Here is a 143621-nt window from a genome sequence, read left to right on the forward strand (position 1 = left end):
CGTGTAAAATTGTAAATAACCACGGCAGTTTCGGAATACTAAAAGTCGTTTGACATTATTATCAACCACGTCAGTTTCTACATGTATCGCATCGTATTAACTTCTATACTAGGGTTGTTTTTATCAAAACCGTCGTGTTATGAAACTTTGTGTTTCTTTATTAACTTTTGCGTCACCTGACCTAAAATTTTAAGATTTCTCAACCCGATAAAATATTTCACTCTCCTCTTAGTTTTCCTTCCCAAAGTGGAGTGTTTGAATCTTGTCATATTCCTTTTCTTCTCGTCTGTCTCTAATTTGAATTTTCTATTAATATCAATATAGTTTAATTATGAGTTTACTTTGAATTTTTTCTTTTTGTTTCATGTACCTTGATCCGTGTATACATTCTAAAAGATGTTCTCGTAACCTAGAACTCATACCACTTGACTGAGAAGTCGAACATACATTTCACCAGCGGAGAAGCACACCTTGGTGGAACTGCCATTCACCACCATGGCCAAAGTCGAAAGAGCACTGAGGTAATTTGCCACCCTAATGACAACCCCTTTAGCGATCCAACATCCTACTATCGTGGCCAACAATTTTGAGATCAAACCAGTCGTGATCACTATGCTGTAGAATTCATCCGTATTTTGTGGTTTGCCGAATGAAGATCCAAATGTACATCTTGCAGTATATTTGGAGATTTGTGACACATCCAAGTTCAATGGGTGACTGATGATGTGATTTGTTTAAAGTTATTCTTCTTCTCCTTGAAGGATAAAGCCAAGCTTTAGTTATTGTCACAGCCACAAGACTCTATTTGTACTTGAGATGACTTATCAAAGAAATTCATTGCTAAGTTTTTCCCTCCAACCAAAACTGCAAAATTTTGGCAAGATATTATATCTCTTGCTTAGTATGATAAGAAACCTTTTTATGAAGCTTGGGAATGATTCAAAGATTTATTGCGCAAGTGTCCTCACCATGAGCTCCCAACTTGGATTCATGTTGTTCAGACTTTTATAATAGATTAAGTTAAACAAGCAGAACATTAGTTGACGCAGCAACTAGAGACACTTTTAATGGGAAAAATGGCTACAAAAGCATTTGAATTATTGCAGACCATAGCTTTCAACAGCTACTAGTGGTCGAGTGAGAGAGTGAGCTTGAAGCCAGCTGGGGTCTTGGAAGTGGGCTTTGTTAACATCATAAAATTCTAACCTTACTAAAACAGTTGATTATTTGAGTGTTAATGTTGTGAACACTAATACTAAATTTGGTTGTTATTTTTAGGTTGGCCCTTATACAAGTTATGAGTGCACCACATGGGACCCAATCGTGTCCGTTGAGCTAGTAAATCAGGTTGCAGAATTTAATCGACAAGGGAATAATCCTTATTCCAACATATACAACCCTGGTTAGTGAAACCATCCAAATTCTCATGGAGCAATAATCAGAATGCGCAGACACCACCACCTGGCTTTCTGCCTCAAGGGAAGAAAATAAATTTGGAAGATGCTCTTACTCAGTTGACTATGTCTACTACTCAATTTATGATTGAAACAAAAACCCAACTTCAGAATCAGCAAGCTTTTATTCGGAATTTGGAGGTGCAATTAGACCAACTAACTAATGTAATGAGTGGAAGAAACCGAAGGGTATTTCCAAGCCAAGCCAATGTTAATCCGAAATATCAAGAACAAGAAAAGGCAATCACTCTTCGACTTGGGAAAAAAAAATTAGAACAAGAGAAAGAAGCTGAGAAGTTTGTGGAGGAAGTAGGGCATGAGGTCGAACCGCCACTCACCACCCCACAGCCCACTGCCAAGAAATCCTAAGAAGAAGAAAATTTTGTTGCCATGTCGTCTCCTTCCCCTAATTGAATCCATATGTCCCATAGATCCCTTTAACATAGAGGTTGAAGTAAAAAAAAATTCTAAATTCTTAGAGATGTTCAAAAAGTTGTAGATATTTTCTATGAGAGAAGAATATAAAGTGATATCCAGTGAGGATTAGAGTCAAACTGAAATAATTCCATGACATTCAAATGTGGTTATTTTTAGGATTTGATGTTATGAGTTTTGGTACTAGACATTACACTATGATGCAATTTACTCATTATGGCATATCTTTAGTGTTGCAAGTATGATTGGTGTGCATTGGTATTTATTTGCTTGTTTAAAGTGGTTCCTTTAACGACTTTCTTTCGTAGTAAAATGTTTGTGGGTATTGTAACTGGTAAACCCCAAGGAAACATAACTCCTCTTACTAGGAACACCTAGAGGTTTAACGGCTTGTGACACATGCTAAGTGCCATCAAGATTACCTTTGAAAGTGGTTTAGTTAATTTGTCGTTTTGTTCTTGTTTTTGTAGCCAATTTTGCTCGAGGATTAGCAAAAGATATGTTTGAGGTAGTTTGAGATGTTTATATTTTACATATAGAATCTATATGTGTTTTCTTTGTTTTCGTATCAAATTTGTTAGTTCTATGAGTTTAGTGTTGATTTTGTAGGCAATCATCTCTAGCAATTAACAGTTTTCATACTCAGAAGATTTTAAATAAAAAACAAAATGAGAACATATGTCCTATTTTTATAGGATATGAGTAAATCTATTTTCTTTTAATTAAAAAGAAAAAGCTAAAAAAATACAATTTTTTTTTTTTAAAAAAAAAAAAGGCAATTGGCACACACTTAGTTTAAGATAAAAACAGTGTTGACTTCAAAGTCATTTTCAAAATTAAGAACAAATCTTTTATCCAAGAACTATGACATCTGCTTAGAAGTACAACTACTAGGCGATGTGATTAGGATGTGGAGTACGTAGACACACACTTTTGTATGTGAAAGGAAAATCAAGTCCTAAAGACTACGAAAACTTAAAAAATTTCCTGAGGTAGTGCTCACCACGTTGAGGCATCCATCTTTCTTGCTCATTGTTCTATCTCTCTCGTAGGACTATCATTTTATTACTGGTTTTGGATTTCTATTTAAATGTTGCAACTATTTAGATTATCTCTTTGATATAACCTTGTGTTTGGGTGTTGTGAATTGTTTAAAAGGTTTGAGACCTTGTTGGTAAAAATTTTGGTTGTGGAGATGTTGTTATTGCTATTGTTGAGTTTTTGTATATACATTGTGACTTTCTTACATGTGGAGAATTTGGGAGTTGTGCCATTTACAAAGGTTACTTTGCCGAATTTTCTGAAGAAGTCAAAGCCTCATGTTGCTTCCAAACATGGGATTAAAGTAGCTTAATTTTGTGGGCCCAATACTCCTTGGGTGTTGGGCATGCTTAGGACTCCTCGTAGGTCCCTTAGGGGGGTCCTGGCACCTCTCTTCTTTGTTTTTTCTTCTGGGTTAGTGAATAAGTCTCTTCGAGCATTTTGAATAAGAAGCCACTCTGAGCCATATACTTATATCAAATTCCCCATAACCTCTTTTTGCCTAATTACTCAATAAAATCCTTCTCTAAAAAGACTCTCTCTAAAACTTCTCATATTCCCTTAATTTTGTTCTACCTTGCATTTGAAGGAGTTTGCTGCAATCTGCCCAATTGTTTTTTGGCATGATTGTTCAATTAACATATTTGTTCACTATTATCTAGTTAGATTACTGGAAATAATGTTCTCCCCAAAATTGTCACAGGTTTTGCACTAGCTTAAGGCTAGATGCAGTGTTGGTAGGAAGATAATTAATTTGATTTTGTCATGGTCAATCTTTGTTTTTTTTAGAGAACAATCTTTGAGCTTCTATAGTTGTGTTTGCAGTCATAATTAAGAAAAAGTAGAATTGGAACATTAGTCTTTGTTTGTGTTTATTTTTTTTATTTTTTTTTTGCTTTTGATACAAGTGATATTCTACCCTAAACTATGGAGAGGGTGATTCAAATTTGGGTGCAGAGTGGGGAGCATATTCACTCAGCCAATTTGTTTATGTTGCTGTCTTATTAATATAGATGATGTTTTAATTCAATAACTCTTGGATTGTATTATATTGTGGTCATTTTGATTCGCAATTGGATTTTAATTTTGAGGGGGCATTTAAGCTTATTGAAGTGGGTTTTTGACATTTAAATATATATATATATATATATATATTTGTAAAAAGTGACATTTATAACAGAGATATTTAGTGATAAACTCATTCCTAGCACTAATAATATAGATAAACCCTACATCATTAAATTTGTGATAAACCCATTCCTAGCACTAATAATATAGATAAACCCTACATCATTAATAAATAAACCCAAAAAAAACCCAAAAAATGACAGCTGACCCTATTGAATTTAAGTTTGATTATTAAATTACTTTGATACCCTATTGAGTATTTTGGATTTTTTTTAATAAGGTTTTGGGGTTGGGCTTGTTTTAAGAAATTGATGGTAGTTTTATAATTTATAAAAAGTTAAAAGCCTCTTTTTTTGTTATAAGTTACAAAAGAAGTAAAAAGCCTCTTTGTTATGTTGTAAATGAGTTTTAAGTGTATTTCTAAAATTCATTTTATATAGGGTATTTTATAATTTGAGGCCCCTATATTGGGTATAATAGTGAATCTCCTTTTATAAAATGGGTGTCTATATTTTGTCTATACCTCATAAGATGTTTCCGGCTTTTTTAACAAAACTCATGAGGTTTCAAAAATTACAAGAATACCCCCTGAGGTTTCAAATTGTTTTCACAAAACCCTTTTTTGTTGATTGTTCATCACAACTTGATGATTTCAATTTAATTTTTTTGTGTGCAAATGACAAAATCAACCTCAATAAATGTATGTGCAATCTAATCTCAAAGGCTAACTTTGTTATTTGGAGAAATATTTTACATATAAAGTCATTAATTTTTGGATGAAAAATTAACGAAAAGGGGTTTTGTGAAAATAATTTGAAACCTCAAGCGTGTTCATATAATATTTGAAACCTCAGGGGAGTTTGTGAAACATCTGAAAACTTAATGGCGTGTCAGTATAAATAACTCTAAAAATTACTTATTTATTTTATAAGAAAAAAAACTATTTTTATTTTACTTTCACTTTTCTTAGGGCTAGTTGTAGGTTGGCAAGAGTATTTCTATATCGTATAGGCCGGCGTCGTTTCAGCCCAGAGAGGAAGGAGGGGCAGAGCACTTGGGCCTTGCAAGTTGCAAGAATAATAAAAGGGGGGTCCTTTCGCTGCTCCGGTAAGTCTCCGAAAAATCTACGAAACATCTCCTTGCTATCTCTTCTCCTTCTTCATTTCCGTTCTTCTCTTTGATTCGTGTCTTCAACGCTGTTTTGGGTTCGTCTCGAGCGGAACTGTGCCTGACGACGTCGTTTCTGTGTAAACCCTAGAATTTCGTTTTCGTGTCTAGCTGGTGGCAAGGAATTCTTTTTGTCGTGAATTGCTGAATAAAGTTGCGAAGTATGTGCTACTATACAATACTAATAGGTAAAGAGTAAGGGATGAATTGATTAATGAAATGGAGGTACAGTACAGTGCTATGAAATTGGTGGGTTATGAGTGATGAAGGCCATGGAGTGCACTATCTAGTTGATTATCAAATTTTAGTTTAGGAAAGGGGTTTTATTTTTATTTTTAATTATTTTTGAATAATTATGTATATTTTTATGTCACTGTGTTTGCATGTAAATATTTAGCAAGAGAGGACGGAATTGAGTACCATGATTTATGTAACGGTTTGAAAATGGTTGGGACAGAGCTTATATAGTGTAAATAATTGTTTATTCTGTTGGTTGTAGTAGGTTTCTTGATTAGGTGAAATAAAGTAAAAAACTTAGTGATTATACATACATTTTTGGCATTTATTTTATATTTTTAACATAATAATACACTTTTTGCGGCAGGGGATGTTAAAAATTGAGTAACTAGCAAGATGAGTAACAACGAAGCTTTTGACGGACAGATATTAGCTGACAAGCTCACAAAACTCAACAGTTCACAGCAAAGCATTGAATGTATCCTTCATAAGAAATCCCCTATTTACTGCATGCTTTATCTGATTTATGGTGTGTGATTATCAAGTTTACGAGGTCTAATACATGTCAACAATTGAGGGGTTGTATTTGTTTCTCTGTGATTGTATTACATACCTGATCGTTAACGTACTTATAAAAATTTCTGGTAAAAGGTGACTTACTGAAACATGTATATTTTTTATTACTAGCATCTTGCTGACTCTAATTGAATATCAATTTTACACTTTTCCCTAATTTTAGATTTATGTAGAAAATTGTAATGTTGAAGTTTCTACCTTTCCTTTATGATGTTGTTTTTGGCTGTGGTAACATTGTATTTGTTGGTGACGCTTCAACTGTATTTATGCTTTCTCTGTTTTCTATTATGTTCATATTTGTTCCTGTATAATTTTATTATAATGTAAATAACTTCTGTGATTGATTTTTTTGGGATAAAAACTTGTCTTGGTGTTATATAATGTAGCATTTTATTAAGTTTGATTGACTGCACTGTGATATGTGATCTTTGGTGGATATCTTGTCCACTTTGTTTGCATTTCCTTGAGTAGCTATAAAATTTGTTTCTTATGAAGGATAGTATGTGTGCATGTGTACGCCCCTCACCCTTCCCTTCCCTTAACAAAAGTCATGTTTCTGGTTTTGACAACATAATATCCGTTATGAATTTAAGATTGATGCATTGGCGATGTGAATATCTGCTAATCGGTCATTTTTAAGATCTCAATTTGTCATAATGAGCTTTTTATTTTTTATTTTTGGGTTCTTATCCGTCATGCAGTTATTTATTAAAAAATTTCTTTTCCATCATGACTTCACTAAGCTAAAATCTTGATCCACTCCTAATGGCTCCTTTCTTTCTTTATCCAGAGTTGCAAACCTATAGTGCTTTTCATACTGGATGTTCTAGAAAATGTTCTAGAAAACCTTTAGTGTTCTTTCTTTGTTAATACTTTTGGTAAACATATTCAACAATATATTGATTTCTTGATATACTGATAATACCTATAGCTGTTAATATTTCATCATAATTTGTAGATGTATGTATTTGTAACTGATCACTTAGCTCCAACATTAATGTTTATATTATTGCTTTTCTTTAAACATTCAAACAGCTCTGTCTCGTTGGTGTATTTCTCACCGAAAGAAAGCAAAACAGATTGTTGAAACATGGGATAAATGTTTCAATTCTTCCCAAAAAGACCAGCGTGTGTCTTTTCTATATTTGGCTAATGACATATTGCAAAACAGTAGGCGAAAGGGCAGTGAATTTGTGAATGAATTCTGGAAGTTCCTTCCTGCAGCTCTGAAGCATGTTTATGAAAATGGTGATGGACATGGAAAGAAAGTTGCCACAAGACTGGTGAGCATCTATGAATGTTCTCTTAATTCATTGTTAACACAACAGTAGTAGTAAATAACCTGTGAGATTAAGTTATCATGTTAGCTGACCTGAAACTTCAGTATTAAGTCTTCAGTACTGGGCCTGAACAACTGAAAGATTCTGTATTCTTTGCCTTTTGATTGTAGCGGGGTCTGATACTAAGTCCTTTTTTGTTGCCCCAGCTGATTTCACTTGCTATGTTGCTGAGTTAGCACCTTCTATCCATGAATAAAATTCTTAGTTTGCTCCCACTGTCCTGGAAGACTAGCACCTTTTATTCCATGTAGTGGAATAGAGTGAACCAGTTTAGTGTCTGCTCTTCGTTATGATTCCTTTTAATAATGTGTGCCTAGCAATCTGGTCTCATTACGTAATCCATAACGAACTTTTTTCTTTTGGATATTGTATTTATTTGTTTGCATTTCTTTGTTCAGGTTGACATTTGGGAAGAAAGGAAGGTTTTTGGGTCTCGAGGGCAGAGTCTTAAAGATGAAATGATGGGAAAGAATCCTCCTGCTCTACCTGTAAGCAATGGAAAGAGTTCAAATCCTATCAAGATAGTGAAGAGGGATGCACACTCAGTTAGAATTGTAAGCCCCTGGGGTAGTAGATATAGCTGGTTTATTCTCAATTTTCATAATTGTATTCCTAATTATTGAGCTTGAACTTGCGTTATTATTCTTCTAAACCTCAGAAACTGGCTGTTGGAGGTCTGCCAGAAAAAATACTTACCGCATTTCAACCTGTTCTTGAAGAACATCTTAGTGAAGAATCTGCTTTGAACAAGTGTAGTGCCGCTGTACATCATGTGGGTAAAATTGATGAAGATGTTGAAAATACCTTGACTCATGGTAAGACCTAGAACCTTTGGTTACATTAATTAATGTTATTTACATGTAACTTTGGAGAGAATGATTGTCATGGAACTAGTTGACAAAATGTAAGACTCTTATTATGGTTTGAAAATTGAAGTCTTGTTTTTTCTGACTTCAATTATTGAGTTTTCATAAAGCTATAAAAGTCATTTGATTACCTGAAGTATATTTTATTGCGTTCTAATGGGTGGTACTCTTGTACTGTGGAAGGAGGCACCTTCCAATGCCCTTGGATTTGTGTCTGTCAGGGATTATTCTCTTCTCTGTTGAAACTTCTCGTTGGGAATGGGGCAAGAATTCTTACTCTGGAAGATACTAGGGTATATATGTTCCTTAATGATTATACATTTTCTTTGAATCATAATCTGGTTCTATCCTCCTTGGATTCATACTTTCCTTCTTGAGCCTTGTCTTGGAACTTAATCTTTCTGAGGAACCCAAATGATAGGGAGTTAATGGGTGTCTCAAGTTTGTTATCTCGTGCCAATAATATCACTTTTAGTTCAGAAGAATTTTTTAAGATAGGAAGGAGTTGACTTTTAGTTGGAATGAATTAGATTTCTTGGTTACTTGTGTGCGTCTTTTTTGAAGCTTTTTAAGGATGTTGCAGTTAAGAGAAATTCATTCTGATTGGTTTGAGGCTTGTATTGAGTGTGGTTTTGCTTGTATTGCATCTATAGTTGGCGCGGTCTAGGTGGACTGCTTGTCCATCTGATGCATTTTCTGATCACTTGTTTCGGCACTGCCGTATTTCTTTATCTTTGTGGTTAAGATTGTTTAAGGAAACTTCACTGAGTTGGGTAGCTCTAGCATCATATTATACTCCTTTTGTGAAAGGCATAAGTTCTTTTTGGTGGTGGAAAGAGAGGTGAAGTATTAGGGAGATGCCGAGTGTTGGTTGTGTTTTGGGCCTTTCCTTTGGAAAGAAATAGGAGGATCTTTCACAGCTTCAGGGGTCAGGAGTTTGTTTTGTTGTGGATGTATATGCTTTTGGGCATTCTTATGACCTTCCGTCTCTTCACAATATTGGGAAATTCAGTTCGTTTGCAGTATTTTCAGATTGGAAGGAGGATATTGTTTGGGAATCATACTGTATATATTAATTTCTTGTCTTTTGATATGTTTTCTTTTAAAATTATATTAAGGAAGGTTAATTTCTTATAAAAAAAAAAGGTATCTGAGAGACTTTAGATTACAGATGAATAATTTCTATGGTTATAACTTATATTATATATATTTTTTCAGGTTAAGGTCAGGTCATGATGTGAATTCATATTCTGCATTTTTCTTTGGCTGTGTACATTTTTCTAATTATTGGCAATTAGATTTTTTCTTCCCATTTTTTTTTTTATAAGAGGATCTAAATAAGTGCCCTTACAAACCATTATCATGAAAACAGGAAGACTTGATCACAAATTTAATTACCGGAAGAATGCAACTTTTCTTGTATGCATAATCGTAAAGAGCTCTAATGAATCTCTCAAGTACCACCGAGTGATTTAAAAACTCTCAGATTGGCATGAAAAGCTTTCTATCTCTTTTTATCACATTATTTCATTCTTTATTTCCTGAGACTAATCCTATCAGTTAGGGTTTATATGTACTATTGGCTCACTGTTGAGAACGTTGTCCAAATTATTTGTTGTGTGAATTATTATTTGTTCCACGAATTGTAATGCCAGGAGGCTCTGTCTATTCTGCTACTCAGATGCAAATTATGCAATTTTAATATACTGATAGGGGAAAATTGAATTGTTCCATGACATGTTATTACTATTAAGGTTGGCCTGATTGTAGTCATCTACCTACTGTCTAGAGCTCAATTCTAGGAGTCAGAATTGTTAGTTTCAAATTGAGAAACAATTCCTAAAACAAGTATAGTGAGTATCCATTTCTAGGTATTAGTATGTAAGAGTAACCTTGTAATTAGTTTGGAATATACTTCTCCTAGGCCCTGGAATCTACACCTATGCTTGTGTATGCTTTTTTGCACTTAAATTTTGTGATTTAAGTGAGTGAGTGACTTTAGAACAGTTTTTTGTTATGATATTATGATTGTGATATCTAAAAGTTGGTTATTTGATAAATGAAGCCATTTCAATTTCAAATTCAAATCTCTATTTTCAAATATTTGTTCAATGGTCATGGGTAGCAACTTGTAACTTGCATTGCGAGTTGTGGATCATGAGTTATATATCATAAGTCATAGCTCGCAAGCCATGGCCCACGTGTAATGATCTGTAGACTGTAGGTCATGGGCCATGAATCACAAATCATGGTTGTGGGTCATGTGTTTTAGTTTCTAAGTTAATTAAATTTATTTGAAATCCTAAAGTCAAAAGCATTACACTTTAATTAATAGAAATATGGATTTATAGATCAATGGATTTGAAATCCTGATATTCCATCTGAACGGGTCCTTAAGGCCAATGAAATCCTCTCTTTCGACTTATATGGTGATATTTACTCTATTTTTTTTGTACATGCATGTAATAGTAATGCATACTGTTGAACTGTTTGATGCAGTCAGTAAGCTTCATAATCTCTTGTTCTTCATGCACCTAGATGAGTTGCTGTTAACTTTTTTTTTTCTCCTTTATAATCCTTTTTTGAAATTTAGTTTTTGATTCCTACTAAGAAACTCTAGATGAAATTTGTTGAAGGTCCTCATGTATGTTGTCTTAGTACCATGATTTTTAGTGATTTTCCTTGTTATAAACTGTGTTATCAGGAACTCAGCAGGGATCTACATTGTTGGATGATTTAAAAGAGCAGGAAGATGTACTTAATCAATCTGTTGGTCAGCTTGAAAACGTGGAGGCAACAAGATCTGCCTTGGTTTCGCAGCTTAAAGAAGCACTTCAGGACCAAGTAAGATTTTTTATTACTGTTCCACTTATGTTCACCCTTCTGTGGTTGTGTTTAAAATTTCAGATATTGATGGTTGCTTTCTAATATAACTTTTACAGGAATCAGAGCTGGAACTTGTTCGCACTCAGTTGCAAGTAAGAGTGAACTAGTCTTTACTTGCCCTTTTTAAATTCACAAGTCTTTGCGTCTTGGAAATGGTGTTCATTTACAGAGCTCTTGTAAGTGCATTTACGAGTGTTTTATCAGTGAATGTCATTGAGCTCAGCTAGTTGCTCAACATCAGTTCCTCAGAATCTTATGTAGCTAGCACAACTTGTGGTATTATCAACCCTGGGCCTTGATTCAGTTCATAGCGGGTTGGTTATTTAAGACATGTCTTTTTCTTTCTGTCTTGAACTAAAAACCAAAAATTATGGGTGGCTAGATTAGATGATGTTTGTGGTTGGAATAAGAATTAAATTGTTGGTTTTTTCGTAGGAAGAAGTTGACTTTAAAGAAGAGGACACTGGGAAACTGAATCTTGAGTCATATATGCATTTATACGTAGAGAATAGAGTATCATAAATTTGTATGAACTTTAGGTCTAATTAACATATGTGTTTAAATGTGTGCAGGACTATATAGATGTGAAGTCATATACAATTTTTTTATCAATGTGGATCTGATTAATCATCATTTTTTTTACCAATAGTTATAAATTTATAGGAGAAATTCATTAATGCTCCTAAACTCCAACCCATGTCTCATATTGGTTCCTAAATTTCAAAATGCGACACTTAACCTCCTGATATCATTAGTGTGATTAGTTGGATCTTGATGAAATTTGTTAGTTTTGTCATGGAAGTTATCACAAATTTTTAGGGGGCATAATGGCCGCACCGAGGAAGATAACAAAATTAAGATGGCTTCTCCATTTTACTACCTGGGTTGTTGACCATCCTAGCATTATAAACTTCCTAATCTTTACTACATCCATTTCTTTGCTTTCGTGTAAACGTTATCCATGATAAAATATACCCCACCACCTTTGCTTTGAGTTTGTAGTGGGGAGGGGGAACAAAGTGTGATTTGGAAGATTGTTGCCTGGTGAATTTCCTTTGTGTTCAAGATTTCCTCGTCTATTCAGACTGACTGCTGCTCCAAGTTATAGGGTGGCTGAGCTCACAGAGGGTTGGGGTGGCCAAGTGGATTGGAATTTTCGATTCTGAAGAAATTTATGAGGGGGAGATTGAGGAGCTTGCAGCATTCTTTTCAGTTATGGAAAATGTTCAGCTGTCAGCACATAGGCCAGGTAGGAGGACGTGGAAACTGGATTCATCAGGGGTCTTCTCTTGTAAGACGTTTTTAAATTTTCTGGCTGATTAGAAATCGCTTCCTGTAATCCAACCTGCTAAACCAATTTTGGATATGCGATATGGTACAAAGAAGAAGGTTCGCTGTTTATCTTTCTCCCTATTGGTGCATTTTGTGCCAGAAAGAGGCAGAATCTGAAACTCATTTCTTTTTACGTTATCCATATGCATTGAGGCTGTGGTGGCGTTTAGTCAGGGATGCAGGGGTTAATTGGGTAATTCTTGAGTCCCCTTCAAACATGCTTTGGGAAATGTAGGTATTTTGGTGGTGGAAGGCTAGAATTGTGTGGAATTTCATTGTGTTAGCTGTCTTTTGGGTAATCTGGTTGTTGAGAAACAGAAGAATATTCGAGAACTATAGTGGGTATGTGGAAGAAAATTGTTGGGAAAGTCAGGTTTTTGGGCCTCTTAAGGCTTCTCTTTTTGCATCTTTTAGGGATCCTTCATTTTATGTCATTTTATTAGATTGGCAAGCTGCTGTAGGCCTTAGATTGGCTAGCTGTTTATTTGTTTTTGCTTGGTAGTCTTTAAAGCCTTTTAGTAGTAGACAAAGTTGGGTAATCTTTTGATTTGGATTATGGATTTTCTTTAACTACTAGAATTTTAGAAGAATGGGTGAGGAATAAGCATATAAATTAAATTAAATCTTCATTTGGAATTTGCTATTTCAAGTTTTAGGGATTTTAGTTGATGTTTTAGTTTTTTTTTAGTTTTTTATTTATCAATGTGGGAGGGGGATTCGAACGTGGGACCTCTTCCAACATTGGGAAGAGAAGTACCTCTAGACCATGAGCTAGTTGATCAATGGGGGATTTTAGTAAATGTTTTGATGCAAGCGAATAAACACGAAATTTCAAGAATGGTCCCATATTTGAAAGTTCTCTTTGTTTTGGAAAGGAAGAATTCAGTTTCAAGCTTCTTGTGGAATCTTCGATGATGACGATTTAGGCTCAAGGACAAGTCTTTTCCAACCTGGGGAGTTTGATGCAGGGGCATCTACAAGGCTGCTAGAGAATTAGGATTAGGATTTATTAAAATTCCCAAATTAGCTAGAATCGTAGCCTAATAGGATTAGGACTTTTTAAGTAGTCTTAGTAGGAATACAATTTATTAGGTATAGTAGGATTAGGTTTTCTTAATAAGCAAGAAATAAGAATGCTAGGCTGCTGTACTCTTAGTATAAATAGGCTCTCTTAAGATACTCTTGTATTCAGTTTTTAACGAATATAATTCCAGAAATCAGTCCCATAACACACCAATTGGGAGAAATGAATGGAATTATATAAGAATGGGATAAGCTAAACTTGAGATGCAAGCTCGCATCTTAGATGATCTTTAATCTCGCATCTTCTTAAGTTTACATTTGGACCTGTCCATGGACAATGCTTTCCTCACTACAATATAAGATTTCCTTTTTTCTTTTTGGCCTTTCTAGACAATCCTGACCAAGTAGACAAGAAAAGAATGTGAAGGTTCTGAAGGTTTATGTTGATGATGTAGATTGTAAACAACCTAGTTTGCAGGGATGATTGAGCTAATTTAGGTAAGTCGGTTGATTGATTTGGATGATTTCTAGCAATTTTTCATTGACTCTTTTATCCCTATTTGTATGGAGGCTATATACGACCATCTATATTCCTCAGTTGAATCAATGAAAAATAAGATCTTGTTCCCGTTTCATAGTTCACCTTTCAGCATGGAATCCGATAAATATAATCCTTAGAGCTAAAGAAGCATCTACCTGTACCTACTTTCTCACAAAATAAGAAAAGGGGAAAAAGAAATATGGATAAGGTCTCTCTTACTTCTCTGTCATGGGTTCCATTAAATCTTCTGGCTCGGATATTGTCTCAATCTGGTCTCATTTGGATATAGTATTCGATCTCACAATCTTGCTTGGACCTCATCTGACTTTGATCTCATTTCATTTCTGCTCTTGCCTGGACCTCATATTGGTTCTTGTCTTGCTCAGATCTAGTCTTGGTTCTTGCCTAGCTTTACTTAGGGACCTGCGGTGGCTAAAGTGGCAGAAAGGACAGCCTCTTCTTCGTTTCTTTGGCTAGCTATAAACAATACAAAACTGAAGAATCTTAACCTCATTTGGCCCAAGCTGTCAAAGTTTTTGTGGAAGATGGTAGACTTGTTAGTGATTTTATTTGCAGTAAGCTGGGGGTAGTTGATATCCTCTCTCCAGCTTGAGGGGATCAGTAATGTTGGCTGTAAACAGCCTTATGTGTAGGGATGGTTTAGCTAATTTAATTGCTTTGATTGAGCTCATTTGGATGATTTCTGGGGTTGATTTCTAAGAAATTTTCTTCTTCGAACTTTTAATTTATGGAAGCCGTAGGCTGTGCGTATTACTAAGTTGAATCAATCAGAAATATGATCCTCTTCGTCTTTCTTACTTTTCCTTTTAGCAGTTTAAAATATTATTAAATTAAAGTGGACGATTCATGCTAAAGTCCTCACGGATGATACTAGAATGACAGAAATGTTTGCTGGAGCCCTATCAATGTTCCAATATTCCTTTTTCTCCAGTCGCAACAAGTAGTGCCATTGCCTGTCTTCCAAATTCTCCATGAAATAGTGACACTGAATTAGGTAGCTCCCGTTTTAACTCCAAATAGCAAGTAGAAAGTTCCAAAGTTCCTACGAGACGGACGAGGCAACAATAATAAGTTGATTACTCTCATGCCCCAACATCAGTTCACAGTAATATGTCCTCTCCTGGTTAAATTTTCTAGTTTTTAAGTTATAACTGTCAGCTATACCTTTTATAGGGACCTTTCGTTTTTGTTTTTACACTGACGTAGTCATTTCTTTTTTTCAAGCTATAAATCTACTGTAGGTTTGAATATCTGTTAAGAGCCATAACAATTTCCATGAGAGACGACGTCTGTCTATGTATGATATAAGTTCAGGACAGAGCATACCAAATAATATCTTATAATGCAATTCCCTTGGCATTTCCCATCACATCAAACATGCGAACATGCAAGTATATATGTGTACCTCTAACAACTTAAGTTTTAGGAACAGTAATAAGTCAATAAATTTCATCAAGGTATCAAAGCAAGATATCCAAGTTTGAATTATTAGTGTAACTCATTGGAATTGACAAAGGTAGGCAACCCTCCACCAATTGCATATTTGCTGCTTTGCACTTTAGGAGCCAGGCTAGATGGCATGTATATCATCCTCATTCTACATACAGTAAATGCCATATTCTTTTGTTTGTAGTTGAGCTTATGCTACTTTTTCAAATTTTGCATTGTGAAAACTATAATAATATACTGGCTACTTGGATTAACAGGAATTATTTATTGTCATGCAGGTTGCTCGACATCAGATTGAGAAACTGGGTAATATTAAAAGGAGACTGACTTTGTCCCCGGTTGTTAACCCCCAAAGCAATGTCACTAACATGACAACTGAATCTACAAGGGTGTTAGAACCAAATTTATCATTAGTGCAGCCAACTGGCATCCCACCTCAGCCTCCAACCCAACCTGTGATTTCTTTTGCCTCTGTCAAAACTACTGATGAAGAGAACAAAAAGGCAGCAGCTGCTGCTGTTGCTGCTAAGCTAGCTGCATCTACATCTTCTGCCCAGATGTTGACCTCTGTTCTTTCATCCCTTGTTGCTGAAGAAGCTGCCTCAATGACTGGTAGCCTAACGTCAGCTGCATTTACTTCAGGGTTATCCATGTTTCCTCCAGAAAAACGGCCCAAGCTTGAGAAGCAAATGTCTGCATCTGAACTTAACAATCTTGATGTTGGCAATACAGCCTATTTTACTCCTCTACAACAGCAGACAATGACCAATGTTCCACATGCACCACCGGCAACCATGCAGCCTTTGTCCCAAACTAACCAGATGCAAAATACTTTTGGTCCACCGCCCCCGCCACCTCCAGCACCATCAGCATCTCCTGCAACTCCACCAGCGAATCAATATGCCCAATCTGCTGGTCTCATGGTGGGTGTAATGCCTTACGGATATGGATCAAATACTCTGCCACCTCCACCCCCCATACCTCCACATATTTCAATGGGTTTGTCGAGGCCAGGTCAGCCGCAACAGCAGCAGCAGCAGCAACAGCAGCAACATCAGCCTCAGCCTCAGCAGCAGCAGCAACAGCAGCTGCAGCCAGCTACTGGAGGTTATTATCGACCGCTGGGTATGGGATTCTATGGGCAAAGTAATCAGTCAAATACACAGCCAGTACCTCGACAGTGAGTTCCTACTTATTTTACCAAGCCAGAATTTCCTATACTGGATTGTGAACAAAATCAGCCAAGGTGCCCATAACTTTTGGTGACAAATTCATCTTGGAAATCAATGGAGCCAGTGGAATTTCTCAGAGGCATTGTGTTATTATGTAAATTAGTAGAGAATAGTGTCTTCTAAACATCTAGGTCCACCTCCCCATGCCAGTTTAAGCAGTCAGTCTCCTTTAATGTATGTCTAGTAGAAAGGAAGTTTCTCGGTAGCTATATTTTAATTTGACGTGAAGTGCCTAACTTGAATGTACCTGTGCAAACTTGATTGGCGCTGTAAACAGAGTTTGGGGCATCACTAAATGTGTACTTTAATGTTGGATATGGCATGCCTAGCTAGTCTCTACTCTCTTTGGCCATTTGGAGATCATTTTGTTGAATCGAGTGGGACAATGTGGCTGTGGCTTTGTTGGTCAGAATGTGGATTATAATACTAGTTAAGCAATATAATTAACCATATGCGTAAAATTTTCAACGGATTTTTAGCTTCAGAAGTCTTCATAAGAGCAAGCCCGTAAAGCTTTGCTTGGAATAATGTCTCGACTTGACTCGTGCATTTTATTTTGTGATAGTGATATTTTTTATCTCCCAAATACACATAAATAAATATCTCAATGTTTGTCTTTTTTAATACAAGCGATAGTTGAGACTATTGGTCTATCAATACGTATTGGGGTTCGAATTTGAGACCATTGGTCTATTAATGTCTTTTTCCACTAAGATACACCTCGTTCACTCTCCACACCTACTATTGGAATGCTTGGTAACGACTTGAGTGATGTGTTACTAACGTCATGTGGGTGGGTGGTCGGAGGACATGAGCTAGCGCAGATGACAAAAGCAGCGATTTGTTTGTCTCATGGGTGCGTGGGATGCGTTTTGACGAAATTAGCCAGTGCAGTGGTCTGTGAAGGTTAAATCACACTTGTGTTAAGCAAGCAGAGTAGTCAAGCCAGAGGCAAAAAATACGCAAGAAGCGGTTTTCGTTGGATCGACGGAATCACGTCATAATTTTTAATATTAACTTTAATTGAACAACACGAATCAAATTATTATGTTGATTAAGAAATTTAAGACGAAATTGATTGATTTGAGAGTTAAATGCCGAAAATGATGCCTTATATAAATATCTTGGTTAGCAAGTCGTAGCTGTTAGGTGAGTAAGCGTTGCCCTCTTTTAATTTCTAAATTATTATTTTTCGGTGACATCTAAATTCTAAATCCTTAACCCAAAAAAAAAAAAAACAAAGTGCGGGGCACGTTATTGACACGTCACCTCGGCGGTGTTCGCATTGAATTGGGGTCAAACTCAGGATTGAGAAAGTCACGTTGAGCAATAGCGACACTGATCTGACGAAACAAATAAAAGGAAAACGCAGACAGATGGAGAAACCATAGATTTATACTGTTCACCTTATTTGTTTGCTTAATACCATTTAGAGAAACGGAAAAGTTGAGAGCTTATCGATTGTTTAGCAAAGAATCAACAACAGAAAGCTCTTTCCGTTTGGGATCCCTTGCCAAACCTAAAGGTAACGTAAAGTAAGCCAACAAGCCTCTGTCTTCTCCTTCTTCTGCTTCGTTTTTCTTTTTGGTATTTCATCGTTTATTTTTCCATTGTCTCTGAATTGGCATATGACACAAACCCCTGTTGTATTTCGAACTAAATCCCAGTTATTTCAGTCTTAGGGTTTATGGGTTTGAAATATTTGGATGTATCACAGTAACTTGGACATTTTGTGCATTAGTTAAGTAGTGCGAATTTTAGTTGTTTTAAGTATGTACTAATACTAAGTTAAGTGGTATATGAATATGGGTTATACGTTTATGGGTATGATTTGGCTTTGAATTTGGTGGCAAGCTGTTGCTTTAATGGAAATGTGGAGAGATTCTGTCATTGGGTTGTTTGCAAGAATACTTGAGGATACTGCATTTGGCTCATAACAATGCTCTTGATGAAATTATTTCTTTGAAAATTCAGGCTGATATGGGAAGCGTCATGGCTTCAAGAACTTTGCGGAAAAGGCTTCATCATGGGGATGTTGATGGGAAAAAGAATGAGCATTTAGAGACATCAGGGTCAGATGATCTTAATGAGCCTCTACTGGGGAATTATTATTCAGATACGCATGCTGAGGTGGGGATTTTAATTGTTCATTTACATGGAGAGTGGGGATTTATTCTGTTACCAACTTTCTTTGGCCCTTTGTGGTTGATATCTTTCTTGGATTTACCACAGGGATCCTCACTTGAAGAGACGTGCGATGATGAACGGAGAAAGGAACACCTCCATTGGACCCTTCTGTTTTCTCAGTTGATTGCACAGTGGGCACGGTGGTTAGGTAATCATAATTTTGGTGTCAAAAAAACTTTTACTGTTTTACTTGAAAGGTTCTTTCAACTTTGTTAATAAGACGCCAGGCATTATATAGCTAGAATTTTAAAACATGATCTAACTAAATAAACTGAAACTGTTAAGTTTATTTCATTTTTGACCTGATTATGGAGTCATTCTCAGAAAGGTACCCACTTGATAACTAAACCATTTGATTAAGTGAATATTATCCCTGATCAGTTGTTCCAGTGCTTCATCGAACTTCAAATGTTAAGTTACTGAATTGTCTCTAGAGAGTGGCAATTTTCATTGGACGAGGTAAAGAACCATGAGGAGTATTCAACATTCTATTGGAGAGTTCAATTTAGTTAAAAATAATATGAAACAGCCTATGGTAGCAGATATTTAGCTTGTTTGTACGTACTTTTAGAAAGGTTAAATGAAACACTTCTAGATGACCAAGAGTGCTTTTGGTAACATTTGGAAGTAATAGGTAAAGTTCTTTCTAGGTTTTAAAAGAACTTCTGAGTGATTGCCCATTAAGCAATTGAATTTTTAATAAATTTTTTGTTGTGCTTCTAAGGCCCCGTTTGGGATTGCTTTTTTTCGTTAAAAACCAACTTCACTTTAAAGTTGAGCAACTTAAGGTGTTTGGAAAAATAAAATATCCTAATTATTTTAAAAACAATGGCCTTTTGATAGCAGCTTTTAAAAGCATGCTCCTTTTAATTAATTTTTTTAATTCCCAAAATACTATCATTAATTTTTTAAAATGACACCACCTCCACCACCACCGCCACCACTACTACCACAACCACCACCTCCACCTTCATCACCACCACCACCTTCACCACCATCTCTTTCACCACCACCACCACCACCACTATCACCACTTGGTTAGTGCATAACACTTTGAACATCATGTTTATTTTAGTCATTATTCACAATTACAACAGTTTAATATTAAAATTTACCAAACAATTTTGACATTGCTTTTTGTACTAACAACACTTTAAAATTATTGTTTACCAAACATGGAGATGCTTTACTTTACAGATAATTATTTTCAAAGCACAGCAAAAACAACTTTTTTAAAAAGTGACAGCAATCCCAAATTGGCCCTAACAAAAGTGCTTTCAACAAAAGCGCTTATGACCATAAGTACTCCCAAATAGGCTCTTGCTCTTTTGCATTTATCTGATCACTGTTCATTCTTTGTAATTTATTTATTTTCTTTAAACATTCAAAATGTATTGTTATTTTTGTAATTATATATTTCCATATTTTTCTTTGTAGCAAATATTGTTCTTGGATCGGGATCGCTTATTGGGCGGCTTTTGACCTTCCCTTCAACTACACAAAATGGACAAAGAACTAAGTTGCGTGCACCACCCCTTAGTCCTCTGCAAGTATGTCCAATAAATGATCTGATCTTTATCTCCAAGGAGTATATATTTTCCTTAGATCCTAAATGCATGAAAAGTTTAAGATGAAGCCTCACATTTCAATTATTTAATACTATCTTATGAAATGTGTTTGTCTTTATGATGTGTTTTTGCTGTTGGTGGATTAATTATGAATTTGTTCCATTTTTTTAATCAACCTGTCTATAATATAGCATTTAAATGTGAGAGAGTACGCTAATTCTTGATATTATGAACATTAATCTTTTTTATATTTATTTCAATGGAAGTTTGTGTAATGGAATATTTGGTCTTTCAGGCACTTAAACACAACTGCTTACTCTTAGGCGTCATTTGAAGTGGATATTCGTACTTCATCTTTTCTTTATCTTTTTTTTTTTTTGGCATACATTGTGCTTTTATCGTTTGAAGTGTTCAATTTTCAAAAAAATTGTGTAATTTGTATCACTAATATAATTTTAGTTCTATATCCTATATCTTAAATTTTCAGGAATGGTAATAAACCAAGAAAATGTAACATGGTATCAAGAAGGGGAGATTTTGAGTTCGAATCCCTGCAATTGCTCTCTTAATTTATTTCGTAGTTTATTTGTTGGGCTCGTTTAATTGTTATCTCATATACTAACCGCTTAAGCTTTCTGCAGCAATATATATTGCATAATGTAGATTTGTATATATTGAATACGTGGTTCACTTGCTGCTGGTACTTATGTCCTGTAGGAAGCAAGACTCAGAAAGCTGCGACAAAGGCTTGAAGTACCCTTTGATGGCTCTCGTGTGGAGCATCAAGTAGGTCTTTTATCCATTTGACGTCATTTTGGTCATTTCTCTATTGGTTTTACTAGTACTACTATATCAAACATAAAGATGTGGATAATGATAATAATAAAAATAATAATAAGATCTGGATAATGATAATAATAACAATAATAATTGCTTTTGTTTTTTTTAGTATTATCATTTTTTTTTTATTGCAGTCAATGTTTGTATGTTATTTCATTGTTTATGATTATTTGGTTGGAGCGTTAATGCTCAAAAGTGCCTAAAAATATCCTCATTGTTGAGAAAAATTAACTGTTTACAGTTACAACAGAGTGAGCAATGTAAGTTGAAGAGTAATAAGGAAAAAGACAAAATTTATATATATTGTAATAAAGCAAAGTACTGGTTTATTGTACTGTTGTGGGTGTGGGCGGACTAGTATATTTTATTGTCCCAGTAATTTTTAACAATAGAAGGGTTGTCTGTATTTTCAGAAAACCTTGAAGTAATTTTTTGGTTTTATCTCCAGTTTACTCAAAATGAAAACCTCGAAGTAATTACTTTAGTTTTTAATTGCAGGATGCACTTTTACAGTTATGGAGGTTGGCTTATCCGGATAAGGAGCTCCCACCTCTTAAATCAGAGCTTTGGAAACAGATGGGATGGCAAGGTTCAGACCCTTCAACAGACTTTAGGTACGTACATAAAACAAAATGAAAGTATCCTTAAGTGAGTCACATATATTTGGTTTTGTTTTTTCATATATCTTTTCTGAATAAATTGATATGATAACGATAAATTTCCAACCTTATTTGTAGAGGCGGGGGATTTATATCATTGGAGAATCTTATATTCTTCGCACAACAGTATCCGGTTTGTCTCTTTCTGACTTAATGTCTTTTTCAATTATAAAAAGTTCTATTTCATGTTTGCAACATAGATCTCACTACTAGATCATAAAAACTTGTATGTCCTTGATATGTTTCGCTGTTGCTTCTAGCAGTATCTTTTTCTGTTTAATTTATTAAAGCTCGGACCATCCAGTTTCTTTGGCCTTTTACTGTTCTGGTCACTTATGTGATTTCATTTGTCCTAGTTTAAAACCGGTCTTTTGACTTACAATGAACATATATTACTGCATAAATGGACTTCCATGGCAAGACTAGTGTACCGCCTCCTCTTCCTTTGAGTTGGGATTTCGGGTTTCATAGTTACGTAATCATTTTATTCTGTGTTTCCACAAAATTCGTGAAAGGGTTAATGAGTTTCTGATTTTATCCTCTTACAGGAATCATTCCAAAGATTGTTGCACAAACAAGATGGAACTAGAGCTGAGTGGGAATATCCCTTTGCTGTAGCTGGTATCAATATTTCTTTTGTCTTGGCACAAATGTTGGATCTTCAATCAGGTATAATAAAATTTCAAATTAGTGGATATTCCTTCAATGTAGTACGACAATGGTTGATGAGGAAATGTCAGATAACTATTTGATGACAAAGAACCACATCTTTGTATGTTTATTTGATGACTCGTAACTTATTTTCCACTAATCCGTTTTCTCAAGAGTTTACTTTTTTTTTTTTTTTTTTTCCTTCATCATATTCTGAATGCTGATGCTTTGTTTATAAAGAATAATTGGTCATATCTTTCTTGCAGCAGAGCCAGCTAGTTTGGCAGGCACCCGTTTTCTCGAACTGCTTCAAGAAGATGAAATGGCATTTGATAACCTTTATTGTGTAGCCTTCCAGATGATGGATGCTCAATGGCTTGCAAAACGTGCTTCCTATATGGAGTTCAATGTAAATGGTTCTGTCATATGCTTTGCTAAATTAAGATGCACGCTTATATTATCCTTCCTGCTCATGTCTTACTGTCTACCCCTTTTTTTCAGGATGTTCTGAAGTCTACAAGAAGTCAGCTAGAGCGTGAGCTTGCACTTGAAGATGTCTCAAGTGTAAAAGATTTGCCAGCATACAATATGTTGAGAAGATGATCTCTTATTCTCTTTTGGTTTTTTTATTTTTTCAGTTCTCATTCCTGTAATTCTTCTTACGTTCTCACCATCTGTAATATCATAGAAGAAATTCTATCTTCAAAATCCAGTAGTAACATATTTAATTCATTGATCCAAGCGCCTTATCATCTTTTATTTTCGTCGCATCTTTCATTGGGATTCCTTGGTCAATGTCCTTATATTCTCACACTAAGAAACGTAGGATAAGGTTTCTCAGGAACAGTAGGACAATTAGGGAATGTTAAGGTGAACGGAGAAGGTGTGGGGCTTTATTTATTATTAGTATTTTTATTTTTATTTTTTATACAGGCTCTGTGAGATGGAAAGCTTGTTGAATCTGTTGCATCTTTACCATGAATTGGATCCTAAAGCATGTTCCTTTTTCTCATCCAAAAGGGAAAAGAGAAACAAACATTTTCTTGTGTTTTTTCAGAACAAATAATAAAATATTGTTTGCCCTTTTTTAGATCAAGAAGATAGATTGCATTTATAACTCAGGCACAAAGGTTATCAGCTATAAGAGCTACTACAAATACAAATTTACACAAGGTTATTACAAATATGAAAGTGCACTAACAAAAAGAGGGCAAAAAGTCACTTTTGGTCCCTGTGGTTTATCACTTTTACCACTAAGGCTCTTGTGGTTTCAATTTGAACATTTTCGTCCTTGTGGGTTCAATTTGAAGCAATTTAAGGATAATCCTCAATTTCTGTCAAATTTTTTTAACTTATGTTACTTGTGGACGGCTAATTTAGTCAACAAATTATTTTTTTAAAAATCAATTCTTCTAAAATTAAAAGGGAAATAGTTCTAAATGCCACCCTTTTTATAATTTTAACTGAAAATACCACCTCTCCTCAAAAATTTTGCAATTATCACCTATAAATATATATTTATTGTCCACTTATTGCGCACATATCACTTTTGCTGAAATTTTGTTCTCTCTCTGTCGCTCAACTCTTTTGTCTCCATTGCTCAGGTCTCACTCTCTCTTCGGTCAGCACTCACTCTTTCTTCTCTCTTTCATTATCGCGGGAAGCTCTTGGCCTCTCTTGCGCAACTCTCTCTTGTGTAGCTCTCTCTCTCTCTCTCTCTCTCTCTCTCTCTCTCTCTGACGCAGTGGTCTTCCTCTTCCATCATTCACCTGCAAAAGGTACTATTCGTCGTCAATTTGAATTGGTTTAGGGGTTTCTCTGAAGTTGGTTTAGGGTTTATGGGTTTCTATGAAATTGGTTTAGGGGTTTCTTTGAAATTGGTTTAGGGTTTAGGAGTATCTCTGAAATTGGATTAGAGGTTTCTCTGAAATTGGTTTAGGGTTTAGAGGTTTGTCTGAAATTGGTTTAGGGTTGAGGGGTTCCTTTGAAATTGTCTGAAACTTATGATTCCTTGTTTGAAACATTGAATGGGTTTGTTCTTTGTGGATTGATTCTTGCGTTTGATTTGAGATTCTGTTGTTTTGTTGTTGTTATTGATGTTTTATTGATGTTTTAGTGTTGTTTTTTGCTATCGTATTGCCAATTTAGTGGTTTTGTATTGGCATTTTAGTGCTGTTGTATTGCTAGTTTATTATGGTTTTATTCTCGTTCCATTATGATTTTAATTGTTTTGGCGATTTTTGCAATTGAAGTATGTGTTTCCTGTTGTTGTTTTTTTTTTTTCATCCAAAGAAAGGAAATTGTAGGTGTCATTTATAGTCTCTACATTACCTGTTTTGTGGCATCCACTTGGGAATTCACTTATCACTTATCACTTGGGAATTCACTCTGCTCCTTAATTATTTCAGGAAATTCTTTATATGAATATGCACACATGGAAGCTATGCTGGAGGTGCTTTATATGGTGATCCATAATGTTGGTGGCGGTGGCTAATTGCCTTACATGGCACATGAACTGTTTCCATTTTGTAGACATGGCAAATCAATTGTACTCAATTTGAAGTAGGAATATGCATCAATTTTAATTTTGTCAAACCAAATTTGGTAGTACGTGTAATGAATACCAGTACGGATGTATTTGTCATTCGGTTTTCAAATTGGGCTTTTGTTTTCGAGTTGCCGTCGTGGTTAGCATACTTATTCTGTACATTGTGAAGTTGAACTATTTTGTACAGCTCGATATATAAACATACTTGCTCTTTATGGAGGTATAATAGTTTACTTGTTTGAAACGTTGTGTTTGTTTCTACTGAATTATGCTCATTTTTGTATCCTTTTTTTACATTTGGTCCTTGTGGTTTTCTTCATTTTTCTGTGGTGAATCCAACCATGTACAGAACACAAAATTTGCATAATCGGTTAAAAGTTAAAGGTCAAAAAATGGACATTTGTCAAAACTGAAAAACAGAGGAAGTGCATAATTTGTTTATGCCTAAAATGCGATAAACTGGTGCTACCATGGTGATATAGTGGGGATACAGTGGCAATAAAAGGGTGCTAGAAATTGTTGTTTGTGTTTATTTTGGGTTACTTGTTTTGTTTCATTTCATTCATTTTTTTTACTCATTACTAGTTTATAATTGAATGATTAGGACATTAATTTGTGTCAATTATTAATACAACAATTACATATATGAAGAATAAGACGAACAACATATCATATCACCAAACATAATCACACCACCAAATATAATCATGCTTTTCTCCAACCCATCACCAAGCATTTGCATATTTATTCATAACATCCTTTTTTTGTAAATAATTTTTGTAAAAAAATTAACATCATCATCGTCCTCAATCTATATGTGCTTCCACTCATTCGAGGCCACCAAAACTGAGAACTTTAAGCAAACATTGTCTTCCCTACAGTTTGTATTACCAATCTAATGCACACGATCCAACAGTTCAGTAAATGTGATGGTCCGTGGAACTATTAAGCCTTTTGAGTCACCTGTTTCATACTTGCACATCTTCTTTGGGGTTACCCATTTTCCATTGTAGCAAACCAGAATAACAATTGTCTCCATTTTTTACCATGACAAAACAACATTTCATTAACACAATACAACCACAATAATCAGGCAATACAATGGCAATAGAATGACAATATAACAGCAACATAACAACAATATGACAACAAATAACGGAACGCAACAGCAATACAATACTAACACAGCAGTGAACAAGGATTCATCACAATCACACTATACAAATCTACTACATCAAATGGAAAATCCCAAGTTTCAAGATTCACATATCCAGAGCAATCTAAATGCAATTGGTAAAAACCCAGATGGATAAGCATGAAGATTCAAAAAACCTAACCTAAAGCAATTAAAGCCAAAACCAATTTAACAAGCAATCAAAATAAAACCAATTTCACAGAATCCCATATATATTAAGAAAATAACCATCAACACTACCTATTCGAGGTCAGCGATCCAGTAGAGCTTCAAGGTTACAAGTAGCTATTGAGAAGACATACCTAAAAGATGGGGTCGAGTTCACGATTCAGAAGAGAGAGCGAGAGAGAGCTGCACAAGAGAGCGAATAGGGAGAGAGAGAGAGAGAGAGAGAGAGAGAGAGAGAGAGAGAGCAAGCGAACACAGAGAGAGCGAATAGGGAGTTGAGCGAGTTGAGAGAGAACAAAATTTCAGCAAATGTGATATGTGTGCAATAAGTGGACAATACATATATATTTATAGGTGATAGTTGCAAAAAAATTGGGGAGGGGTGGTATTTTCAGTTAAAATTATAAAAAAGGTGGCATTTAGAGTTATTTCCCAAAAATAAACAATACAAAATGGAAAAATCAATTATTTGAAACCACAGGGACCTTAAAGGTAAAAATGATAAACCAAATGAACTAAAAGTGACTTTTTGTCATTTTTTTAAGGTTTCTGGGGGCTTTTATTGTGCTTCTAATCCTTTGCTTTTTAATGGGAAAAAGTGGGCGAATGGGTCTGTTGGGTTTAGCTTGGATTCGTCAATTGTGTAATAATGCTTTTTTGGTAGAAGTCTATGCACTGTCTCCCACCCATCATCAGCCGTGTCTCTCCTCCCACCTAAACCACCACCACTCCACCCAAATCAATACTATAGCTACCACCATTTCAAGAAGACTTCCCTCACCACTCAACCCAAAATAATGAGTTAGCCTTGTCAAGGATTCACACGCTTATTAATATATTGTTTTTAATTTTTTTTAAAAATTATGAACATTCTTCTAAACTTGATATGTTATTGGACGCACTTATGTTGTTAAGAAAAATTCAGTAATAAAAATGTTTATTTTCTATACAAGCGATTGGAGGAGGGGAGTTTACACAGATATTTATTAGCTGTCTGGGGGTTGCGAATCTCTACCCACGTCAGTTGAGGTGGAAGAGCTCAACTAATTGAGCTATACCCCACTGGTGGTGGGAAAAAAAATTAGCTGAAGGGAAAAATAGTACATTGTGCATGTGTCCTGTATGTATAAAATTTTTGTATACTGCCCCTGATAACAACACACTTAAATTCTTTAGTCACATCAACACAAATATATTGATATCACATCTTTCTTTTGTGGAGTGAGTTATCTAATGCGTGTGTAGAATGAAGGGAATATTGTGGGAATGATGTTGTGTAGAGATTTCTAAAAACTCTACAACCAATCTTTGAGAGTATAAATCACCTAGCAAGCCATATCTATAATATGAAATCAAAGTAAGAGCGGAAGTATTAAATAAACTAGGGATTCATGCAAGTCTCATTTGGTCCCAATATTTATAAGTCTATTAAAGTGTGCACCAAAGACTCTCTAAATCCTATTTGAGAGAAAGATAAGATGTTCATACCCTTGGAGGAATCTTGAAACCAAGAATGGTGTTCAAGTAGAGGGAGTGGTCCCTTTGTTGTTGGCTCTCCCTTTGATGTTGATTTTGCACCTTGTAGCTCTTCAAATAGGTACAAAGATATGCACATCCTCAAAGCTCTCCACCAAGGATTGAATGGGATGAGAGAATGAGTAGACAACAAGTGAAGAGTGTGTTCACCCGTTTTATGTTTGTTCCTGTGATGGTAGGGTAAAGTTCCCTATTGTCTTGAGAACCATTGACTGGTCAACAAGTCAACTTTCTTTAGTGTGCGAGCGTGCCACTGCTAGCAATGAAAAATCCTAGCAGACTTCTTTAAAAATAGATAACTTGCGCCCAAGTTACTAATTTCTAAACAAGCGATTGTGAATTTGGGTGAGGAATATCTCCCAAGTAAGTTCTTTTCTTGCCTCAGACTATGGCGGTTCTGACTAGAATAAATGATAAGATAACAAACTATTTTAGGCAGAAGTGCCTTTTACAAAACTCAAAAAGGAAAAATCAACTCTAGAAAGACAAAAAGAGGGCTGGACTTCCATTTCTGCCTGGATAGGTGCTTTTGGTCCGGGCTGGACTGGGTGCGCCTCTGCTGGACTGGACTATCAACACCTTCAACTGTCAAGTTTCAGCTGTAAATCGATACCAACGTTCGAGTTTGGCAGAGCTTCAATCTATTTCAAGCCCTGGAAGGCTTTTTGAACATGCATAATTGGGACTTCTTCAGTTTGGAAGGGGCAGAAGTGGCTGGACTTGATCACTGAGCTGGAACTGCACTGTGGTACCTGTTCTACTTGATCAGGGCTCTCCATAAATTTGTTGAGGTTTTCATAGTTGTAAAAATTCGAACTCTGCTTGATTTAGCTTATGCTGAACCAAATTTGTGACGAGAGAAATCTCGTTTTGAATGACTTATTCTTCTAAGTCTGAACTGAAGTTGGAGATTTTGATTTGTAGCTGGCTTTTTTCTCGTGGCTCAATGAGCTTTTGGTTGCTTCAGTTTGTTTGAAGGCTTTTGAGATCAAGTGATCATTTGAGTTTTGTCTTTGATTGATTTTTTTGGCTGTCCTTTGATCTGTTCACCTCCTCTCATATTTATAGGAAATGCTGGAGTGGGTATTTTAATCTTTAAAATAGGCAGCAGATTTTCTAAAAAACGAGATCTTTTCTTTTCAAAGCCATAAAAGAAGGAAGTTATTGTTTTGGCAGATACGAACTATCAGCAATAAGCTTTCATAGAGGTCTTTTCCTTACTTTTCTGAAAGAAAACCAACTTTCTTTGTTCTCTTTTTGTTCCTTGTAAAGAGAAAAACTCAATCTGCCATAATGGTCAGTTTGCTTTCCTATTTTGAACAACTCCCCTTGCACCCTACTTATCTCTTAAAATCGTAGTCTGATTATTTCTTGGAAATGGCCTGCTATGGAGCAAAATTTTTCTGAATATAGAAAAGGGATTCTGATCTTCTTTTGCCTGAAAAGGCTGGAGATTTTTGCCTGTTTAAGACCTGCCTTCATTAAATCCCTATCAACCCAGTTGAATTTGTTGACTTTTCAAAGTCAGGTAATCATGTGGGTTTGCTTTTATCTTGGGTTTTCTTTCATTTTCATTTGCTCATGCCAAGCCGAGGTTTGAGTTTTGGAACTGTGGGATGATTTTTCTCTGTTTTTCCGAAGCCCAACTTTATTTTCGTGGATTGACAGGTCTTGGGCTAGGTTTTCTCGATTTTGGGCTACTTTCCCAGCTTTCTAGTAATCAAGCTCGGGTGGTGCTCAATTTTTGTGGGTTTCAAAAATGGGCTGGGCTCCCTTCTAAAAAAATCTTACTTGGGTCTGGGCTTTTTGACTTTGGGCCTTGATTCCATTCTTAGTCCAAATTGCCTGGGTCCTGATTTTGCCTCGTCCTTCTAGGCCTCTAGCGTTGGGCTGGGTGCGTTAATTGTTGGCCCAAACAAAGTGGTGCTAGCAGCCTCACTTGATGTGATAGATTGAAGGGGTTAGATAAAGAGAGTTTGATGTTTTCTCTCTTTCAATTTCACCAACTTGAAAACCCTACGATGATAGGATTCCATAGCTACACACTTTGGTCCAACACATTAATCCTATAATGCGTCACATATGTGCCTAAGTCCATATGGTCAAATCCTTTTTGAATTTCCCAGTCGTATGGGACCTTTAATTAAAGTTTCATAACTTTAATTGAATAATTAAATTAATCCAATCAATTTAATTACTCTAGTGACTTGACTAATTCAATCACTCACTTGTCTAACAAGTGTTGGTCCCAGTCATCCTTAGTTGATCGTGTCAAGTGTCGGGTCAACCATTTGACCTTTGACTTTTGACTTGACATTTGACTTTGACATTGACTTTGACCAAGTCACAAAATCATTCATTCTCTTCATAATTTCCCAATCGATTCATTTTCAGTGTGCAATCTTATAGGTTCTAATTAACGAGGCAGTAGGTATGAGTGATTCACTTTGAATCAAGTGTGAATTGTATCCCTCCATACAATTCTCCTTATTGGCGAAGGCTAATTATAATTAGTCCTTACAAGCTTCCACAAGCCATGAGTGACACCTAGCAGTATGTCATGGCTACCCAAGCTAAAAAGAATTCATTTAGAAAACCTAGTCAGTTTGTGATTACAATGCAATTCGATCATTCTCTAATTCAATACTCTATGTCATATTCTCGGAATATGGTAAACTTGTGTCAAAATCCCTAATATGACATCTTTAGATTATATGATTCAATTTGATGAAATTGCAAACGTTCTTGTTCCAATTTTCATCCAATACTTTGGCCAAAGATTAACGAATCATATCTTTAGAGTATTTTCTCTTCTTACTAAGAGCAGAGATTCTTTGTTGTACATTCACCTGTCCCTACGTAAAAGCTAAGAATCCTGAGGAACACATTTAAGTCACATCATTTTAATACGACCGTATAGTACTCTCAAAGAGAAACAATATATACACAGGACAACTGTGATGTCTCAGGTCTAAGGATTAATTTGTATTATCACATCTTAGAATTCTTTGTTTGACACTTGTGAGTAAGACTTCCATACAAGAATTCTAGAGTTGATCGTGTTCAGTGGACTCCATCTTCTATAGAGCACCTACACATATGTCTCAGTGTCTCTACACGAATGACTTGAGACTAGTCATCCTCCCAATTGAGCAGACATAATGTGTACCAGTCTTTGCGGGTCACCATTGTCCAATTGGTGATCCTATGAGGAACATTTTAGGATACGACATTTATATGTATGGAAAGGTCTCGTTCATCTAACTTCTTAATTATTGTGATAACATGAATGCCATTTTACTACTCAACAAGAGACAAGATGGTCTCAAAAGACCCCTGGTCAACTATGCGGTCAAACTAGTCATATTGATCAATCGATGGTCAACCGGGCCTACAGGGCCCACGACCTCCGATTTACAATTCGAAAGTTCCTACTGGTACGATAAGGTCTACTAAATAAGTCCTGTAAGTTTGGTCTCGATCGAAGGTTGGATGTAAACCAATCGCATGATTAGACGACGATCGCTTTGCCTAATACTAGAATCATTGATTAGGAGTATCCGCGGCTCCGATTCTTGATCCACAAGTTCTTATATGATCCTAGAGGTAACATACTTGGAAATGGAGACGATCCAACTGTCCGAACATATCGAACCCAGATATCGCGTAACAGGCATAAATCTGTTCGACTATCATACGATAATCAAATTCAAACTCGAGCACACTGTCGTGTTCGGGATGACATGGGAAAATTTTCAGGACACAATGACCCGCCACAGAGTGGCCCACGCGCTGCCACACGTGCCCGCAGCACTTGGATGGCTTGAGTAAATTTTGGCAATCGAAAAATTCTGGAAGCACCCTACAATACCTATGCTAAATGCGTTCAGACTAACTTGGGGATCAACTTTTGTTCTTGGACCAAGGCCAAAAACTAACCGGAACTAGCCGAATCGAAGCCGAAACCGTCGGCCAAAAATGGTTTTAAGAATCGATCTGTTAAACCTCAAAATTAACCCAAACCAAGCATATAAACAGGTAGAGCACAAAGAGTAGATGAAGTTTCATACATGGTTCGACAATTTTGGTTGGCAAAATCGTTGGAAATCGCACGAACACTTCCAGCAACGAAAGGGGGTTTTCGGCTCAGAATGAAGACCAATATTGGAGTTTCGAAGTTGGAAATGGGTATGGACATGTAGAGGAGGAAGATATGAAGATTTTGCAAGTTATGGCATCGGATTTGGTGGCCGGACGGTGCCGAAAAACGACGGTGTCACGACGCTTACAGAGGAGAGAGAGAGAGAGAGAGAGAAGGCTGCTGGGTTTTTAAAAATCCGACTTTGAAAAATTTATAGTTGTGCCACTGCACTTCCGTTGACCGTAACTTCTTCGTTAAAAATCAATTTGGGCCCACTATGTGTCTTCGAATTCGTATCAATGAGCTCTATGCAATAGTGTCACTCGTTTCCCCAAAAAACTTTCATATTAAAAAATGACCAAAATGACCATATCTTCCAAAGATAAAATTGTAAATTAAATAATAATTAATTTGGGTCGGGATGTTACATGAATGCTTGGTTGAATGACCAGAGGTAGTTGGGTGGTTATGCCCTTATTCTCGGGAACGTTGTTTTCTTCTCAAAGCAGTGGCGTGTTTGCCATTCCCTGGAATCTGATGTGGTACTGGTACTACACGTTGAATTCGCTTTGGGTTTCTTTATATTATTGGCTTCTAATGAGTTGAGTTTAATGTCAAGAAACTCGCATAAACACTGACTAATCGTTGCTTTTCTATACACCCATTTGCTAGTTTTGCCTCCTTGAGTATTTGGATGTTATAATTTGGTAAATTTTGTTGATTTTTTAAAATAGTGGTTCTAATGGGATTTTTTGTTTGTTTGTTTGTTTATTCTTGCTTTAATTGATTGTTGAATTCCAACACGTAGTTTGACGGAGGAAGGGAGTATAATCTTGGCGTGCAATGCAAGTCAACTCTCGCCAACATCTTTTGCCCTTTTGATCTCAAATATTTTACCCATGTATCTAATGTGCAGATGTTTACTTCATGTATGTATATGAAAGTAGTTTTGCTACTGCAAATTTGTTGATAGTCCATCACTCTTGTCAACTATTGGACCGTTCCACATGCCTTCATGATAACTTATGGAATTAAGTTCCCCAATATTTCATTTATTAAATTATCAATGTTAACTTGGAATGATCAATGTATATATACTTTGACTTTATTGTGTGCATGCCAAAGAACATGGGGGCGAAGATAGAATGACATTCTTACTCATGAGACAAAACAAGGCATATATAATTGCGGATGCACAACTTGCTGATATAATTATGGGACAACACCTTGATGCTAGGTGCATTTTCATATCTTTTTAGCATATGTACACTGTGGTTCTTAAGAGTATTGGTGAGACCACAATCTTCTAATAAATTATAAAGATAAATTGGCACCTCGAAAATGACCTCTTTTTTTAAAAACAATTTGTTTTTCACTTTGGCACAGCACATGTAAAATTGTGTCATTCATGGGCTATATAGATTGAACATTAGGAAATTCTTTATTTGTTCCCAAATTATACGATTGTTCCTCCAGTCAATGTTTTTATTTTCTATTTAGAATTAATTACTGACTCTTTTATTTGGTTCAATTAATATTGAAAAGAACGATAATGGGCATTGGAAGAAAATATCCGCTCTAGCCAACTTGGCTAAACTTACGTTTGCAAGAAGATATTTCAATTTAAGAGGTCTAATATAATGTTGAAGTAATGAGACGTGGTAGCCACTATTACTGAAAACAGAATTATTATTACTTTTTATACCTGAGGTGCATCATAGTCACATAATGTTTAAATTTTTTTATTGTAATTTTTCATTTCTATAATACTCGGTGCTTCTAAACAACGTATCAAGAAAGTACATAGTGAGGCCACTTGCAGTGGGAGGAAGGATTCCAAGGGATACACACTTCTTGGTAGATGCATACTTTTGCAATCCTTCAAGTTTATCTGAGTAATTCTTTCAAGCATTCCAAGGGATGGGTCAACCTTATACAATCGTATACAACCTTCCAGAATCAGATACTCAAGATTTGGAAAGCCTCTAAAGTCTGGGGTGTTGACAAGATTCAAAGAGTGGCTGAGCTTAATGATTTTCAAATTGTATAAAAGCTGTCAAAAGAACACAGTAAAAAAATTAGCTTCAAATTCTATGAAAGGCTGTCAAGTAAGAACACATAAAAAATATAAAAAAATCTTCGATGTTTAAGGTAATAGAAGATAAAGCAGTAATTGTTGAAGGATAAATTGTTTCCAGGTTTAGTTTAGTTAGTTAGTTAGTTGGACAGGTGTATGGCTCATATGCCATCACATATTGTTGGACTAACATGTCCAGATTCATGCCAAGTGTACAGCTCACATGCTGGTACAAATGTATTGGCTGAGTCATTTTCTGTACTAGCTAAAATATATATATTGAAAGTAGGATGAGATCACACAATGAGTGTGTGCATGATTACATTCTTTTTGCCTAACAGATTCTCTCCCTCTCCTTTCTCCCTAAAACCTTTTCTCATACACTTTCTGTGCATGAACCTCTACTATTCTATAGAAACTTCAACATGGTATCAGTAGCAAAGGTTCTGATCTGAGACTGGGCGTAGTGAAATCACAATCCAGCTGAAGGAAGCATTATCTAGTCTCACATGGCTGGATCTAGCATGAGTGAGCTTCGTGCTCCCATCTTCAATGGAAGCAACTACGATTTCTGGAGAATAAAGATGTGCACAATCTTCAAATCTCACAAGCTGTGGGATATGGTTGAGAATGGATATGGGCAACCTGTGAAGATGGAAGAAGGAGAAACTCTGACAGCAGCTGTGGAAGAAAATATTGCAAAAGATGCTAAGGCATTGGGTCTGATCCAGAATGCAGTTTCTGATGATATTTTTCCCAGAATTGCTTTGAAGGAATCAGCCAAGGAAGCATGGGAAATCCTGCAGCAAGAATTCAGAGGAGACAAGAAGGTAAGATCTGTGAAACTTCAAGCTCTTAGGAGAGAATTTGAATACACTCGTATGCATGATGATGAATCATTGTCTGGATATGTCACTAAACTGCTTGAGCTAGTAAACCAAATAAAGGCTTATGGTGAAGAGTTAACTGAACAGAGAATTGTTCAGAAACTCTTGATTAGTTTATCCAGAGAATATGATTCCATTGCTGAGGTTATAGAGGAGACAAAAGATACAGAAACTATAGGGGTTCAAGAGGTTATAGGCTCTCTAAAATCTCATGAACAAAGGCTGCAGAGGCATAATGAGAGAGTGACTGAGAAGGCTTTCTCTAGTTTGAATGTGAGCTCTAAAGATCAGTCTAACACAGGGCAGGCAGGGGGTTCCAAATCCAAAAAGAATTGGAAATCTCAGAAAGGGAAGAAGTGGGACTCAAAGTCTGAAAATAATTTTAAAAAGGAAAGTCAGACTGAGGGAGCAAAGGTGCCTTGCAAAACCTGTGACAAATTGCACTATGGTGTCTGCTGGTTCAAAGGCAAACGTAAATGTTATAAATGTGATAGGTTTGGTCATATAGCCAAAGACTGCAAGGGAAAACCAGAAGCTGCTAACTATGCATCACACAAGGAGGAAGAAGGCAACATGTTCTATGCTTGTCATGCTGCTGCAATAGTAAAAAATAATGGTGTGTGGTATGTGGACAGTGCATGCAGCAACCACATGACTTCACAAGCATCCCTTCTAGTCAATATTGACACCAAAGTCACTGCAAAGGTAAAAATGGGCACTAGAGACTTAGTGGAAGCAACTGGAAAAGGAACTTTGGTGATTGACACTAAAGCTGGGCCTAGATATATCAAAGAGGTTATGCTTGTACCAGGATTGGATGAAAACTTACTTAGTGTAGGTCAAATGGTAGAGCATGGCTACTATCTTGTCTTTGGTGATTCTATGGTTGAAATATTTGATGACAGGTCAATGGAGAATCTGCTTGCAAAGGTTTCCATGACAGGAAACAGATGCTTCCCACTGTCATTGAAATATGCAAACTCAGTGGCTATGAAAGCAACAGTTGAAGAATCCACTTCGTGTTGGCATAGGAGGTTTGGCCATTTGAATATGCAGAGTCTGAAGTTGTTACAACAACAGGAGCTGGTCTATGGTCTGCCTGAAATTGGAAATGCAAACAGAATTTGCCAAGACTGTGCAATTGGAAAATCCCACAGAGAGGCCTTTGGCAAAGAGAAAATTTGGAGAGCTAGTTTACCTCTGGAGCTGGTTCATTCAGATGTTTGTCGTCCAATGCAGACCACATTAATAGGTGGAAACAAATATTTTTTGACTTTCATTGATGACTGCACCAGAATGTGCTGGGTGTACTTCATGCAATTCAAGTCAGAAGTTTTTAACATCTTCAAGAAATTTAAGGCTATGGTAGAATTACAAAGTGGCTACAAACTGAAGAAACTTAGGAGTGACAGAGGTGGGGAATATACCTCTGCTGAATTTCTGCAGTTTTGTGAAGAAATTGGTTTGGAAAGACAACTAACCGTGGCCTATTCACCTCAGCAAAATGGAGTTGCTGAGAGAAAGAACAGGACCATTGTTGAGATGAGCAAGACAATGATGAAAGAGAAGAAACTACCATACAAATTTTGGGGAGAGGCATTGAATACAGCTGTCTATATTCAGAATAGATGCCCCACAAAAGCTTTAGATAATGTCACTTCATTTGAAGCTTTTAGTGGAAGAAAGCCTGGGGTTAAACACTTAAGAGTGCTTGGTTCTATATGTTTCTGTCATGTGCCTAATTAGTTGAGGTCTAAGCTGGAAGATGCAGCTGTTAAGTGCATTTTTGTTGGCTATGGCAAATGTGAAAAGGGGTACAAAGTGTACAATTTGCAAACCAACAAGATCACTACATCTAGAAGTGTGATCTTTGATGAGAACTCACTATGGGATTGGGACAAGCAAATTGTTGATTCTGTCACAGTTCAGATGAGGCTTGAAGACACTTCTAGAAGTAGTGAAAAGGAGCATGAAGAAACAATGATAGACATTTCCAGTCCACCTCAAGTAACTGCAGCTGCTACAAATGTTACTTCACCAAGTGATTCTCCAAGTTCTACACCTGTAAAGCTTAGAGACATCACTGAGATTTATGCTAGATGCAATATGAGCATCATTGAGCCAGAGAATTTTGCAGAAGCATCAAAGGATAAGGCTTGGCAAAAGGCAATGGAAGCAGAAATGGAAATGATTGAGCAAAATGAGACTTGGGAACTAGTAGATAGACCAAGTGATAAACCTGTGATTGGTGTGAAATGGGTTTATAAGACCAAATTGAACCTTGATGGCTCAATACAGAAGCATAAAGCAAGGCTGGTGGTCAAAGGCTATGCACAAAAGCCTGGAATCGACTTCAATGAGACTTTTGCTCCTGTGGCCAGACTTGACACAATTAGAACTCTCATAGCTTTGGCAGCTCAAAAGGGGTGGAAATTATACCAGTTAGATGTCAAGTCTGCATTCCTAAATGGTGTGCTTAAGGAGGAAGTTTATGTAGACCAACCGGATGGATTTGTAACTACAAACTATGAAGACAAGGTGTACAAGTTGAAGAAAGCCTTGTATGGTTTGAAACAGGCTCCAAGAGCCTGGTATGAGGAAATCAATGCCTATCTTGTTAGCTGTGGTTATGTCAGAAGCACAAGTGAGGCTACATTGTATTGCAAGACTAAGGAAGACTCTGGAACTCTAATAGTCTCAATCTATGTTGATGACATTGTGTATACAGGCAGCAGTGAAGAATTAATTGATGAATTTCAAGACTGAAATGATGAGAAGGTATGAAATGACTGATTTAGGCCTTTTATATCATTTCCTTGGTATGGCAGTGATTCAAACTGAATCCTGCATTTTCATAAATCAAAAGAAGTATGCTCTGACGTTGCTGGACAAGTTTGGTTTGAAGCAATGTAAGCCAGTTAGTACTCCTCTAGTGGCAACTAAAAAATTGTGCAAAGATGATGGAAGTGATCCTGCAGATGAGAGTGAGTACAGACAGATTGTGGGTAACCTATTGTATTTGACAACTACAAGACCAGACATAATGTTTGCAGCTAGCCTATTAGCTAGATTCATGCATTGTCCAACAAAGAAACACTATGGAACGGCCAAGAGAGTGCTGAGGTATATTCAAGGCACCATTGATTTTGGTATTGAATATCAGAAAGGAAAAGAAGCCATCCTAATTGGATATTGTGACAGTGATTGGGGTGGAAGCCAAGATGACATGAGAAGCACCTCTGGCTATGCTTTCTCTTTTGGCAGTGGAGTATTTTCTTGGGCATTAGTCAAGCAACATAGTGTTGCTCTCTCCACGGCTGAGGCTGAGTATGTCAGTGCAAGTGAAGCTACTACACAAGCAATATGGTTGAGGTTTGTTCTAGAAGATTTTGGAGAATTGCAAACTGATGCAACTCCATTAATGGTTGACAACACTTCTGCCATTGCAATGACAAGAAATCCGGTTTTCCATCAGAAAACCAAGCACATCAACCGCAGGTATCATTTCATCCGAGATGCTCTACAAGATGGAGTTGTGGATTTGAGATACTGCAGGTCTGAAGAACAAGTGGCTGACATCTTCACTAAAGCTCTATCTAAAGATCGGTTTAACTATCTTAGAGGATTGCTTGGAGTTAAACCTGTTAACAATTTAGAAGGGAGTGTTGAAGGATAAATTGTTTCCAGGTTTAGTTTAGTTAGTTAGTTAGTTGGACAGGTGTATGGCTCATATGCCATCACATATTGTTGGACTAACATGTCCAGATTCATGCCAAGTGTACAGCTCACATGCTGGTACAAATGTATTGGCTGAGTCATTTTCTGTACTAGCTAAAATATATATATTGAAAGTAGGATGAGATCACACAATGAGTGTGTGCATGATTACATTCTTTTTGCCTAACAGATTCTCTCCCTCTCCTTTCTCCCTAAAACCTTTTCTCATACACTTTCTGTGCATGAACCTCTACTATTCTATAGAAACTTCAACAGTAATAACGTACCTTAACACCCGTCCAAAAAGATTCAATGTGACTATGGCACATGTTAAGTTCTAGTAGGTTCTCTGGATTGAAATGTGAGGGGAAATATTTTGAAGGATACCCAGCCCATTCAAGACTTCGTAAATTATCGGAGAGATATTCAAGATCATTAGAGAGGTTCACATTAGCAAGATTGAGAAGTCTCAGTTTCTTCATCCTTGAAAAGCATTTAGCATTCGCGTGCAACACTGGCCCAGTTTTGTCCGTGGTTATACTTTCTACTGCGTCTGTTCCCTATCAAACATGCACGGATAAAGAATAGTGAAGCTCATATAACTAACATATGAAAAGAACTGTAACTCATTTGTAAACTAAGAGTCCCCTTACTGTATTTTTGCTCAAGACATGCTTGGTCTCTTCATGGCGCCACAACCTGCTGCGATTTCCTGGCTCATCAAGACACTCTCGATTGACAATTTCACATCCCATCTCTTGGACCAACTGATGCATCCATAGAGTGACATATGAATTAGTTAACAGAGATTTCTCAATGAGGACATCTATTCCTATACCTGCACAAAAGCCGCAACTGTCTAGGATTTCTATAACTCGATCTTCTTTCTCCCTGTTAAAGAAACACGCAATGTCTAGGAAAATTTTCTTCTCCTTGTCATCTGGATCATCGTAATTTATTTGAAGTGTCCCCAAAACTATGTTACAAATACCTCTTAGTTTACCCAACGCACTGTTCCAAGCACTTACATGTCTTTCACGCAAAAAACTCCCCAAAACTTTAAGAGCTAGTGGAAGACCATCGGCATAACTCACAACACAGCTAGACAATTCAATATAGTTTTTTTTCAGGGTGGTCTTTTCCAAAGGCTTTCCAACTAAAAAGCTTAAGAGCGTCATCATGATTTAGAGGTTTGACATGAAATCTTCTCTTCACTCCATGTTCAATTAACAAATGCTCATTTCTAGTTGTAATAAGAACTCTACTCCCAGAACCAAACCACTCTTGCTTTCCAGCCAAATAATCTAAATGATCTGAGTCGGTCACATCATCGAGAATGAGAAGAACCTTTTTGTGATGAAGTAATCTTCTAATCATTGTGGATCCTTCATGAACATCAAATATGTCAATCGTTTTCATCGATATCCTTGAAAGAATTTCTCTTTGTTGGGATATTAAACCACGTTTTTGAACATTATCTTTGACATTCTCAAGAAATATGCTGAATTCAAATTCAGGAGAGATTCTCTCGCGAACAACTCTGGCAATAGTTGTTTTACCAATCCCACCCATACCCCATATCCCTATAAAGCGAACATCATCGACTCCTGCACCTAACAATAAATCAATTGAGTTCATACTTGAGTCTAATCCAACTGAGTTCTCCACAGAAGTAAACGATGTAGGATGTAATCTTTTCCATATCACATCGATTATATCTTTGATGAGCAAGGTTTCGTACCTATAACATATTAACATCAATATCAGTCATAAAGAATCAACATGCATATATGTTTTCTCTAGTTTTTATACAAATACTCTTGATCACTGAAAAGAAAAGTTGTCAGACCATATATAAAAATACTCCTGGCTTAAGGTCGAAAAAGAAGCAGCTATATTATTCATTGCATGTGCCCAAACCCCATTATGCAATAGCCAAGTAGGCCTAATATTATCCAGAATAAGAGCGCCAAAGAAAATCACCAAACTAGTCATTCTGATTTGCATGTGATCAATTTTTGTTTTAAAAAAAATATTGTTTAAAAAGTTGTTTGGTTAATAATTTCAGTTTTATGTGAAACTTAGAAATTGAAAAAAAAAAAAGATTTGGTCAAATGGTGAATTAGATATCATAGAATTAAAGTGCAAGTTACAAAGAGTTCATAGTATTTTTTGGTGAAATTTTTAAAGTTTAGGATTTTTTTTTTTTGTTAATTTTTTATTTGGAGGTCATTATGCTTGGATGTCCTCAGCTGAATGCAAGAGTCGAGGGGCCAGATCCAATTCAGGAGGTCCCAAATATCAAGTATTAGTAACTGGAGTGCAATACATGTGTAGTGATGTAAAATTGGTGAATGAAAAGTGTGTTAACTGTGATATTAAACAGTTAGTAAATCAGGTGTGCAAGGCACGTGGGTTGTTAGTAGAATTAGTTAGACAGTTAGATTAGTTATACGGGTAAGCTTTGCATAAACTGATATAAAGTGTAACAGTGCTGGTGAATGTGGTTAAGCAATACAGAAATCAGAATTTACAATTTTCTCTCTGTTTCTATTTCCTTCCCCTTCTTCTTCTTTAGATATCGTCTTCACTCCTCTCTGAATATGTTTGTTCACATGGTATCAGAGCAAGGCTTCACGTGTTGGGCTCAACGGCCACACGTGCTCCCACGTCACCCAATAAGCTAGGCTAGTTGCTCAGGGATTTAGTCAACAACCTGGTTTAGACTTTGGGGAAACATTTAGCCCTGTCGTCAGACATACGGGACCTAGCCTGGGCTTATAAGGAGTTGGGCTACTCCCCCCATTGCCAATTGGTTTTGGGGTGGAACCTCAACTTTCTTCATGGTATTAGAGGAGGAGGTGTTTATGCGTCAACCACAAGGGTATGAAGATCCTGCTCATCCAGAGTATGTGTGTAAGCTCAAGAAATCATTATATGGTCTAAAGCAAGCTCCAAGGGCTTGGAATGCTAAATTCACAGGATATCTGCCAGCACTGGGGTTCAAAATATCTCACTCTGATCCGAGTCTGTTTGTGAAACACGAAGGTTCAGATGTGATCGTGTTGCTGCTATATGTCGATGATATTATATTAACTGGCTCTAATGCAGATTTGGTACAAAATGTGGTTGATAACCTGAGTTCAGTTTTTGAAATGAAAGATATGGGTCGCCTTGCTTATTTCTTAGGATTGCAAATTGCATATCCTGCCTCAGGAGGTTTGTTTGTGAGTCAAACGAAATATGCTAAGGACCTGTTGCATAAAGCTGGAATGCAGTCGTGCAGAGCATGTTCAACTCCATGTAAACCACATAATCAAATTTTGACAGATTGTGGTGAACCGTTATCTGATCCCACCATGTTTAGAAGTGTTGTTGGGGCTTTACAGTATTTGACATTCACAAGACCTGACTTGGCCTATGCAGTAAACACAGTCTGTCAATATATGAATAATCCTACTTATGTTCATTGGTTGCTAGTCAAAAGAATCTTAAGATATGTTCAAGGCACTCTGAGCTTTGGCATCAATTTTACGAGCAGTACTAGAGTAAGTGATCCTTGGCAGTTGTCAGCATATAGTGATGCTGACTGGGCTGGGGACATCAACACAAGGAGATCTACCACAGGTTTTGTAGTGTTTTTAGGACCTAATCCCATCTCTTGGCAGTCCAAAAAGCAGGGATCAGTCTCCAGGAGCTCCACAGAGGCAGAGTATAGAGCCTTGGCAAACACTGCTGCAGATATTGCTTGGATCAGACAGGTGTTGCAGGATGTGAAATTCTTTCTACCTAATCCTCCTGTAATGTATTGTGACAATCTATCTGCCTTAGCACTTAGCTCCAATCCTGTCTACCATTCCAGGATCAAACATCTGGACATTGACTATCATTTTGTGCGAGAGAAAGTTCAGAAGAAAGACTTACTGGTACAGTATGTCCCTACAGAAGAACAAGTGGCAGATGTATTCACAAAAGGATTACATAGTCCTATATTCTCAAGACATTGTAGTCATCTTCGATTAGGAGATGTAACAGGGTAGGGAAAATGTTAACTGTGATATTAAACAGTTAGTAAATCAGGTGTGCAAGGCACGTGGGTTGTTAGTAGAATTAGTTAGACAGTTAGATTAGTTATACGGGTAAGCTTTGCATAAACTGATATAAAGTGTAACAGTGCTGGTGAATGTGGTTAAGCAATACAGAAATCAGAATTTACAATTTTCTCTCTGTTTCTATTTCCTTCCCCTTCTTCTTCTTTAGATATCGTCTTCACTCCATTAGAGCCAGTTAATATAATATCATCGACATATAGCAGCAACACGATCACATCTGAACCTTCGTGTTTCACAAACAGACTCGGATCAGAGTCTGAAAATTATATTTCACTTTTTTGAAATAGAAAATTAAATTTGTTTCCAAACATGTTTTCAGTTTTCAATAAAACTGAAAATTAAATGGATATCAAGAAACCCCTTGTAGCTAATGAATCTGGCATAATAAACCATCCCGAATCCTAACCCTTCACTAATTTCACCCCTTGGCTACAAACCCTAAACTTAATTTAATCTTGATCTTCCACTTAATTTAATTGATATCTCAATCATTTGTCTAATTAAACTTTGTGTGTATCTGAAGAACATTAAACAATTGTCCTTGGATTTAATTTTTGCGATAAAATTTATAGTAATGCTATTTGGATTTTTTTTTTTTGTCTTGCCAAAGTTTGGAAGGGAGAGAGAGGAAACACACACGCGGGTACTAGCTTAATGCTATTTGGACTTCTTTTTTTTTTTTTCTTTTTCTGCCAAAATTAGGAAGAGGAAAGGGGTAAACTCACACACATGCGTGTACAATGGTGGCTTGAACCTATAACCATTTGGGAGCACACCAAAGACTTTGGCCAATCCAACTAACACCTCATTGACATCCTATTTGGACACTCTAAATATTTTGACCACATAACTGACCACATTATGTGGCAGTTGATGTGTTTGTGCCATGTCAATTAAAATTGACACATTACTAACATTTTGTGTAACAACCCGATCTTGAATTAATATTTAATTATTAATTTATTCAAGTAAAAGATGAATTTACCACAAAAATAATTTAAGGGTTTAAAAGTTGACTTTTTGACTGGGAAAGAATTTGGGAATTTCAATTGCATCGTTGCATAGAGCATGTCGATATGAGTTCGTAGACACGTAGTGGGGTTGAATCGGAGTTATAACGAAGAAAATATTATCAAGAGACTGTGAAGGGCAAAATGATAATTTGTCAGATCAGATTTAAAAACCCCTCTCTCTCCTCCGCGTGACTCTCTCTCTCTCTCTCTCTCTCTCTCTCTCTCTCTCTCTTCGAACTACGGCCAACCGACCACGACAGCACAAGAGGCTGGTGCCAAAAGGACAGGCCCAGCTCCTCCATCCCATCTCAGCCAATCCTGGCTGCCAGCCACTACTCTTGCCACCGGAGAACTCGAAGAAATAGCCCGAATTTGACAGGATTTTCACCAGCTCGATCTCTCTCCTCCGGCTGCCATTTTCTGTGATCAAGGTATGGAATCTCATCTACTATTCGAGCTCTAGCTGATAGTTGGGTAGGATTTGATCAATTTCTAGCCTAGGTGAGTTGATTTTCAATCTAAAGTTTGGCCAGTTTTGGGATCGCAATTCCGACCACTTCCACTCATTTTTTGGGGTAGGTCCAAGAACAAAAGTGACTCCAAATGAGGTTTTACACCTATGGTAGGAATATTGGTCGACGGTTTGGAGTATTTTCGACCACTAGAATTTGATCTGCACACCCACGTGCTACCGGCGCATGTGTTAGGGCCTACAGCCTGTCATAAAATGATCCTTGTGATCTCACAAGCACGTAGGTACTATTGGATTCTAATTTGGTTAACTTTTGAACCCCTAACGGATCTCGCCTATTGTGCGATTTTCGGTTCTATATGTTCAAACCGTTGGATCGTAGTCAATTTCATATATGATGATCTAGACAGTTCCAGGATAGTATAGGATTCGACGGATCGTAAAATGAAATCCCGGATACTCCGAAAATGCCAACCCTAGGGCTAGGTTTACAGTAACAGTCCGATCGTGCGATCGTGATTCATCCGACTTTTCGATCGAGACCATCAAGACATGTGTCCTCGGAATATTGGAACCTGTAGGGAATCCCGGATTTGTGATAGGAGGTCGTGGGCCCCGCTGGTCGGGTTGACAAAGTTTAGGTGGTTTGACCCCTCGATTGACCGTGAGTCTTTCGAGGCAGTTATATCCCTTTAAAATGGTTAGAATGACTATGTAAACGAGTCCTGACCGAGTAGACTTGGTGTCTCCGAGGCTTGCGAGGATTGCGGTTCGAGTAGACTTGGTGTCTCTGAGGCTTGCGAGGATGTAATTGACAGTATTAATGGAATTGACGGATTAGGAATGGGGGTACGCCTAAGTGGAGAAGATTTCAGTTTTGAGATGTTCTTAAACTAAAATAGAGGGAGTTCAGTGTATGACATATTTATATTCAGTATATGACTGATACGAGTATTGGGAAGTTAACAAGTATTGCTTTAGAGTTGTGAATATGTTAGAGTATAACACACACATGATAATTCAGTTTGATTTGCAAAACACATGACAATATGATGAATGAATAAGATATTCAAGCACCTTATTAAATGGAAAGGACTACGTGTGGCTTGATCCCTTAGTAAAGGTACATAGGCAGCCTAATGTTACAAGGTGCAGCCACGAGTTGAAGTCTTTGAGATTGCTAATGTACTATTGATATTCTGAAAGTTTAGATGAACTTTATTAGCAGAATGATTTACCCATTTTGTTGAGGCCTGAGGCCATAATGATATGATGCTTGATTGCTTGGATATAATTAAATGCATGCTGAACGATTGAGATATATAAATGTTTGTTGACAGGTGGGAACTTTTGGGAAACGAGCAAATTACAGGGGAGACTTTGCTGAATTTTCGACTAAAGTCTAGTTGTTAGAAAATTTGTTTCTAGTTAGAAGGGCAATTTGATCATTTGTGCCAGCATTCGCTAGGTGTCGAACACGCACAGGGTTCGGCTCGGATTCCAAAGTAGAATTTTGATCGAATCCTGTCATTTTGCTTATTTCTTATAATAATAAAGTCATAAAAATAAAAAGAGTTAATTATAGTTATACTCATAGACACGGTATCAAGTCTTCGAGAAAGGTGGAGTAACTAATGTGTATTTTTGTTGTCAAGACATTTTTCATAATTAATATGTATTTGTAGTCTTCGTGTGTTTTATATTTTTAGTCTTAATTATTAAAAAAAATGAAAAAGAAGCAGAGGTGGAGGTAACTACCATATCGTAAGTGGGTTTTGAATTTTAATTTTGTTTTAATTTCTTTATTTAAATTATAAGTATTTTACAATTTTACCCTTAGAATGTTAAATATACATAACTCTGAGCAATTTAGTTAATCAAGGGTATATTTTGGATTTTTGAATGTTATACCATTATTTTATGCTTCTGCCTTTATATATACTAAGTCCCTTCGCTTATTTTTTTTAAATTTAAATTTTATTTTAGAATTAAAAAAATAATGGGTAGTTGTATTCCATAAAAATAGTACCCATTATCTGATTGTTTTTATTTTTAAATTTTTTTTAAATATGAAAAAGTATGAATTTACCATATTTTCCTCATTTAATTAATAATTTCAATTCAAAATGTTTACATTAATCAAAGGCATTTTCTAGTATTTTCACTGCCTTTTATTATATATATATATATAGAAATAGATAAATCATCATATAAAAACACGGCTACTCTTTGAAAACCTTTTAAGAAACTTTCCTTGGGAAAATAATAAAAGTGAATGTATACCAGTCCTTAGCCTTCCACCCAGAGAAATTTGCCACTTTCGCCAATGCGTCTCTCCACTCGTGCACCTTCGTTTTGTCATCCGAACTAAATCTTTCTTCCAGTTGTGTAAAGGCTTTCTCAAAATACCCCGTTTGTTTTCGTACATCAGATGGATCAACATCATAGAAAATTGGTAGCACTGCTTCTCTTGCTTCCATGAATTTAAGAATGTGTAGAAGTTCATCCAAGCACCATGTTGAGGATGCATAATTTTGTGAGAGGACAATGAGCGCAAACCTTGATCCTTCAATCGCAGCAATCAGTTCTCCAGAAATAGCTTTTCCCTTTGAAATTTTAGGGCCATCCCTGAAAGTTATGATTACTTGAGTTCTCAATGTTTCATGTAAGTGATCTGTAAAGCCCTTTCGAGTGTCATCACCTCTAAAACCGAGAAAAACATCATATTTCCAGTGAGGTATTGTAGATGGAGAAGATGTAGATGTTCTTCATGTGTACATCGCCACTGAGAACGAACTTAATTACTTAGCTGTGGCAATTTACTGAAGATTGTGATCAAATCCACTATGAGTAATCCCAAAAGTTTTGATCATTCAACAAGTCCTTTTTTCGACTGCATAGAAAATATTAAAAATGTTAAAATTAATGCACATTTGTGTCTTAAATAATATAAAAAAATCTAGAATAATGGAGAGTGAGCAAACCTACTTAGCAAAGTTGGTGAATCCAAAATACCATGGTATCAAAGTATATGCTTTAGTATAAAATAATCGAAGTACTGTAATATAATAAACTAACTGACTAAGCTATGTGGTTTAGAACTCTCCTATATATAGGCAGAGGCGGCATTGAGCAGGAGCAAGGTGAGCAATAGATCAGGGCCCCTCCGTTTCATGCAGCTGGCACTGTTCCATCCATGCAGCTGGCAGAGGACGCTTTCCTTGCGTACCATGGCTAGTACCAGACTTGGCCACGCTTAGAGCACCTCCACCACTCCACCCAAACCTTGGCAACAGCCCCCCAAGCCTAGTTTCCCCCCTCCGTCGTGCAGCCTGAAGTCCGGGCAAGCCTTGGGGTCCACTAGCCCGGGCAAGTTCAAAGAAAATTCTCAATTAGGCTGTAGCCTGACGTCGCTGACGTCACACTGAAGTCAACGGCTGAAATCAAAATTTTCTTTTCCATTGGCGCGTGAAATGCACCCAACGGGAAGATGCCACGTGGCGCTTCCCAAACGGTCCGATTGATTTTTGTCCAGAAATCGTATGAACTTTATTTTTTTGGCTAAAAAAATTGAAAAAAAATCCATTTTATTTTTAAAAAATTCTGGATTTTTTCCCTATAAATACCTAACCATTTTATTCACTTTGCACACCAAATCTTCATACAACTCTTCTTCTTCCAATATTTTTTACTCTCCACTCATATTTTTCTACTACTTTTCATCTATATCCAAAAACAAATGGCATCTTCTGTCGATGCTAGAGGCGCGTGGACAACTCAGAAAGATATTGTGTCGTGTGAGTGTTGGGTGAAAGTTAGTCATTGTCCGGTTACGGGTAATGAGATGAAGTTCTGTCATATATGGAGAAAAATTCATGGAGAATTTGCTGAAAGATTGGGTTCGCCTCGAACAGAAATGGCCTTGGCTAGTAGGTAGAAAATATTGAATAAAGAGTTAGGGAAATAGAGAGATGCCTTGGCAAAAGCAAGGGACAATATTCAAAGCGGTCAAAATCTAGGCGATGAGGTAAAATATTTATAATTGCCGTTTTATTCAATTTAATGTAACTTTTTTTTCTTGCATAATCATTTTTTTCTTGCATTTCCAACTTGTTTATATTTTCTTCCATATTCATTTTTTTTCCTTGCATTTTCAATTTGTTTATATTTTCTTGCATAATCTTTTTTTTTCCGTGTATTTCCAATTTGTTTATATTTTCTTGCATTTCCAATTATTTATTTTTAATAGATCCTACAAGCACAAATGTGGTTTGGTGCCATGGGGCAAGGCAAAAAGAGTTTCATGAGTCACCAATGTTGGGAAGTTGTGAAGAATTGTTCGAGATTCAAAATTATTTCCACTGGTCCACCGGTTGTGTTGAATGAGACACAGCTCCACGATTCACCGGCAACCGATTCGACATTGGACTCCCCAATGGTTCAAGACTCACCACTCCCACGTGTGCCAAGACCTATTGGGAGAAAGGCGGCAAAGACAAAGAGAGGGAGCACTTTGAACAATGAATGTACACAATTTTTGGAGCAAACAGCTAAGAATGGAGCACTGAGAATTAAGAGAGACTTGAAAAGAGAAGAAGCGGACAAAGCACGACATGAAGCATTTGCAATTCAAAGGCAGCATGCACAAGAACAAGACATGGATGATAGAGAGATGAAAATCATGGCCATGGATACAAGTCATATGTGTCTTGAAACAAAGTCCTATTGGAAGTTAAAACGAAGGGATGTGATGAGAAGAAAACTTTTTCATGACGACGGACCTAGCATTAAGGAGTGGTTAAATGATTAAAACCATTAGGTTGTATTGAAAGATTTTCCATATGTATTAATTTGTTGTATTGTTTCCCTTTTATTCAATAAAGAAAACATTAAATAATATGACCATTTATTAAAAATATTTTCACATCAAAACAAAGTTTAATTAAAAACAAACCTTAATTTACTGCAAACAACACACAAAACAAAGCATAATTCCAAACAGACCACACACAAAATAAAGCATAATTAAAAACAAAGCATTAATCTTGACTTTATCCACTGTGATTGCCTTCATCTCCCACAAAGTGCTCAATCAAGTCAACTTGACGTCTCTCGTGAACTTATGAAGATTGCATTTCCTGATAACGATCAATCATGGGGTTGTTGTATCGACCATCCCGAATTAACAGTTCGGGCTCCATTGGTTGTCCATTTGGTCCCATCGGCCTTTCATAAATTCTTGTCAACGCCATATTCATGGGATTGGATTTGAACACCTCTAGTGAAAGGACCCGACCCAAATTCCACTTTGGAATCTGAGTTGAACCCTGTGCGTGTCCGACACCTGGCGAATGCCGGCCACAAATGACCAAACTGCTCTTCTAAATAAAAACCTAGTTTTCTAGCAGCTAGACTTCTGCCGAAAATTTGGCAGTCTCCCCCGTAAATTGAACGTTTCTCAAAAGTCCCCACATGTCAACAAACATTTAATATGTATCTCAATCGTTCAACATGCATTTAAATATATTCAAACAATCAAACATCATAATATTCTGGCCTACGGCCTCAATAAGTCAAATAAATCATTCTGCTACAACATTCAAATCAATTCTTATAACATCTCCAGAACAGTGTTAGATTTCATAATAACTTAACTGGACTACCTTTTATTACCTGACCTTGTGGCTGCACCTTGTAACACTAAGCTGCCTACGTACCTTTACTGAAGGATCAAGCCACAAGTAGTTCTTCAAATAATCGTATCAATCATGTCCGAATATAAATATGCCAAACACTGAACTCCCTTTAGTTTAGTTTAAGAATACCTCAAAACTGAAATTCTCTCCTCCTAGGCATACCCCCATTCCTGATCCGTCAATCCCATCCTCGCAAGCCTCGGAGACACCATTTCTATTCGAGCATTAATCCTCGCAGACCTCGGATATACCCCTTCTATTCGAGCCGCAATTCCCCCTCTCGCAAGTCTCGGAGATACCCCTTCTATCCGAGCCGCAATCCCCCCTCGCACATCTTGGAGATACCCCTTCTATCCAAGCCGCAATCCCCCCTCCTAGGTCTCGGAAGTCCCTAAAGGTTCTAATATGCCTAGGACACAGGTCCCGTGAGTTTGGTCTCGATCGGCGGTCAGATTGATCACGATCGCATAATCAGATGGTTACTATAAACCTAGCCCTAGGGTTGGCATTTTCGGAGTATCTGGGACTCCATTTTACGATCCTGGAATTACCTAGATCAACATATATGAAATTGACTATGATCCAACGGTTCAAACGTATCGAACCCGAAAATCGCACAATAGGCGAGATCCGTTCAGGGTTCAAACATTATCCAATTTGAGATCTGCAAAATCCTATGCGCTCGTGAGGACCAAGGAATCATTCTAGGACAAAATGTGGCCCCCACTACCCTGCTCACGCGCCGGCAGTGGGTGGGTGTGCAGATAAAATTATGGCGGCTGGAAAATCTCCAAACCGTCGGCCAAGATTTCTACCCTAGGTGTAAAACATCATTTGGAGACACTTTTGTTCTTGGACCTACCCCGAAAAGTCGATGGAGGTGGCAGGAATCGGAGGCCGAAAACTGGCAGATTTTCAATTACTTATTTACCCTTCAAAACTCAGAAATTTCTCCTATCCAACTCAACCAGCAGCTAGAGCACCTCGAGAAGATGAGAAAACACACCTAGATCGCAAGATTTGGCCATCGGAAACACCCGAATGAGCCTCCGAAAAATCTGTCCAAAACTGTCCAAAAACAGCCCGGATTCCTTCAATTTCTGGCCAGCAACGGTGGTTCCAGTGGCTGAGGTTGGTCGGGATGAGAAGAGGGAGGTGGCCCGGTTCTTTTGGGACTGGTGTCACCCAAAACGGAGGCGTGTGGGGACGGTGGTGGAGGAGAGAAGTTGGCTGCCAAAAGAGAGAAACCCAGAAAATCCCTGCTGTGTCGCAAGGAGTAAGAATAGAAATAGGGAGGCCCGGGTACTTTATCGATACTGTAGCAGTAACAAATTTTAAAATTCTCATTACGTCCTTTACGTTTCTTGACCATTCCTCCTTCGTTACAACTCAGAATCTGGCGTGCCGCATGTCTACGAACTCATTTCGACGAGCCCAACGCAACGATATAACTCAATTCCCCAAATTCTTTCCCGAACAAAAGTCAACTTTTAAACCCTTTAAAATATTCTCGAGGTAAAATTGTCTTTTACTTGAATAAATTAATAATTAAATGTTGATTAAGGATCGGGTTGTTACAAACTACCCCGTTATAAAAATTTCATCCTCGAAATTACATACCTGTCACTTGAAAAGGTGAGGGTACTGGGCTCACATCTACTACTCGAGTTCCCAAGTAAGCTCCTCCATAACTTGATATGATGGGAACTTAACGTTCCACGTTTCTTGAACCTCATCACACCCTCCAAGGGAATCATTCTAAAAATCTCACTTACCAATCGCATCTCAATATCCTCAGAGCAAATATCCACATCATATTTCTACCAATATTATGTCATTCTAAGCCTTGCCAACATCATCCCCTATATGAATATACATAAGCTCGTCGGGTTTAATATTCGCAACTTTTATAACATTCCAAAAGCTGGCCTTTGAACCTAAAAACCACTAAAATACAAACTTAGATGTTGGTACACTAGTACCTCTCTCGACATTTGTCCGCTGTCAAGAATACACAAACTTCACCCAGAATCTCTGTTGGATCAGTTGTCCCCATCAACATGTAACTCTAGGAATTACAAATTTTAACTTTTTAAGACTGTTATTTTCTTCTTTTGTTAGAATTGACAAACGATATTGCAAATATATTTCTTCGAAGGAAGTACCAGAAAAGATCACCTTTACCAAGTTATAGTCATCATACACTCCACCATGGTTATAGGCAACTTTGAATGTTGCACCCCTACTGTAGAAAACACCCTGACTGTCTACCAGATCTTTCATAGGTAACTTCCTAAAGTACTCTCTGCGCACCCCACCATGACTTGCTTATTTTAACTTCCTCTAACAAATTCACTATTTGATCGTCTGAAATCATTGTATCAATGTCATCTTTAATCATTGATGGTCAAATTTGAGTTGTTTTTGGTGGTGGAACTGCAAGAGCAGAGGCTCAATGTATTTCTTATTGACTTAGTCTCCTTTGAATACCTTTTTTGGGACTGAGCAAAGCCAAATCCTCATATATGAATCCAGTTCTGTCTATATGTATATGAGGCTTCCTATCTCTATAGATGAGATGACTATGTTCATCTTGGCGATACTCCTCAGCAATGTACTCAACTTCTCAAGAAATCAATCTACTACTAAGCCCTCTGCCTTTGGTAAGATGAGTGAAAACCTAGCCACGTAGTTAGGCACAATAGGCACAGTACATGGGTGCACAAAATGTATCAAGTTTCATGAATTTATTTGTTAGAGAACTTATACTCTCCACTCTTGTTCATATTTTCTAGGGACCCCACACGGATAAAATAACACTTCACCCACTTATTAAAACATCCTTTCGCTAAAAACCTTGAAACTGAAATTTAATCTACCATCATAGACATACCCATTATATTTCCATTAATACCTGGTTTTCGTTTTGACCCACATAACTCCGTCAATTCATTATACTACTGTCGATACCTCGTGTCATCATGGTGACACACCCTCGCAGGTCTCGGTAACACAAGGTTGACACGAGCCACCTTTCTGGCAAGATTCAGGAAATCCGCATTCCTCGCTCCCACAGTCCGGATATCCCTAAGACTCTTGGGGCAACTATCAAGTATGTTGACCTAATCAAGAGCAACTGATTTATTATGCTTGGGTACCTAGGGTGGTTTTAAGAAAATATGATTTTCCTGAAAAAGATTGGAATTTATAAACTACCTCTTAACTAACCTGAAATCTTGCTGCCATCTAATCCAACAAACTATCTCTGTCCTTATTTCCAAATTATGTAAAACATTCTCAACTCGGCAGCATATAATAAGGTATTGAACTCATGCATTCCTATTTATACATAAATTACCAAACAATAATCCTGTTGAAAAATATTGAATGTATAGTTCATCCTACCACCTATGTATACCTATTTATTTCCATCAATTTCTCGTGTCACCGTGGTGACACATCCTCGCCGACCTGAGTAACACAAGGTTGACTCGAACCACAAACCTCGCAGGATTTAGGAGACACTAGGTCAGCCTAATTCGCAATCCTCGCAAGACCCAAGGGGCACTAGGCCCACCTAAGCTGCATCCCTCGCTCCCACAGTTCAAACATCCCCAAGCCTCGTCGGGCAAAAGTCAAGCATACTGACTTAACTGAAGACAATACTTAATACACTTGGTCCATTCGATTCCCATAATCTCCTTGCCAAGCAGTTGGGCAATTCTTCCATTGGCAGTGTATACAATCGATGCTTCCAATCATTCCTGGGAAACCTCGAGCCTCGGTTTTTTGTACAAGCCTTCAGAGGTCTCTAGTCGTAAGATTGTGAAGGTACTCCCTCTTGTAGAGATTTTCTACTGCATCATAGAATCTCACCAAGCACTCTAGGATAGTTGATTTTTCCATCCGCGCAATCTCATCCACCTACTCTGCAGATGCCCCATAAGCAAGCATCCGTAAAGCAGTTGTAAGTTTTTGCTCTAGAAGAAGACCCAAAACCCCAACAGCATCATACTTCTGAACGAAGTATGTGTCACAATTGCAAATATCATGCATGATTTTTTGAAACAAATAAGGCTGGATTCTATATCTATCTCAAAAATAAGACACATGATATAACGAATTTAGGATAAAGTTATCTTCCAAGAGATTCTTACCCCGAGGCTGCCTATGTCTGTCCACGTTCGGGCCACGACGACTGTGGTGTTGCCTTGATTCATTGAGCATACACACTGCTACAACCATTTCTTCCTCCTCTTCATCGACCTCACGATCTTTTTCAGCACGCTGCGCCTGATTTCTTCCTCTTCTCGCTCTTGCCTCTCCAACACCCTCATCATGTTGGACATTGAGAGTAGAATGTGTTTTGTAAAATTTGAGAAATGAAAGAATAGAGAAGATATGGTGTGAGAGATAGGAGTTTAGGGTGCAGTTTTATAGAGGGATTTAGAAGATAGAGATGACATGTGGAGCAATTTTAGAAGGTGAAAATCTTATTTGAAATATGAAATTAGAATTTTTTAATAAATATTCGAAAATCTTATCTGACATGGGACACGTGGCACAATTTTAGAGGGTAAAAATCTTGCCAGAAATATGAGATTATAATTTTTTTTTATAATAAATATCTGAAAATCTTATCTGAATAAGACACGTGGCAACCAAAAATCTTATCTGAAATTTGATGGACACGTGACAACCGAAAAATCTTATCTGAAAATTTAATTAGAAAATTTTATCCGAAAATGTTATCTGAAATTTTAGGTGAGAATTTTATAATAAATAGTGACACGTGGCAACTGAAAATATTATCTGAAATTAATGGTTTAAGTATAAAAATAAATAAATAAGTAAATTAAAGTGAATAGTGTTTGCCCTTGCCCTTACCCTTTGGAGTGGAATCAAAAAAGGAAAGGCCGCCACTATTTACATGAATAGTGTCAAACTTGCCCTTACCTTTTGGGGTGGAGGTGCTCTTAGGCTCAACGTCTCTCAAGCCCATCAAGGTTGAATGAGGATGGTCCAGCATGGTCAACTCTTGGGTTAACAAGAATTTTATATATATATATATATGTATATATATATATAGGGTAATGATTTCCCCACTCCAATTTTATCCACTTACACTCCATTTTTAGTTATAAAATAGAGTATAAGTGGATAAAATTGGAGTGAGGAAATCACCACTATATATATATATATATATAAGTTTATAGTTTTATATATTTATTTATACTGGATCCTTTCCATTTTTTAATCTCCAAATTTAGAAAATTAGGACCCAGATAGATTAGCATTTAATTAGTTCATGAAGAATATTGAACCACCATCTCAATCCTTATTGCATTACTAATCTTATTTATAAATCATTGACTTTTTATATCGTCATGCATGCTCTGCGGTATAAATTTTTTATTGGTTAATCAGATTCTTTTCACTAAATAAATAAACTAGTTCTACAATTAATATGCTACAAAAATTCTACGAGCCAATTAATATAAAACTGAAACTTGTTGCTTGAGATGATCTTAATTAACGTGATGCATATTTGCATTATGCGCATCTACAAGGTCAGTTTGTCAATTCCCTTTCTCGTAGCCAAGGAGATTTAGAGAGAAAGAAAAAAAAGATATGTATGTTAAAATCATTTTTCGTCGTGGCTATTTTTGAAAAATAAACCGTTTCAATCCAAACAAAGTTTGTCAATTCCTTACGATTTTTTTTCAACGATCCAAACTGTCTATGTTTATTATTATTATTATTATTTTTTCAGTTTTACTATTCTCATTATGATTTTCATCTGTTTTAAGATTTTGTTATCTTATTTCGGGGGGTTTTTTTAAAAAAAAAGGGGAGGAGGATTTGTGAATTCCAATTAATTATAAGACCACTGAAATTGAGATGTCAACATCGATTTGGTTCCCTCTCTCCCATCCACCTTATCAGCGCCATTGATACAAAGTTTTTCAAAATTGAATTATGAGTTAACAACCTTCTCTCTAACCTTCTCCTCATGACATGTGTCATTATCCTTACACTTAAAACAATGTAATTAATGCATCACACAAACTCATTTTTATTTTTCAAATTTATCTTTATTGAATATATTGGTTTTTTTACAACTTTATTACCACCTTATTAAAAAATATATAAATAAGAAAACGAGAATTTTATTTATTTATTTTAAAAAGTGTCTTCTTCTTTTTCTTTTTCAAAGAGAACGTTTTTTTTTTCCCAACAAAAATGACAATAAACATAAATATTAATAACAATAAACATATCCTAAGAAAAAAACAAAACAGTAAAACATAAATAAAAATAAACATATAAGAAGCAAAAAAAGCAAAAACAAAAACAAAAAAAAAAAGAAGAATAGTAAACATAAATGAAAAGAAGCAAAAGAAGCAAAATATTAAACGGACATTAATAACAATAAACATATCAGTAAAAGAAGCAAAATCTGTTTTCTAGAAGGAAAAAAAAAGGGACATTAGACACGTTTAAAGTAAAAAAGGTGATAAGAAATGAAGTTTTAAAAAGATTAATTTCTTTTAAAACAACAAATTCAATATATTTAATAAGAGTAAATTTGAAAAATAAAAATTAGTTTATGTAATACATTAATGACATTGTTTTAAGTATAAAGAAAGTGACACATGTCATGAGTTAAATGGAGAAGGTACAAAAGAGAAGGTTAGAGAGAAGGTTGCTAGCATTCCCTTTATCTATTACCATCATAATAACTCCACGGGCCGATGATTTTAAAAATTATTTAAAAATAATCTTCATGCACTTCTCTTCAATAGGAATGTAGAGAGAGAAAAAAAATTGATTAAAGAATAACTATTTTGAATTTTTTATTATAAAAATAATTATTCAAAATTGATTATAAAATAAAAAGATAATGTGGGGACAGATGTCAAGACAATAGTGTGTTAGCCCAAATGCAACGTGTGATGTGAGTGAGTGAGTTGCTAAATATTAAAAAAAAAAAAAAAAAAATTAAAGCCGCTAGCGGATTAGGTGCTAGATTTGACGACCACGTATTTTCTACTCTAGATAACATTCATAGTACCTGACCCAAACAAAAAACATTTTCTTTTTAAAAATCTCAACATACCTACTATACCAAGCAACATACTTAAAGTAATTTTTATTTATATTTTTGGTAAAAAGTTAATACCTCTTTACCAACCCTGATGTAAATACATTCAATTCACCTACCTAGATTTACTAGGTACCTTCCACCTACCTCATTTCCTTTTCTAGCCGACAACGTGACACATCATTTTTCCCCTTTACCTTTTCCTACCTAAAATCTTACATAACAGAAATGACGTATGACATGTAAAAAGTTAGAGCCAAAATTTTAATGTTTATGGGTCAAAATGTAAAACACACAATTTAATTATACAATCCTTTTTGGCTATTGTGATAATGACAAATTTTGGATGGGGAGGGAGGACAAGACGACTTTTGGCCTAGGCCCGACTATGCCGCTACCCAATACATGACATCTATTATGTTGCGTGACACAATGAATGGCAGACATTAAAACATGCGTCAACTACATAAGAAAAAAGAGCCAAAGTTAGGCAATTCCCACGAAAACAAAACATTAAGGTCCTTTTAAGTTTGTAAAGGGCAAAGCTTTTGATCATTGACAATCGCTTAGTTCGGCCGTAAGAGAATCTATAAAGCCAAAACACTACCACTCATAAAAGTCTAAAAAGAGACATTGCACCGCTTAGGCTTAACCAAACATGTTTTTCCACTTTGGAAAAACCAAGAAACTCACCCCAAAAAACAATAAATGAAAAATATATACATTTTGCTGCTCAAACCCACCGGGTTTGTCCTGGTTTTGTTTTTTTTCCTTTTTGTTAATAAATTCATTTTTAAATTACAAACCAAAAAAAAAAAATCCTAAATATGCCATCGCATCTTAATCCTTGAAGATGACGTCATTGGCCATACTCATCAACGGTCCAATCGCATCCGGCGGGAACTTCCTTGCGAATAGAAATGGGTCTCGCCGTTCTGTCAAGGACCAAGCAGAACCGTTGCCGCTCTCCTTCTCGTCACCGTATTTTGGCCTATCATTTCTCAAGGTGGTGATCAAATGGGGCCCCAAGTCGGAGGCCTTATACGTTCGGGGGTGGCCATCGAATCTCCCGCGCCAATCCACATGCGTGAGGGTAGCGGGCACGCACCCGCCTGGTTCTCTCATGTTCAGGAGGGTAGGAAAGTAATTTTCCTCCGGGTAACACGTGTCCCAACGCTGGCACGGTAGCTTGAACTTGGACCAGAGCCGGTGGTCACCCACAACCACCCTCGCATGCTTCCGCTTCAGGATCCAGAATTGGGACCCGATCCGAAACTCCTCCAGCTTCACCTGTGGCAACATTGCGTCCTCCCCACGCGCCGCCCACCTGTCGTACGCCCCGATCTCGTTGTCTAGAATCTCGATGAAGCTCTTCTTCGATCGAGCGAGGGTTTGGTACGTGAAGTTGAAGGACCGGATGGGGATACAAGAAGGAGAGAGAAGCGCGAACATGGCATTCTTGGGGTCATCAAGGAGGGCGTGGGCGAGCAAACGACGAGTCGCGGAGATGAGAGTGGAGGTGAATCGCTGGGCGGGTTGGGAGGGGATGACCCGGTGGGCGAAGATGCCAGAAAACGGCGGGTCGTAGGGGAATCTCGGGTCAGCGTGGACATATATAGAGAAATGGGTTTTGGGGGTTTGGTTGAAGAAGCATTCCCAGAGAGGTGAGAAGGGAAGAGGGGTGGTGGTTAGGAAGAGGAAGGCGATTTTGGGATGATCGGAGCGAGGCGGGCGGGACTTAACACGGGCGGCGAGGTGGAAGAGCGAGTCGTCATCTAATGGGAGGGATTTTGGCAGTGAAATTAGGTTGATTTTTTGGTAGGTTTTGGTGAGTTTTAGGGATTGGGAGATTTGGGTGGGGATGGTGGTGGTTATGGTGGTGGTTGGGCTTGTGATGGTGAAGATTATGGTGAGAGGCAAACAGAGAAGAACGGCGCAAATGAGAGAAAATGGCGTTGGGGAGAGCATAGTTTTGTGGTTGAGAGAGAGAGAGAGAGACAGCGATTGGTATTTTTAGTGGAAAATGGAGAGTGAGATTTGGTGGAAGAAGATGAGGAGCATGGTGATTTACGGCGGGGATAAGATTGATGACAACCTAAAAGCGCTTTTTATTTTTAAATTACTTTTTAACTTATTTTAAAAATAATTTGTTGTCTTTTGTTTGGAGGATATAAAGGGGATTTAATGCTAAATAACCTGGTTGGTGAAGAGGTATTAATTTTTTTACCGAAAATATAAATAAAAATTACTTTAAGTATGTTGCTTGGTATAGTAGGTATGTTGAGATTATTTTTAAAAAATATTTTTTTGTTAGGGTCAGGTACTGTGAATGTTATCTGGAGCAAAAAACACGTGGTCGTCAAATCTAGCGCCTAGTCCGCTAGCGGCTTTAATATATATATATTTTTAATATTTAGCAACTCACTCACTCACATCACACGTTGCATTTGGGCTAACGCACTTTTGTCTTGACATCTGTCCCCACATTCTCTTTTTATTTTATAATCAATTTCGAATAATTATTTTTATAATACAAAATTCAAAATAGTTAATCTTTAATCATTTTTTTTTTCTCTATGTTCCTATTGAAGAGAAGTGCATGAAGATTATTTTTAAATAATTTTTAAAATCATCGGCCCGTGGAGTTATTATGATGGTAATAGATAAAGGGAAATGCTAGCAACCTTCTCTCTACCCTTCTCTTTTGGACCTTCTCCATTTAACTCATGACATGTGTCACTTTGTTTATATTTAAAACAATGTCATTAATGTATCACATAAACTAATTTATATTTTCCAAATTTACTCTTATTAAATATATTGAATTTTTTTTTACAAGAAATTAGTCTTTTTAAAACTTCATTTCTTATCACCTTTTTTTCTTTAAACGTGTTTAATGTCCCTTTTTTTTCTTCTTCTTCTAGAAGACATATTTTGCTTCTTTTACTGATACGTTTATTGTTATTAATGTCCGTTTAATATTTTGCTTCTTTTCATTTATGTTTATTGTTCTTTTTTTTTTCTTTTGCTTCTTATAATATTTATGTTATCTTTATTATTATTTATGTTTTACTGTTTTGTTTTTTTTTCTTCTAATATGTTTATTGTTATTAATATTTATGTGTATTGTCATTTTTGTTGTGGGAAAAAAAAAACAAATGTTCTCTTTGAAAAAAAAAAAGAAGAAGACACTTTTAAAAATAAATAAATAAAATTTTCGTTTTTTTTATTTACATATTTTTTAATATGGTGGTAATAAAGTTATAAAAAAAACCAACACATTCAATAAGGATAAATTTGGAAAACAAAAATTAGCTTGTGTGATGCATTAATGACATTGTTTTAAGTGTAAGGATAATAACACATGTCATGAGGAAAATGGAGAAAGTCCAAAAGAGAACGTTAGAGAGAAGGTTGCTTGCATTCCCTCTAATTTCAGTATGGATCATAAATGCATGCTTGCTTTCTTTTTTCTGATGCGATATGTGTGCTTTCATTTTTTTGATGCAATATGCCTGCTTTCTGTTCCACAGCATTTGCTAGCTTCTTGAATTAGGTCACATGTGGCCGGATACAACAAGATATCATACATTGCTGGAGAGAGACATGACACAATTTTGGGTCATTAATAAATAATGTATGTATATTTTACTAAGAAGATAAGTAAAAATAAATAAATGTTTCTGCATAAAAATTTAAAAATGTGTTTTTTTAGAGAATAGGTATATTTAATTTTTTTAAATAATAGGTACATTAGTTTATTCTAAATTTGATTATTTAAGAAATACGACCAAAAAATATTTATTAAAAAAATAAATAACTTACCCTAAAAAATTCCTAAATTTAAGCCAATTTAAAACACCATTTGAATCTTAAAAACTTAATGAAATGGATAGTGGCCAAGTAAATATGTTGAAAGTATATTCAACAAGATAAATGGACAAACAACAATTGCCAAGACAACTCAAATTTTAAGGAGGTGTATTTTAAGGATCCGTAAGTTACAATAAATAAAACTGTAAGCTTCATTAGGTAACTTGCTAAGTTGAATCTTAGTCATTCAGTTTTTCTTATAAAAATTGAATTTTATTTATAAAAAAGTAAATTGATGGGTGCAGGTAAGAAAAATTAATTTGAAGGGGAAAAATCAAATTTACTATTTAAAAAAACGTTGATTGTGTGAGTCTCACACCACATCTGAGAGTAAAAGCTTTGTCTAATAATTTAAATAAATTTGAGTCTCCTCATTCATCATCAATTAGTTTTGGATCAAATGTTACATTCTAATATGGTATAGAGTCAAATTATTCCCATATTGGGTATAATAGTCACAAATGCTCCCATGTCCCCCGACATATCTTGTCTAGGTGTTTGAGTGTGAATTTCACATTAGAGAATGAAAACATTACCAAATAATTGAAATGTCTTGAGTCTATTCATCTAATGTCAATTGATTGTATATTGCATACTTGCATTTTAATTATAAAAAAAATCTTATCCTATCAACCAATTTTGATAGGACCCAACCCAAATTCCACTTTGGAATCTGAGCCGAACCCTGTGCATTTTCGACACCTGGCAGGTGCCAAGCACACTTGACGAAATTGCTCTTCTAACTAAAATTCAAAATTTCTTTTTAGGTTTGACTTCTGCCTAAAATTCGACAGAGTCCCCTCTGTAAATTGCTCGTTTTCCAAAAATTTACACATGGACGAAAAAATTTCATATCCACAAACATTCAGCATGCACAATAGGACACACACAACCAACAACAAATCTTTATGGCTTCAGGCCTTAAAGAAAACCCTAGGGCAATTTCAGAGCAATACTAATCAATTTAATTTACAGGAATAGTTCGATTACAATGAATCGTGGTGATGATCGCTTGGTGGTGGTGCTTTGGTACACGGCTACTGCCTGGGGGTGCAAAACATTTAAAAATGTGAGTGGACAAAAGAAAGTTTTGAAAAATATAATATCAAAATACTAACCCCACTGTTAAAACATTTGAAAATTCATTTATATCCATGTTCTATATTCGTACAAAAAGCAAGCATGGATATCTATATGCATATAACCGATCATACATTCAGTCAAATCATCAAAACCAATTAAAAGCATTGTAAAGAAACAATTCCTTTCCCCCTAGGCGTACCTATAATAAAACTGTCAATTCCATGATTTTATATTTATTTTCCACATTATCCATCAATTCCAAGTGTCATATAAGCGACACATCCTCTCAGGCGGTGGTAACACAAAGTCAACTGGAGCCGCGTTCCTCGCAAGACTCAAGGACACTTGGTCAACCTGAGTCGCATTCCTCGCTTCTCAGTATTCGGATATCCCTCAGACTAGCGGAGCAACTGTCACACGCACGCTGACTCAACGAAAGGCAACAAGGATGTCTGTGGAGATCATTATAACCGAAGGCAACAATTTATCCGAAGGCAACATTTTGGGTACCTATGGTTGTTTAAAAACCTTGAAAAAATTATAATTCTATTTCTCATTAAATCCTTAAATCCTGTTATCATTTCCTTTTCTACCTTTCAAACCATTCACGTTTACACATAAACAGAATTAAATAAAAACATTTGGATTCAAACTCATTGCTTGGAAAGCAAAACCATAAATAATTCATTCTAGAGAAATAATAAAAATTTTACTGCACAAAATTCATTTATAAAAGAAAAGTCCACTCACTGAGCATCTGAGCTAATTTGACCCTTCGAGGGTCCTTCCCGTGGGTTCAATGAAGCTCGAGTACCTATTTAAGCAATTAAAATATTTAATTAATAAAATAGCTCAACCACAATTATTTAATCAAAACCTTGTCCCCTGACCTCAAAAGTGCGTGTACGTAACTTAAGAAGGTTCCTAGGCCCATTTTCAACATTTCTAACAGGTGGAATGGTCTGAAAACACTCAAGATTGAATACGCGATTAATTTCCCCTAATGGTCAAACCGGTACACTGTGGGGTCCACGACCTCCTATTACCAATCCGAGAGTTCCTATAGGTTCAACACACTTTACTAAACATGCTTTGCAAGTTTGGTCCGAATCAAACGGTCGAATCGCTTATGATCGCACAATCGTACGGTTACCGTTTACCTAAACTTTGAATTATTGAATTGGAGTATCCAGGACTCCGATTCTCGATCCACGAATTTCTACACGATGCTAGAGGTGCCTAGATCAACATATTTGAGAATGAAGTAATGTGCGATATCCGATCGACAGTCAAATGATAATCAAAATGAAATCCGAGCATACCTTCTGGCTCAGGATGACGTGGGGATCATTTTAGGACCAAAGCCCAACATTGACACCCGCTGACGCGCACCACCACCAATGGGTGTGTAGAGCCATTTTTCGACGATCAGAAAACTCCAAATCGCTAGCCAATATTCATACCTGAAGATCAAGCACATCAAGGGGAGTAACTTTATACCTTTGCTTGAAGATCAATTCAACCATTAAAACCCTCGAACGAACGATTTTGTCTTTGAAAAACCTAGAAAGTTTTGGGTTTGGATTTGAAAATTTCTACTTGAAATTGGGTCGGGTCTTTGAGGGAAATCACATAGGGAAGGTAGGGGAGTGTTTTGGAAGTGATTTGGTGGCGGGTGATGGTCGGAGTTGGCCAGAATAGGTGTCGGTGGCCACTGTTTGAAACAGCCCATTTTTCGGCTCACTTTGGCTCGAATTTTGGGTTTAATTCCTTGGATTTGAGGGCTGGAAATTGGTATGGATGTGTAGAGGAGAGAAAGACGAAGAAAATGGGACCAAAATTATAGCCGGAGACAGCCAGACGTGGCCAGAAATGCGGCCAGATGCCACTGACATTGCGACTGGTTGAACGGAAGAGAGAGAGAGAGAGAGAGTGAGGTTTCGCGTGAGATGAGAGAGAAAGGGAGATATGGTTTTTTTTAAAAAACTGACTTCAAAATAATTACGATTGTGCCACTGGAATTCTTTTGATCGTAACTTCTTCAATATAACTCCAATTTGAGCCCACTATGTCTCTATGGACTCATCTCGACGCTCTAAGCAATAATACTACTAAAATCCCTAGATTCCTTCCGGAACAAAAAGTCAACTTTTAACCCATTAAAATATTCTCGGGGTAAAATTGTCTTTTACTTGAATAAATTAATAATTAAATATTAATTTAGGATCAGGTTATTACAATCTACCCCCCTTATAAAAATTTCGTCCTCGAAATTTCATACCTATCACTCAAAGAGATAAGGGTACTGGGCCGGCATCTGCTCATCGGGTTCCCAAGTGACCTCCTCCACAGCGTGACTCCTCCACAGAACTTTCACAAGTGGAATTTCTCTAGAATGTAATACTTGTATCTTCCAATCCAAAATCTGAACGGGTTGCTCCACATTACTCAAATCATCCTTCAATTCTATTGGTTGCGACTCTAGAATATGAGAAGGATATGAAATATACTTTTGGAGCATGGAAACGTGGAATATGTTGTGTAAGCGAGAAAGTTTCCAAGGTAAAGCAAGTCTATAGGCTACTGGGCCCACACGCTCCAAAATCTCGTATGACTCGATGTAATGAGGGCTTAACTTTCCCCGCTTTCCAAATCTCACTACACCTTTCCACGGCGACAACTTTAAGAATACCCCGTCACCAACCTCAAACTGAAGATCCTTCCTTGAGTCTTTCTCTGATCAATTTGACCTTCTCCTTTGTTGCCTTAATATCTTCTGATACTTCCAATCTCTGCTCACCTAATTTAATAAATTGGAGTCATACATTGTCATCCATACAAGGCATCGTAGGGCGACGTCCCGATGCTTGATTGATAACTATTATTATATGCAAACTCCATGAGAGGTAGTTTATCATTCCCATCTCCCCGAAACTGTAGCGCACAAGCTCTTAACATATCTTCCAAGGTTTGAATCGTTCTTTTCGACTGTCCATCAGTCTGGGGATGAAATCCAGTACTCAACTACAATTGAGTCCCAAAAGCTTCATGTAACTTTGTCCAAAAATGGGACGTAAATCGAGGATCTCTATCTGACACAATAGATACTAGTACCCCATGCAATCTTACAATTTCAGCAATAAAGATTTTGGCCAATTTATTCAGAGTATAAGTTGCTTTCACCGGCAGAAAATGAGCAGACTTGGTGGGTCGATCCAGTATTACCCAAAGTCCATCATGATTGCTCCATGTCCGAGGAAGTTTGAACACAAAGTCCATAGTAATGTGCTCCCACTTCCACTCAGGAATCGGAAGTAGTTGCAGCAACCCCGTTGGTTTTTGCCGTTCTACCTTGACCTGCTAACAAATCAAACATTTACTTACATATTATGCTATTCCCTTCTTCATGAAAGGCCACCAATAATGCTCCCTCAGGGTATAGTACATCTTTGTACTGCCAGGATGCATGGCGAAGGCCGAACAATGAGCCTCCTCAAGAATTTCCCTCTTTAGAGCTTCATCCCCAGGTACATACAATCTTGTTCCTACCATCAAAGATCTATCTTTCCTCACCGAATAATCTATTCTTGTACCATTCTCGACTTCCAACCTTAATGTGCAGATTAACGGATCATGCATTTGGGCTTCGATAATTCGTTCAACCAACACCGGTCTTTCGTAGAGAGCAGCAAGTAAAGCTCCCTGATCATCCAGACTTAACCTAACTCTAGACTCCTCAACTCCACCAACAATGGAAGATACTTCCCTCGGAGATAAGCCAAGGATAGAGATGACTTCCTACTAAGAGCATCAACCACAACATTAGCTCTCCCAGGATGATGTTCAATGATGCAGTCATAGTCCTTTATCAATTCTAACCACCTCATTTGTCTTAAATTCAATTCCTTCTGGGTGAACAAATATTTTAAACTTCATGATCCGTAAAAATTTGACACATTTCCCCATATAGATAATGTCGCCAAATCTTTAGGCCGAACACCACTGCAGCAAACTCCAAATCATGAGTAAGATAATTCAACTCATGCTTCTTGAGTTGCCTAGAAGCATAAGCAATAACCTTACCATGTTGTATCAACACACAACCTAACCCATGTCGTGATGCATCACTGTAGATAACAAAGTTTCCACTATCATTAGGGGAGTGTCAATACCGGAGCAGTTGTCAACCTGGTTTTGAGTTCATTGAAGCTTTCTTCACATTTGTTCGTCCATTCAAACCTAACTCCTTTTCTTGTCAAACAAGTGAGATGTGTCGCTATAGTAGAGAAACCCTCCACAAAGCGACAACAATACCCAGCTAGCCCAAGAAAACTTCGTACCTTAGTGACATTAGTTGGTCGTGGCCAATTTACCATTGCTTTCGCCTTTTGGGGATCCACATAAATACGTTCTGCAGAAATCACGTGCCCCAACAAACTCACTCTGTCTAACCAGAACTGACATTTGCTGAACTTTGCATACAACTGCCTCCTCCTTAAAGTTCTTAGCACAATTTCGAAGTGCTTCATATGCTCCTTTTGATTTTTAGAATACACAAGAATGTCATCTATGAATACAATCACAAAGCGATCCAAGTAACGTTGGAACACTCTGTTCATGAGATCCATAAATGTTGTTGGCGCATTAGTCAGCCCAAAAGGCATCACTTAAAACTCATAATGGCCATACCTTGTCCGAAAAACAGTCTTAGGTACATCATCTTCCCTGATCCACAATAGATGATAGCTTGATCTCAAATCAATCTTAGAAAACACTTTAGCACCCTTCAACTGATCAAACAAGTCGTCAATGTGAGGCAATGGATATCTGTTCTGCATGGTGACCTTATTCAACTGTCTATAATCAATGCACAACTTCATGGTGCTATCCTTCTTATTCACGAACAGTACTGGTGCACCCCAAGGAGAAAAACTAGATTGGATGAAACCCTTGTCCACCAACTCCTGCAACTGAGTTTTCAACTCTCTCAATTATGCTGGTGCCATTCTATACGATGCCTTAGAAATAAGATTTGTTCCTGGGATAAGTTCAATAGTGAATTCAATCTCCCGCTCCAGACATAATCCAGGAAGATCTTCTAGGAACACATCCAGAAACTCTCGTACCACAGGAATATCTTCCAACCGCAATCCATTACCCCGTGTATCAATCACATGAGCCAAGTATCTTGAGCATCCCTTTCTAAGTAACTATCTCGCCATCATGGCTAAATTGAGGCAAGATGGAAGAACTCTATGCTCCCCGTAGAAAGTCACCTCAGGTCCTCCAAGACTACGAAATACGACCTCCTTCCGAAAATAGTCAATCGAAGCATCATGCTTGGCTAACCAATCCATACCTAGAATGACGTCTAAATCGACAATATCCGAAGGACCTTTAGGAATACATCCCCTACTATAACTGAATTATTTCTGTAAACCGTACCAGCCATAAAAACATCTGCCGTGGGTACAAAAATAGCAAGCTCCTCACGCAGGGCAACGAGTCTCACATCAGCGTTATGGGCAAAACTATGTTTAACAAAAGAATATGTAGCCCCGGGGTCAATCAAGACATGTGCAGGAATTCCGAAGGCTGGTAACATACCTATGATGACGTTTGGTGAAGCATGTCCCTCTTGCTAAGTCATATTATAGACCCGGCCGGTTGCTCTAGAACGTCCATCACGTCCCCTCTGTTGACTTCCTCCTCTGCTAGCCGTACTAGTCTGGGGCCCACTGGATGAGGCTTCCACAAACTGAGACGTATCCTGCACTTGGCTTTGTACACCACTCCCCTGGGTAGGCCTAGCAGTGATTTCTCTACCTTGCAGTAGCATCGGGCACTCCCTCCCAAAATGCCCCAACTGTCAACAATTATAACACCCAGAGGTACCCTACTGACAAGGCCCAATATGATATCTATTGCACAAGGCATACTGGGGGCCATTTCTTCCACTATATACGTTCTGCAATTGTCTCCCAGAGCCTCTAGTTGTACCACCATCATAACAGGGTCTAGGACTACCACTCTGATTAGATCCACCACTGGAACTAACCCCAGCTCAAAAACCTTCATAACTTCGGCCACTAGACAATCTGAAGCTGAAGCTACCCCTCTTGGATGACCCCTGACTGGGACCACCCATATCATACTGACACTAGTGGGAATCACCTCGTCCCCGTACCATCATCTAGCTGCTCTCAATCAACGAAGCAGACATTACCAGGTCACCAAAATTTACCAGACGTTGTCCCACCAGAATATCACGGATGGATGCCTTCAAGCCCCTAGTAAATAGTTGACACTTCTTTCTCTCGTCTGCTACCAGTGGTGCGCAATACTTGGACAACTCATTAAATTTCTTTTCATATTCTAGCACCGTCATGCTGCCCTATTCAAGCTGAAGGAACTCCTCCATCTTCATGTTTTTATAAGCTAGAGTTTAGAACTGCTAATCAAATACAGTCTGAAATACTTGCCATGTGATGGCCGACGGGTCCTGATACCGTCTTCTTACTGATTCCCACTAGTACCTCACATTTCTGGAAAGAAAGAAGGGAGCCAACACCACTTAGCGCTCATGTGGAATGTCCATCACATTCATAATTCTTTCCATTTTCTCGATCCATTCTTCAACTATAGCGGGGTCAACATCACCATTAAACTCCACTGCCCCTATCCTTCTAGCCTGATCCGCATAAGTCAAAGTTGCATCCCTAGTATGCCCAGTCTGAGATAAGGCCTAAGTCAACAACTCTAATGTTTGTTGAAAATTTGGGTCAACTGGTAGCGTGACCATTGCTGGTATTGCCCTTGTCGGATCTCCTACAAATGATTGCTCAACCTGTTCCGGTGCCGGACCCGGAATAGGGTAGTCCTCCGGCTCAGGAGGGGGATCCTGTCCCCAAAGTTGAGACGACTGACGAGTCCTTCTATGAGTCCCACCACGATTAGGGCCCTATTATTCTGTCACAAGAAACATGAATTTATCTAAACATGAATTCATATAAGGCGCGAAGTCTACAGGAATTTAAACTTAATGCTCTGATACCAAGTTGACAGGACCCAACCCAAATTCCACTTTGGAATCTGAACTGAACCTTGTGCGTGTCTGACACCTGGCAAGTGCCTAGCACACTTGACCAAATTGTCCTTCTAACTAAAATTCAAATTTTCTTTTTAGCTTTGACTTTTGAAGAAAATTCAGCAGAGTCTCCTCTAGAAATTACAAGAATAGTTCAATTACAGTAGAAACCCTACATAGAGAGAAAAGGATGAATGGTGGTGATGATCGCCTGGTGGTGGTGCTCTAGTACATGACTACTGCCTAGGGGCGCAAAATATTTAAAAATGTGAGTGGACAAAAGAAAGTTTTAGAAAATATAATATCAACATACTAACCCCATTGTTAAAAAATTTGAAAATTCATTTATATCCATGTTCTATATTCGTACAAAAATCAAGCATGCATATCTACAGATCAAGCACAACAAGGGGAACAATTTTCTAGAGATCAGAAAACTCTAAACCGCCTGCCAATATTCATACCTATAGATCAAGCACATCAAGGGGAGTAACTTTAAACCTTTGATTGAAGATCAATTCCACCGTTAAAGCCCTCAAACAAACGATTTTGTCTTTGAAAAACCTAGAAAGATTTGGGTTTGGATTTGACAATTTCTACTTGAATTTGAGGGCTGGAAATTGGTATGGATGCATAGAGGAGATAGAGAAAAAGAAAATGGGACCAAAATCATAGCCGAAGACGGCCGGACATGGCCAAAAACGCCGCCGGAGCCATTGACTTCACAGCTGGCTGAACGGAAGAGAGAGAGAGAGTGAGGTTTCACGTGAGAGGAGAGAGAAAGAGAGATCTGGTTTTTTTTTTAAAAAAAAAAAAACTGACTTCGAAATAATTACAATTGTGCCACTGGACTTCTTTTGATCGTAACTTCTTCAATATAACTCCGATTTAAGCCCACTACATGTCTTTAGAATCATCTCAATGTGCTCTACGCACCGGTACTACTAAAACCCCCAGATTCCTTTCCGAAAAAAAGTTAACTTTTAACCCATTAAAATATATATTCTCGACGTAAAATTGTCTTTTACTTGAATAAATTAATAATTAAATATTAATTTAGGATTTGGTATTACAAATTGTGCACTAAGGGAGGTTTAGTAGATGCACATTTTAGATAAATTCTGAAATAAATTGTAGGATCATCAATCACATATAAAATCGAATTCTTAACTAAAAAGTGGGAGAGTTTTTTTAGTTGTTTTGGTAGGGCATCAATTATTCTTTTTTCTTCAATTAAAAAACCTCCATTGTAGTTAAAATTGTTAAAATCTAAAAATATGAGAGAATGGTATGAGAGAATAGAGACAGAGAACTACAAAGCAATTTTCTGGTTTCTCCCACTTGATTACTTTGTATAACTTACAGAGGAATTTATACAAGAAGCAGGCTTGCTAACGAAGCTCAATATTAATTACAAGTAGGTAGATTGCAGTTGGTCTTGAGCTCCTAGTCCTTGAGCCCCTAATCCTGGAGATTGCAGCAGCCTCCTAAAGTCAGGCCAACCTCATTAATAAGCCAACCTACAGCTAGTCTAGTTAACACTCTCTACCCACCCTCCCAAGTTGGTGCATAGATATCGCCAATGCCCAACTTCACCAATGAGTTGTCGAATACTTTACTAGAAACTATCTTTGTTAATATATCAGCCAACTGGTCTTCTGACTTGACAAACGGGAGCTGAATTTCTTTGGCCTCAAGTTTCTGCTTAATGAAATGTCAATCCAATTCAACATGTTTAGTGTGATCATGTTGAACTAGATTGTGTGCAATGGATATTGTGGCCTTGTTGTCACACTGCAAGTGCATTTCTGACGTAGGAGCATATCCAATTTCTGTAAGTAATTTCTTTAACTAAAGGAGTTCGCAAATTCCTTTGGTCGTACTTATGAATTCGACTTCTCCACTAGATAAGGCAACTACAATCTATTTCTTACTTCTCCAAGTAACCTAAAGTTGATCGTTTATCAGTAACATTCCCCGCCCAATCTGCATCTATATATCCACTAATATAATGATAATCATTTTTAGAGAACATAAGTCTTTTTCTTGGTGCCGACTTTAAATATTTGAGAATTCAAAGAACCACATTTATATGTTCTTCACTTGGACAATCCATAAACTGACTAACAACACTCATAGCTTACGCGATGTCAGGTCAGGTATGACAAGTAGATCAATCGCCCTACAAATCTTTGATATCTTTCTTTGTTATTGGGTACTTGATCAGGATACTTCCCAAGATGGTGATTTTGGACGATTGGAGTGTCCATTAGTTTGCAATCTAGCATTCCTGTTTCTGCCAACAAATCCAGAACATACTTTCTTTGGGAGAGAAATATGCCTTGCTTCGATTGAGCAACTTCAATGCCCAAGAAGTACTGGAGTCCACCAAGGTTCCTCATTTCAAACTCTTTTGTCAAACAGTCTTGCAGCTGAGAAATTTCCTGCTTATCATTTCCAGTAATAATCATATCATCATCATAGTTTATTAGAGCCGTTACCTTTCCCTCCTGGTGTTTTAAGAATAGAGTATGGTTGGAGTTAGTCTGCTTAAAACCATGGTTCTTCATTGCCAAGGTGAATCGCCCACACCATGCCAGGGGAGATTGCTTCAATCCATACAATGCCTTTCATAATCTGTAAACCACACTAGCATAAGAAGATGTAGCATATCCAGGTGGAATATCCATGTATACTTCTTCTATGAGTTTTCCATGCAAAAGGCATTCTTCACATCGAACTAGTGGAGAGGCCAATCAAGATTTGTTGCAATGGACAATAGTACTCTAAAGGTGTTAAGTTTTGAAACAAGGGCAAGGGTTTCTACATAGTTAATACCATAAGTCTCTGTGTATCTTTTTGCCACAAGTCTTGCTTTGTAGCGTTTAATAGACCCATCAGCATTGTATTTCACAATGAACACCCATTTGCACCCAGTAGTCCCTCTTCCCTTGAGGTAATTTTTCCAGCGTCCATGTCTGATTTTTCTCTAGAGCCTTCATCTCCTATTTCATTGCTAGAACCCATTCCGGATCCTTCAATGCTTCAGTCACTTTGGTTGGAATGTGAATAGCAGATAACTCATGTACACGGCCCTTGAGAGGTTCTGACAATTCTTCAGTAGACACATAGTTTGCAATTGGATACTTTGAAGCTTTGCCATTATCCGGAGAATAACGAGTTGGCAGTTTTCCAAGGTTCTGTCTAACAGGTAATTGGTATCTATTAGCGTCGTCATCTAAATTAGTAGATGTAGTTGAAGCACTTACCGCAGGATTATTCGTAGGAGATTGATCAGTGGGTACTGTGAAGTAAGGGTGGTCTTCGTCACAATCATCGATGTACCTAGAAAAAATATTGTGGTCACTGCTTCGAGCCGACCGGTCGCTAGGTTCCAAGTGACATGTCATTTTTGGGCATGTTGTATTGCATGGCTCACTGCTTCGAGGCCACCGGTCGCTGGGGTCTTCGCGACCGGTCATTTTTCGGTAGGTTGTATCGCATGGCTCACTGCTTCGAAACGACTTGTCACTGGGGTCTTCGCGATCGGTCGTTTTGCTCCAGTCTTAAGTTTCTGAATTTGCAAAAAAGTTCCAAGTCTGTGCTTCTCTCTGTATCTCCCCCTGAAGCAGTGAGTTGGACATCGGGTCATGGATGAACATCTCAGACTCCATAAAAGTGACATCCAAGGTGACATATGTACAGCGAGTCGGGGGATGATAGCACCGATATCCCTTCTGATGAGCGGCATTGTCAAGCCCCAGACCTGGGGGTCGATGGAAATCCAGCACTCAGTGCATGAGAAAAAAATAAAAAAGAAATATAAAGAAAAAGAAGAGAAACCTTTTAAAATAAACTTCTCTTATAAAAATAGCCCCAAAATCTTACAACTTTACAATAGGTAAATAAAGCTCTATCACTCTTATCTAATTCAGTCTCAATTGGTTTAGTCCTTATCTTACCCTATAATTCATCTGAAAAATTAAACAGGGTGAGGGATGAGCAATCATCGCTCAGTTGGGACATGAGACCTTACCACAGGAGTTAGATTGATATAAATAAATTAAGTGACATGCAATCACACAGCCAAATATCACATTAATAATACTAATGCATGAATGCTCTTCATCTACTCTTGTTAATTCATATAGCTGGACAAACAGACATGCACGTCCCATACCATGCTTATACCACTTAGTCATGAATGCCTGTTTATATGAACTAACCCCCATCTCAATCATCCCATAATTCCTCTTTTGTTAGTCATCTTGTCTAACTCCTGTCGTCAGTCCCGAATCACCCAATAAAAACCACGTGCACTGTAGGATCCCTAAGACTTGGTACCTGCCAAGAGTTAGACTCAACTACACAAAATACTATTTCCATTACCCTATTTTCTATCATTATTTCTCCACCCAACATCACCAACTAATTTCCATGACATGATATAATTATGCACTTTACATATCCATATATCTCACAACAATGTAACAGTTAAAACATCACCAATGTATATATATAATTATGCCAACATTATTCAACCAGTCAAGAACACATAAACATTCCAGGAAAAACCTTCAATTGTAACAAGAATATTAATCAAATAATCATATCACGCATAATATAGTGTTCACGAAATTTAATTAAATCAATCTTTGTAAAGGCCCCCAAGATACCCTACCTCGATTCCAAAGTGTAGCTCCTAAAACACATGCAAAGCTCTCTCTCTCCTCCAATATCATCTTTCCTTGCATCTGTCTATTACCTTGCATTTGCCGCATGCAAATCTCTAAGTTGTTGTATTGAATTAGTAATGAAGTAGGGTCCTATTTATAGTACAAATAAGAGTCGGTTAAATAGTACAAATAAGAGTCGGCTACAGATGAGATAGAAAGGAAATGTCGGCATATCAAGTAGGTGGTGTCAATTGTTAGAAAAATATAATATTTATATTTAATTTTTTAATAATTGAATGGAAATTAAATTGTGGGACCTCTGACTTGAAGTACATGACTTTTATAAATTGGTATGTATCAATTGGGAATAGTCATGTTCTTAATCGAGGAAAAATGAAATATTATTTATTTTGTTTTTGAATAAAATAATAATACTTTATGTGAAAAGTTGCATTGTTTCATCAAAATTGAAACATTGCACTTCTTGGCTTAAGTTGCATTGTTTCATATGTGAAAAGTTGCATTATATCATAGAATTTGTAACATTGCACTTCTTGGCTTAAGTTGCACTGTTTCATAGTAATTGAAACATTGCACTTCCTGGCTTATGGATGCAACATGAAAATATGCATTTGTTGATATTTTTCAGTCACATCTTTTCTGAACAGAGGCTTTGTTGCCTATAAATAGAGAAGGTCCTACAACATTTCATTCATCCAATTATCATCCAACAATAGTAGTTTTTAGAGCATTCATATATTTTTAGAAATATAGTGAGTTAGTAAGAGAGAATTCATACACAAGTTTGAGTTCGCTTTTCTTGCGGATTGTAGTGCTTGCTTCAACAAGAAGTCGATCGTTGTATCCTGGGAGATGTTTGCCAAGAAAATCCTAAAAGCACCTACGAGGAGGCAATTTCGTCTTAAGGAGATAGAACCAAGTTCTAGACTCGATCATCTATAAAGTATTCTTAACATGTACCATGTCGTTATTTTATTGTATTTATTTCGAATTTATAGTGAAGTTTTATTTTCGAAATTTTGTAAATATAGCAATTATCTTTATATTTTATGTACAATCTTAAGACGAAATTATTGTGGTTTAGTTGCTATATTTGAAGTATAACATAAACTTATTTTTTACTTAAACTAGTGGGAACAATTGTTGTATGTTTACGTTAAATATTTCTTTGAGTTTGGGTTTCCTTTGAGAAGAGGAAATGAAAGATGGTTAGTATCTTTCCTTGAATACTTGTAGTCAGGGAAGCAAATAAATGTGTTTGCGTTTTCTTTGCATTTTAACATTGAAGTTTGTTATCAATTACGTAACCTATAAATTTTACATATGCATTAAGATGAGAAGGTGCAAAACGGTATGCATCTGTAGTCTGCACCCGTGTAGGGAATATATGTATATTGGCATTAGGGGTGGGCATCGGAACCGCAAAACTGAACCAAACCAAACTGAAAAAATCCAAAAAAAACCGTGTTGATTGAAAAAGTCAAAAACCGAAAAAAATTCCGGTTCAGACCAGTTTCGATCTCGGTTTTTCAACACACAAAACTGGTCTAATCCGAACTGGTCCACTATAATTAATTTTTATATATATATATTTTTTACACATGGCTCTTTTTTATTGGTTGAATATGACGTTACCATAGGCGTGCATGCACACGATCAGCAAATTTTTTTTAACACAATTAGGTTTCCATTTCTTCTTTCTTACTCCAATTTCATTCCTCTCTGAGCTCTCTCCTTCTCAGCCGCCGAAACCACTTTGACAAAGGCTCTATGTGCGCCATTGCCAAACCTCTCTCAGCCAAACCTACCTCTCTCTCAGCCTTCCTCTCTCTCATCCTCTCTGACAGAGGCTCTGTCCAAGCCAATCCTCTCTGCGCAAAACCTCCTCTCAGGAAAACCTCTCTATCAACCGCGCCTCTGTCATCCCGCACCTCTGTCAGCCTCCGTTTCTCTCTGAGCCGCCACCTCTCTCAGTCGCCGCCATCACAGGTCAGATTGTCTCTTTTTTTCTTTTTCTTTTCTTCTTTTCCCCCTTCGAATCTATGGCTAACTCTATATGTGTGCAATTCGCAGATTCAGCATAGCAGTTCGCAGCCAACTCTTCATTTTATTTACCTCTTTTTCTCTCTGTTAGGTATGATTCGCCATAAACTATTTGAGAATTTGAGTTTCTTTGTTATGCTGCCAAGTTTAGTTTATTTCTCCACCTAGCTGGCGTGTGGTTCTTAGCTTTGTTATTGTGTACTGTTTGCACAGGGTGTTTTTCAAATTGATTTAGGTTTGATTAAAATAAAATGGCTGCCCTAGAAATTTTTCAAATTGATTCAAATTGATTGAGGTTTGATTAAAAATAAAATGGCAGCCCTAGAAATCTTCTATGAGTTGAAAGTTGTGTCGATGCTCAAAATGGCCCGGCCAATAGTGAGTCCAACTTAGGGATTAGGTATGCGGGGTCTTCAGCAGGGAAGAGAGCTGAGGCCCTTGGTGAAATATAGGTTGATGGGAAACCTGCAGAAGACAAAGTGGGAGAAGCAATCGTTAAGCTTCGGACACCGGTGTGGTGCCTGCCGAAGGCTCTCCGATGCCTAAGTCAGTTACAAGTAGTAAGTCTGGCAGAGTAACAGTAAAAGTGGGAGAATAGTTATCCTTTTTACCTGGGTACTGTTCCCTATTTATAGGGAGGTGAGAGTAGGAGGTTTGCACAAAGTTCCAATGTGGGACTTTGTGCAAGCCGTTGTGGTGGCGACACGTGTCCTGGAGATTAGGTTTGGCAGCTGGGAGCTTTGGTAGGTGTCTGGCACCTCGGAAGTGTGTCTTCCTTCGGCACAGGAGAAGGCGTGGCTGCCTTGGTGCTAGTCACTTTGGTGCTGGGTCTGCTCGGTTCATTATGGTGTAAACAGTAGTCCCCCAAGTTCGCGGTCGAGAAGTAACTTCTGGGTTGGGAACTTGTGAGTTTTGTAATTGTAACCGAGCATTCCAGCTTCGTTGGGAGTCGTAGGGCACTCCCTAGTCCCCCAAGTTGGCAAGCTAGGAGTTGCGTCAACACATGGTAGCTGGGTACCTGGGTACTTGGGCATGTTGCAGATAAGATGGGAGCTGGGTCAGTAGGGGAGCCAGACCTTCGAAGGAGCCAGGTCTTGTGGAAAATTTCGGAGACTCCAATTCTTCTATGGCTCTTGCCGTTCGGCAAGGGTCTAGCTCCCTTTTTTTTTTTTTTTTTTTTTTTTTTTTGGGAAATGGCGGGGCCGTTTGGAAATTTTGGACTTCTCCACAAAATCTCCATGGCCCTTGCCGTTCGGCAAGGGTCTAGCCACACACATATATATATATATATATTTTTTTTTCATGGCCGGGCCATTTTGAGAGAGATTGAAGGCTTAGCTTGGATTGGGCCTTCGGCAAGTGGTTGGACTTGGGCCCAAGCTGGGCTTAGGCAAGTGGTTGGGCTAGGGTTTTTGTGGGGGTTTTTGTGAAGTTGAGATTTTGTGGAAGGGTGCCGTTCGGCAGTTTGTGTGAAAAGGAAATTTCGAAGCCTTTCTTCGGCGTGTTGGAACGTGACCTAGAGCTGGGTGTGTCCTTTGAGTCAATATTGGACTTGGCACCTGTTGAGTTCTTCGCGAGGGCAGCTTCCATCTTCGGCACAGCCCTTGCCGTTCGGCAAGGGTTACCTAGATAGATTTGCGAGGCTTCGCAGACCTTCGGCAGTTGGCTTGGTGAGAGCACCGTGGGGTTGCCTGGGTGCGGCAGAGTGGATCGGTGGGTGCTTGTGCGCTGTGACGAGTTGGCCAGACCCGGTTTCGTGAGGCCGTTTAGGAAATTCTGCTCAGCCCTTGCCGATCGGCAAGGGTGTGCTGAGGGTTTCTTTGTTTGGGCCGAGACCGAGGTCGAGAAGGGAGCTGCGCTTGGGCCTGACTTAGAGCCTTCCGGAAGTGTCCTAGGGTTTGGGAGGAGTGTGATATCCTTTCTTTAAATTAGACCCACTTTTCGGCAAGGAGAAAAGAGAAAAGGGGGCAAGAGACCTTGTTCGCGTGAGAGCTGAAGCTGGAACTTGCTGTGGTAGCTGACACCTCGGTTTAGCGTGTCGTCCCAAGGTTCAACCCTTGCCGTTCGGCAAGGATTAATTGGAAGTTGGAGAAGCCGCTTGCTGTGGCTTCGGCAAGTGAGGATTGTCGTGGGCTTGTCGTAGGTAGTTTTGAGCTTCGGCAAGGGGAGCTGGGCAGCTTGGAGCAAGAGTTGATTTTGGGGAGACCCTTGCCGTTCGGCAAGGGTGATTGGGAAGTATTTGGAGTCAGCTTGCGGCGAGCACAACCGAGTGGCTAGCCCTTGCCATTCGGCAGGTCTTGGCCAGGGCTGGCTGGTTTTTGTTGATCAAAGCTTCGAGCAAGGCGTTGGTCCTTCGGCGGGCTGATTCGGCAAGGCTGCTGCGGCAATCGGGTTGTCTTTTGGCAAGGTTGCTCAACCCTTGCCGATCGGCAAGGGTGTGGAGAGTGGTTTGGGCCAACAAGAGCTGGTGGTGGAGAGGGCCGGACCTTCGGCACGTCAAGGCTTGAGGGCGATTCGAAGGCCTTGCGGGTAGGAGCTGGGTTTTTGTGCTGTCGCCTAGCCTCTCGAGCTAGACCGTCCACACGGCAGGTGAGTCCCTTATTTCTTGCTGTCCGGGCCTTGCCGTTCGGCAAGCCCAGCTAAAATATATTGTGAAATTGGTTGGGTGTCTTGACGAAATTTGGGCCCTAGCCTTGTACTAGGATTGGGCTCATGAAGTAGGCTAGCACACTTGAAATTTTGGGGACTCTCCATTTTGTTTTTGCACGGGCCTTGCCATTCGGCAAGGTCCCTAAATTCCTCCTAATTGTTTTTTGTTTCTTGTTTGTATATTTGAAAATTGAATTTCAAATTGTGTGTAGGTACAAGGGATTTAGGAGGGAATATGAAAGGGTGCTAGGGTTTGCTCGTGAAACGAGGCGTGGGTACCCTTAGTTGGCTACAAATAGGAACTTGGAGTGGTGAAGGCACCACACTTGAGTTGAGTTGAGAAAAATTGTGAGAATTTGAAGGAGAGGAGAGGCGATTTCCGGCGATTAATTTGTGGTGGTGCTTGTGGCTGAGGTGATTTCCGGCGATCCATTCGTGGTGCTACGAACAAGGTTAGACCTTATGTCGCTAGAACCTTTGAATTGAAATGTATTGTTTTGCATGAACATGTTGAAGGCTAGGAAGAACACATTGAACATGAGCATGAACATGATGAACACGTTGAACATATGTATGAACATGTAGAATTCTTGCCTGGATACCAAAGAACATGTAGATTTGCCAAATTTTTGTTGTTGTGGTTCGATCCTCCTTGCATGTGCATTAGTTCCTTTTTCTTGTTTTTGGCAAATTGTAGATGTCTGAAAGTTCTGATAGAGAAAGTCCAGACCCTCCTGCCTTTGGTGGGGATAACACTGAGAGTGAAGAGCCCAGCCAATATATTTGTCCTGAAGAGGAGAGTTCAGGGACAGAGGGTATGGTAGAAGGCACCATAGAAAGTAGGATGATAGGGCCTGGGGGTGAGAGGGCTGAGCCATCGGGAGACTCTGGGCCGGCTGCATATAGGGAGATGCAGAGAAATTATATAGAGTTAGAGGCTATAGCGAACCGGGTTCTAGCCTTGCCTCGTACGCAAGAGGTGGGTTCGAGTAACCAGGCATCACCATCAGGGTCCGTGGGTATAGCCGGGGCTTCAATGTCAGAGGGAGTAGACATTCGGGTTGGTGTCCCATTGCCGAGGCGGAATACGCTTACAGAAGCGAAGTTGGCTCAGCTGCGGAAAGATTTTTGTGTGCCAGCTTATGTGGGCTTGAGGTTACCCACGGAGGCTGATGTAGTCAGATATCCTTCGGATGGCTCCGTGATGATTTTTACAGATATGTATCGGCATGGCTTCAGACTACCGTTTCATCTGTGGGTTCAGATGATGTTGGCCAAGTTGGGGTATGCACCGGGGCAGTATAATCCCAACTTTTGGATTCTTCTTCATGGGGTGTATCTTGCTTGGTGGTTGGCTGGGTTAGGGGAGCCAACGTTCGAGCAGTTCATGTACTTGTATTCTATTTCGAAGCAGCAGGGGAATTTTGGCTGGGTACAGGCGAATTGCCGAAAGGCGAGGGAAAGAGGCTATTTTATTGGGCACAAGCCAACTACGCAAAAGTCCTGGAGGAACAGGTGGTGCATGGCTTATGGGAACTGGGAGAGTCCGCCAGGGAAGAGCGTTGTCCAACACATTCCTACCCACTTCCAGTCTATAGGTCCTTGGCCCCATTCCTTAAGACTGTTTGATGTTTGATAGTGTTTTGCTGTAGCTCTTGTTCTTGGTTCTCTATTTTGTCTGTGCCAGTATAAATGGCTAAGTAGTATCTAACCTTTGGTGCAGGTTCAGTGAAGTGGGGGCCTATCTCCAAGGAGCAGGAAGACGAGGTTGAGTGGGTGAGGGCGCAGCTGTCGGAGACCGAGCGCGAGTGCGAGAACCTAGTCACTCAGATGAATTTGTTTGAGTCCGGACTCCTTCAAGGAAGTAAGTACCTGGGGCACATTTATGAGTTGTGTGCTGGGCCTTTTGTGGTTGGGACTAATGTAGTTGTTTTGTTTGTTTGGACAGTGGCTGGCATCATAAGGGGGAGCACGAAGGTGGCCGTAGACATTGATGAGGCCGAGATGCAGAAGCGGCTGAGGGAGTCTCGGGCCAAGAAAGCTGAGAAGAGTGCTGGAAAACGACCCAGGGATGATGATGAGGGTCGGGTCGCGGACGTGCTGGGGAAAAGGAAAGCCTTGGAGGAGGCTCATCAGCATGTGATGGGGTCAGGGCCGAGACTTCGGCCCTTTGATCTGCAGGCACCGCCGAAGCTACCCTTCGGCATGGAGGACGTGTTCGCTGAAGGGGTAGAGAAGGTAGACTTCGGCAGGCTACGCCAGCAGAAGAAGGAGGTCAACCTGGCTATGCACCGGCAGGAGGTGCCTTTAGTGAACGTCTTCCTGGAAGGCGTGAAGAGCGACCCTGAGGCTCTGGCGAGGACTCCAGCTTCTTCCTTCATTGACCGGGCCCAAAAGACGATCCTCACCTCTGCCTATGTAAGTGTTTAGGCCCTTCCTGAATGTATTTGTGTTGGATTATTTTTGTGTGGATTGACTAACATGGTTTTTGTTTTGCAGGCCTTTGGCGAGATGTATGTCAGCATGGCCAAGGCTGACAAGGAGATCCAGAGGATGAGCTAGCCAAGAGCAAAATGGCGGAGGCGCAGGAGGCCATCCGAGAGAAGAACGCCTTGCTGGTTCAAAAGGCGGCCCTGGCCAAGGAGGTGGAGGAGCTGAAGAGATCGAAGGCCGAGGAGGTGGCTGCTGCCCGAGTCGAGGCGATTGAGTCCTTCCGATCCTCAGAGGAGCTGAAGAGCTATATCATGGACCGACTGGTTGATGAGCAGCTTCACTGGGAAGATAGGTTGGTTAGGTTCAACCCCTCGGTGGAGATTAACTTTGACACCAGTGGTGAGCCTCCTGCTCAGACCCCTCCTGCTGATGCTAGCGCCCCGACACCAGAGGCTGAGCCGGCCACTGAGGATGCCCCGTCGACCGAGTCTTGAAGGCGTTGCCTTCGTTATGTGTTATAGTGATTTTGTACTTTAGTGATTGTGTTGGAACAGTTTATTTTGTTTATGTATGAACACTTGTCCTTGCCTGGAGCAAGGGTGTTTTTATTTATGATATGAGACCTGTGTGATATCAATTGTGCTAGTAAAGTGATAGCCATGTGAATGCATGAAAATGAGCCGGAGTCAGGCGTTTCATTTAAATAGGTGCTGAAAGGCAGAAGGTACAAGTGGTCTAGGGTCTAGATACCTTACTTCTACCTTATAGTAAATAATCAAGACCAAAGTATTGTCCTAGGGTCTAGATATGTTTACTTGTAATAATACTTGAGGTGGTCAGCATTCCACGGGTGAGGCAGCGTCTTGCCTGTGGAATCACGAAGCGTCTTGCCTTTGATAATCTCATAAGGACCTTCCCATGTAGGGCCGAGGGTACCTTCGTTGGGATTTTTGGTAGCCAAGGAAACTTTGCGCATGACCCAGTCCCCCATTTTGAAAGCACGGGGCTTGACTCGGGAGTCGTAATATTTGGCGATCCGTTGTTTGTACGCGACATTACGCATGCTCGATTGGTCCCGGAGCTCGTCAATGAAGTCGAGGTTGAGGGCCAACTGCTCGTCATTGGCCGTGGCATCGTAAGTGGAGGTTCGGTATGTGGGCTGGCCAATCTCTACCGGAGCCACGGCCTCGGTTCCAAATGATAGGGAGAACGGCGTTTCACCCGTGGATGTGCGGAAGGTGGTGCGGTAGGACCAGAGTACTTCTGAGAGTAGTTCTGGCTAGCAGCCCTTGGCTTTGTCAAGTTTTGTCTTGAGGGTCTTCTTGATAATTTTGTTCACGGCTTCGACCTGGCCATTGGACTGAGGATGGGCTGGGGAGGCGAAACACAGACGAATCTTGAGGTTGGAACAAAATTGTTTGAATTTGGCGTTGTCAAATTGCCGGCCATTGTCGGTGACGATGGAATTGGGGATGCCGAAGCGACATACAATGTTTTGCCACACAAAGGATTCGATGCGAGCCGCAGTGATGGTGGCCAAGGCCTCGGCCTCAGCCCACTTGGTGAAGTAGTCTACGGCCACAACTGCATACTTGACTTGGCCCTTGCCCTCTGGCATAGGTCCAATGAGATCCAGTCCCCATTGGGCAAATGGCCAAGGGCTGACGATGGCAGTCAACGGTTTAGCCGGGAGTTGTGGAATGTTGGCGAATCGCTGACACTTGTCGCATTTCTGGGTGAATTCCTGGGCGTCAGTGTGGAGCGATGGCCAGAAGTATCCTTGGCGGATTGCTTTATGGGCCAGCGAGCGTGCGCCCGAGTGGTTACCGCATATGCCTTCATGGATTTCTCGGAGGACACAGTGACCCTCCTCTGGAGTCAGGCATCTGAGGTAAGGAAGGCTGAAACCCCGCTTGTATAAGGAGCCGTTAATGATCAGGTAACGGGCAGAGCGATGGCGAACGCGTCGTGCTTCTGCCGGATTAGCCGGTAGTGTTTGGTTCTGTAAGAACTGGAGGATGGGGTCCATCCATGTAGGGCTGTGATCAATAGTGCAGATGAGTGGGGCTTGTGTGCTGGGCTGGGCCAAAAACTCGATGTGGATGTGGCGACCCATTCCTTGCTCCAAGGCTGATGCCAACCTGGCTAGTGCATCGGCATGGCTATTCTCGGAGCGCGGCACTTGCTTGATAGAGTGGGCGTGGAAGGTCGCCAGCAAGTGCCGAGCGTGCTGGAGGTAGGCCGTCATAGAGGCATCCTTAGCCGTGAAGTCCTGGTTGACCTGGTGGACCACGAGTTGTGAATCACTGAATATCTGAATTTGCCTGGCGTCCATCTCTTTGGCTAATCGAAGACCAGCTAAGAGTGCTTCATATTCGGCCTCATTGTTGGAGGCTTGGAATTTGAAGCGGAGGGCGTACTCGAGGGCAACCTTGTCTGGGGAGATGAGAACGAGGCCGGCCCCACAGCCCTGGGCATTAGAAGAGCCGTCTACGAATAAGGTCCACAGGGGCTGGGTTAGGTCGAGATTGCCTTCGGTGGGGGTTTGGTCCTGGCTGGGAGGGGGATTGGGTTCGGTTATAGGCTGGATAGCTGCCGAAGCTTGAGGCTCCGTGAATTCGGATAAGAAGTCAGCAACGGCCTGTCCCCTTAGAGCCGGGCGGGGTTTGTAATGGATATCAAACTCGCCAAGTTCAATGGCCCACTTAACCAGCCTCCCAGAAGTTTCTGGCTTCTGCAACACCTGTCGGAGCGGTTGGTTGGTTAAGACATGGATGGTGTGAGCTTGGAAATATGGTCGGAGGCGTCTTGCCGAGACGACCAGGGCGAACGCCAATTTTTCGATGTCCGGGTACCGAACTTCGGCATCTTGCAATGCTTTACTAACATAATGCACTGGGTGTTCCGCGTTATCTTTTGATCGGATGAGCACAGAGCTAACAGCCGAAGCTGAGATGGAGAGATAAATCACGAGGATGTCTCCGTGCTCCGGGGTTGACAATAAAGGAGCCCGGCCCATATACTCCTTGAGCTCACTGAAAGCCGTGTCGCATTCAGCAGTCCAGGTAATGTTTCTTTTGGTGCCTTTAAGGGCCTTGAAGAATGGGGCGCAGCAGTCAGTGGCTTTGGAGATAAATCTGGTCAGGGCTGCGACACGCCCTGTAAGGCTTTGGATATCTTTGACCGTCTTAGGTACCGTCATGTCTAAGATGGCCTGGATCTTTTCTGGATTGGCCTCAATACCCCTCTGGCTGATCATGAAGCCCAGGAATTTGCCGGAAGCCACCCCGAATGCACATTTTGTGGGGTTAAGCCTCATTTTGTACTGCTTCAGGATGGTGAACATGGCAGAGAGGTTAGGGATGTGTTGGTCAGCTGTGCGACTCTTGACTAGCATGTCATCGACATAGACCTCCATGGTATTGCCAATCAGTGGGGCAAAGAGCTGATTCACCAGACTCTGATAAGTAGCCCCGGTGTTTTTGAGGCCAAAGGGCATCACTTTATAGCAGTAGAGGCCGCGGTCCGTAATGAAAGAGGTGTGGGCTTGATCTTCGGGGTGCATGAAGATCTGGTTGTAACCTGAATAAGCATCCATGAAGCTAAGGAGGGCGTGGCCGGCTGTGGCGTCGATTAGCTAGTCAATGCGGGGTAGCGGGAAGCTGTCTTTTGGGCAAGCCCGATTAAGGTTGGTGTAATCGACACACATACGCCAGCCCTTTCTTGGCTTGCGGACCATCACGACATTAGCCAGCCATGTAGGATAGTCAACCTCCCTGATGAATCCGATGCTACTCAATCGATCCACCTCCGCCCTCATGGCCTCATAGCGCTCGGGATCATAAGCGCGACGCTTCTGCCGGACTGGTCTGACGGCAGGATTGACGCTAAGCCTATGGGATATGATGTCTAGTGATATGCCAGGCATGTCATTGTAGGACCATGCGAAGACTTCGGAGTTGAGGCGGAGGAAGGCGACCAGGTCAGAGCGAAGCTCTGGCGAGATGGAGGTGCCGATCCAGACTTGTCGATCTGGGATATCGTCATGGAGGGTAACCAGCTCCAGGTCTTCCACGGGTTCGGCCTGCTGTGTGATAGACTCCTCCCTCGGGTCCTCAGGTGGGTCGGTGCCAGCTTGAGGGGGGGCGGGCGCCATGGTTACCGCAAGGGCCTCGCTCCTAGGTTGGCGATTGGTGGATTTTACTGCTGAAGCATAGCAGCTTCGGGCCCCTAGTTGGTCGCCGCGCACCGTGCCTGGGCCATTGGGAGTGGGAAACTTCAACATCAGCATATGGGTGGAAATAAAAGCCCTCATTTGGGCGAAGGCTGGGCGGCCGAGGATGACGTTGTAGGCTGTGGGGCAATCGACGATAAGGAAGGGGGTAGTGATCGTCGTCCGCTGAGGTGCGGCCCCAATTGAGATAGGGAGATGAATGCTGCCAATGGGCTAGACCACATCACCCGAGAAGCTCACAAGGGGTGTGATGCTTCGGTCGAGTAGGTGAGGCGGGACCTGGAGTTCGTTGAAGGCCTCGGCAAACATCACACTGACCGAGCTGCCAGTGTCCACCAGGATACGCCCAACGTCGAAGTTAGAAATGTCAGCCCGGATAATGAGTGGGTCGTCATGGGGGAGGATAACACCACGCTCCTCCTCCTCGCAGAAGGTAATGGGGGCCCAGCCAGTCCTGTGGGTCTTTGGCAAGCGTCCCTGCTCGGTGCTGAAGACCTGGTGCGCATAGGTGGAGCGGACATAATGTTTGATGGAGTTGTTGGAGGTGCCAGCCAGGGTAGGACCTCCGCTGATGGTGGAGATCATGTTGATTTGAAGTTGGTGAGGGTTAGGCGGGGCTGGTATGTTGCGCACATAGTTGTCCAGCTTACCCTCCCGGATGAGCCCTTCAATTATGTTGCGCAACGCAACACAAGACTCGGTGTCATGGCCGCTGAATTGATGAAAGCGGCAGAAGACCCCCGTGTTTGGCATAGGCTTGTTGGATGGTCTCCGGGGGGGTGGCTTGGGGATGATGGGGGCTTCACGCACCAGGACGTTCTCATAGGTGGTATTGAGGGTCGTAAAAACCTCAAACCTGGGCCTGGGTGTGAATGGAAGTGGGGCCCGATCAGCTGTCTTGGGAGGGTTGTTTCCACTAGAGTGGTGGTGGTTGCCATGTCTGCCACGTTTGTTATTACCGAAGGGATGCTGGTAGCTATCCTTCCGCTTATGTTGTTGGTTGTCCTGGGCACTCGGGGCAGGGGTAGAATGCTGAGGTGGGGCTGGGGCGGGTGCTAAAGCAGGTGGAGGATCAGCGAAAGCGTTGCGCATCAAGCTTAGGGATTAGGTATGCAGGGTCTTCAGCAGGGAAGAGAGCTGAGGCCCTTGGTGAAATATAGGTTGATGGGAAACCTGCAGAAGACAAAGTGGGAGAAGCAATCGTTAAGCTTCGGACACCGGTGTGGTGCCGGCCGAAGGCTCTCCGATGCCTAAGTCAGTTACAAGTAGTAAGTCTGGCAGAGTAACAGTAAAAGTGGGAGAATAGTTGTCCTTTTTACCTGGGTACTGTTCCCTATTTATAGGGAGGTGAGAGTAGGAGGTTTGCACAAAGTTCCAATGTGGGACTTTGTGCAAGCCGTTGTGGTGGCGACACGTGTCCTGGAGATTAGGTTTGGCAGCTGGGAGCTTTGGTAGGTGTCTGGCACCTCGGAAGTGTGTCTTCCTTCGGCACAGGAGAAGGCGTGGCTGCCTTGGTGCTAGTCACTTTGGTGCTGGGTCTGCTCGGTTCATTATGGTGTAAACAAGTTGTGTATAGAAATTATGAGGTTGATTCACACTGCATGCTAAACGTTTTGGACAATCAAGCCACCATTCATTGAAAGAAGTTTTGAGGCTTCAAAGGGGGAAAGCTAATTAGTAGTTATGTTACAAAGAGCCTAAGAAGTACAAATATTTTAAGAATAAATATCTCCATTGTACTACCTATAGAATGAGATACATATGACCAAAGAGTACCAAAGCCTTACCCTATTTTATAAAGTGATGTACACTTTATAAAGGAAAATTAATTTTATAATGATTTGCTTTAATCAATTAATGAGGGTATGGTAACTAGAACATGTTAATTATGTTATAAACATGGTTTTATTACTAATGCAACATTAAATTGATTTAAAGGAATTTATAAACTAATACTTTAAAACTATTATCTCATTCTTTGAGGAAAAAAGTAAAAGTTTTCTACTTCTTAGGCATATGAAAAAAATGATTAACAGATTGCTTAAATGCCTTCCACAATTATGGAAAATTGTGGGGGTGATAGATATGAAAGAAAATTTGGAATTCTATTTCTTGGCAGAGAAAATGACAATTTTCTAGATTGGTTCATAAGCACCACGTTTTTGTGGAGAGAGGCTTTTATACAAGGTATGAGAAGGTTAGAGACTTTGCTATAAGTACCTCAAATGTGGGGGTGTCTAACTGAGTATTAGAAGGTTACTCAGTTGACACAATTATTAAGTCTTAACAAAATAAGTTAAATGCTCAATGTAGTACAACTACTCTTGAATGGAATTTATTTTCATATATAAAATTATGATGGCAATATATCGCAAAAATAGTCAACCTTGTGGATCCAATATTTAAAGGTCTAACTAGAGAGTTAGTTGATCATCGAGGGGAATAAGAGTATAAACCTAAATATTTAAAGTCTCCATAATGGATACCCAACTTAGCTGACTGGAGATCCCAAGATCTAGGTTCAAAAGGACAACTAAGTTATGTGTGACTGAAGTGCGAGCATTATGGGGATTCCATCCCCTGCCTATTCCTATGATGATACAATGCTCCCTATGCACATCTCGGGATCGGCTCAACCGTAGCACGATATTGTCCGCTTTGGGCCCCTCTTTTGCCCTCACGGTTATGTTTTTGGGAACTCATGGGTAACTTCCAAGTGGGTCACCCATCCTAGGATTACTCTAGTACCAACTCACTTAACTTTGGAGTTCTCATGACTTCGAAGCTAATGAGCTCCCAAAAGGTCTCGTGCTAGATGGAGGCGGGCATGTACATATAAGGCACATCACCCTTTCTTCGTTGGTCAATGCGGGATGTGACAATTTGGTATTAGAGCCACTCTGCAGTGTGGTGCGAGTGTGCCGACAAGGATGTCGGGATCATGCGATTGCGAGCGATCTGACCATTCGATTCGGACCAAACTTGAAGGGCATGGTTATTAAAGTATGTTGAACCTAAAGGAACTCTCAAATGGGTAATCAGAGGTGGTGGACCCCACGGGGTACTGGAATGACCAATATGGAAATTAATCGATTATTTAATCTCTGGTCTTTTCAGACCATTCCACCTGTCAGAAATATTGAAAATGGGCCTAGGAATTTTTGTAAGTCACGTACAGGCACTTTTGAGGCCCGGGGTCAGGGTTATGATTAAATATCTATGGACGAGCTATTTTATTAATTAAAGGTTTTTTAATTGCTTAAATAGGTACTCGGGCTTCATTGAACCCACATGAAGGACCCTTAAAAGGTCAGGTTAGCTCGGACACTCAATGAGTGAACTTTTGTTTTATAAATGGATTTTATGCAATTAAAGTTTCATTGATTGATTTTGAATGAATTATTTATGACTATTACTTTCCAAGCATAAATATTTGAATTCAAATATCTTTATTAAATTTTGTTTATGTTTAAAAGATAAATGACTTGGAAAGTAGGAAAGGAAGTGATAATATGATTAAAGGATTTATTGAGAAATAGAAGTATAATTTTTCCAGGAAAGGTTTTTAAACCACCATATGTACCCAAGATGTTGCCTTTGGATAATATGTTGCCTTCGGATAATATGTTGACTTCGGTTAATTTGTTGCCTTCGGTTATAATGATGTCCACGGACTTAGTTGCCTTTGGTTGAGTCAGCGCACGTTTGACAATGCCCCAAGAGTTTCGGGGACGCCCAAACCGTGTGGTGTGAGGAATGCAGCTCAGGCTAACTAAATGTCCCCTGAGTGTTGCGAGGAATAGGCTCGGTTGACTTTGTGTTTTCGAGACCTGCAAGGATGTGTCGCATTATGTGACACAAGGAATTGACGGGATAATGTGGGAAATGAATATAAAGATCATGGAATTGACGGATATATGATGGGTACACCTAGATGGGAAAGAGATTATTTGTTTAAAATGATTTAAAAAAGGTTTTCATGATTTGATTTGAATGCGTGAATACTTATATGTATATAAATATGCATGTCTTTATTCTTGCACGAATATAGAACATGAAAATAATTGAATTTCTACATGTTTTAAAAGTGGGGTTAGTATGTTAATGTTCTATTTTACCAAACTTTATTTATGTCCACTCACACTTAAATGTTTTGCTCCCCCAGGCAGTAGTCGTGTAATAGAGCACCACCACAGGGCAGTCACCACTCTTCCTTCATCCGTTTCACTATGTAGAATTTCTTTTGTGATCGAATTATTCTTATAAATTAAACCGACTAGCATTGCTCTGAAATTGCCCTAGGATTTCGGTGTAAGGCTTGAAGCCACATAGTTCTGTTGTTGGATTGCTTGAATGTAAACTTGATGCATGTTGAACGATTGGGATTATAATTGCATTTTGTACAGGTGGAAGAATTTTGGGAAACGACTATTTACAGGGGAAATTCTGCCGAATTTTTAGCAGAAGTCAAACTTGAGATTAACTTTGGTTTCGTTAGAAGGGCAATTTAGTCAAGTGAACCAAGCACCCGCCAGGTTTCGGACATGCACAGGGTTCGGCTTAGATTCCAAAGTGGAATTTAGGTCGGGTTTTGTCACCCTGCATCGTGTATGGCTAAGTTCATATTTTAATGATTCTTGTGACTTGAAAAACCAAGTGGAGTATAGCAAGATACTCTTTATAGGAAGTCACCTATATCAGTACGAAATGAGACCGTTTCTATGAGAATTACAAGGCTTAATTCTCTAAAGTTTTGACAAACACCAAGAGTGGTCCATGGCAGAAAGGACACAACCTAGAACCAAATGTGTATGAAAAGGTATTATGTGAGTAATATTGTTTCGATTTATATGACGGCTAAACAGTTCAAGACATCATGTTCACTGATTAGCTAGTAAATCCAATTTTACTTCACTATGGAAGGTTCAAGGCAAACAGCTACTTATCTTGATGTGGTGCCTTTTCAACCGAATTCTCTCAAGTGTCTGCATTGTACATTTGCATTAACTAATTTTCATTCATGTGGGGAATTGTTAGAAAATTATAATATTTATATTTAATTTTTTAATAATTGAATGGAAATTAAATTGTGGGATCCGTAATTTTAAGTACATGACTTTTATGAATTGGTATGTATCAATTGGGAATAGTCATGTTCTTAATCGAGGAAAAATAAAATTTTATTTATTTATTTATGAATAAAAATAATAATACTTTATGTGAAAAGTTGCATTGTTTCATAGAAATTGAAACATTGCGCTTCTTGGCTTAAGATGCATTGTTTCATATGTGAAAAGTTGCATTGTTTCATAGAAATTGAAACATTGCACTTCTTGGCTTAAGTTGCATTGTTTCATAGTAATTGAAACATTTCACTTCTTGGCTTATGGATGCAACATGAAAAGACGCATTTGTTGATATTTTCCAGTCACATCTTTTCTAAACAGAGGCCTTGTTGCCTATAAATAGAGAAGGTCCTACAACATTTCATTCATCCAATTGTCATCCAACAATAGTAGTTTTTAGAGCATTCATATATTTTTAGAAATACAATGAGTTAGTAAGAGATAATTCATACACAAGTTTGAGTTCACCTTTCTTTGAGATTGTAGTGCTACTTCAACAAGAAGTCAATCGTTGTATCCTGGGAGATGTTTGTCAAGCAAATCGTAAAAGCACCTGTGAGGAGGCAATTTCGTCTTAAGGAGATAGAACCAACTTCTAGACTTGATCATCTGTAAAAGTATTCTTAACATTTACCTTATTGTTATTTTATTGTATTTATTTCGAATTTCTAGTGAAGTTTTATTTTCAAAATTCTGTAAATATAGCAATTATCTTTATATTTTACGAATATCAATTGGAATGTGCATATGAATGTAATGCTGCCAACTATAAGAAATTAGAGCAGGAGGGGTGCAAAGGTAAGAAAATTCAGGATATACAGATGACAACTCACAAGGTGAACCCCGACCTTATTTTTATTGTCCATTTAAATTATTTCATTTATTTAATTATGAAATTACAAATTTGCCCTCCGAGGTAGGGTTATTTTGGTAACTTTTTAATTTGGTCGAATTTTTGGGAGTTGAATGGCACCATGACATATTTCATGTCGATACGAGTTCGTAGATGCATAGTGGGCTCAAATCGGAGTTGTAACAGAAACGTTACGATCAACGAAACTGTAGTGGCACAACCGTAAATATTTCAAAGTCCAGTTTTTAAAAACCAGATTTTCCTTCTCTCTCTCTCTCTCTCTCTCTCTCTCTCTCTCTCTCTCTCTCTCTCTCTCTCTCTCTCTCTCCCAACATCTCTCTCCTCCCTCACGACCAAAATAGCACCAGTCCTTTGACCGGTAACAACCACCACGTCCGGCCACCGTTGGCCTTGAGACCGATACCAAAACGACCATCGCGACTTCCTCTTCCCAACCCACCCCACCTCCAACAAAATCTGCAGCCGCTGTTGCAGGAAATTGCGAAAAATAGGCTAGATTTTAAGTAAACTTTCTGGCATTCTTTTCGACGATTTCGACCATCATTTTTGTCAATCCAGGTATGCTTTCTCATCCTTTCAACATGTTCTAACTGATGGATGGGTTGATTAGGATTGATTCTGAAGTTTTGAAACCAATTTTATAACTCAAAGTTTCAGCCGGCAAGTTCTAGTCACTTTTTGGCCGTGGCCCAAGAACAAAAGTTGCTCCGCTAGTTGTCTTGATCACGTAGGTATAAGTATTGTTGGGTGTTTCAAGAATTTTTCGGCTGTCGAAATTTTCTCAAGACTCCCACACGTTGCCAATGCGTGTGGAGGCACGTGGGCCATGGTTGGGTGGCCCATTTGGTCCTAAAATGTTCCTCATGTTGATTATCATTTGACGGTCGAACGGATTTAGGTATATTAGGTATTATCCGGGTTCAATATGTTCGAACGGTTGGATCGACTATATTTCTAAATATGTTTATCCAGGTACCACTAAGATCGTGTAAGAATTCGCGGATCGAGAATCTGAGTTCTGGATGCTCCGATTAATTACTCAAAGTTTGTGTAAAATGACGACCGTCCAATAGTACGATCGTGAGCGATCCGACCGCTCGATCTGGACCAAACTTACAGGACGTGTTTAGTAAACTTTGTTGAACCCGTAGGAACTTTCGGATCGGAAATCGGAGGTCATGGGCCTCACATGCCCGATTTACCAAGTTTTGGCAGTTTGACCCCTCGGTTTATTGTGAGTCTTCCGCAGTCGTTTCACCCTTCGAGAAGTACTAGAACGACCTTATTAACGAGTCTTAACTGTTATTTGAGTTATGTTGATTACGTTGAGATTATGAGATTTTCTTATAGTATCTTATGGAACTTTTGGATATTATTTTGATCATTGAACTTAAGGAATGGATGAGCATGGGATACTTAATTGATGGTTTGTGAAAGTGAGTCTTGGGTCTCGGCTATGATTATTAGAAAATGAATGGACATTTGTTTTTAAGTGTACTTCATTCTTCTAATATGGAATTTCTTGCATAATGAGTTCTGATTGAAAATTGATTTAATTTGGGTTAGTGAGGATGTGGGATCTCTAAGGGTTAATATTTATCATTATTTAATATTATTATGATTATTATTAAAGTATATGGATTGGGAGATATCGGGGTATTTACGAAAGTCTATTATTTTAATTGTGGAATATAGTATTTTATGGAAATTATGTGTAAACAAGTTTTGATTATTATTTGAATTATTTTTGGGTCTTTATAGAATATATGCTTGAGAGTTTACTTTCTATACTATGAATAAATGTTTGGGAAAATTGAATTAAGGAAGGGAATATTATTTTTATAATATTTATATAAGGTTTATAAACCTCACCCTTGTATGTACTTTCCCTGGCCATTATACCTACACATGGCATTGGATTTTCCCGCGTGTGGGCTTCCTTGGTTACTGATTGCTGGTCACTTTACCACACGTGGCGTTGGATTTTTTGGCATGTGGTAAAGATCTCGGACACATTTGATATTGGTTGCTTTACCCACACAGGGCGTTGGATGTTCCGGCGTGTGGGCTCACTTGGTTTGTTTGGGCCACACGTGGTGTTGGAGTTTCCAGTGTGTATGCTCACTTGGATATTGGTTACTTTACCACACGTGGCGTTGGATTATTCCGTCATGTGGTAAAGGATCCGGACATATTGATTACTATTACTTTACTACACGTGGCGTTCGACTCTCCATTGTGTGGTAAAGTAATGGGGAGAGGAAAAGGGATTATTATATTATATTGGGAAAAAGGAGTAATGTTTAAAGAATTAGGCTTAGCATATTGTGATTTTATTAAGAAGGAAAATATGATCCTAAAATTAACTTGTTGATATTACTGAAAATAATTGTTTGTTATCTGATTTGTGACTATTGATCGAAGAACTATGTGTAGCTTGATCCCTCAATAAGGGTACGTAGGTACCTTGGAGTCTTACCCAAGTGCACCCGCAAGAGAAACCATATTTTTGGACTTTAATTTGGTTTGTGGTTGTGATGGGGCGGAAACCTGTTTTAGATTGATGAATGATTGTGGATTGAGTCTTTACAACTACTTATGATTCTGCATGCTGAGGTTTGGGAATTTTAAACTGCATTTTAATAGGTTGAAAATTTTGGTTAAGTCCGTTTTTCAGGGAGACTCTGCCCAAATTTCGGCAAAACGTCTTGACCCTCTCCTCCTTTGATTTGGAAGAAAGGCTAGGATGTTAGCAAGTGGGCCGGAATAAGTTGAATGTCGAAAAAATCACAGGATACGTCATGAATTTTGAGGAACTCGGGGCGGGTCTTGTCAACCTTATTGACGCAGTACAAGCGAAAACCCTAAAGAACAGTAATCTGTTATCCACCAGGAACTTTGAGAGGAATTCTCTTTGAGTTATTTGATAAAATTTGAGTTCAACCAAGCATGATGACTAACTAAATACAATGTTCTCACCCATTGGACTGCCTGGGAAGTTATTGGAAACTTAACAGAAAAGAAACGGAAAGTTTGAAACTTGAATACATTCTTTAAATGCACTTTTGGAAGGCCAAATGACCTCGGAAGCCCAAAATCCACCATAAATCATAGGAAAGCAGTGTGTTGGACTCATGGCATTGTTCCCTTTTTGAGAACGTATTATGCGACCCAATCGGAGCTCGGACGCCGAATTTGTAAATTCTCGTTGCGTCCTTTTTCCCTTCTTCTTTCCAATTCTTCTTCAATCCATTCAGCCATTTGTTCTACATTAGTCCCTTCCACCTCAGAGGAACTCGACCCCGAGTTATGCTCAGGATAATGAGCTTCATCCTCAAGAAACTTATACAAATCAGCGACATGAAAAGTATTGGAAATTCCCATGTAATCCGGTAAACATAGGCATTGTCATTGATTCGCTTCAGCACCTTAAAGGGTCCATATTTCTTAGGTTTCAACTTGCTATAAGTACCAACAATGAACCTTTCCTTCCTTAGAAACACCATCACAGAGTCACCTTCTTGAAACACTTTAACTCGCATATGCTTATCTGCAGTGGTTTTCCTGCTGCAACACTGGTTTTCTAGCCCCTAGGCAACTTCACCAAATCTACAAGATGATTAGGCATAGTAGTATAAACAATGAAAAATGGTGACTTTCCGGTTGCACTATGAACTGCACTGTTATATGCAAACTCCACCTATGGCAGTGCATAATCCCATTGATTTGGCTTCTCTCTGCAAATGCTTCTCACCATATTTCCCAATGTTCGATTTGTAACCTCAGTCTGGCTGTTTGTTTGAGGATGGGCAGTGCTACTACAGTTCAAAGTAGTCCCAAATATTCTCCACAAAGTGATCCAAAAATGGCTCAAAATTTTTGTATCACGGTCAGAAGTTATAGATGTAGGTACTCCTTGCAAGCGAACAACCTCCCTGAAAAACAGCTTGGCTATATTGGATGCATCAATAGTCTTCTTGCAAGCTATGAAATGCACCATTTTTGAGAACCGATCAACCACCACAAAATGTAATCCATACCTCTTTCAGTTCGAGGCAAACCAAGGACAAAATCCATTGCAAGATTCTGCCAAATATCATTAGAAACTGGTAAAGGCATGTATAATCCAGTGCTTTGTACCTGTCCCTTTGAAACCAGACAAATATGACATTTGCACACAATTGTTCCAACATCACGCTTCAACTGTGGCCAGTAAAATCTCTCCTCCAATCCTGCTATTATTTTAACGAGACCTAAGTGGCCACTCAACCCTTCTCCATGCAAATCCCGAATGAGCTTCTCCCTTAAAGAGGAAACAGGAATGCATAACTGGTTGCCCTTAAACAAATACCCTTCATTGAGAAAGTAATCTGTCTGTGACTCATGATTAGCACATTTAGCCCTACTTTCTTGAAATCATCATCATCTTCATATAACTCCTTCAGACACTTGAACCCCACAATTTCTTGAGTAAGAGTAACTAACAAAGAAGCCCTTCCACTCAAAGCGTCAGCCACACAATTTGAGGTACAGAAGTATGCTTGATGACGAATGAAATTTTTTGCAAGAAAGTCACCCATCTGGCATGCATTTTATCAATATGTTTCTGGCTGTTAATATACTTCAAAGCTTGATGATCTGTAAACAAAACAAATTCCTTATGAATCAGATAGTGCTCCCATTATTTCAAAACCCGAACAACTGCATAAAATTCTTGGTCATAAATAGTCCACTTTTGGCGAGCGTTGCTCAATTTTTCAGAAAAGAAAGCAATTGGTCTCTTATCTTGAGAAAGCACGGCTTCCACTCCCACGCCACTAGCATCACATTCAACTTCGAACACCTTCTCAAAATTTGGAAGAGCTAGAATGGGAGCGGTGTAAAGTTTTTCTTTTACAAGAGCAAAACCTTTTTCTTGCTCTTCTCCTCAATTGAACTTGCCCTTCTTCAAACATTCAGTAATAGGCACGACAATGAAACTGAAATGCCTCACAAACCTTTTGTAAAAAGTGGTCAAACCATGACCAAAACCTTTTGATATTTTGGTCGAGCTGATGTGTAAATCGACTAATGGTATAGATGCCACGTATCATGATGGTATTTAAGAAGGAAGCTTAATTGAGGTCGACGAGTCCCCAGGTCGAACCTTTTCCCACCTAAGGCTAAGCTCGGCATATCGTGAGGTCAGATCTTCACCAACATGAGGCTGAACTTGGCAATTTGTGGTTGGTTTTCTTGCCAACCTGACCATGAGCTTGGCATGACGAGGTGGGTTCTTTGCCAACTTGACCATGAGCTTGGCGATTTAAGGTCGGTTCCTTGCCAACCTAACCATGAATTTGGCATGATGAGGTAGGTTCTTCGCCAATCTGACCATGAACTTGGTGACTTAAGGTCGGCTCCTTACCAACCTGACCATGAGCTTGGCATGATGAGGTGGGTTCTTCGCTAACCTAACCATGAGCTTGACATGGCGAGGTGGGCTCTTCGCCAACCTGACCATGACCTTGGCGAGTTGAGGTTGGCTCCTTACCAACCTAACCATGAACTTGGCATGGCAATGTGGGTTCTTCGCCAACCTGACCATGAGCTTGGCATGGCAAGATGGGCTATTCACCAACTTGACCATGACCTTGACGAGTTGAGGTCGGCTCCTTGCTAACCTGACCATGAGCCTGGCATGACTAGGTAGGTTCTTCGCCAACTTGACCATGAGCTTGGTATGGTGAGGTGGGCTTTTCGGCAACCTGACCATGAGCTTGGCATGCTGAGGTAGAGGTTGGCTCTTTGCCTACCTGGCCATGAGCTTGGCATGCTGAGGTAGAGGTCGGCTCTTTTCCGACTTGGCCATGAGCTTGGAATGGCGAGGTGGGTTCTTTGCCAACCTGACTATGAGCTTGGTATGGCGAGGTGGGCTCTTCGCCAACTTGACCATGAGCTTGGCATGGCGAGTTGGGTTCTTTGCCAACCTGATCATGAGCTTGGCATGCCCAAATGGGTAAACCAACCTGACCATGAGCTTGGTGAGCTAAGGTTGGCTCTTTTCCAACCTGAGCATGAGCTAGGAAAAGGTTGAGCTCGGAGCTTTCGTCCATCAAAGCTTGATAAAAACTATAGCTCGGACCTTTCGTCCATATGAGCTTGATAAAGAATATAGCTCGGACCTTTCGTCCATATGAGCTTGGTAAAAATTGCAGCTCGGACCTTTCGTCCATCTGAGCTTGGCAAAAATTGAGCTTAGACCTTTCGTCTATGTGAGCTCGATAAAAGATATAGCTTGGACTCTTCGTGCGGAGCTTGATAAAAAAATGTAACTCAGACCTTCGTCCATCAGAGCTTGATAAAAACTATAGCTCAGACCCTTTCGTCCATCTGAGCTTGGCCAAAATTAAGCATAGACCTTTCGTCTATGTGAGCTCGATAAAAAAATAGCTCGGACCTTTCGTCCATATGAGCTTGATAAAAAATTGCAGCTCGGACCTTTCGTCCATCTGAGCTTGGGATAAATTGGGCTTAGACCTTTTGTCTATATGAGCTCGATAAAAGATGTAGCTCGAACTCTTCGTCCGGAGCTTGATAAAAATGTAGCTTGGACCTTTCGTCCATCAAAGCTTGATAAAAACTATAGCTCGGACCTTTCGTCCATCTGAGTTTGGCCAAAATTGGGCTTAAACCTTTCGTCTATGTGAGCTCGATAAAAAAAATAGCTCAGACCTTTCGTCCATATGAGCTTGATAAAAAATTGCAGCTCAGACCTTTCGTCCATCCAGGCTTAGGACAAATTGGGCTTAGACCTTTTGTCTATATGAGCTCAATAAAATATGTAGCTCGGACTCTTCGTCCGTAGCTTGATAAAAAAAATATAGCTCGAACCTTTTGTCCATCAAAGCTTGATAAAAACTATAGCTCGAACCTTTCGTCCATCGGAGCTTTGCCAAAATTGAGCTTAGACCTTTCGTCTATGTGAGCTCGATAAAAAATAATAAAAAAATAGCTCGGACCTTTCGTCCATATGAGCTTGATAGAAATTGCAACTCGGACCTTTCGTCCATCTGAGCTTGGCAAATCTATGGAGCTTGATTCCTTCCTGACTTGAATGTGGTGCTTTAAGTTACCTTGTTAAGGCTTGGAGAGACGATATGTTGGGAAAGAAATCCAAATTTTATTCACTACCAAAAGGTTGAAGACAAACCAAGAGCGAGCTCGAACGCTGGCTTACTAAGTTGAAAAACTAAAAAACTACCTCATGAGGATAGTTCCACACCTGATGAAAAGAAACAAAACAAAACATCTAAATCTCAAACTGATGATTTAACTCTGATAGCATGTATATGATGATGAAGTCACTGGTAATACTTCTTTAAATGCCCGGCATTCCAAGGATAAGGCAAACTTGCTCCCCTGAGATCTCTTAGTCGATAGGTGCCAGGGAGTACAACATCAATGACACGGTAAGGCCCTTTCTAGGTCGGTCCCAATCTTCCATCTGGAGGTTTGTGACTAGCAAGCATGACCTTACGGAGTACAAGGTCACCAACCTGGGAAGCTCGGTGTTTGACATGAGAGTTGTAGTAGCGAACTACATGTTGCTGGTATGGGGCATTGCGTAGCTGAGCCAGTTCATGTCGTTTATCTACTAAGTTCCCTCTTGGCATTGCTTGTTTTTTACTTGTACCTTCTCGTGGGTTGATCTCGACCCCACAGTCTATCCCATCTAGCTCAATGGCATACATCTCCATCTTTTCCTTCCCTTTCTACTTGGACGCCATGACGTAACACTCCTTGGCTTTTTGTTGATCACCCTTCACATATCCCACATCAACTTTGGTTGGGAACTTCATCAAGAGCATGTGGCTGGCAATAAAGGCTCGGAGATAGCATAAGGCCGGCCGACCTAAGATTAGATTATAAGCAGAAGGGCATTCAACTATTAAAAAAGTTGTGTACACTGTTGTCTGTTGGGGTGCCGTTCCAAGTGACAGAGGTAGTGTGATACTTCCAATGGAGTTGATGCTATCCCCAGTGAATCCGAGCAAGGGAGTGACCACTGGCTTGAGCTCTTCTCTTGATATCTCTATCTGTTCGAAAGCTAATGTAAAGATGATATTGACCGAACTGCCTGTGTCGATGAAGACCCGTTCCACGCAACAATTTGCGATCTCATCTTGGATTATGAACGGGTCATCATGTGGGTGAACTACACCTTTATCCTCTTCCTCATTGAAGGTGATCACCAAGTACCCAAGCTTGGGTGACTTTGGAGTTCGGTAGCCTAGACCAATAGAAAGTGCCTCCAGTCCAACTTGGGTACATCGCACATACTCCTTTCATGCTCTGTTGGTGTCCCCAGCTAAAGTTGCTCCACTTGATATAAGATTGATGTCTTTTGTAGCATGTGATTGCTTGTCTGGTGTGTTGTCATGCTGCTCTGCTTGCTTCCTTTCACCCACAAATCGGTTTAGACGGCCTCGCCTAATTAGTGCTTCAATCTCATCTTGGAGTTTGTAACATTGGTCGATCGTATGACCGTTCTTGTAGTGCTATCAGCAATATCTATTTAGGTCCTTTCGCCCTTTGGAAAACCTCGAAGGTTGGGGTTTCAGCAACTCTGTTTCTATGTGGAAGAAGACCTCATCTCGATTAGTATTCAACGAGGTGTAGTTGTCGAACCGCGGTCGAAATGGATTTTGTAGTCAATCTCGGTCTCTCCCACCTCACCTAAAATTATCAAATCTTCCTTTCTTGTCATCTGGCTTATCACGTACATCATTCCAACCTTCTCTCTGTTTATCTCCTACACTAGGCTGCGACGAATCCTTCTTTTCTGGTGTATCATATGTCATCTCCTCAACTATAGCATGACGATACGACTCGGACACCAGGTCCTCATAAATTTTAAGTGGAAACTTGTTGACATGGAACAGAAAAGGTTCTCTTTGAAACCCAACTACAAGGGCAGTATATGCTGAATCTTTGGAGTAACTGGGATGCTAATTACTTCTTGATTGAAACGGTTGATGTAGTCTCACAACTTCTCCTTAGGGCCCTACCTGATGATGAGTAGGCAATTATGTGGGTATTTCTTCTTTGAGGTAGATAGAAATTGGTTTACGAAGCTCTTTTTGAGCAGGTCAAATGAGCTGATGGAGTCCCGCTTCAAGGACTTGAACCAATCTTTAGCTGATCTTTCTTAGAGCAGAGGAAAAGCTCGACATTTCATGGCATCTCCGGCATCCTTCACGTTCATCTAGTAATCGAAGTCGTTAAGGAAGTCCACTGGATCGGTGGTCCCATCATAGAGTCGCATCCTGTGCTATTTGAAATCCTTTGGGAGCTTGAATTCAAGGATGTCCCTAGTGAATGGTACGTGTCAGTTGTCATGGCCAAGTCGAGAGGTCCTGTACCTCACTCACGCTCGAGGGCTGTTAGTCGGACTTCCAGCTTCCAATCCATCTCATCTTGCATCCTCTTCATGGCTTCCAAAATTCTACTTTCTCCAGCATGCTCATCTCCATTAGGGCAGACTTCAGACTGATCAACTTCCCGATCACGATCATGATTGACTTTACGATCATGATCTCAGCTTGGATTATGAACGGCACTTCATGATCGCGATTATTAGGTCATACGTATTGAGCTTTCTTTGCCTCAAGCAAATCCCTTAGGTCAAGATATTCCTTCTGGCTTTCGGCTAGCATGCTAGAGAAACTAGAGAATGAGCCATGAAGGCTAGGCTCAAAAGTTTGCAGCTTCCCACGATTCGTTCCATTAGGAGATTGGGGATGGCTCCCACCCTCTTCGTCATCATGTCTTTCACGTTGAAGTTTGCCTCGGCATTGGTCTCCACCTAGTTGACAATCTCCATGTTCTTGACGCCACTCTTCTAGCCTTCATTGTCTTCCTGTATGGGTCTTCTCGAGCTCCTCCGTGACCCCTTGTTTTGATCATGAAGTTCGTTAATGTATTTCCTCATCTCCTTCAGGTAGGTCATGATGTTAGCTAGGCAATTGGATTTCTTTCTTCCCTTCCTCGGCGCAGCAGGGGTGACGAGTTCGTTGTGGCTGGGCTCTTGACTCATGGTTCAAGCAAGTGGTCGTTGTCTAAAAACTTAAATGGAAATCAACAAGATGTCGATTCCCACAGACGGTGCCAAACTGTTGATGCCTAAATTTGGTTCAACAGAAGATGACCTCTTCGAGATTGAGGTCGGGCAATTCTTCCGGACTAGGTCAGCGTGACCAACCAAGTCGTCCTCAATAACCTGTAAAACAAGATAGCTTCAGTGGGTGACACCCTTCGATGCTTAAGTCAGTCGAGTGTTTTAAGAGTAAAATTGCACAATAGGTTATAGTGCTTAGAATTGCATACCTTTCACGGAGGATGGCCTTAGCCTTTTGTATCATCCCAGACGACCTAATCCTTCTTGAAGTGGAACTCCATAGCAAATCAGCTCTCCTTGAACTAGGACTCCGGTACACCCTAACCCTCCTCGGATTAGGACTCCGTTTAGATATGTGTCTTGGTGATCCCGAAACATCCCAACTTCTTTAGGACTAGAAGTCCTTTGAGTGAACACCATATAAATCAACCTCATACGCACCGGGCTCGAGCTCATGGACTAATGGGCCCACAAGCCCACATGAGTCAGAACAAAAAAATATATGGCGACTAGGCTCGAGCCCAGCCCTACCACTAACACCATGGTCTGGCCCAGCTCGACCACTAACACCGTGGTCTGGCCTAACTTGACCACTAACACCGTGCTCTGGCCCAACTTGATCATTAACACTGTGCTCTAGCCTAGCTTGACCTAGAGGTATTTTACCTCACAAACACATACAAAAGATGTTTGCCTAGGAAACTTAGTTTAAAAGATGATTTATGCATCAAAATATAGTAAGTTGCATCTAGAAGAAAGGTTACTTCTTTTTAAATTTTATGTTATTTTATTGATTTATATATATAGTTTATAATTTTTACTTAAATTTTTTTTTTTTGCCACATTAAAAAAAAATGTTTATATTTGCCACGTCAACATTTAACAAATTCACTAACAAACTGGGTTATGGAAGGTCTCATTTATTTGATTGCCATAAGTTTGGGTACCCATTTGCAAAAGAGAGACTCTCATGCAAAGGGGATAACACTTTTTGTTATTCCCGACTAATAATATAATGACACGTTAGATAACTTTTCCACATGTTGTTAGGTTATTGACCAGAGATAGCAAAATAATGCTATTTTCGTTACAAGTAAGTTTTTTTTAAAAAAATATTTGTACTGTTTTCCATGTTTTTGTATGAATTTGAAATGACCTGTATAATTTTGAGAGTTTTATGCAGTTCATCCTAACAAGTTCCTTTTTAAATAATTTTTTACTACATTTTATTTGGCAATCATCTCGTGGGATTTTCTAGGTTCAGTTTGAGCTATCATGTAGAAAACTAGCATGACTAGGTTCTGATATGTTTGTCCAAAAACTGATCAAAGAAAAAGAGAGAGGATGAGTTCGTAAAATGTTAGTTTTATGGTCAGTGCATTGCTTTTGACCTACTCTGGCTTCATTAACACCTTGTCCCTCAAGATCAGCCCCATCAAGAGGTGGTTATCTTGCAACTGTTGGCTTCCAAATCTTTTCAGCCAAGTGTCAATTCGGCCGGATTGATTTGGCCATGAAGACGTCCTGCTTCGATGTTGTGGTGGTGCAGGCGTGCTAGTACCTGGGCCGAGAAACGGCCGTGAGTACAAATGGATGGCGAGTGACGGATGCGCTCCTTGATCTTCACTTCTTTCGAGTGACTATGGTTGAGGGAGGAATAATACTCGGCCACTAGGTCTTAGGCCTCAGATACAAGGCATTATGAACGGTACGTACACCGAGAAACCTACGTCTCAACAATGGATTGGCTCACCAGACTTAGCCAAGATGTGTGTATCTTGACCCTTGAGGATGGTGATGGCGCTGTGCACGGTAGCACGTCTGGTTCAGACCTCTATCCGGAAGAATCTAGACGAATTGTATGGTGCCCAAGAAATAAATCAAGACATGCTTGATAATCTTGGATCTTGGCCTGTAGCGAAGTTCCAAACGTATTGGTTTGGATCTTTGGGAATAGAAATGCAAAGATTTTGGCCTTGAGCAGTGCGAATTTGGCACGTGGCATCTTCTTATTGGTGAATGACCTCGGTTTTGAGCGCAGCGCAAGGTTCCTTTTTGGCCTAGGTCGAACGAGTGTAGTGCAGAGCTGAGCGGAGTAGGTGGCGTGCCTCGATCACGGAGCCCTTGGCCACTCGCACAGTTTGAGGTGCAAAAGGGGCGGTTCCCACGTGTATATCTAATATTTTCCTAGTGATGTGATCGTTCCACATGGCATTGGTAATGACTGGTCGAATTCCCAATCCCTGGGGTTTGGGCCTTTGTTGTTTTTGAATTGGGCCGATGGATCGTGGGCCTTTGAGCATTGGTTCCCATTGCTTCTTGGGTTTTTGCAAATCTCATGACTTCCTACTCTGGGCCGAGTCTGTAGTCACGGTCGTAGGCCTCAATGGCTGGGTTTTCCTATTTTAGTCATTGGGCTGGAGTTTGATAAAATGGGCCAAGTCTGTGACCTAATGTGTCCATGCCACTTCATCTTCTCTCATGGGGTCCGTGTGGAAAATTTTTGTTGTAAACAAGAAGTAGAAAGAAAGAAAAAAATAACCAACTATATCAAATGATTCTTCCTTGCTATAATAAATAGAATACAACATTTAATTTCTTCGGTTACTTTTAGACCGAAAAGCATAAGAGGAATTAACTAATCATGACACATTCACTTCAAAATTTCGTGTGTCATTTAAAAATTAATTGTGACACACGTTAAATAAGTAGTAGTTACATTAGAAGAAAGAAATTTCATTGGGGTTTGATCTTGGGTGCCATAGTTGGAGGGGAATCCATCACCATGGTGGGAACCCATTGGCAATGTCAATGATCATTTGGTGTAGTTGCACTCAACTCTATTTTGTTGAAGGAGATTCTATGTCAAATCTCGTGGACGACAAAAATAAAATAAAAAAGACGATAGGGAATAATGGAAAATTGTAATTGAAGGAAGATTGATAAAAGGAAGACATTTTTATGCGTTGGGGTTTGGTTCTCCAATATCTTCTCTAACATTCCACTTGCGAACACGGTTACGAGCTATTGTTACCTGTAGAAGGTTACAACTTTTAATTGCTTGGTGTGAAGTAGATACTTCAGTTTCATATTTAAGTAAAATTTATAGTAAAGGCCACAAAGAAAATATTTAAACATACCTGTTTCTCCCAATCAGTTTTGCAAGTGAGTATGACTAGTACAATAGTTTGGACAAATGTTCCAAACAACATTCCAATCCAAACACCCTACAAAACAGACTTGATGGAATAAGTAATTTTTTTTTTTTTATCAAAAAAAGAAGAAAATGCCTACTATCAGAAGTGATTTTATAGGTTCATGTGGAAAAAAAGCCGAAGGCAAGATCATGGCATGTATGTGCATGCTAGTTTTTTAATTTTCAATTATCATACTAATGGGATGTCACGTTCGAATTAGGAATGTCAATGGGTCGGGTAGGGGCCGGGTATGACAATATCATCCCCATCCCCGCTCTCCATCCCTGCCCCCGTCCCTGAACCCATCCCCGTTTATTAGGTTTCGGAGAATCCTCGTTCCCGTCCCCGTCGGAGGATTATCCCCCATATTCGCTCCGAATCCCCAATTTTTTTACATAAAAAAATATTTATCATACATTTTAATATTAAGTTTCATATTAAATTATCATTCAACACATCCAAATTAACTATAAAGTTCAACTCAACAATTCAAAATCACATCAATATGAAATTCCATAGAAAATTAGTAAGAATTAGGAGAGGGAAGTTAACTTAGGGTTAAACATAAATATTATAATTATATATTTATTTATTTAAATATAAACATATATAGTTTCGGGTCGGGTTTGGGGATGGGGACGCCAATACCATCCTCTCCCCGTACCCATCGAGGATTTTTCAAGTTCGGGGATCCCCGTACCCGATACCCATTTAGCCCCGAAATCTCCTCCCATTAGGGTCGGGGAACTGACAGGGACCCACCCCTACGGGGATTTTTGCCATCCCTAGTTCAAATCCCTATGATACCTTGATATAGTGTATGTGTGTGAGACTCCCCTCCCCTTTATAGTTTAGACCATCGGTTGTATTAAAAAAAAATTCTACTATCGTAATAGAGTGATAGACACCACAAAATCTAACCACTAACTACTATATATGAGTGAAAAGAAGAGAAATTATAGCTCTCACTTTGACTTGTAGATGTAGAAGAAAACCCAACACAGCTCCAATTGGAATCCCTATAAGATAATAGCACGCTATGTTGACATATGCTACAATACTCTGCCATCCAGCTCCTATAGCAACTCCTGTGGATAAAAATTTGCTAATGTTTATGTTGCAAGTTTTTCAGGATCTACAGTACTGGTAAAGGTTAAATTAGTTCTAATCTGGGAAAATAATTTTATTGAGTATCGAAAAAATGGCAAGAATACCAGAGAGCACAGGCTGAACACTGTTCAACAATATGGAGAAGGCCAGTAAAGGTGACAGCTCTGCAACCTTCTTAGCTACCTCGTCGTTGGTGGTGAAAATGTAGGCAAGACGTTCCCTCAAGAACAGGAAAAGCAAGAAGAGCACAAAGCCAATGGAAAGTGATGTCAACACAATAACCACAACAGAGAACTTTGCCGCTTTTGCGCTACCCCGTCCAAGCTCATTCGACACTCGTACACTGGAAGAAGATGATTTCAGCCAAACATCAGTACATTGTTACGTTGCACGAATTAATGCATCTAATGTTCCAAATGAATGTAAATTAAAACAACGTTAGACAATATAAATTATACATTGCTATATTTCTGAAGAAAAAAGATGATGAGAATAGTAAACTACCTTGCTGTAGCCAGGAAACCAAGGGCTATCATCATTTCCCACCCATTGATGTTGAGGCTGGACATATTTGTAGTTGAACACATAAGAATGAAAAGAAAACGCAAGAAAAAATAAAGTTGTTTAAAAAATATGTGAGATGACAGAGCTTATGTCTACATAAAATCGAAAGGAGGAAAGGCTCGGAAAATTACCAAATAGCTAGAGCATCAATAGAAACTTCAGCATCTTCCATGTTTCCCGTTAGAAGAACCAAGATCGTGTTGTACCAAAGCTCGAGACTGTAAGGGAAAATGAGATTTCTACTCAGGAGCTCCATATGTACTAAACGGAGGAGTCATAAGACCTTCATTCCAAAATGACTATTACTGATATTTCTCCTTTATTTTCAAACAGAATATTACTGAAAAGTTAAACTAGCATCGGATGACATGGAAAACCAAAACAAAGAAAAAAACAATTTCTTACCAAAGCATAACACCAGATGACAGAGAAAGCTTGACGACATTCCATAGATCTTTAAAAGCTAAGGTAGAGAAGCCGGTCCAAGTGTCTGGGCATCCTCCACATAGAACAAACAAAAGCTGACACACGTTTGGTAGCCAATACGCTATAACCGTTGACACCATTGCACCAGCAACCCCGAACTTAAATTTCACAGTCAAAAGCCATGAAAGGAGGATGTGGATTGTAATTGAAACTGCTGACACATAAGCAATGATCATATTTTTGCTCTGTGATTGTAAGTACATTTGACAGGTAAAGGATACAACAAAAGCGAAAAGCACCGGGATCACCCATAGAGAAATATATCCTGCCTCTTCTGCAATATTATCTTTTTGGCCTAAAGCCTCGAGAATCGGAGTTGCGAAGATGCAAATAGGAATGAGGAACAATGTGCTCACAAACAGTACTATCCATGACCTTTGAAGATGCACCCCAAGCATGTGGTATTGCTTTGCACCATATGATTGACCACAAACAGTTTCCAACGCACTAGCCATGCCCAGCTGTAGAATAAGAGATTCAGAAACATCATTCATATTGCACGGAAAAAGCCTAAGCGAAGCAATTATGTTATCCATAAAATGAAAAAAAACATACCAAGAGGCCATTTGCGAACCGAACAAGTACGGTGAATACAAGTGAAAATGCAGCTAATTCAGTAGAGCCAATGTGACCAATGAAGGCTTGACTGACGATATTTGTTCCAAAGGTGGAAACTCTGGTGAATATAGCAGGGCCAGCCACCACCCACAGCTTCTTGTTTTCATTCCATACCCTGGTTTTGAGTGGCAAATCCTCATCCTTATCATCAACACGATTCCCTTGTGCACTTGCCTCTCTTATCAGAAGATTATTTGTGATGTCTTCTTCCATGTTAGTGTAACCAAGGGTACTCTAGCTAGCTTCTTCTGTTTCTCTCTAACCTGCCAAGTGCCAAATACATACATACATACAAAAGCAAGCCCTTTTGGGACACTTTTACAGACTCCTATATAAATCAACAGTGTTGATTAGCTGCACCAGAAATTCCCGGCACCTGAACATTGCAACAACCCTTCATTAAGAATTTAAGTTTATGAAGGTTTGCTGCACCAAATTTAAGTTTATGACTTTATTAATTAATACACATTAATCACCTTGACAAAGGCATGATGCTCGGAAGTCAGCACATAAACATAGCAGTACTAATTACCATTTGATTCTTCTATTAGAATCAAGGATGAATTGCATGAGAAGCTAGAAACCAGACAGGAGCAGACAAACTCCAACGGTGTGCACCGACACCACCATATCCAGACACAAACGAGGCCACCGAGTGCGCAATTGGAAAGTTGCAACCAGCACGTGTTGCTTGGATTGCAATTGGAATGCTGTAATATATTATTATATTTTATGAAAAGTGTCACGTAAAGCTACAATGTTTGTGTAAAGTTTACATAAAAGGTTGCAGGGTCTTGAAACATTGCACTGATACATAGGTATTGGTTGCATCTCCTTGTCTGCACCGGTTAAAAGAAATATTCATTGGACATAAACTAATGAATTATGTCACATGCAATGATCGAGTGGTTTGTGAAACAGTCGTATCATTTCGGCTGAATTCATTTCAGTCACGATCCTTGGGAAGAGTTTTTACAAAAAAAATATTCAAAATTTAGCCCATACTTTTTATAAATGTCATTTTTTCTAACACTTTCAAAAATAGTAAAAAGTTCACCTAAAAATACTTAAATGCTCTTAAAACTTAAATCCACAAGCATTAGTTAAAAAGTCCAAATGAGAAGTAATAGAGTTAAAATTATTATCTTAAACATAAAGTTTACAACTTTATAGTTTGATAAACAATCTTGTGGGGCATCTTAGATCACTTAAAATATGTCATATAAATAGAAGCTCAAGCTCCAAGAAGTTGATCATAAACAGTGAGACAAGTAAAAGGAATGATAGTAAACCACAAGTGAATTATCAAACAAAGCAACAGTTCAACTCATTTTATCATCTTACTACATTTAAGCTCCAAGAAGTTGATCATAAATGGTGAGACACACCAAACATATTGCAATGGTGAAAGTTAATAAGTAATTTTCTTGATCACAATAAAATCATAAGATGACATGAAGTATGAACTTCAACCAAGGAGCTGAATAATTCATATAAGATGAATGGTATCTTGAATAAGCATTTTAGAAATGGCTATATTCCAAAAGAGATAATGGGACCCCGTTCAAATTCAAAAGATGAAATGTCCTCACCAAGTGAGATCTTCCAAAGAGAAATATAAAAGAAAATAAATGAAAGGTTCATGTGCTTATCAATAAGTATACAATCATATATGATATTACGAAGATATTGCAAAACAAGTTGCACTTAATAAAGAAATATCACGTATATAAGGGAAAACATTTGTAATACCCCAGGATCAAAACCCTGGACAATTGATAAGTATGTCTTTTGAGTTGTAAGAACACGAATAGACAAAAAGAGAAATAAGCGAAGAGAGATAGTATTAGAACATCAAAGTGGAACCGTACACCTATGTTAACTCTAATATGATCACTAATTCCTAAGATATAGGAACAAATTCTAGAAAGGTTTCTAGATAAACTTGGACATTGTAACCCTAACTGGTTCATAACCAAGCACAGTACATATCTATGCAACATAGGTTGATATGTCAACACCTTTTGGATAAAAAATGAATCTCCTTTATAGGAGTAGTTCCTACCATGAAAGATCAATGCTCTTAAAAGAAGAGAATACTCATGGGACAATAGCTCAAGCCAAGTAATTTAACTCTCATAAAGCATCCAAAATTCAGAGAAGACGTTACATAAATGAGCTAGTAACTCATGATTTTGTTCGTCTCTAAGTTGCAAAGAAAGTTGATATGACATAGATCACTGAAGCCTTGTACACATCATCTATAAATGGCTTGATAAGAGTCTCAAGTGCAAACACATTGTGTGCTGACTGGCTTTACGTGTGTGTGTAGGGGACTTTTTCTTCCGACAGCTGTAAATAGGCTGGGCTGCCGTAAAGGGCAGATTGATGGAATTGTCCCTCTTGTCTGAGTTCGAAAATTAAGCCCCGAAAATACTTCGAAAAGGTAGCAGAGCCTTAGGAAGTATTTTGGTTACCGTCACCAACCAAAATAATGACAGCTTACAGGTAATTTTTGCATGCTTACAGATAAACTTTTGAGCTTGGCATGAGAGGCATGTGGCATGGAAGCAAAATCAACAAGAGTTTAGCACTAAAAGAAAATTTAGGCTTGCTTTGAGGGAAAAGGAAGTGCTAGGGTAAGAAAGGAGAAGTTTTGTGAGAGATTTGGCTAAGAGAGAGGAAATAAAGAACAGAGTTCTTCTGGCAGCTTGACAGATGCTCTGTTTGCCAGAAGAGAAGAATGAAGAAGAAAAGTGAATAGTGCATGAGGTTGCTGGGTTTTTTGCAAGTGAGAGAGAAGGCTTGCTCTCTGAATCTAAGTTGGATTTGTTAGGTAGGAGAAGCCTCATTTTATAGCCACTGGAAACCACCGTTTCTCAAGAAACCCTAATGGTTTCTACCCATTTTGGCCAAGCTTTTCCTCTCCTTTCTCATCTCCCTCCTTGACTCTTCCCATTTTGATGAAATCCCTTCTGTCTATTTGCACCAGATCATAGTTTTTTTGAAGCTCAAGGCCCCCTTTTCCCGCAGCTGTCTCAATGGCAAACTTCCATTCCCAGCCATCTCTTTTATTGCTTTCTTCCCTTTTTTCCATGGCCAAGTCTGATGAGAAAAGGAGTTGGGATATATATGTTGGTTTGAATGGTGTTTCTTTCTTTGGTATCTTACACACTAATACCCCCTAGTTCCTTGGATGTTTTGGCTTTGAAACTTGCTCCCTCCATATGCTGGAACCTCCCAGTAGCTCTGTTTAATGAACCTACAGACCTTCTCTACATGGCTTCTATTTTTCTAGCAAGGGGCTGAGGCTTTTGTGGCTTATTTTGGAGTTTTGTATGGGCCAAGGTGGTTCCTTAAGTAAGTGGGCTATTTTTATTAAACATTGGGCTTTTTGGTTGAGTCATAGGCTATTTTACTTGGGCTATTTGGGCTATTTCTTTTCCCTTGTGCTTACCCACATGTTTGGGCCAAAGAAATGGGCTTGAGTCCCGAGGCTCCCAAGCAATTCGAGACCTTTCATTTCTCGGCCCATCAATGGGCCTCATGTTGATTCATTACTATCCATGCCACAACCCACTCAAGCAAGCCTCGGGTGTTTGAGTGGCTTGGGCCCACTTAGGCCTGTAGCGTGGTTGGGTGTGAGATAACAATTTAGTGCTTGGCATGGCATGTCGCTTGGCATGTTTTAATTATGATGCTTGGTGGGATAATTAGCATGGATTTGTAGAGCTAATGCATTTTATAATCTTAATCTCGATTCCTAGCATGACGTTTTGTTTATTTTGTCACATTCCGGGATCGGCTCCACCGTAGCACGATATTGTCTGCTTTGGGCCCCCCTCTCTGCCTTCACGGTTTTGTTTCTGGGAACTCACGAGCAACTTCCCAGTGGGTCACCCACCTTGGGATTGCTCTAGCCTCCAACTCGCTTAACTTCGGAGTTCCTATGACTCCGAAGCCAGTGAGCTCCCAAAAGGCCTCGTGCTAGATGGATGCGGGTGTGCACATATAAGGCACATCACCTCCTCTCCGTTGGTTGATGTGGGATCTTACAATCCACCCCCCTTAAGGGCCCGACGTCCTCGTCGGCACACTCGCACCACATGGCAGAGTGGCTCTGATACCAAATTGTCACATCCCGGAATCGGCTCCACTGTAGCACGATATTGTCTGCTTTGGGCCCCCTATCTGCCCTCACAGTTTTGTTTCTGGGAACTCATTAGCAACTTCTCAGTGGGTCACCCATCCTGGGATTGCTCTAGCCCCAAACTCGCTTAACTTCAGAGTCCCTACGACTCCGAAGCCAGTGAGCTCCCAAAAGGCCTCGTGCTAGATGGATGCGGGTGTGCACATATAAGGCACATCACCCCCTCTCCGTTGGTTGATGTGGGATCTTACATATTTGGCATGGCACGTGAAGTGTGACTTGTGCATGGCGGACTTTCGAGTGCTCCAAACCAGATCTTTTCTCAATAATATATTGTTTTGGGCCGAGAATATTTTCGGGCCAAGCCATGGATTTTTTGGGCCTCAACAATGTGCAAGTGGGAGATTGTTGTTCACCCGTTTTGATGTTAATCCTGTGAAGGTAGGATGAAGTTTCCTATTGACTCGAAAACCATTGATTGGTTAACAAGCCAACTCTCTTTTTGTGTATGAGAGTGCCGCTTGTAACAATAAAAACCCTAGCAGACTTTCAAAACAGATAACTTGCGCCCCAAGTTATTGATCTTGAACAAACAATTGTGAATTTAGATAGGGAATATCTCCCAAGTAAGTTCTTTTTCTGCCTCAGGATGGTGAGGACTTTCACAATTTTTCACAGCATAAAACTGGTAATTTTGGCCAGAATAAATGATAAGAAAATGAACTATTTTAGGCAGAACTCCCTTGTACAAACTTAGAAAGGAAAAGACCAATTCTACAAGGGACAAAAAAGCATTGAACTTCAATTTATGACTGGATAGCTGCTTTTGATTCAGACTGGACTGGGTATGTATGTGTTGGATTGGACCATCAACACCTTCAACTGTCAAGTTTCAGTTGTAAATCGATACCAATGTTCGAGTTTGGCAAAGCTTTAATCTACTTCAAGCCCTAGAAGGTTTCTTAAATGGGCAGAATTGGAGCCTCTTTAGTCTAAAAGGGGCAAAAGTAGCTAGATTTGATGATTACTGAGTTGGAACTGCACTATAGTACCTGTTCTGCTTGATCAGGGCTTTCCATAAATTTGTTGAGGTTTTCATATTTGTAAAAACCAGGACTCTGCTTGATTTGGCCTATGATCATTTTTGTGACTTTGAGAGTTTTTGTCTTGATTGATTTTTTTGGTTGTCCTCTATCTGTTCACCGTCTCTCTTATTTTATAGGAAATGCTGGAGTGGGGTTTTTAATCTTTGAATAATGGGCGGCAAATATTTTAGAAAGATCTTTCTTTTTAAATGCCACAAACTGGGAAGTTATCTATTCTGACAGATAAGAACCATCAACAGTCAGTTCACATGGTGGTCTTTTCCTTGCTTTTCCCTAAAAAGAAAATCAACCCATTTTGCTCTCTGCTTGTTCCTTTGTGAAGAAGGAAAGACACAATCTGTATAATGATCAGTTTGCTTTTTCTATTTGAACAACTCCCTTACTTCCTACTTATCTTTTGAGATCCTAGTCTGCTTATCTCTTGGGAAGGTCACCTGCTCTTTGTGCAGAATTTCTCTGTATATAAAAAGGGATTTTGATCTTTTTTTTGTTGTAGAATTTTAGAAAAGTCTTCCTTTTATATCTGCCTTCATTAACTCTCTATCAACTCCTCTGTGATAGTTGAAATTTTTTACTTTTCAAAGTCAGGTAGTCATGTGGGGGCTTCTGAGAAAAGATCTGCTAACTTGTTTTTTTTTTTGGTAGAGATCGAATGGTGTGAAAAAAGGGTGTGTTAGTTCCTTTTAATCTTTTGTAGATAAAAAAAGCCCAAATGTTTTGTTCATGGGCCTTTTTGACAAAAAAAAGGCTGGGTGTGCCAAATTAGGCCCAAACTCAAGGTAAACTTTGGTGGCTGCCAAAAATTGACATGGGCTTTTATATTTTGGACTGGGCGTGCCAAATTATGCCCAAACAACTGTTAGATATATGCTCTAGAAGCCAATATAAAATGAAAAATTCTAAGGATATAATATAATAAATATAATCAATAAGGCGTGAATGTTAATTTAAGAAACATAATGTATGTAAAGTAACAAGTTCATGGATAAAGATATAAATGGAAAGTAGTATGAAGAATGTAAATTCACAAGACCTTTCTATCATAAGAATATCGTATCCTAAAATGTTCCTGGTCATAGGATCACCAATTGGACACTGGTGCACACTATATCTGCTCAATTGTGAGGATGACTAGTCTCAAGTCATTCATGTTACTGTTGCATCTACAGAAAGAAGTTTTTCAAAATTAAAATTGTTAAAATCATACTTGCGATCAACTAAGTCGTAAGAAAGATTAAACGGACTAGCTTTGATTTCAATTGAAAGTGAACTTCTTGAAAAACTTGATTATGAACATTTGATTGATGATTTCTCTTCTAAAAATTCAAGAAGATCAATTTTTAGACATTAGTATTGTACTGGCTATGTTTTTTTTTCTTTTGGGGTAAAAGCTCTCGTAATTGTTTTAATTCTTCAAATAAGACAGCAAATACATTGTGAATGATTTTTGGATAATCATGTATGTTTTTGTTGTTTCTTTTGTGTTTAATGCAATATAATCTAATTTGTTAATGATATTTATGTGCAACTACTCTTTAATTTGTGATTGCCAATTTTTTTTTCCTATTAAACACAGATTGCTTATTAGAGGCAGCATGAGACCTTATAGGAGCGCAAGGAGCTTATTTTTGTACCAAACATTTAACTTTATCAAATGGAAATATTTAAATTTTTATGAATTTGATTTCTGATTGTCATTACATATTTATTAATGGTGAATTTTAGTTATAAAAAAATTGTTTATGACATTAAGTTATGGCAAATTTTTATAGTATTTTTGTATTAGATTATGTGAGGCCCCAATTTAAATTTCACACAAAGCCCTCAAAATCTCAGGGACTGCCCTGATTTTGATGATGCTCCAGCCTGGCTTGGTTCTATCATCTTGGATGACTTGTTACTGTTGCTAGAACTCGCTTGGTGGGTTCTGTGTTAAGTTAGCTGTGATGTTTCTGGGGTTTTTGCTCCCCTTCATCATGATAATAAATATAAAAATAAAAATAAAAACAAAGCCAGACCACATGTATATATATTTGGATACAAACAACTATATGCTTCATCCTATTTTCAAGGGTTTGATGGGGTAAAAAAAACCTAGAAGTAAAATAAGAGCTGTAACACACTCACATCTATTGAGAATAATAAAGTTACATGGATAATTTATTAATGTTTTGCTCCGCATTTTGAATTCTGTAACAATTTGGTCTTAAATCGGACTAATTTTTGCATTGATGTACCTATTAATTGATATGACAAATTACCTATTAATTTGATCGTATTTTTATTTTACAATATTAGAAGAGGTCACAAGTTATATTTTTACCTTCTCAAAGATCGAAAATGTAAATGAACACAGCGTCGTATTTGATGATACTTGAATATTTTTTAGTATGACACACGATGTTTAAACATTTAAACATCAAATTGACAAATGAAACTGAAACAAAATACGAAATAATGGCACAATATCAACACAATTGGTACGATCTTGATTAAGATCACGCATGCAAACTGGAAACTCGCTACAAAATCTTCACATCCGTGTGTCATCTGTTTGTCATCCATCATCCATGTAAGGAACAAATGAGCAAACTGAGTGCTATGGTTACCTTGATGGTTACCATGACAGACGGGGCAAAGTTAGGATGTGTAAGGTTGTTTTTGTCAATTGTTAAAAGATATGAACCAAACTATTATTAATCCAATAATGAAATAATATGAAGGAAGGTTGATAAAAGCCAGAGATTTTTATGTCTCGGGGCTCGATTCTCCAATATCTCTTACTTCCCACTTGCTAACACGGCTACGAGCTATTGTTACCTGCAAATATTAATACGGGTTTTAATTGCTTGCTGTAATTAGGTACTTGAGTTTTGCAATGCTGTACAAATTTTGAGTAAAGCAACAAACAAAACCAGTGAAAAGTGCCTTGACTTGCAGTTTAGTGGTTCATGTTTGAACTCCCATTCCCCACGGCACATTGACAATGTGTGTGTGAGAGAGAAAACCCCCTCTTCGAATATCTTTTGTGTCAAAAAATAAAATTAAATTAAACATACCTGTTTATCCCAATCAGTTTTATAGGTCAGTATGAGTAAAACAACAGTTTGGACTAATGTTCCAAACAACATTCCAATCCAAACACCCTACACAAGAGACTTGATGCAGTCAGTTATTTGAAGAAGAAAATCAAACAACTACTATGAGTGAGAAGAAGATTAAAATTGCTCACTTCGAGTTGTAGCTTTAGAGGATAACCAAGCACCACCCCAACAGGAATCCCTATAAGGTAATAGGACGCTAAGTTCACATATGCTACAATACTCTGCCATCCAGCTCCGAGAGCAACTCCTGTCGATGTAAAATTCGTTATCGGAAAAGGAAATGTTAAGTGATTTCTTTCGTGTTTTTCTTTTGTGTCGTCAAATACTGATGAACATTTAAATTAACTGAAATTTGATGACAAGAAAGGAAATTGATATCCTTCAATTATGAGTGAGAGTATCAGAGAAATAGCAATAGTACCTGAGAGCACTGGTTGAACACTGTTCAAGAGTATGGAGAATGCCAATAAAGGTGACAAGTTGGAAACCATTGTAGCTACCTCTTCATCGTTGGTGAAAATATAGGCAAGACGTTCCCTCAAGAATAGGAAAAGCAAGAAAAGCACAAACCCAATAGCAAATGATATCGACACAATAACCTTAACAGAGAACTTTGCTGCTTTTGCACTACCTCTTCCAAGCTCATTCGACACTCGTACACTAGAACATTTCAACCAAACATCAGTACAACATCTTATTTTCTGAAGAAAAATGATAATGAGAATAATAAGTACCTTGCTGCAGCCAGGAAACCAAGGGATATCATCATTTCCCACCCAACAATGTTGAGGCTGCAATGTTTACATTGAACACATCAAAATGTAAAGAAAAAACATGTAGGTTTTGAAACAGTTGGATGACACAGTATATGTATACATAAAAACGAAAGGCGAAAGGACATATGAAAATGATTACGGGACGGAGGAAGGCTCTGAAAAATTACCAAATAGATAGAGCATCGATAGAGACTTCTGCGTTTTTCATGTTTCCGGTTAAAAGAACCAAGATTGTGTTGTACCAAAGCTCAAGACTGTAAAGGAAAATCAGATTTCTACTTAGAAGCTCCAAATATGTACTACTACTACTATAAGGAGTCATAAGACATTCATCCGAAAACAACCATATCAATATCATTCTTTTGAATATCTACTACTAGGAGTCCTGAGGTACCAGTTTTTTTTATTTAAGTACTAAAAGGCATTACTGAAAGAGAGTCTGACCTTTTTTTCATATTTTCAAATAGAAGTACATATTACACAAAAGTTAATTTTCTGGGATATATAGACATGTATATTATGTGATTGCCTCTATGTGACAGTTCCAAATTAATATTGCCTCCATCCAGATTTTCTCAAATAAGCGAAATCAGTAGTATCCTAACAAATTACGCATGCATGTAAAGAAAGATAAACTAAGGAACGACAGAAAAACACCAAAAGTAAAACCAAAACTAACACTAAGGTCTTACCAAAGCATAACACCAGATGACAGAGACAGCTTGAGGACATCCCAGAGATCTGTAAAAGCTAAGGTTGAGAAGCCTGTCCACGTTCCCGGGCATCCTCCACATAGAACAAACAACAGCTGACCAATGTTGGGTAGCCAATATGCTATAATAGTCGACACCATTACACCGGCAACCCCCCACTTAAATTTCACAGTAAAAAGCCATGAAAGGAGGATATGGATTGCAATTGAAATTGCTGACACATAAGCAATGATCATATTTTTGCTCTGTGCTTGTAAGTACATTTGGCAGGTAAAGGATACAACAAAAGCAAAAAGCACAGGGATCACCCATAGAGAAATATATCCTGCCTCTTCTGAAATATTATCTTTTTGGCCTAATGCCTCTAAAATCGGGGTTGTAAAGATGCAAAGAGGAATGAGGAGCAATGTGCTAAAAAACAGAACTACCCATGACCGCTGAAGATGTATTCCAAGCATGTGGTACTGTTTTGCACCGTATGATTGACCACAAAGAGTTTCTAGCGCACTAGCCATGCCCAGCTGCAGAATAACAGATTCAGAAATATCCCTCAGATTACTGATCTTCAACACCATAAAAATGAATTTTTTACATTCTCAATACATTAACGAAAATCCAAGTGAAAAGAAGAAAAGTGAACCGCAACAGAAATTGATTGAACAATTGCTGTTCAACACAAACATGAACATTTAAACTTTATCTACTTATCAACTAAAGATTGAAGCACTAAAAAAATAATATGCTAAACTTTCTTCATATGTTGCACTTAAAATGTGATGTGAAAACCTGAAGAGCAAGTCTAAAAGCAAAAGAATCCAACATTATCATGAGAGGCCAGCAGAAGTCATATGTTTAAGAAAAGCTGAGGCCTCCGTTACAGTTTAGTACGGTGAATACAAGCGAAAATCTGCAAATAAGAAGATTGTAGGGAGCCAAAATTAAACTAAACATACCAAGATGCCATTTGCGAACCTGACAAGTACGGTGAATACAAGCGAAAATGCAGCTAGTTGTGTAGAGCCAATGTGACCAATGAAGGCTTGACTGATGACATTTATTCCAAATGTGGAAACTCTGGTGAAGATAGCAGGGCCAGCCACCACCCACATCGTCTTGGTTTCCCTCCATACCCTGTTTTTGAGTGGCAAATTCTCATCCTCCTCCTTATCCTCAACACCATTTTCTTGTACACTCTTCTCTTTTGTCAAAAGAGTCTGGTTAATATTGTCTTCTTCCATGTAACCAAGTGTCTTTTAGTTACTTCTTTTTAACCTGCCAAGTGTCAAATATAGAAAAGACTGGAAATTACTCTCATGGGCAAAGAATTCTCCTGTTGCTATTTCTATATATTTAAGAGTCCCACCATATTCAACAGTGAGAGAAATATTATTTTGTACAAGAATTCTCCCTCCAGAGTTAATTCCAAATCCAAGCCGTTGTATCCATTAATATCATTCATAAAACAAATTTTTTAATTTTTTTTTTTTGTTTACTGAAAGACAGCTTATTAGGTGGCGCTTTGTTTTTGTTTTCTCAGTTCTGACTGAGACCCTTTGGCCAAAAAATTATTTTTATATAACCTGCAAAGTCATATGTAATCAAGGAATGCAGAGTGTACCTCCCAACACATCACAATTTTAAAACACCCAAATGATTATTTAATTAACTTGTTACCACACTAACAGTATTATAACAAATATAAAATTACATAATATATACATATAATATGTACTAAAACTTAAGATATAATATCAAACTTTGCAGCATGAGATACAAAACTTGATGGAAACTTAAGGAGTCAAGAACATAAAAAGTTCCCTCTCACTCTCATTATATATACAGAACAGAGGTAGATAGAATGAAAGAGAGAAGAGACTCACAGGAGTATATTACCCAAGGGGCCTCCTCCTCTCAGGCGATGGATGCGTTCAGGTCTTGAAGAAGAGTTTTATACTTTCAGTGGTCTCTTCAGGGACCAGACACCCAATTTATGTTGGGGTTTTTAATTGGGAGTTAAATTGCTCGCTCGGGCAGAGTGCGAAAGAGAGAGAGAGAGAGAGAGTAGAGAGTGGAGGAGATGCCACTAAATCATCAGAGTAGTTTGACTGGTGGTGAGTACAGTAATAACTGTCAGCTACCCTTCGTTCACTTTTTTCCTTTTAGGAAGTATAAACTCGCAAACACTCTTGAACTATCACGCTTATCGAAATTATTATTTTTAATTAATTTTTCAATCATTTTAATTATCGTATTAAATTTATTCACTAATTTCACCCGTAGCTGGTCCAAGTCTGGCGATAGAGAGAGAGAGAGAGAGAGAGAGAGAGAGAGAGAGAGAGAGTAGAGAGTGTGGAGGAGATGCAACCAAATCATCGGAGAATAGAGAGAGTAGAGAGTGTGGAGGAAATGCAACCAGATCATCGGAGACTAGAGAGTGTGGTAGGTTGACTGGTAAGTAAAGTAATAACTGTCGGCTACTCAGCTACCCTGGGTTCACTTTTGTCTTTTAGAAATACAAAAAGAGTCTGAAAAAGGATTTCTTTTATAATAAAAGAGTATGAAAAAGTATATGGAACAGAAAAAGCAGCTCTCTAGAGTTGGTTGGCATTCTTCTGACCAAAAGAAAAAGAAGAAGAAGAAAGAGTTAGTGGTTGGCATTGCATGGGATGGCCCTGAAAATATTACCATGTCCAAATTCAGTCACTTATTCTTCTTCATTTTTGGGTTAAATAAATAAAAAATAAAAAAGTTTATTGTACAACTCCGAACTCCTCATTTAATTGATTCAAACAAAAATCTCGTCGGAGATCCACTAGTTAATTGTATACTGCTTTTGTGGTATTGTGATCAAATGTTTATATACTTCTTTAAAACAAGAGTAACATGTTGAGCGACCCCTCTCTATATTAGGGACACTTTGTGGGCTAAATATGCAATGTATTTCAATTATTCGAATTGTTTATAGGTATTGTTTAAGGATTATCTTATTTAAATTCGAAATCATTTAATCACTTCGTTAATTATTGTCATTTTAGTGTTTTCTTAAAGCATCATATTCACCTATTTTGTTGATCACAACTAGATGTATTAATGGTTTTCAATTTATCTAATTTTTTGTAAAATAATCTATGAATTAAGACTTGAAAAATAGACGGTTTAAATGTTGAAAAGCAAAATCAAATAAAATTATTTTATAAAATTTCATAGCACTTGGCCGTCAAGGATAGAAGTCAATGTTAATGCTATTAAGAGCATTTCCACCACCCTTGCCATGGCAAGATGAGCCCTAGGGCAGCCACTATTCAAGTGAATAGTGGCTGCCCTAGCCCCCTCCAGCAAAATGTGTTTCCAGCAGTTGGGGCTTGCCATGGCAAATACTATTCATTTTTTTGTTTTTTTCACAACTTTGTTTACTTAAAAAATTAATTTGGATAATATTTTCGGATAAGATTTTTGGGTTCTTACGTGTCAATAATATTCATATCGGATTGTGGGTTGTTTATTTTTTATGCTTTGGTTGTGATTTGTTTATTTTTTTTATGCTTTGGTTGTGGTTTGTTTTTTATGTATGGAATGTTTTGAATAAAAAGGATTTTTGTTGAATATTTTCTTTATTGACTAAAAGAAAAACAATACAACTAATAATAAAATAAAATACATGAATTAAACAAAAAAAAAATACAATGAAATCAAAGGCAAGTAAACTAAGACATGAAAGGCAAACAAACTATTTTAATGGTTTCCATCATTTAACCAATCCGTGTTGCTAGGTCCATCGTCATGAAAAAGTCTTTGTCTCATAACATCCCTTCGTTCTAACTTCCAAAATTGTTTTTTTTCAGGGGACATATGGCTTGTATCCATGGCCATGGTTTCCCGATCTTTTTTTTCAATGTTTTGTTCGCGTACATACTCCCTTTCTTTGCGTACATACTCCCTTTCTTTTGCATATTCTACTAGAATAGCCATATCGTGCTCTTGTTGTTTCAAGTCCATTTCAATTCTCATGGCCTGGTGCTTTGAAAGTTCCTCCAAAAATTGAGATGCATTCTTGCTAGAATTACCCCCTCTCTTCGCCTTCGCTGCCTTCCTCCCAATAGGCCTTGGCTCATTTTCAATGGGTGAGTCTAGATTCATCGGAGAATCCATAGGTGAATCCGATGCCGGCGTCTCATGAAGTGGAGTCTCGTTCAAGACTACCGTCGGACCGGTTGGAATAATTTGGAATCTCTTACAAGTCTTCACCACCTCCCAACAATGGGTATGGTTGAAACTTTTTTTTCCTTGCCCAGTAGCACCAAACCACATTTGAGCTTGCATAATCTATAAAAAAAAAATTAAATGGAAATGCAAGAAACTTTAAAAAATATTGGCAATGCAACATGTAAAAAAAAACTAATGCAAATTCAATAAATTTAAAAAAAATGCAACATGTATATAAAAAAAAAAAAACTAGAGACATATTAACAAAATATATAAATTGCAAGAAACATTTAAATAAAAATTAATATGACATAGAAATTAATAGAAGGAAAATGACAAATAATTTACCTCACTGCTAAGGTTTTCTCCGCTTCGATGCTTGTCCATCGCTTTTGTTAAGGCATTTCTCCATTTCGCTAACTCTTTATTAAGAACTTTCCACCTACTGGATAATGCCATTTCTGTACGTGTAGAACCAATTGTCCTTTCACAAAATGCTTGATGAATTTTTTTCCACATATGAGAAAATTTCATCTCATTGCCCGTTACGGGACAATGACTAACTTGGACCCAAGCCACACACAAGCTAACATCTTCCATCATGCTCCATGCCCCTCCATTTTCATTAGAACCCATAATATGATAGAAAAAAAATACAACTTCAAAGTGAAAAAATATTGAATAGAAAGTGAATAAATTTTGAGGAGAAAGTGAACAATAGTAGAAGGAGAATAAAATATATGAGGATTTGGTGTTAAAAGTGAAGAGTATTTATTGGTATTTATACACAAAAAATTCAGTAATTTTTGTGTATTTTTTTTTTAAAAATTCAATTTTTTTTTAATTTTTTATTGCAGAAAAATTGGCTGCCGTTTGATTGAAGAAAAAATTCGAATCGAAGCTGCCACGTGTCCAGTAGCTGTTGGTGGCGACTGTAGCGGTGAATTCAAATTTTTTTTAACATTGGCGCGTGTAATGTACGCGCCAACGGTAAAAAAAATTTGAATTCGAGAGGGCTGGCGTCAGCAATGACGTCATCGCCCTCGGGCTCAAGCTCGGGCCCGAAACCTACCCTGTCTGGTGGACCCCACGCTCGCCCGGGCTGCTTCTTCACTGCTGGACCTCCTTTTTTTGCCCAAACCCCCCCCAGCCCGAGTCCAGCTCCCACTGCTGGACTTGCTCTAAAGGAAGTTATTAAAGTTGTTTGAAGTCAAATATCAAAGTCAATCTTCTAATGCTATTAAAGAAATTATAAAATACACTTATTGTAGTTTGTTGAGCTGATGTGTCAGCTTAAGTATAAAATACACTCATTGTATCCTTTTAAATGGAAAATCAGATTGTGAGAATCTTCGTTCTCAAGCAACTCCAATTGTTACAGCAAATGAATCTCATCAAAGCCCCTTGATTTCATCTCAAAATTCCTGCTTCTTTATTTGTTTCCCAATCCTCTACTTTTCCTGTTTCTTCTTCTTCTATCTCTATCTCTCGTTCCTCAACCACAACCTACCTAACCTTCTTGTTTTCCACCTCTACTAGCTGGTCCAAGTCGGGCATTTTTCTACAACTAAATACCCTCTGAGTTTGTACATCACGTTTAGTTCCTCCACAACCACCAACAAATAAAAATTCCAAATGATATTTTGACAATATTGTGCACTAAGCACTAAACATTCAAGCACATCCAAATGAGTACTCAAGGCAGCACGTGCTCATGTCCTAACACACAAACAAATGTGTTAAACAGTAATATGATGATTCCCTCAAACCGGTATCATTTTCCCGGTAAAAAGATAAAATTAACAGTAATATGGTACCAGAAACAATCACGCCCAACAAAATTTACTAGCCTACTGATTGAACTACAAATGAACTTACTATTGCTGATACAAAACTGAAACTAGACTGAGTATCTGGTCTTTAAGCTGACTCTGTTTCTGTGCTGCCCTCCTTGGTGGTTTCACTGGCATCCTGTTCTTCAGAAGGAGGAACTTGCTGGTCTGGCTTGGCAGGCCCAGGACCAGCTGATACCTTTACCATCGACGGACGCAAAAGCCTGTCACCAAGCTTAAACCCCTTGCGAAATTCATCGATTATAACACCTTCTTCAAATTCTGTGGAGTCCTCACGCATGATTGCTTCATGCAACTTGTATAAGAAAATTGCAAATTCAAGTTTCAGTATTAGGAATTGCATAAATTGTTTATGTCCTAAAAGATATAAAGAGTGCATACCAAGTGTCATGTCAGACAAGCTTTTCATAAGATTTAACCATTTAATAACCTAAATGCTATAATTAGGTGTTCATCCTGCTATTGCAAAAGAGGTGACATGTAGTTTTCACTATCATGAACTCACCAAATTGGCTCGATTCAATCATGATTTGGTCTGACTTAAAACCGTATCCAGGTCTTCATCAAACCTGAACAAAATTGACTAAGTACTTGATAATATTCATCAAGTAATTGATTGAATTTCGAGCCAACTTGGTATCTTACCTGCATAAAGCAAATCATAAGATAGGAGTCATTTGTCAACTAACAAAATGGCAAAATTCTGCACATGTAGTTATTGGCCATCAAGACAGACTGTGTGTTTGATGTAGTTTCCTAGATTATTTGAATTAGTTCCTTGGTAGATTAGGATTTCTGTTTTAGTAAGGGATTTTTATCCTATTGTCTCTATGTTTTAGTTTGCCATAAATACCCCCATGTAGTTCTTTAAAATTCAGTTGTTGAGACATTAAGACAAGTTTATTTTCCAGAGATAGGAGACTCCTTGGTGTGAAGCCAAACCCCTGGAGTGATTTCAGACCTATCCTTATTCGTTCTATTTTCTGTTTTCCATTGTTTTCGCTTCTGCTAAACTACCTAAATTTACAATTCACCCATATCCTACATCAAATTTGGCATCAGATCCAGGTTTTCGTCTTTCCTTGGGTTCAAAATCTTCGTTTACGTCGTGTGTCGAGTTAAGGCTCCAACTAAAAAGACTGGTAAGACAGACCAGCCAGTGATGGACCTTGAACGGATTGCTCAGATGACAGAAAATATGACAAATATATGATGGCAGAACTGACCACTGTCATCAAAGAGCAGTCCACCAGATTGGAACTTTTTTATTGTCGTTTCACAGACTTTGAAGGACGATTTGGAGCCATTGATCGACGCAGACATAGGAGCAGCTAATCAACATGACGAAGCAAGTGTGAATGCCGAAGAGAGGAATCGTGATCGACAACATTGTGATAGAATGAATGACCGAGACACAGAGAGACATAACGATAGGAGGATAATTGAGACGACGAAAGGCAAAATTTTCATCATGGCCATGAGCAAGACCCTGATGAAAAGGTGATGAGATCAGTGAAACACTCCTAATTTTGATGGTGAGCTAAATCCTAAAGCATTCCTTGACTGGTTAGCTATCACGGATCACTATTTTGTGTGGCATGATATGTCTGAAGCTCGAAGGGTGAGATTTGCTAAGATAAAATTGGTGGGTCAAGCTGGATTAAATTTGAGGAATTCATGTTGCGATGTGACATAAGGGAAGATCAAAGGATAACTTTCTCGGTTTAGATCAGGTCTTCGTCCAGAGCTTCAAAGAGAAATAACTCCTCATAACGTGAATACTTTGGAGAGGGGTTTTCAGATGGTACAAGAATTAGATAAGTATTTAAAGTCGTCCAATGTAGTCTAGCAAATTGATTCTCAAAGATCTGATTTTCATGTTGGCACATCTGTGACTCCAAGTTCGACGACTCCAACATCTACGACTAATTTAGTAAAAACTACCAAAGAAAAAGGAGTACTAGTTGATACACGTGGTGGTTGAACGCAAAGATGTTACAGATGCCTTTTGGACACTTTGCTGTCCAATGCCCAACGAAGGAGGCAACAAGAAATCTGTGTGCACGCATTAACGAACCAACTGACAATCAAGGCAAATTCGAGGAAGATATTTATGAACCCCAACAACCTGATGAAGATTGTGGAATCGATTTTGAAGTCCCTCATCGAACATTAGCAGTAGTAAGGTTTACTTTGGCTCAACCTAGGAAGGAAACTGAGGATTGGCTTAGGACTTCAATTTTCCACACTTACATCAAGTCTGGAGATAAAGATTGGAAGGTATCATAGATAATGGGAGTTGTATCAATGTGGTATCAAAGCTAACTATTTCGCGTCTTGGTTTGTCGCCCGAGAAGCATCCTGTGCCATACAGAGTAGCATGGATTGCCAATACATCTTCTATCCCTATTAGCCAACGGTGTCACATTCCTATACAGTTTTCATCTAACAAAGATCATGTTTGGTGTGATGTGGTGGATATGGATGTGAGTCATTTTCTCTTCATCTACGATCACAATGTTACCATCTTGGGTCAAGAAAATATATGTTCGTTCATCCATAAAGGAAAGAAGATCACGATGAAGCCACTTCAACCCAAGCTCGTGAATCAATCTATACGAAACAAAGAGGAGGAAGACAAAGTAGGTAAAGCCAAAGCTCTACATATCATTACGCTTGATCAAGTGGAAGTTAAACCAGATTCTCGTAGTACTCGGATTACAAAGGAGGATGCCGCACATTGATCCCGACATTTTGGAGTGTTATTACAACTTTATCTCACCGGAGTCGACATCTTTTCAGCCAGGGGGAATTGATGCGGACATCATTAGTTAGTTTCTTAGATTCTCTAGTTTTCCAGATTTCACTAGGATTTTAGTTTCCAGATTTTAGTAGGAGTTTATTTTAGTTTCCTAGATTATTTGAATTAGTTCCTTGGTGGATTAGGATTTCTTTTTTGGTAAGGGATTTTTATCCTATTGTCTCTACGTTTTAGTTTGCTATAAATACCCCCCATGTAGTTCTTTAAAATTCAGTTGTTGAGATATTAAGAAAAGTTCATTTTCCAGAGATTGGAGACTCCTTGGTGTGAAGCCAAATCCCCGGAGTGATTCCAGACCTATCCTTGTTCGTTCTATTTTCTGTTTTCCATTGTTTTTGGTTCCGCTAAACTACCAAAATTTACAACCCATATCCTATGTCAGTATTGATCAGGAGGAATTTATTGTAATTGGTGCACCCCTCCAGTAATAGGATAAAATTTGGGGTTATGGTTATTGATCGTATAATTCTGTTGTCTTCTCTTATACACCTACTTGTAACTAAAATTAACTCCTCATTATAAACTGAGCAGACAAATGAAAATGTCTAACACTAGATGTCAGGAAGGGCGCCATTTCTATGCTAATAAGTATTCACCTATGCATGACCAAAAGGGTTGAATGACTTACCAATGGATCAAAGGGCTTCCCCACTGTCTCAACAGGGACAACACCAAGAGAGCTTAAGATCTCTCCGAACTGTTTATAAATGCTCTGATAGCTATTGTTGATCTTCTCCTCTCCTTCTGTCTCCACCTTAATCTGGGTTTTAGCCCTCTCAAAATTATCTACTACGGGCAACAAACTCTCCACAACTTCCCCCTGAGCATTTGTTACCAGAGAAATACGTTCCCTATCAGTCCTTTTACGGAAATTTTCAAAATCTGCACTTATCCTCAGAATCCGAACCTTCTCTGCTGACAGTTCTTCAGACAATGAGGCCACTTTCTTTTCAAGACTTATTTTCTCATCTTCAATATATTTGAGGAAAGATTCTATCTCAGCTACTTTTGATTCATCGTTACTGGCCAAAGCTTCTTTGTATAATTGCAGTGATGCTATGATGGCTGAAACAGGCTTTTCCTCAGCATCACCTTCATCATCATTACTTGTACCACTTTCTTCGCCGTCGCTTGTACTATCTTCCACACTTACTGCACCATCTGAAGAGTCCTGTTATATAGTTATTAGAAAAAGTAAGAAAAGTAGGGAACCGAAAAACAACAATTTTTGTTATTTTTGAAGTGTGGATAAAGAAATCATTTTTATACAAAACATTTTCCATTTATATAATTGGAAAACATAAGTAAGATGCCAGGAACCTCAGAATGAATGTTTCTTCTTTTAAAAGAACACACACACACACACACACTAACTATACATATATGTAAAATAACAATCTAACAAGTGAACAATTTCTTTTAAATGACACCAGAATCTCTATGGCAACATGACTCACCATCCCTGCCCTGGTCTGAAACAATTAAAGAGTTTGAACATAAAACATAAAGATATTATAATCCTAATATCATGTAGATGACATGCTTTGATTCCCAACAAGATATGCAAAACTCAATAGTGGAAAGAGAAAATAAATGTCGTTGGGTCTTCAAAGTTTACGAGTATAAGAGTCTACATCAATTACGCATTGAACTAAGCAAACATCAGCCAATTCTTCTTTCTTTTTTCTAATCCGTCACACAGACCTGAAGGCTAAACAGTTCTGAACTAACGAGTTTAAGTAAAATCTACAATAGGGAAACTGAATTAAAAATAATAGGCAATGACGTTTAACTATATTAGAAAAAGGCGACACCAATCCAGGTCAGTTAATCAGTTTGTAATTACATGAGTTAATCAGTTTGTAATTACATGGTTCCTATATTGAATTAAAATTATTAAAAGAGGAAAGAAACGAACCATCAACTGAACATTATCTGAAAAAAAAAACATAAATAAGAGAGAACTCTGTGCAAACAAAGTTGAATAAGAAAAAAATTTACGTACATAAAAAAATATTTCACAATCATAAACACACTGAAATCAATCTCAATATTTCAATATCTCTATATTTAAGAATTGGAGTAATTTAAACATGGTAAAGAAACAAATAGACCACAAAAGAGCAGCTTAGACATAGTGATTTTACAAAAACCTCTTTCTCATTCTTAAAGATAATGCCAACCTCCTTTTGGTGCAGTGAATTTGATAAAAATTAAACATTTTTTCATCATCATCTTCATTACAGTTTCTAAGTCTTGTAAATTTGTAACTAAGCTCAAATATCATATAAATCAAAACACTTAGTATTGTTGTTATCACCATCTAGAAAGAAAGAGAAAAATAAGTCATTCTGCCTAGTTTCTTCAAAGGTGGAGGCAAAGGTAAGAGAGGAACGTTAATGTTTTGCAAAGCTTTATTCTTAACAGGAGAGACATAAAACGCCTTGCGCTATGTCTTCACCACTGGAAACAATGATTCTATCTTCAAATTGAAACTGAAACCTATCTTAAAATGGAAACCATACCACTACCAATAAGAATTATATGGATATCTACTGTAATATGGAAGTTCTGTGTAGATACTTCCTTCTTTTTCAAAAGAGAGGGAGGTTTGTTTCAAGCTTTTACATTGTGTTAGAAAAAGTGTTAATTAAAGTACCTCAAACGCAGGCAGGAGGGATTTGATTTATTCATGAACATGATGCTAATGGGACATTTCATAATCCTACCAATTTACCCAAGAAAAATAAATTAATCTTATGCTTGGTTTCTACTTTTTTTTAGAAAATCAATTTCTCAATCAACAACCAAATCACCTTACAAACTCTAAACCTAAAATTCTGGTTCATCTCTAATCGTTTCTGGAATTTAAGGGAAAAAAAATCTAAAAACTTAAAGAAAAATGAATAAAACAAAAAAATAATACCTCGATCTCTTCGGGCTGTCGAACCTCCTCCACGGTCTCAGTAGTTTCGGTTTCTCCTTGGGAAGCCAAAGGAACGAACTTGGCGAACCGGAGGGACGGCAAGTGAGGGAACCGGAGAGAGCTTAGAGTGAGATAAGGTATGCTGCCGCTCTGGCTTTGTCTAAACGAAACATATGAAGGTTTTGGGGAGTTTGGCGAGAGAGTGGAAGGAAGTTGTGCAAAAGTTGCCCCTAAAGGAGAAGTTCGGAGGACATTGGCCATTGGAGATAGAGTTTCGGAGACTCGAGAGGAGAGGGGGGAAGAGAGGAGGGGAGAGGGATAAGGGTGGCGATATTGAAAAGGGGAGTAAAATTAAGGATGCTGAGTCGAGTGAAGTGTGGGTGGGTGAAGGGAAATGAAAAGGGTCTAATTTTAATTCAAACCGTCGGATCTGGTTCTGCCTGTCTCATCCTACGTTTGTATTATTGGGTCTTTTTGGTACACGAAGCGTCCGGAACTTTCATTCATTTCCCTTCTCCCGCTCAGATTAGGCGACAACAGCTACGTGAGAATTTTATATGGTAATCAATCTTAGCCGTTAAAATACATCTGAATAGTTTAAGAGAAAAAAAAAAAGTTTACGATCAGGGCCGACTCTGATATTTTGGAGCAGGACCGGCTCTGACATTTTGGAGGCCCATGGCCAAAAATTAAATGAGGCCCTTAGTATATATGTTTTATTTTTAATTTGCTCATTCATTTTTCTTTTTATGGCAAAGCCCCATAAAACGACTAAGCCTGTTTAAATAGAATAATTTCATTCAACTAACAACAAAAAAAACCCAAAAGTACATGATTCATAAACAACCTATTTAAATAGAATAATTTCATTCAACTAACAAAAAAAAAACCAAAAGCACATGATCCATAAACAACCTGCTTAAATAGAATAATTTCATTCAACTAACAACAACAAAAAATCGTAAGTACGTGATACATGAACAACAAAAATCATATTTAACTTCAATTCAACAAAACAAAACAAAAGATCTCAAGTGGCTTAGTGGCTCTTCAATAGGGCTTAGCTCTCAAGTGGCTCAATTGTACACAAACAACAGCTTTGATTTCCACTCTATCATCTACAAATCAAAAAACAAAAGCAATAACATTAAAAATACAAAGAGTCACTGAAAAATTCTTGATCTTCTAGCATTTTGGGACGCAAAATCATCAATAACCTCTTCAAAATTAATATTTTACAACATATTATTTTCAATACATAAGATTGCCAATCCATTTAACCTTTCTTGTGACATAGTTGATCGCAAATAAGATTTTACCAATTTCAATTTTGAAAAACTTCTTTCTGCAGATGCCACAGTTACTGGCAGAGTCAATATAATTCTATAAGCAATTGAGACATTTGGAAAACAATCCACAACTTTTACAAACTCAAGAACTTCAACGGCTGTCTTTGTCTCTTTTGGTAAATACATTTGTAACACTTCCAATTCAGAAAACAAATCATCAGCATTAATATCAGATTCATTATCATGTGTTAAAGCTGCTTCAAGATTTCTACAACATTCACCAATCTAATATAATTCATTTGAAATAAATTCTTAGGATCAAACAAAAAACCAAAAATGCCTTCAAATATTTCTAATTGTTCAAACCTACTCTTAAAGAAGAAATTGCAGCATCAACTACAACAAGAAAATAATTAACCCTAAAAGATTCTTCAGCATATTGAAATGTCTCTTTATGGTCAGTTTCATCAAATTATTTTTTTCTTCGACTTTGACGTTTTTCAGGAAATACAAGGTCAATTTCCATCTTTGATGCAATCTCTTTAGCAGAAAAGTAGGGCCAATGTGAACCCATTTTCCCTATAGTCTACAAAATAGGAGACCAGCCCCTTCAATTGTTTTATTGCAACATCAATTTTCATATCTCCATATTGCAATTTTTGGCTAACCAAGTCAATTTTTTTCAAAATGTTATGCCATATACTCATGCCCAACAAAAATTCAAAATTTTCAAGTTCATGTGTAGCTAAAGATTCAGCTTCACTCTTTGATGTTGCATCTTCACTAACCCTAGACAATTCAAACAGAGCTTCTCTTATATCATCAGTTTGGGTTATTATGGCTTTAACACTATTAATATGACTTTCCCATCTTGTTGTTGACAATGGTTTAAGAGTTAATCCATGGACATGATCTTGAAAATTTTCCACCTCTTTGTAGAACTAGCAAATAGAGTATACATGCGTTGCACAATGTAAGGGCTTTTTTTCTTCCGGCAGCTACTACGGGCCTGGGATGCTGTAAATAGCAAAATGGATGAAATTGCCCCTTGAGCCTGAGTTCGAAGATCAAGCCTCAAGTTTGCTTCGAAAGGATAGTGAAGCCTTAGGAAACACCTTGGTTACCTTCACCAACAAAAATAATGACAGCTTACAGATAAATTCTTGACTTGGCATGAGAAGCTTGTGGCATGGGAGCAAAATTGTCATGAGTTTAGCACTGAAGAGAAAACTAAGTGTTCCTAGGAGAAAGTTGGGGTATTAAGGTTGGAGAGAAAGGATTTTGTAGAGAGGTTTGGTTGAGCATGAGGAAAAAGAAGAAAAATATGGCTTGAGTATTTTTCTGGCAGCTTGACAGAGACTCTGTCAAGTGTCAGAACAGCTTGCCAAGAGGGAAAACTAAGGAAAAAGGATGGGCTGAGCACGAAATTGCTGGGTTTTAGGAGTATGAGAGGAAGCTTGCTCTCTGATGTGGTTGATCCTTGTTGGGTAGAAGAGGCTCCCTTTTATAGCCCTGGAAGCTAACATTTTCCAAGAAACCCTAATGGTTTCTATCCAATTTGGCCAAGTCTTTCCCTTCCTTTCTCCCATCATCTCTTCAATCATCTTATTTTGGTGAAATCCACTTTGCCCATTTGCACAAAATCAGGGATTTTTGGGAGCTCAAGGCCCCCTTTCCCGCGGCTGTTTCAGACTCCTATTTTCAGCCATCTTCCTTCCTTCTTTTCTCCCCTCTTCCAAGGCTAGGTCTGATGAAGGAAAGAAATGGGTATGCATGCTGGTTCAAAGGGTGATCTGCTCTCCAATATCCCTTGGTCATTTGGAAGTTTTTGCTTGAAACTTGTTCCTCTCATGTGCTGGAGCCTCCCAGCAGCTCTGCATAGTGGACCTCCAGACTTCCCTTCGTGGCTTTTGTTTTTTCAGCAAGGTGCTGAGGTTTTTGCAAGTTCTTATTTTAATTATATGGGCCTTCTAGGATAATGGGTTGGTTTGTCAAAATAAATGGGCTAACCTCAACCAATGTTGGACTATTTTTGTTGAGGTGTTGGGATAATTTGGTTAAGCTAATGGGCTATTTCCTCTTTTGTGCTCACCCATATGTTTGGGCCTAAGAAATGGGCTTGAGTCTCGAGGCTCCCAAGCAACCTGAGACTTCCATTTCTCAGCCCATCAATGGGCCTCATGTTGATTTATTACCATCCATACCACAACCCACTCAAGCAAGCCCCGGGTATTTAAGTGGCTTGGAGTCCACTTAAGCTTGTGGCGTGATTAGGTGCGGAATAATAATTCCTTGCTTGGCATGGCGTGTCGCTTGGCATGGCATGTGTGCAAGCGCATATGATGAACTTTCGCGTGCCCAAATCGGGTTTCTTCTCGGTAAGGTATCGCATTGGGCCGAAGCGTGGATTTTTTGGGCCTCAACACACAACACCAAAAAATGACACAGCTTTAAAGCAAGAGTTTGCCATATCACAAACTGTTAAATTAACAGAATGACAAGCACATGGCATATAAAATGCCCTAGGATTTATTTTTAGAAAGCTTGTTTGCACACCATTGTTTTTCCCCTTCATGTTAGCTCCATTATCATAACCTTGGCCTCTTACATCATTAATATCAAGTTCAAGACACTTTAATACAACTTGTAACTCATTAAAAAACCCATAATGTAACATCCACTTTTAAGAACTCTAAAAAATATTCTTCTATCTTATGGGAGCATTTGACACATCTACATATCGAATTATTAAAGTCATTTGCTCATGGTTACTTACATCCGGAGTACAATCAAGTATTACAGAAAAATATTTTGCCTCTTTGATTTTTTTCAATTATAGCACTTCTAACCTTGGAGCCTAACATACCAATAAACTCATTTTGAATTTTATGATTAAGATAGTGATAATGAATCTCATTATTTTGAATACGTCTAAAATGCTCTTGCAATACCAAATCAAATTCCGTAATTAATTCAAGCAGCCCCAAAAAGTTACCATTGTTATCTTGGTAAATTTTCTCATTCTCTCCACGAAAAGCTAAATTTCTTTTAGCAAGACATCTCACAACTAGGGGTGGGCATTGGAACCGCAAAACCGCAAAATCGAACCAAATCGAACCGAAAAAATCCAAAAAAAACTGTATTGACCAAAAAAGTCAAAAACCGAGACAAATCCAAACCGAACCGGTTCAAACCGATTCCAATTTCGGTTTTCCACCACACAGAACCAGTCCAATCCGAACCGGTCCAATATAATTATTTTATATTATATATATTTTTAACATGTGTCCCTTTTTTATTGGTTGTGTATGATGTTACCGTAGGCGCGCGCACACACATTCATCACAAAAATTATAACGCGATTAGGGTTTTCTTTCTTCCTTCATCCTCCCATTTCGTTTCCTCTCTCCTTCAGCCGCCGAAACCTCTGTCTGCGCCAAACCTCTCTCTCAGCCTTCCTCTCTCTCAGCCATCCTCTTCATCCTTCAGCCGTCGCGCCGCCGAAGCTCTCTCTCAGCCATCCTCCTCTCTCTCAGGCAAACCTCACTCTCAGCCAAACCTCTCTCTCAACCACACCTCTCTCAGCCGCTGCTCTTCTCAGTCGCCACCTTTCTCAGTCGCCGTCGTCACACAGGTTAGATTCTCTATCTTTTTTTTCTTTTTTTTCCTTTTCCCCCTTCGATTCTCTGACCAACTCTCTCTGCCTGCAATTCGTAACTTCCTCTGTCCTCCAACAATTTGCAGATCCAGCACCAGCAGTTCGCAGCTTCCTTTGTCCTCCAGCAGTTTGCAGATCCAGCAGTCCACCTCTTCATCTTATCTCTCTCTCTCTCTCTCTCTCTCTCTCTCTCTCTCTCTCTCTCTCTCTCTCTCAGGTATGTCACTGTGATGTGCCAAAAAACCTCCAAATGCCAACTGCTTGTATTTTATCAAATTGATTAGCACTTAGTGATATGAAAAATATTTTATATGCCTATCTTGATATTATGCTGTCAAAAGAAGAAATGAATTGAAATAAGGCAGATTGAAACTATATCAAATTGAAGTTCCAGTATATCAAATATATATCAAATTGGATTGGGTTGTGGTTGTCTGATTATGTACGTGTGGTTGTCTCAATCTGTGAAGAAAAAATAAACATAAATCTGGATCCAATGGAGAACATGATGGGTATTCTGGGTATTCTGAGAACATGTTAGAGACTTGAGAAGCAGTGTATGTTGTTATCAAAATGGGCAAGCAGGTAACTCATTTGGCTGTCTTTGATCATGAAAATGGTCTAGTTTTCTGATAATTTTTTTTTGCTGTTGCATTTCTTGATCCATTTTCACTTCTGGGTTTCCGGAGTTTTGTTTTTATTTTCCACAAATTTAGATTATTGATGGCAATACATGGATTTGGTAGGTTCACTTGGTGTTCGGAGATGCAGCAACAAAAGAGCAAAAGAATGGAGTTGTAATTTTAAATTTGATTGTAATTTAATTTTTTTTATAGGTAATTTATTTTGTTTTATTGTGTATTTTTTTGTTGGATTGTAATTTTAAATTGAATATTGGATTGTTTTATTATTTTCGACAAAGAATAGTGGTTGTTTCAATATGGGAATTGGGCCAATTGTGATGTTGAAGCCCAAAAATATTAAAAATCAGATGGTCTTAAAGCTTAAATACCCAAGAAAATAAAATGGGTTTTACAACAAGCCCAAAACCGTCCGAACCGGAACCGGGTAGGTTCGGATTGGTTCGGGCTTACTTGTGGATTTTTGTCAAAACCGGACCGGACCGAACCGGTCTTCATTTTCAGTTCAGGTTCTAATTTTATGAAAAAACCGGTCCAAACCGGACCGTGCCCACCCCTACTCACAACAGAAATTATCCTTACTAAAACCAATTTCCAATGTTCCTTCTCTTTTTTAATTTGCACTTGTAGCTGTTTATCAATTGTTTCATTCTTTTTCAAACTAATTTGCATGTCAATGCAAGTTATCATGTTATTGATATGCTCACTACTAGTTTCATGTTGTTTAAGCCTCTCACTTAAACATTTCCAGTCATTAAGCCCTTCATTTGCCAACAAACTTTTCATTTTCACAGATTTAAACAACTTACAACACAAACAATATACTTTGTCCACATCTTTTGAGTACACTAGCCATTTTCTATCTTGACCCTCCCTATTTGATAACTTTCTTGTATAATAAGAGTATGAAAAATGCCTAGAGAGCCCATCCACAGGAAACTTGAGATTACTTTCTCTTACAGGACCCTTTTCTACTAAAATATCCTTCATTTTGTTATCAATGTTATCCCAAATTCTTGAATCATAGATATTCAAAGCATGAATTATTTGTTTTGTTTCATTTTCATTCTCAAATTGATCACCAATCACATTCAGTTCATTTGTACTATTCTCTCTCATTTCTTCTTGATTATTTTCATTCTCAATGAGGGCATCAACCTCTTCATTTCCTATCATTTCTTCTTCCTAACTAATTGGTTGTGATTCATTAACTAATTCATTAGATGGATCTTCAATTGAAGAACTAGTTTTAAAACACTTATCAAGAGCTCCTTTTTGAGTTTGAATCATTTTTTCTATTTTTTTCATTTTATTTCTTTTTTGACTTCCAGATTCATATTTCCTAATCATTTTTTACTGCAACTCTTAAATCTAGAAAGTGACAGACAACAAATGAACAAAATAAACACACCACACCGAACACAACTTAAACCTTAAACCAAACACAACCAGCAAAGGAAAAGAACTAAATTTAAGCAACAAAAAAAAAAGCAATACAACCCGGTTTATGCTTAAGTTGTATAAAAAGCTTCAATCTTGCAGAGCTTTAACTTCAATTGATTTATATTGCACATCTGCAATGATATAAAAAAAAATATGTATAAAGACATGTATAAAGAATTCAAATCTGTATAATTGACGACCTCATCCTAAAGAATTCAAATATGTAGAATTCAAATCCTAAAAACATACAATTCAATATATAAAAAAATATGTATAAAGATAATGGAAAGAATTCAAATATAGGGTTATTATTGACGAACCTCATCCTCACTCAGATAATCTTTTAGAGTCTTCTTCTCCACAGAAATCATGTAGTGTAGAAGAAAGAAATCTACAAATCTTTCTTTGGATGGATAGATCAATTCAAAGAAAAAGATAAAAGAAGGATGAGAGGAAAACTGGAAATAATATATTGAAGAGAGCTTTTCTTTTGGGTCAAAGACAAGACAATGATATTGAAGAGAAGAGAGCTTGGGAGAAGAGAGGGGAGAAGATAGCTTGGAGAACAGAGCCTGGGAGAAGGGTCTGATATATTGACAAAAAAAGAGAGAGGACAAGATGTTGGGAAAGGGAAAGATCTTTTGGATGCTGAAAAGTTTTTTATGAGAAAAGAGGTTGTGTGTTGGAAATAGGAAAGATTGCTTTGGAAGCTGGAAATAGGAATATGTGTAATATATATATATATATTTTTTAAATTTGGGGCTCCTATAATGTATATATATTTTTTAAATTTGGGGCCCCAAAAATCAGAGGCCCATGGCCACCGCCCTCGGCGCCCAGGCCCAAGGCCGGCCTTGCTTACGATACAAACAAGTAGGTTGCAGTTTCTTCTTAGCTCATGTGTCAAGTCGGGCCTCTCTTTTGAGAAAAAAAAAAATGCGACTTTGTTCTTCATTAATTTTCTTCTTCCTTATAATCGCGCATTTCTTCTTAATTAATTTATGAATGAACCCTAATCATAACACCTAAAATTTCACCTACCACACATAAATTTGTGTATTCCTCTTCTCTTGTCGCAGAAACTCTCTCGTCTAGTCTTTCTCTTTCACTTCCTCAGAACCTCCCTCGTCTAATCTTTCTCTTTCACTTCCTCTTCTCTTGTCACAGAACCTCCCTCATCTAGTCTTTCTATTTCCCAGCCATCCAAAGTCATTTGAACATCTGAAGAGAAAAAACAAGCTTACAATGCAAAAGGCTACGCTGCACTTTCCCCCTTAGGTCACGTGTCCTACCGCGCTTTTTCCAATCCCACCTCTAAATTCATTTTCATCTGACTCCCTCTTGTTCATCTCAAAAAGATTCTCCTCTCTCAATACACTCTCCTATTTTCTTTGGTCAGAATCAGTACGTTTCTCTCTAATTCTCTCTCTCTCTTTCATATTAAGGTTTGCATTTTATATTGAATTCACTTAATGTTAAATTTTTGCTTAGGATTTTAGGGTTTTGATTTTCTAGGTAAGAGTACTCTTTCTCGGTTGTAGTTGTGTTTGCAAAAATATAAATTGGCTTCAGTTGCTTCGTGTTTTGTGTTTTCTAGTTTTTAGTAATTTGTTGGAGCATAGTAACTTTTTTAAAAAGTTTTGGTGCAGTTTAAATATTCTTTCCTCTTCCAAAAATTTGGGTTTTTTTTTTTTGCTATTGTTTGTGGTAATTTGTTGAAGTGTAGATTCACAGCTGTTGCTTCTTCCTAGTTAATCTGCATCATAGATCCCTCAAGATTTGTAGCTGCTACTTTGCTTATTCTACTTGTTGGAACCTTTATTTGTTTGCTTTGACACTCATTGTAATCCTTCTTTGCCCATCTAGTGGTGTGAGTGTAGGGCATCATTTTAGTGATTTAATGGGGCTTGGAAAATAAATAATAAGTACCATTAGAAGTAGAACATAGAAGAGAAAATTGAAGATCTTAACTGTGAATATGAGATGATTTGGGATGCATAAGGATCAATGCATCTTGTAGTAGGTATCAATTCTGTATCTTAATGTGTTGAAAATAGTGTTGGTAGGTATCAGTTCATTTTCTCTGTCATTTACCCTTCCCATCATTGTTTTCATCACTCTCTTTCTTCCCAGGAGCGAACAACAAAGAATCTTAACTGTGAATATGAGATGATTTGGGATGCATAAGGATCGATGCATCTTGTAGTAGATATCAATTTTGTATCTTAATGTGTTGAAAATAGTGTTGGTAGGTATCAGTTCTGTATCTTGATATGTTGAAAATAGTGTTTGTAGGTGAAAATTATTTATCTTAATGTGTTGAACATAGTGTATTAGTCTTGTATCTTAATGTGATAAAAATAATGTTTGTAGGTGAAAATAGTGTATCAATGTGTTGAAAATAGTGTATCAGTTCTGTATCTTAATGTGTTGAAAATAGTGTTAGTATGTATGAATTATGTATCTTAATGTGTTGAAAATAGTGTTAGTATGTATGAATTATGTATCTTAATGTGTTGAAAATAGTGTTTGTACGTATTAATTATGTATATTAATGTGTTGAAAATGTATAGATAATATTGTGAGTAGGTATCACTTCTGTATCTTATTGTGTTCATAATATTGTGAGCATGTATCACTTCTCTTTCTTAATCAAAAGGTGTCTGTTGGAATATGGGTTTGAGGTCCATTCTGTGCGGGTGAATAATATATGACTGGCGAGTACAGTTCTGTGTAATTTTGGGGCGTATTTTAGTGACTTGCGCTTATGAAAAGTTTTAGACAGAGCTGTTTTGGGCACCTGGTGGGCCTCCATAAAATTGCATTTAGTGGTCAAATTGTGCATGCTCTGGCACTCCGGCGAGTCAGAGGACTTGGTGTGAAGGACATGATGGGCCTTAGTTATGGAATAGTGTCCAACTTGGTTCAATTCATTGTAAAGGACTTTTGTTTGATAAGTTGTCTAAAATGTGGAACAGAGCCTTACATAACTTCCGTAGAGGATGCTCATAATCGATTTATGATGCGCATTTTACTATCATAAATCCGGGAGTCCCCAAAGGTCCCTATAAGCTTAGGACACATGTTCCGAGAGTTCGGTTTCAATCGGATGGTTGGATTGTTCACGATCACACGATCGGACAGTTACTGTAAATTTAACCCTAGGGTTGGCCTTTTCAGAGTATTCGGGACTCCAATTTACGATTCGTCAATTTCTACGCGATCCTAGAATTATCAAGATCAACATATATGAAATTGAGATCCGCGAATTCCTACGCGCTCGTGACAACAAGAGGTTCATTCTAGGACTAAGAGTGACCTCATCAGGTTGCCCACGCACCGCCACACGTGCCGGCAACGTGTGGGTGGCTTGATCAAATTCAGGCAACTGAAAATCTTTAAAACTGAAAACCCAGCTTCCTACCCTAGGTAAAGACCCTATTTGGAACCACTTTGTTCTTGGACCTACCCCAAAAAGTGGCCAGAATCTCTATCCCAAAATCGGCTGAAATCCAATTTGAAAAACGAACTACCCATGCTCAAAATTGATTAATTCCTACACAACCATTAGCTAGCTCATGAAAAATAGGTGAGAAAGCATACCTCATGAAATGGTGGCTGGAGGGGAGAGAACAAGCCTGTGAAAGTTTAGGAAAAAGCTGTCCAAAACCGCCTGTTTCTGGGCCTTTTTCAGAGACTACGGCAGCGGATCGAGGCGGCGAAGGGCTGGAGCTAGAAGACGGAAGTGTGGTGGTTCTAACGGGACCGGTGTTGCTTGAATTGGTGGTCGGAGTTGAGAGAAATCACCTCTTGAAGTCGGCCTCTCGAGCTCCCCAAAATGCAGAAATTCTGGGTTTAAAAAATATTTGAACTTCGAAATATTTACGGTTATGCCATTGAACTTCTTTTGATCGTCACTTCTTCGTTACAACTCTGATTCGAGTCCACTACGTGTCTACGAACTCGTTTCGATGTGCTCTATGCAATAGTCTAATTGAAAATTTCAAATTCCTTTTCGAACTTGAAATGACCTTTTTGCCCCTTTGTAACACCTCGACTCCAAATTAAACCCTTTATTTAAGTTATTTAAATTATTTAAGAAAAATTACAAATTTACCCTTGAGATAAGGGCATTTTGGTCATTTTCTTAGCCGGAGAGAGTTTGAGGCAGTGACTAGTATTTTTGGATAGGTCATACTGAGATGAGTTCGTAGACACGTAGTGGGCTCGAATTGGAGTTGTAACGAGAGAGATATGGTCAAAAGAAACCCAGTGGCACAACCGTAATTATATTGAAATGGGATTTTTATAAAAAAATCAGATTTCTCTCTCTCTCTCTCTCTCTCTCTCTCTCTCTCTCTCTCTCTCTCTCCCGCGTGGTCTTTCTCTCTCTCCTCTCTCTCGCGCGCACTACGGTAGCCGGCCACGTTTTGGCCGGCCGTGCTCTCCTCCGGCCACCGATGACGACGGGGCTGGTACCAAAATGATCAGGTCGTCGTCCTCTTCCAACCCCAACCGGCTCTTGCCTCTAGCCGCCGCGGTTTCGCCGGAAAATGGAGAAGAAGCGGCGGGTGTCGTCCGAACTTCTCCGCCGTCGATCTCCCTCCTCCGGCCACCGATTCCGACGAGCGAGGTATGGTTTCTCACCTACTTTTCATGCTCTAGCTGCCTGTTGGGTAGGATTGGATCGATTCTTAGTGTAGGTAATTCGATTTACGAATTGAAATTCTGCCGATTTTGGGATCTCGATTCCGGCCACTTCCGGTAAGTTTTTGGGGTAGGTTCAAGAACAAAAGTGGCTCCAAATAGGATGTTATACCTAGGGTAGGAGTTTGGAGCCGTGGTTTCGAGATTTTCCGGCGATGCATAATCGCTTTGGGCACCCAGCGCTGCCAGCATGTGGGAGAGGGTAGTGAAGTTGCACTATGTCTCGATGAGATCCTTAGGTTGTCACGAGTGCGTAGGATTTTACGGATCTCAATTCGGACGTCGTTTGACTATCGAACGGATTTTCGCATATTGCGTGTTATCCGGGTCGATAGGTTGGGACCGTTGGATGGTCTCGAATATAATATATGTTTATCTAGGTATTTCTAGGATCGTGTAGGAATTCGCGGATTGTGAATCGGAGCCCCGAATGTTCCGATTAAATAATGTAAAATTATGTTTTATAATAACCGTCAGATCGTGCGATCGTGAGCGATCTGACAGTCCGATCTGAATCAAACTTGCGGGACGAGTGTCCTATATCTTATAGAAACCATAGAAACTTTCGGATCAGAATTTGGAGGTCGTGGGCCCTGTAGGCCCGTTTGACCAGGGTTATGGTAGTTTGACCATTGGTTGACCGTGAGTCTCCCGGAGTAATCTCACCTTCCCAGGGGGATTATCGGGTGCTAGACTATTGTTGAGGTTTACACAATATTAGAAGTAAATTATATATTTATATACTTTTATAAAGGTATAAAAGGAGTCTAGAATGTCAGTTTAAAGTGCTATACGCACTACCTTAGGCACATCCTTGGATTTTGGTTACACTACATGTACCACGCTGTGAAAGTTAGGTCCCACGTGGCGTAGGTTATCCGGCGTGCGGACAGGCCCCATACGTAGCGTTGGTAGTATCGACGTATGGGGAGATTACGTGATAATATGTTGAGGTCGCACGTGGTGTAGGTTATCCGGCGTGTCAATAGATTCCATACGTGGCGTTGGTTGTATCGGCGTATGAGGAGATATTGTGATATAATGTACAGGTCTCGCGTGGCGTAGGTTATCCGGCATTGAGACAGGCCCCATACGTGGCGTTGGTTGTACTGGCGTATGGGGAGATAATATGATATGATGTTGAGGTTGCACGTGGCATAGGTTATCTGGCGTGTCGACAGACCCCATACGTGGCGTTGGTTGTACCGGCGTATGGGGAGGGGGAGATATTGTGATATGATGTGCAGGTCTCGCGTGGCATAGGTTATCCGACGTTGAGACAGGCCCCATACGTGGCGTTGGTTGTACCGGCGTATGGGGAGATATTGTGATAGTATGGTATGGTCGCACATGGCGTAGGTTATCCGGCACGTTGACAGGCCCCATACGTGGCATTAGTACTACCGGCGTATAGGGAGATTATGTGAAATACAGAGGAATGAAATAAGGTATTGCCTATGTGTGGAATTAGGTTTTATGGGAAGAACTACGTGTAGCTTTATTCCTCAGGGAGAGTACGTAGGCAGCCTAAGGTTATTAAGTGCAGCTGCAGACTAAATGTTAGTCATATCGTTATATGGAGATTGGTTCAGACCTTGTTGTTGGTCCTAAAATTGAGGTGAAAATGTGATTGTGTTAGGAGGCTAAAACCTCGTATGTTGAATTGAAAAAGTTAGATGATGTATGTTGAAATTTAGTAGTCTTAATTTATATTTGAATTTATCGTTTGCCTTGCTTAAGGTATAAATTGATTTGCTAGCATGCTTGGTAGTTGAGAATTATAGGAAGGCCGAAAGCCGTTTATGTGAATTGCATGAAATTATATTGTGCATGCTGCCAGTTGTGGATATTAAATGCGTTTTTATGTAGGTTGAAATTTTAGAAAATGTCTAATTTACAAGGGAGACTCTGCCGAAATTTCGGCAGAAAGTCTCGATCTTTAGTAAGCGGGCCTAGCATCGGGGTGATGTCGAAAATTCCATAGGATTCGTCTCGGGTTTTGGGAAATTCTGGGCGGGTCCTTTCACCCTTTTTAATATTAAATAATATTTTAATTTGTCAAAAACCTTAATTAATTCAAATCATTTTATTTTAATGTTTATTTCAATTTATTCCTCATTTAAATTCATTCTCTCTTACTTTAATTATTTTAACACACTTTCGGACCGGGATGTAATAATTCCACCAAAGTCTCTCCGGTCAACACGTCAACAGGTAAACCTATTAAAATATTACAGGGTAACATTTTGTTTTGTTTGAATATGTTAAAAATTAAATATTAATTTAGGATCAAGTTGTTACAGTAGAAGAATTAATAGACCTGCATGGAATATAAAGGGATTGAGTTATGCATTCCAGGTATTATTTAGTTCAAAATTAGTGTTTGTAAAATTTAGGACAAACTACATAAAACCCCCTAAACTATAGGGTCATTTTTAAAGTTCATACCCAATTTTAAAGACATTTATGAGTACATACTCAAACTATCGGAAACCCTACAAATTGCCCCTTTTGTTAGCCAAATTGTTAGTGAATTTGTTAAACGCTAATGTGTCAAAAGTGGGACCTAATTTTTGATGACGTGGACCAAAAATTAATAAAAAATTATTTTATTGTTTAAATTATTGAAATATATATATATCTCTCTCATCGAAAAATTATTTTCTAGGTTCATTGCAGGTTGGGATGGTTTTGGGTT

General features: G+C 38.6%; 9 protein-coding genes and 1 pseudogene across 17 annotated transcripts; 3 read left to right on the forward strand and 7 right to left on the reverse strand.

Moving 5' to 3' along the window:
* LOC18769698 (regulation of nuclear pre-mRNA domain-containing protein 1B) lies at positions 5030-17178 on the forward strand. Of its 3 annotated transcripts, none has more exons than XM_020568205.1 (8): positions 5030-5165; positions 5830-5940; positions 7074-7321; positions 7777-7932; positions 8037-8193; positions 10949-11088; positions 11187-11222; positions 15775-17178. In XM_020568205.1, the coding sequence occupies exons 2-8, from the start codon at positions 5859-5861 to the stop codon at positions 16678-16680; spliced, it is 1725 nt and encodes a 574-aa protein (XP_020423794.1). In that variant the 5' UTR covers positions 5030-5165; positions 5830-5858; the 3' UTR covers positions 16681-17178. The 3 variants fall into 3 exon arrangements, with proteins under 3 accessions (XP_020423794.1, XP_007203936.2, XP_020423795.1); XM_007203874.2 differs by lacking the exon at positions 5030-5165 and adding an exon at positions 5175-5413; XM_020568206.1 differs by lacking the exon at positions 5030-5165 and adding an exon at positions 5175-5386.
* Positions 17975-23390, forward strand: LOC18770292 (ELMO domain-containing protein A). Of its 4 annotated transcripts, none has more exons than XM_007202175.2 (10): positions 17975-18253; positions 18703-18858; positions 18961-19063; positions 20353-20465; positions 21201-21269; positions 21822-21937; positions 22061-22115; positions 22531-22651; positions 22903-23042; positions 23135-23390. In XM_007202175.2, exons 2-10 carry the CDS (start codon positions 18709-18711, stop codon positions 23234-23236), a joined length of 969 nt encoding a protein of 322 aa, XP_007202237.1. In that variant the 5' UTR covers positions 17975-18253; positions 18703-18708; the 3' UTR covers positions 23237-23390. The 4 variants fall into 4 exon arrangements, with proteins under 4 accessions (XP_007202237.1, XP_020425082.1, XP_020425081.1 ...); XM_020569493.1 differs by having other exon boundaries at positions 17978-18263; XM_020569492.1 differs by having other exon boundaries at positions 17981-18263; positions 22900-23042.
* On the reverse strand, positions 39172-40897 carry LOC18771332 (annotated as a pseudogene).
* LOC109950319 (uncharacterized mitochondrial protein AtMg00810-like) lies at positions 41746-42942 on the forward strand. The gene has a single exon (XM_020568876.1). The coding sequence runs from the start codon at positions 41746-41748 to the stop codon at positions 42940-42942; it is 1197 nt and encodes a 398-aa protein (XP_020424465.1).
* On the reverse strand, positions 57930-59615 carry LOC18769993. Its single transcript, XM_007203867.2, has one exon. The coding sequence runs from the start codon at positions 59266-59268 to the stop codon at positions 58141-58143; it is 1128 nt and encodes a 375-aa protein (XP_007203929.1). The 5' UTR covers positions 59269-59615; the 3' UTR covers positions 57930-58140.
* LOC109950320 lies at positions 65644-67136 on the reverse strand. The gene is made up of 3 exons (XM_020568877.1): positions 66946-67136; positions 66257-66314; positions 65644-66054 (listed from the first exon to the last, which is right to left on the reverse strand). The coding sequence occupies exons 1-3, from the start codon at positions 67134-67136 to the stop codon at positions 65644-65646; spliced, it is 660 nt and encodes a 219-aa protein (XP_020424466.1).
* Positions 82445-84763, reverse strand: LOC109950321. Its single transcript, XM_020568878.1, has one exon. The coding sequence runs from the start codon at positions 84761-84763 to the stop codon at positions 82445-82447; it is 2319 nt and encodes a 772-aa protein (XP_020424467.1).
* LOC18770884 (protein DETOXIFICATION 21) lies at positions 104155-108113 on the reverse strand. Its single transcript, XM_007203310.2, has 9 exons — positions 108010-108113; positions 107471-107909; positions 106835-107376; positions 106561-106647; positions 106370-106426; positions 105970-106208; positions 105725-105843; positions 104699-104785; positions 104155-104592 (listed from the first exon to the last, which is right to left on the reverse strand). Exons 2-9 carry the CDS (start codon positions 107744-107746, stop codon positions 104518-104520), a joined length of 1482 nt encoding a protein of 493 aa, XP_007203372.1. The 5' UTR covers positions 107747-107909; positions 108010-108113; the 3' UTR covers positions 104155-104517.
* Positions 115153-119548, reverse strand: LOC18769407 (protein DETOXIFICATION 21). 2 transcript variants are annotated; one of them, XM_007203793.2, is made up of 9 exons: positions 119263-119548; positions 118336-118654; positions 117362-117903; positions 116837-116923; positions 116628-116684; positions 116315-116553; positions 116022-116140; positions 115849-115935; positions 115153-115609 (listed from the first exon to the last, which is right to left on the reverse strand). In XM_007203793.2, the coding sequence occupies exons 2-9, from the start codon at positions 118618-118620 to the stop codon at positions 115538-115540; spliced, it is 1488 nt and encodes a 495-aa protein (XP_007203855.1). In that variant the 5' UTR covers positions 118621-118654; positions 119263-119548; the 3' UTR covers positions 115153-115537. The 2 variants fall into 2 exon arrangements, with proteins under 2 accessions (XP_007203855.1, XP_020424941.1); XM_020569352.1 differs by lacking the exon at positions 119263-119548 and having other exon boundaries at positions 118355-118613.
* LOC18769280 (protein GrpE) lies at positions 122803-129785 on the reverse strand. Of its 3 annotated transcripts, none has more exons than XM_020568404.1 (4): positions 129186-129592; positions 126888-127430; positions 123464-123733; positions 122803-123304 (listed from the first exon to the last, which is right to left on the reverse strand). In XM_020568404.1, exons 1-3 carry the CDS (start codon positions 129444-129446, stop codon positions 123506-123508), a joined length of 1032 nt encoding a protein of 343 aa, XP_020423993.1. In that variant the 5' UTR covers positions 129447-129592; the 3' UTR covers positions 122803-123304; positions 123464-123505. The 3 variants fall into 3 exon arrangements, with proteins under 3 accessions (XP_020423993.1, XP_020423994.1, XP_007202333.1); XM_020568405.1 differs by adding an exon at positions 123944-124083 and having other exon boundaries at positions 122804-123733; positions 129186-129599; XM_007202271.2 differs by having other exon boundaries at positions 122804-123733; positions 129186-129785.

Source organism: Prunus persica, chromosome G7 (assembly GCF_000346465.2).
Source record: "Prunus persica cultivar Lovell chromosome G7, Prunus_persica_NCBIv2, whole genome shotgun sequence".
NCBI lineage: Eukaryota > Viridiplantae > Streptophyta > Magnoliopsida > Rosales > Rosaceae > Prunus > Prunus persica.

Bases quoted from the DNA above. Each gene is read 5' to 3' on its own strand.
- LOC18769280 (XM_020568404.1), bottom strand. From the start codon at position 129,446: ATGGCCAATGTCCTCCGAACTTCTCCTTTAGGGGCAACTTTTGCACAA. The intron at 127,431-129,185 runs GTATTATTTTTT...ACTATATAACAG, and splicing joins GACAGCCCGAAGAGATCGAG to GACTCTTCAGATGGTGCAGT. The intron at 123,734-126,887 runs GTAAGTCATTCA...TTCTTATACAAG, and splicing joins GGAAGCCCTTTGATCCATTG to TTGCATGAAGCAATCATGCG.
- LOC18769993 (XM_007203867.2), bottom strand. From the start codon at position 59,268: ATGCTCTCCCCAACGCCATTTTCTCTCATTTGCGCCGTTCTTCTCTGT.
- LOC18769698 (XM_020568205.1), top strand. From the start codon at position 5,859: ATGAGTAACAACGAAGCTTTTGACGGACAGATATTAGCTGACAAGCTC. The intron at 5,941-7,073 runs GTATCCTTCATA...ACATTCAAACAG, and splicing joins TTCACAGCAAAGCATTGAAT to CTCTGTCTCGTTGGTGTATT. The intron at 11,089-11,186 runs GTAAGATTTTTT...TAACTTTTACAG, and splicing joins AAGAAGCACTTCAGGACCAA to GAATCAGAGCTGGAACTTGT.
- LOC18770292 (XM_020569492.1), top strand. From the start codon at position 18,709: ATGGGAAGCGTCATGGCTTCAAGAACTTTGCGGAAAAGGCTTCATCAT. The intron at 18,859-18,960 runs GTGGGGATTTTA...GATTTACCACAG, and splicing joins ATTCAGATACGCATGCTGAG to GGATCCTCACTTGAAGAGAC. The intron at 22,116-22,530 runs GTTTGTCTCTTT...ATCCTCTTACAG, and splicing joins TCTTCGCACAACAGTATCCG to GAATCATTCCAAAGATTGTT.
- LOC109950320 (XM_020568877.1), bottom strand. From the start codon at position 67,136: ATGAAGTTGTGCATTGATTATAGACAGTTGAATAAGGTCACCATGCAG. The intron at 66,315-66,945 runs GTATGGCCATTA...TTATGCTTCTAG, and splicing joins AAGACTGTTTTTCGGACAAG to GCAACTCAAGAAGCATGAGT. The intron at 66,055-66,256 runs GTGTTCGGCCTA...TGCTCTTAGTAG, and splicing joins ATTTGGAGTTTGCTGCAGTG to GAAGTCATCTCTATCCTTGG.
- LOC109950321 (XM_020568878.1), bottom strand. From the start codon at position 84,763: ATGGATGCTTATTCAGGTTACAACCAGATCTTCATGCACCCCGAAGAT.
- LOC109950319 (XM_020568876.1), top strand. From the start codon at position 41,746: ATGGTATTAGAGGAGGAGGTGTTTATGCGTCAACCACAAGGGTATGAA.
- LOC18770884 (XM_007203310.2), bottom strand. From the start codon at position 107,746: ATGGAAGAAGACATCACAAATAATCTTCTGATAAGAGAGGCAAGTGCA. The intron at 107,377-107,470 runs GTATGTTTTTTT...CTTATTCTACAG, and splicing joins GGTTCGCAAATGGCCTCTTG to CTGGGCATGGCTAGTGCGTT. The intron at 106,648-106,834 runs GTAAGAAATTGT...TTTCCCTTACAG, and splicing joins TCATCTGGTGTTATGCTTTG to TCTCGAGCTTTGGTACAACA.
- LOC18769407 (XM_007203793.2), bottom strand. From the start codon at position 118,620: ATGGAAGAAGACAATATTAACCAGACTCTTTTGACAAAAGAGAAGAGT. The intron at 116,924-117,361 runs GTAAGACCTTAG...TTTCCTTTACAG, and splicing joins TCATCTGGTGTTATGCTTTG to TCTTGAGCTTTGGTACAACA. The intron at 116,685-116,836 runs GTAATTTTTCAG...TAAACATTGCAG, and splicing joins ATCGATGCTCTATCTATTTG to CCTCAACATTGTTGGGTGGG.